The 144,179-nt window shown below is 38.7% G+C and overlaps 2 protein-coding genes and 1 pseudogene across 6 annotated transcripts in view; 1 reads left to right on the forward strand and 2 right to left on the reverse strand.

Annotated features, from left to right (window-relative positions):
- Nucleotides 1-1,618: 1,618 nt before the first annotated feature.
- LOC105867622 (phosphatidylinositol-binding clathrin assembly protein) lies at nucleotides 1,619-98,585 on the reverse strand. 4 transcript variants are annotated; one of them, XM_075999774.1, is made up of 16 exons: nucleotides 89,344-95,423; nucleotides 86,124-86,266; nucleotides 79,554-79,629; nucleotides 77,925-78,027; nucleotides 77,672-77,765; nucleotides 77,458-77,569; nucleotides 76,435-76,541; nucleotides 75,568-75,609; nucleotides 62,770-62,849; nucleotides 61,824-61,930; nucleotides 55,444-55,527; nucleotides 55,304-55,334; nucleotides 33,104-33,286; nucleotides 15,344-15,467; nucleotides 2,638-2,745; nucleotides 1,619-1,740 (listed from the first exon to the last, which is right to left on the reverse strand). In XM_075999774.1, the coding sequence occupies exons 1-16, from the start codon at nucleotides 89,420-89,422 to the stop codon at nucleotides 1,726-1,728; spliced, it is 1,488 nt and encodes a 495-aa protein (XP_075855889.1). In that variant the 5' UTR covers nucleotides 89,423-95,423; the 3' UTR covers nucleotides 1,619-1,725. The 4 variants fall into 4 exon arrangements, with proteins under 4 accessions (XP_075855889.1, XP_075855890.1, XP_075855892.1 ...); XM_075999775.1 differs by having other exon boundaries at nucleotides 61,824-61,900; nucleotides 89,344-95,416; XM_075999777.1 differs by lacking the exon at nucleotides 86,124-86,266 and having other exon boundaries at nucleotides 89,344-98,585.
- A 7,126-nt stretch (nucleotides 98,586-105,711) lies between these two features.
- Nucleotides 105,712-144,179, reverse strand: part of BRCC3 (BRCA1/BRCA2-containing complex subunit 3) — a 118,237-nt gene continuing 79,769 nt past the window's right edge. For both annotated transcript variants that reach the window (XM_075999773.1, XM_075999772.1), the window contains 3 exons: nucleotides 110,517-110,648; nucleotides 109,977-110,020; nucleotides 105,712-106,178 (listed from right to left, as the gene is read on the reverse strand). In XM_075999773.1, the coding sequence (XP_075855888.1) occupies nucleotides 106,027-106,178; nucleotides 109,977-110,020; nucleotides 110,517-110,648 (328 nt within the window). In that variant the 3' untranslated portion in view covers nucleotides 105,712-106,026. The remainder of the gene's footprint in view (nucleotides 106,179-109,976; nucleotides 110,021-110,516; nucleotides 110,649-144,179) is intronic.
- LOC105867621 (E3 ubiquitin-protein ligase XIAP pseudogene) lies at nucleotides 111,908-114,408 on the forward strand (annotated as a pseudogene).

The raw sequence follows: 144,179 nt of genomic DNA on the forward strand, positions 1-144,179 counted from the left end.
TAATGTGGACTCAGGGGTAGAAGAGAATTCCCACTGAGCTCTAGGTGAGGCCTAAGCCAGCTGCCTCCTCTATCACATTAGTTTGCTAGGGCTGCTATAACAAATTACCACAAACTGAGTGACTAAAACAACAGAAATATATTGTCTCACAGTTCTGGAGGACAGAAGTCTAAAATCAAGGTGTCAACAAGGCCACTCTCCCTCCAAAAACTCTAGGAGAATATCTATTCTAGGAGACTCTCCTAGCTTCTGGTAGTTCATTGGCTTGTGGCAGTATAACTCCAGTCTTCACATGGTCTTCTCCCAGTGTACATATCTGTTTCCAAATTTTCCATTTTTTATAAGAACATCAGTCATTTTGGATTATAGGCCCTCCATTCCCACATAACCTCATCTTGATTATATCTGCAATCACTCTATTTCCAAATATAGTCACATTCTGAGGTACTGGGGCTTAGGACTTAGCATATGAATTTTGAGGGAACACAATTTGACCCACATCTACCTACATACAATCCCCAGAAAAGGGAAAGACAGTCCAAGACCCAAGCATTCAACTATAGAAGGATGAAGCCCCTAGATGTGGGCACCAGGCTGAGATGTGGCAACAGCACCAGTCTTCAATCTAGACAAGGTCATAGCCAATCTGCTTTGGATGGGGACATGATAGGAGGTAGGGATGTGTCACTATAGCATGGTATATTAGAAAAAGTTCTGGATTTGGAGCCAAGGAACCTTGGTAATCATCTAACCTCTTAGGGCCTCCATTTCCTCTTCCTAAAAAGGGTTCTGAATTGCTAATTTCTACAAAATTCATCACTGTTCACATATAGTGGTCTGTGTTTATTTGTGACACAGATGATATCTCAAAGATAATAGCATATGAACACACTATACTTTCAAGAAAAACCAAGCCAGCAGAGACCAGGTGTATGATGAAATCTCTAGGCCAAAGTGAGCTTATGTTACTCAGGAACCACACTCTACGCCCAACACAGAGTCATGAGCAACCATTGCCCTCTGCTTCCTGTTTCTTAGAGAGTAGTTATAGCAATTACATGCTGAGAGTCTGGAAGGTCCAACCAGGAAATACCAAGTCAGCAAAATGATGCTACTAGCTTCTCAATGAGGATAGGAAGGAAGTAAATTATCACTCACTGGCAGCCTCCAGGGGATGAAGCCCTGAGCTTTTTACCTAGGGGTCTGGCTCCAGATTAGATGAGAGTCATAACCAGATCTGAAGCAGCTCCTACAGGGGCCAAACAACTGGAGAACACATGGTGTGAGGCAGGGCCTGCTATGTTGCTACTGAGGGTGCTCCTTGAATTCCCCACCCACTGTACTTCCTCAGTCCTCCAGCCCCTCCTCCTCCCTGAGCAGGTTCCTAAGGGTGATCAGAGGGCCCAGAACTGACACATATGGTGGTTAGATGTCAGAAAACAGCCCAAAGAATAATTAGTTGGGTCTGAATGACACATGTGCCTTTAAAAACCTGTTAGGGAAGGGGCAGGATTGGAAGACTGGGGGAAGGTTAGGTGAATTATTAACTATTAAAATAAGAAAAATAGAGTACATAAGCTCTAAAACATTGAATTGAAGAATCTCAAGAGTATTGAATGTCCAAGTGAATGTTTATTTTACGTGGAAGATGCGGATAATTCAGTTCAGCCTGTAGAAAGATCAGTTTTTTCACTTCTGAATCAGAATCTTTTTGCTTTAGTACCTTTACATTGACTGCGTCTGAGTGAAAGAAAGATAAATATGTAAATCTTTAATCATTTCTACATATTTTTCTTTGTTGCTATAAAATAATTAAAAATATTTTCATACAAAACTCTGGTCATTTTTCTCATTATCTAGTACCTGAAGTTTTGTCAGGAATCCTAAAACAGATATTCAGGGATCAGGAGGCCCAACACATCAGAAGACTGGAGGTAGAAACTTTATAAAGCCTTCTAGAAAACAATACTCTGATGCAATGGACACTAGGATCATGACACTCTCCCATATGCTTCAGCTACACTCATCCATATTACCATTATCTGCTTCTGCTTCTTTGCTCAACTTATTCTCTCTGCCTGTAATGCCAAATCCTGTAGTTGAAATCCTCCTTATCGTTCAATACTAAGTGTCTTGAAACCTTCTTCCATTGTTGAATTAACTGTTCTCTCCTTTGAGTTCCCATGGTACTTTGTGCTTCCCTCTCTAATTGTGTATTTGTTTGTCTAATTGTGTATTTGTTTCCCTATTCCATTGACTGGCTGTTTATTTTTTAATCTTACCATTCAATGTAGGTATCAGTTTTTTGGGAACTCATCCTTAAAACCTCCAGGCTGAGTTAGTTGCCTCTCCAGTACTAATTACACTTCAGTTTGTTGATTGAATAAATAAATAAATGACTAAAAGGATTGATGAATACATATAAGAACCCAGTTGAGGTTTAAAAACACAGATTTGTAGAGGTCTGTACCAGGTCTGCATAATGTGGTCTCTCTTTGTGATGCTGAAATTGTTAGAATTAGTTTTTTTTCTATGAGAGACCAACAGTGCACAGAAGATAGATATGTAGTAAAACTCCATTCTAACAGTGACTGCTCATCCCTACCAAGGTTCTAAGCAACAACAGCTCAAACATACCTGATGTCCTGGGGATGGAGTGGGAGGATTATTGGTGTTTAAGCCTTGTTGGTTATAAATCATGGGTTGAGGTGCCAATAGAGAAGGACCTCCCAGTGGAGTTGGAACCTATAAATTTGAATAGAAAAGAAAACAAAAATGAAAAACTTAATTAGTATTTAATTGCTCTCCTAATACAGTAGTACCAGGAGAACATGTAGCCCTCTAGAATAAAGATTATGAATGAATGTCAACTGAAAGGAATGCTAAATGCCAAATACAAAGAAAAACAGAAAAATAGATCTGTGAGGAGCTGCTAGTTATAAAGTGTAACAAAGTGTGTGGGGGTGGGAGGGGGTAGGGAAGACCTAAAGAATAGTTCTTGAAGAGCAGGGATGAGACCTACAAAAGACTCTTTACAAGAAACAGAACTCCAACATCTCAAGGCCAATAATATTCATGGGAAAGACAAGAGAAGTTTGTAGGTGGACATGGAACATGTTAAATATATACTAGCATATATGTATTTTTGATGAAATAACTTTAGTACAAGAATGTGATTTGATGTGATCATTTAAAGGTTAAATGTGAAAGACACATAGGAATTTTCTAGGTGAAAGTAGTGAGGAAAGGGTAGGTACATCTAGTCAAGGCGATAAATGGAGCTAGAAAGGCATTTGACATCTCTCTAGTTTATATCATTTTTCCAATGACCTGATGAGCTCAGATTTTAAAATATGCTCAGAAGATGAAAGAAGGGAGTTTAATGAAGAAAAATATAAGGAAGTTGCACAGACCCATTAATATAAGACTCTGACCATCACCATCCCCTGTTTAAAGCCATTATGTGGATCTTCACTGGCTATAAATAGTATGTAAACTCCTTGGCATGGTTTACCAAGCCTACTGCTTCTCTATCTTGATCTTTTCCCTCACAAGTTAAGGAAATATGGGCTTACTTTAGGACAACTGGGTAAATTATTAACTGATCAAATGACTCATAACCCAAGCCTAATGACTAATGTGTTGACCTGCTAGGAGGTTTCTGATGATATGCTGCAGGGCTACATTCTTGGTATTCTTGTTCATCCTTCTCTATCAGTAAGAATGTTGTAGAGGGCCGCCTACACCATAGCCCTTCAATCAATGTGGGTCCTTCAGTCCACCTGGATCCACAGTTTATTCATGCCTGAGGAATGGGGTTCCCACTCTGTAGTCAAGCCAGTGCTGGGGTCTACTTTGTACCTGATTCCTGTCAGCTTCACTCCCTGATAAATAAGCTCTATTCTGTTCACCCTTATTTAGAAAGAATCTGTGAAATAACCAGCCTCTTTATATGGCCCTTCATAGTTTTCACTACTTTTTACCTCAAGCCCTGTTATGCTGATAGATGCCCTTTGGTTACTGATGCCTAACCTGGAATCTGCCATATCCCTTTTGGGACTTGGACCTTGACCACCCATCCTTTCCCATCAAGTATCTCTACTCCTTCTACCTTATTTTCTCTGGGCTTTGGTTTACTCTTACTTCTAGCATACATGCAAATCCAATATCATATCATACTCTAATCCTCTTCTGAGGATTAACTGGTAAACACAGTATATTATTATAGAGGTTATATAGAGAAGTCAACAAAGGTGACGGAAAAGAAGTATGAGGCAGAAGAAAAACTAAGTGAATATAGTGTTTCCAAATCTAAAAAGGAAGAGTGTTTCAAGAAGCATTCGTCTTCCATTGTTGGCCATTACTTTTCTACCTCCTTTGCAGGTTCTCTCTCATCTCCCTGCCCCGTTAATGATAGATCACCCTTGTGCTCAGTCCTTTGACTTGTGCTCCTGTCTCTACTTATGCCTAGGTAATGTTATCCAGTATCACAGCACACTCTTACTTCAAGACTTTTGCACTGACCATTCCCTCTCCCTGGAATGCTCTTCCACTTGGCTTGCTACTTCCCCTTTCTCAGATTTCTACTGAAGACTGAGTCACCTTTTCAATAAAGAGTTCTCCTTGACCAGCCTATTTAAAATGGAAACCTACTCTTTTCTTCTCTGCTATAATTTTCTTTATAGCACTTGTCACCTTTTTTGTTTATTGTGTTCCCCCATTAGAATGTACATCCCACAAGCACATGGGGTTTTCTTTCTTTTAATTATTGTTATATTGATAGCACCTAAACAGCACCTGGAACATAGTAGATGCTTAATGAACACATGCTGGTTGAGGGGTAGGGTTGAATAAGACAAGGACAGAGAAGTAGCTGTTAGACTTGGTCACATGAAGTCATTAAAGACCTTCATGCCGGGGGTTGGAATCAAGATGGAGGACGAGAAACACCGCCAGACTGAGTGTCTCTGCAGAAAAGACAGATTCTAGCAGAAATTAGAAGAAAGAAGCAAGAAGATGAGCATACAGAGGACAAGGGTCGGAAGGAGGGGTATCTGAGAACACAGGAGACTCCAGGGGAGGAGGTTGCGGAGGAGAACTGGAAGCTGAGACCAACGGAGCAGCCCAGAGCCCAGCGGGAAGGGTAGGTTGTTCGATCAACTTTCCCCTCTCCTGCATCTGAGACTGCTGGTGGGCTCCCCAGAGGGTGGAGAGATCTGTGGACACCAGCCCAGAGACGACCGCCGCCAGTGAGCAGTAAGCCAGTAGCGGACGCGGCACCAGGCTCCCAAATCCCTCGGGGAACCTCCATGTGCACAGACCCGAGCCGTGCTGCAGGCACCATATTGCTTCATTCTCCCCTCCCCCGACCCTACCCACAGCTGCCCAGAGAGATAATATAGCCACCAGCCGGAGGCACCTCCAGGCAATGGGACCTACCATTTTGGGGCCCTACAGCTGGCTAAGGGGAACTCAGACTGTGAGCTCCCTACCCGCCAGCCCTCCCAGGTGCTGCTGGCACAGTGATCCCCGGAGAACCGGGCAGACCCTGAGGCTGAGAGACATAGACCCAGCTTAGGCTCCCAAGGGTGAATTGGGACTGACACTCCTCTCCCTAGTGGGGATACAGTTTGAACTCTGGGGCCCAGAAATCAGACCTGCAGACAGATCCTGTGCACCGAGGTCTCGCATTGCCTGGGGCACAGAAGGGACATATGTGAACAGCCTACTGAGGTGTGTGTGCCTTCGGGGGCAGATCACCGTCCTAGAGGGCAACCCTCCACCCAATGGAAGGCCGTACACCCAGCCCAGGTGGCGATCCTGCGCAAGACACCTCCCTGCCAGCATCACAGTCAGCGGATGCCTGGGAGCGTGTGGTCTGGCCTGCTGGCAGAGGCCCAGGAGTAGCTGCGGAGTTGGGGAGGGTGGAAAGAAGCAAGGCTTGCTCCAGACTGCGGGTCTCAGACAGCCCCACCCCACACATAGACTTTCTGACTGAGTGGATCCATTAAAGCCCCTCCCTGACAGCTTTTCCTGGAAGCAAAGAACAGAACTTTGACCCCTGCTAATGCAATTGGTGGTGACTGAGGGCAGGCTTACCCAACCCAGCTCCGCTCAGACTCTCTCCTAGGCCAGCCCTCACCAAGGGGGAGAAAAGGACACACCTGGAAGTCCCAGGGCCCCACCGAACACCTGAGTCACTAGAGTGCCTCTCTACAGGAACAAGGACACAAAAACAACAGTGCAGCCTGTTCCTCCAAGCAAGCGCCACCTACTAACAGGGAGGACATCCTGAACATCCTTTTAACCGCACCTACAGACTCATTATACAGGGAGTGGTCAAATCTCACCCACAGACAGCACCTACTGGCTCAGAAACTAAACAAGGCTTGTGATTACCATAACGAAAACCTAAAGGAAAGAAACAACAACTGATTGACATAGAAAGAAACCAGAGAACAACCTCCTACTAAATGATCACTTCATAAATGAAGAAATCAACATGAAAATAAAAAAATTCTATGAACAAAATGACAATGGAGAGATATGTTATCAAATCCTCTGGGACACAGCTAAAGCAGTTCTGAGATGAAAGTTTATCTCCATAAATGCCTATAGCCAAAAGTTAAAAAGATCACAAATAGACAATCTAATGAAACGACTCAAACAGCTGGAAAAAGAAGAATAGACCAACCCCAAACCCAGCACAAGAAGTGAAATCAACAAGATCAAATCAGAACTAAATGAAATTGAAAACAGGGAAGCTATTCAGGAGATTAATAAAACAAAAAATTGGTTCTTTGAGAAAATAAACAAAATGGACACTCATTGGCTAAGTTAACGGAAAGCAGAAAAGAGAAATCTCTAATATGCTCCATCAGGAACAAAAAGGGAGACATCACAACTGATCTCAAAGAGATACCAGATATAATTTATGAATACGACAAAAATCTTTATGCACACAAACTGGAAAATGTAGAGGAAATGGACAAATTTCTAGAAACACACAGCTTTCCTAGACTCAACCAGGAAGAAATAGATTCCCTGAACAGACCAATCTCAACAGCTGAAATAGAAACAGCAGTTAAAAATCTCCCTAAAAAGAACAGTCCCGGTCCAGATGGTTTCACACCCAAATTTTACCACACTTACAAAGAATAACTAGTACCTATATTGCAGAAACTATTCCACAATATCATGAAGAACAGAAACCTCCCCGACACCTTTTATGAAGCGAACATTACTCTGATACCAAAACCAGGAAAGGATGCAACAAAAAAAGAAAACTACAGACCAATATCCCTAATGAATATAGATGCAAAATTTTTCAACAAAATCTTAGCTAACCAAATCCAGACGCTTATCAAAAAAATAATCCATCACGACCAAGTGGGCTTCATCCCAGGAATGCAGGGATGGTTCAACATATGTAAATCTATAAATGCAATTCACCACATAAACAGGAGCAAAAACAAAGACCAGGGGCGGAGCAAGATGGCGGACGAATAACACCGCTAGACAGAGGTCTCTGCAGAAAAGACAGACTCTAGCAGAAATTAGAGGAAAGAAGCAAGAAGACCAGCATACAGCGGACGAGGGCCGGAGGGAGGGGACCTGAGACCCTGGGAGAATCCACGGAAGGAGGCTGTGGAGGAGAACTGGAGGCTGAGACCAACGGAGTAGCCCGGAGACCAGCGGCAAGGGTAGGTGGATTTGCTGTTTGCCCTCCCCTGCATTCCGGACTGCTGGTGGGCACCCCAGTGGGTGGAGAGACCTGTGGACACCAGCCCAGAGACCGCCGCCGCCTGCCAACGCTGAGCCTGTAGCAGACGTGGCACCAGGTTCCCAACATCCTCCGGGCACCTCCGTGTGCACAGACCCCAGCCGTGCGGCAGGCGCCATATTGCCTCGTCCTCCCCTCTGCCGACCCTACCCGCGGCTTCCCAGAGAGACAATACAGCCACCAGCCGGAGGCACCTCCAGGGAATGGGACCTTCCTGTTTGGGACCCTACACCTGACTCAGGGGAACTCAGACTGTGAGCTCCCTACCCACCCGCCTTGCCAGATGCTGCTGGCACCGTGTTCCCAGGAGAACAGTGCCGACTCAGAGGCTGAGAGACATAGACCCAACTTGGGCTCCCTGTGGGTGAATTGGGACCGGAAATCCTCTCCCTGGTGGGGATACAGTTTGAACTCTGGGACCCAGAGGTCGGACCTGCAGACCAGATCCCCTGCACCGAGGGCTAGCATTGCCCGGGGCACAGAAGGGTTATACGTGAACAGCCTACTGAGGTGTATGTGCCTCCAGGGGTGGATCGGCATCCTAGAGGGCAACCCTCCTCCCAGGAGGAGGCCGTGCTCCCAACCCTGGTGGCGTTCCTGTGCAGGGAACCTCCCTGCCGGCATCACAGTCCGGGGAGGCCTGGTGGCTTGTGGTCTGGCCTGCTGGCAGAGGCCCAGGAGTAGCTGCAGAGTTGGGGAGGGTGGAAAGAAGCAAGGCCCGCTTGAGTCTGCGGGTCTCAGACAGCCCCACCCCGACACACAGACTTTCTGGCTGAGCGAGACCATTCCAGCCCAGCCCTGACAGCTTTCCCTGGAAGCAGAGAATAGAACTTTGATCCCTGCTAACGGCCTGAGGGCAGGCTTACCCAACCCAGCTCTGCCCAGAACAAGAGCTGTTAACAGGACACAAAATCAACAGTATAGCCTGTTACTCCAAACAAACGCCACCTACTGACAAGGATGGCATCTTGCACAGCCTTTCCACGGCACCCACAGACTCAATATAGAGGGAGTGGTCCAATTTCACCCACAGACTCCACCTAACGCCTCAGAAACTAAACAAGGTGTGTGAATACCCAAACAATAACCTAAGGAAAGATACAACAACTGATCGACATGGGAAGAAATCAGCGAAAGAACTCAGGAAATATGAAGAACTAAACGGAAAACACACCCCCAAAGAGGAACACCAGCCCCCTAGAAACGGACACCAACCAAAATCAGGCAAACAATATGACAGACGAGGAATTTCGTATGTGGATCATAAGAACACTCACCCAGCTGCAACAACAACTCAATAACCAACACAAAGAAACCACAAAAAGTCTCCAGGAAATGGGAAAAGAAATAGACACAATGAAGAAAAGTGTAACCGAAATCCTGGAAATGAAGAATCAATTCAAGGAACTACAAAATACAGTGGAAAGTCCCAAGAACAGGGTAGATCAAACAGAAGAAAGAATCTCAGAGCTTGAAGATAACACCCTCCAATAAATAAATCAGTCACAGAAATAGAGCAGAGAAACAAGATAAAACAGCAAAGCCTACAAGAGCTGTGGGATTATGTGAAGAAACCTAATGTGAAGGTCATAGGGTTACAAGAAGGGGAAGAAGACAATACTCAAGGGTTGGACAAGCTGTTTGAAGATATAATCGAGGAAAATATCCCAGGCCTTGCTCAAAATCTTGATATACAAGTTCAAGAAGCTCAGAGGACCCCTGGGAGATTCAATGCAAACAGGAAGACGTCACGACATGCACTCATCAGACTGACCAAAGTATCAACTAAAGAGGCCCTTCTAAGAGCTGTAAGACAAAAGAAGCAAGTAACATATAAGGGAAAGCCAATTCGAATAACATCAGACTTCTCTAATGAGACTTTACAAGCAAGGAGAGACTGGGGCCCCATTCTCACTCTTTTGAAACAAAACAATGCCCAGCCTAGAATATTATTCCCTGCAAAACTAAGCTTCGTATATGAAGGAGAAATAAAAACATTCTCAGACAAGCAAAGGCTCAGAGAATTCACCAAGACAAGACCAGACCTACAAGAAGTACTTAAAACAGCGTTACGCACAGAACATCATAATAATAACCCACAAATATAAAAACAACCAAGACCCAAAGATATTAAAGGCCAGATATTACAATGGCTCAAGACAGAAATCATAGCAACAACATCCAACCCAGCAGAATGATCAGTAATCTACCTTACCTATCAGTTCTCTCAATAAATGTGAATGGCTTACCCTCGCCACTCAAGAGACATAGGCTGGTTGAATGGATAGAAAATACAGGCCAAGTATATGCTGTCTTCAGGAAACACATCTAACCTGCAAGGATGCATATAGACTCAAAATAAAAGGGTGGACATCAATATTCCAAGCAAATAGAAGCCAAAAGAAGGCTGGTGTGGCAGTTCTAATTTCAGATGATTTAGTTTTTAAACCAACAAAAGTAGTGAAAGACAAAGAGGGTCATTATATAATGGTGAAGGGCACAGTCCAACAAGAAGAGATAACAATTTTAAATATATATGCACCCAACTTAGGTGCACCCAGATTCATAAAGCAAACCTTACTGGAGCTAAGCAAATGGATTAATAGCAACTCCATAATCGCCGGAGATTTCAACACCCCACTGACGGCACGAGACAGATCCTCCAAACAGAAAATTAATAAAGAAATAATGGACTTAAACAAAACTCTAGAACAACTTGGTCTGACAGATATCTACAGAACATTCTACCCAAAATCCACTGAATATACATTCTTCTCATCAGCTCACGGGACATTCTCTAAGATTGACCATATGCTAGGACACAAAGAAAATCTCAAGAAATTTAAAAAATTGAAATCATACCATGTACCTTCTCAGATCATAGTGGAATAAAACTAGAAATCAACCCTAACAGAAACTCACATTTCTACACAAAAACGTGGAAATTAGACAACCTCCTACTAAATGATTACTTCATAAATGAAGAAATCATGACGGAAATAAAAAAGTTCTATGAAGAAAACGACAATGGAGAGAAAAGTTATCAACTCCTCTGGGACACAGCTAAAGCAATTCTGAGAGGAAAGTTTATCTCCATAAATGCCTATAATGAAAAGACAAGAAGATCACAAATAGACAATCTAATGAAACGACTCAAATTGCTGGAAAAAGAAGAACAGACCAACGCCAAACCCAGCAGAAGAAGTGAAATCAAAAAGATCAAATCAGAACTAAATGAAATTGAAAACAGGAAAGCTATTCAGGGGATTAATAAAACAAAAAGTTGGTTCTTTGAAAAAATAAACAAAATTGACACACCATTGGCTAAGCTAACGAAAAGCAGAAAAGAGAAATCTCTAATAAGCTCCATCATAAAAAAGGAGATAAAAAATAAAAAAGGAGATATCACAACTGATCCCAAAGAGATACAAGATACAATTTATGAATACTACAAAAATCTTTATGCACACAAACTAGAAAATGTGGAGGAAATGGACAAATTCCTAGTAACACACAGCCTCCCTAGGCTCAACCAGGAAGAACAGACCAATCTCAACAGCTGAAATAGAAACAGCAATTAAAAATCTCCCTAAAAAAAAAAGTCCCGGTCCAGATGGCTTCACACCTGAGTTTTACCATACTTACAAAGAAGAACTAGTACCTATCTTGCAGAAACTATTCCACAACATCGAGAAGAATGGAAACCTCCCCGACACCTTTTATGAAGCGAATATTACTCTGATACCAAAACCAGGAAGGATGCAACAAAAAAAGAAACCTACAGACAAATATCCATAATGAATATAGATGCAAAAATTTTAAACAAAATCTTAACTAACCGAATCCAGACACTTATCAAAAAAATAATCCACCACGACCAAGTGTGCTTCATCCCAGGGATGCAGGGATGGTTCAACATACATAAATGTATAAATGCAATTCACCACATAAACAGAAGCAAAAACAAAGACCACATGATTCTTTCAATAGATGCATAAAAAGCTTTTGACAAAATTCAACACCCTTTCATGATACGAACACTTAAGAAAATAGGCATAGAAGGGACATACCTAAAAATGATACAAGCCATATATGACAGACCCATAGCCAACATCATAATTAATGGGGAAAAACTGAAATCATTCCCACTTAGAACTGGAACCAGAGAAGGCTGCCCACTATCTCCACTTCTGTTCAACATAGTACTGGAAGTCTTGGCTACAGCAATCAGACAGGAAAATGGAATCAAAGGTATCCAAATAGGGGCAGAAGAGATCAAACTTTCACTGTTTGCTGATGATATGATATTGTATCTAGAAAACCCCAAGGATTCAACCAAGAAACTCCTGGAACTGATCAATGAGTTTAGTAAAGTCTCAGGATACAAAATCAATACACAGAAATCAAGAGGCATTCATATATGCCAACAACAATCTAATTGAGAACCAAATCAAAGACTCAATTCCCTTCACAATAGCAACAAAGAAATTAAAGTACCTAGGAATATACTTAACCAAGGACGTAAAAGACCTCTACAGGGAGAACTATGAAACACTGAGGAAGGAAATAGCAGAGGATGTAAACAGATGGATATCCATACCATGCTCGTGGATCAGCAGACTCTATATCATTAAAATGTCTTTACTACCCAAACTGATCTACAGATTCAATGCAATACCTATTAAAATCCCATCAGCATTCTTCACAGATATAGAAAAAATAATTTTACGCTTCGTATGGAACCACAGAAGACCCCGAATATCAAGAGCAATTCTAGGCAACAAAAACAAAATGGGAGGACTTAATATGCCAGATATCAAACTATACTACAAAGCTGTAGTAATTAAAACAATATGGTATTGGCACAAAAACAGGAATATTGACCAGTGGAACAGATGTGAGAATCCTGATATAAAACCATCCTCATATAGCCATCTCATCTTTGACAAAGCAGACAAAAACATACGCTGGGGAAAAGAATCTCTCTTCAATAAATGGTGCTGGGAAAACTGGATAGCCACCTGTAGAAGGCTAAAACAGGACCCACACTTTTCACCTCTCACAAAAACCAACTCACGCTGGATAACAGACTTAAACCTAAGGTATGAAACTATTAGAACTCTAGAGGAAAAACTTGGAAACACTCTCCTAGACATCGGCCTGGGCAAAGAGTTTATGAAGAAGTCCCCAAAGGCAATCACAGCAGCAACAAAAATAAATAAATGGGACATGATCAAACTACAAAGCTTCTGCACAGCCAAAGAAATAGTCATCAAAGCAAACAGACAACCTACAGAATGGGAGAACATTTTTGCATCCTATGCATCCGATAAGGGACTGATAACTAGAATATACTTAGAACTCACGAAAATCAGCAAGAAAAAATCAAATAACCCCATTAAAAAGTGGGCAAAGGACTTGAACAGAAATTTTTCTAAAGAAGACAGAAGAATGGCCAACAAACATATGAAGAAATGTTCAACATCTCTAATCATTAGGGAAATGCAAATTAAAACCACAATGAGATATCACTTAACCCCAGTGAGAATGGCCTTTATCAAAAAATCTCCAAATAATAAATGCTGGCGTGGTTGCGGAGAGAGAGGAACATTCCTACACTGCTGGTGGGATTGCAAACTATTTCAATCTCTGTGGAAAGCAATATGGATATACCTTAAAGCAATACAACTGAATCTACCATTTGATCCAGCAATCCCATTGCTAGGTATCTACCCAAATGATCCAATGACACTCTACAAAAAAGACACCTGCACTCGAATGTTTATAGCCGCACAATTCATAATTGCAAGGCTGTGGAAACAGCCCAAATGCCCATCAATCCAAGAATTGATTAATAAAATGTGTTATATGTATACCATGGAGTACTATTCAGCTCTAAGAAACAATGGTGATATAGCACATCTTATATTTTCCTGGATAGAGCTGGAACCCATACTACTAAGTGAAGTATCCCAAGAATGGAAAAACAAGCACCAGATATATTCTCCAGCAAACTGGTATTAACTGAGTAGCACCTAAGTGGTCACATAGATTCTACAGTAATAGGGTATTAAGCAGGTGGGAGGGGGAAGGGGGGCGGGTATATAAATACATAATGAGTGAGATGTGTACCATCTGGAGGATGGTCATGCTGGAGACTCAGACTTGTGGGGGGAGGGGAAGAAATGGGCATTTATTGAAACCTTAAAACCTGTATCTCCATAATATGCCGTAATAAAAAAAAAATATTTCTATAGCATTTTGCTAACAAGATCATGTATAAATATTTGCACTTAGTAAAATAAATAATGACTATAGCCTTATTATATTTCAGGTAATATTTTACAGCCACAAGGGTTTGTCACAAATATAAAATAAATTTGTTTTCCAGAGATTTTTTGATTTTAAAATTGCATGTAATTTATTGGGGACCTATATTTCAACTTTCAATCCATAAGCAAGTCCTATCAATTCTATATGTGTATCTCTCAACTCTCTTTTGATTTCTACTGTCACTATTCTAGACCAGGCCACTCTAGATCTCTTGCTGTATGACTTGAAAAGACCACCTAACTAACTAACTTCTTCATTCTGTGTTGTCTTACTTGCCTACTATCCATCTTCCACACTCTTCCCACACTAATCTTTAAAAAAAAGTAAAATAAATATGATCATGTTATAGCTTTGGCTCCCCACTGCATATAAGGTAAACTCTTATACAAGTTTTGGCCTGGGTTAACCTCTTTAGATTTACCTCCTGTTGTATCTATCATACATTATGCTACAGCCATGTTAAGCTACTTATGTTTTTCTAAATAGCCCATGAAGTTTCCTGCTCCTTCACCTTGTCATGCCATTGCCCCATTGGTGAACAATGACTGTCAATTCATCTCATCTCCTTTAAAAAAAAATTTGATACCTAACAGATGCATATATTCATTGTACATGTGATATTTAATACATTCATATAATTTGTAATGATAAAATGAGGGTAACTAGTCTATACATCACCTTAAATATTTCTTTTCTTTATCTTAGAAACATTTGAATTATTGTCTTCTAGCTATTTTGAAATATACAATAGATTCACCTCATCTCCTTTTACCTCATGTTCAGATCCTTTATAAAAATAACCAATACATCCTCCAAAGTATTCTACCTTAGCATTTACAATATTCAATGTCTTCATTTGATGACATTTATATATTTACTATAATATCTCCTTGAGAGGAGAGTCTAGTTCTATTTGATTCTGTGTCTTTACCATTTAAGCACTGTGTCTGGTAGCTAACAGGTGCTTAATAGGAGTGGAACAAAATAGTGGAAGTATAGATTCTGTGATGGAGAGTGAACTGTAGGCCTTATAGAGATCTCAAATTTAAATTTTCACATTTTAATTTATGGAATAATTAGCTTAATATGCATATAATAAATATTAGTGTAATATATTAAAATAGATTAAAAAGAAAACATTTCTGTTCTACCTACTTCCTTAATATAAATATCTATGTTATATGTATATATCAAAAAACTAAACTAATAATATAGCCCAAATGTTACCATGTAGGAAACAGGAGTAGCAATGGAATTCCAGATGGTTGACATGCAGGTGCAGGTATTCAACTGCCAGTTCATTCCACCACTAATTTCTGTCTCTGAAGGTTGACACCACTTCATGTCAGATCTAAGGGAAAAAGAACACTCTATTCAATAAAGTGTGCTGGGAAAACTGAATATTCACAAGCAGAAAAACAAAATTGAATCTTTATCTCACACCATTTTATTTTTTTATAAAAATCAACTAAATGATCAAAATTAATTAAAATATAAACATAAGGCCTAAATTATAAAACCACTGGAAGAAAACATAGAGCAAAAACTACACGACATTGGTTGAGGCAATGATTTTTTTGGATTTGACCCCAAAAGCTCAGGCAACAAAAGCAAAAATAGATAAATGGGACTATAGTAAACTAAAAAGCTTCTGCACAGAAAGTGAAACAATTAACAGTAAAGAGATAATCTATGGATTGGTAGAAAATATTTGCAAGCCATATATATGAAAAGGGATTAATATCCAAAATATATAAGGAACTCAAACAACTCAATAGGAATAAAACAAATAATATGAATCAAAAATGGCCAAATGACTTGAATAGACATTTCTCAAAAGACATACAAATGGCCAACAGATATATGAAAAAAATGCTCAATATCACTTATCATTAGGGAAATGCAAATTAAAATCACGCTGAGATATCACCTATCTCACACCTATTAGAATGACTATGATCAAAACGATAGGAGGCTTTGTTAAAAATGGCAGACTAGGGATGACCTCCTTGCTCTCTGTTCTTGGAGTGGGAGGTGAAGAACACGGCCTAAATCACTCGAGTGGGTAGTTCTCCCACAGGATCAGCTTCACGGAATTGCAGGGAAGTTTCTAGGGGCAGCAGTGCCGGGAAAAGGAAGAAAGTGACTCAGTGGATTTACTGTGAAGTTCCGAGAATCCGAGTGGTAATGCGCAGATTGGAGTGTAAGCTGGCCGCGCTCAGCAGCCAGCCAAATGGCTGTGTGATCCTTCCCACAGGGGGACGACTTCTCCTTCACCAACCTCCACGCCCACGAAAGCAGGAAAGTGCCTGAAGACAGTGTGAAGCGGTAACACGGACAGGCAGGCAGGTTGGAGAGGAGGCAGGAGTGGAAAGTAATCTGAAATCTCCAGGGCACGGTGTAAGGTCGCCTTTGCTGGGAGATCTATAAACACCAGCAGCGTATGCCTCGCTTGTGAAGGGACAGAAAAGTGAGACAGATTGCTCATTTGACTCAGTTGCCTGGTGGACTCGGGCAGCGGCCAAGCCCTGTAAGGGAGGAAGTGGAAGAAGGGAGTGAGAGCCATCCTCTGGGACCCTCCCGGGTCTCCAGTGGCCAAAGCTCCGAAGCCACCGAGGATGCAGATAGTTTTCGCCCCTCGGTGGAATTTGTCCGCGGTTCCCAGCCCCTTGAGTTTTGCCGGTGAAGGGACAGAAGCAGAGTAAGAGCCATTCTCCGTGGACCCCCAGAGTATCCAGTGGCCCAAGCCGCACCGCTGCCGGGGACGCCCCGATAGTTTTCACCCCTCGGCGGAACTCGTCCACGGTTGCCAGCCACTTGAACTCTCCCAGTGAAGGGACAGAAGGTGGGGTGACAGCCAAACTCTGCGGACCCTTCCAGGGATCTCCAGCGTCCCACACCCAGCCACCGCGGGGAGGCGCAGTGTTCACCCCTCGGCAGAACTTGTCCGCGGTTCCCAGCCCCTTGAACTCTCCCAGTTAAGGGACAGAAGGCGGGGTGAGAGCCAAACTCTGCGTACCCTCCCCAGGGGCCTCCAGCGTCTCACGCCTCGCCACCGCGGAGACGTGCGGATAGTGTTCACCCCTCAGTGGAACTTGTCTGCAGTTCCCAGGCCCTTGAACTCTCCTGGTTAAGGGATAGAAGGTGGGGTGAGAGCCAAACTCTGCGGACCCTCCACAGGGGTCTCCAGCATCTCACGCCTTACGGCCGTGGAGATACGCAGATAGTGTTCACCCCTTGGCGGAACTTGTCCGTGGTTCCCAGCCTCTTAAACTCTCCTGGTGAAGGGACAGAAGGTGGGATGAGAGCCAAACTCTGCAGACCCTCCACACAGGTCTCCAGCGTCTCACGCCTCACTGCCACAGGGACACACAGATAGTTTTCGCCCCTCCGCAGAACTTGTCCGCGGTTCCCAGCTGCTTGAGCTCTGCCGGTGAAAGGACAGAAGGCGGGGTGAGAGCCATCCTCTGCAGACCCACCACAGGGGTCTCCAGCATCCCACGGCCTGCCGCCGCGAGGACACACAAATAGTTTTCACCCCTCTGCGGAACTTGTTCGTGGTTCCCAGCTGCTTGAACTCTCCTGGTGAAGGGACAGAAGGTTGGGTGAGAGCCATCTCTGCGGACCCTGCCCAGAGGTCTCCAGTGTCCCACACCCACAGATGCGGGGACGCGCGGATAGTGTTCACCCCTCGGCAGATCTTGTCTGCGGTTCTCAGCAGCTTGAACTCTCCCAGTAAAGGGACAGAAAGCAGAGTGAGAGCCATCCTCCGCGGACCCTCCCCAAGGGTTTCCAGTGGCCCAAGACCCACCAACAAGGCGAGGAAAGTTTTCACCCCTCAGAGGAACTTGTCTGTGGCCCCCAGCTGCTTGAGCTCTGCCCAGGAAAGGGCGTAAGAGGGGGCTAGCGCCATCCTCCATGGATCCTTGCCAGGGGTCTGTTGCGGCTAAAGCTCCACTGATGACAAACAGAAAAGGGACAAGCTTCACCCCTTAGTGGAGATTCTCAGTGGTCCCTGGCAACTCAAGCACAGCTGATTTCAGCCCATAATCTATTTCCTGCATCTCCGATCCTCAATAAAGCGTCCAGATGAGAACGAACCAGCAAAAGTTTACAGGAAACATGAAGGAACAGAGAGAAAAGTCACTTGCAGAGCAAAATACTCATTCTCCATCATCTGACTCCAACATACATGATATGAGTAAACTGACAGAGGAAGATTACCGAATATAGATTGCTACAAAACTGAATGGAATTGAAGAGAAAATAGAATCACAACATAGAGAAACTACAAGAACAATACAAGAAATGAATGAAAGATTCTCTGAAGAAATTGAGACTATCAAGAAAAACCAAACAGAAATTCTGGCAATGAAGGAAACAATCATGGATCTCCATAATTTAGTGGAAAGCCTAAAGAACAGGATGGACCATGCAGAAGAAAGAATCTCAGAACTTGAAGATTATGCCTATGCTCTAAACAAATCAGAGGAAGAAAGGGAACACAGAAACAAGAAACAAGACCAAAGTTTACAGGAAGTGTAAGATTATGTTAAAAAACCAAATATCAGATTGATTGGGATTCCTGAAGGGGAAGAGGAACATTCTTAAGGGCTGGAAAATTCATTTCACGGAATACTGGAGGAAAATACGCCAGGCCTGGCTAGAAATGTTGATATCCAAATACAAGAAGCACACAGAAATCCTGGGACACTCAATGAGAAAAGGCAATCACCTCGCCACGTGATTTTTATGCTGACCAAAGTAAATGTGAAAGAAACCATTCTCCGTGCAGGAAGACCAAAGCAGCAAATGACCTATAAAGGTAAGCCGATCAGACTAACAGCTGATTTCCCATCTGAAACCTTACAAGCCAGGAGGGAGTGGGTGCCTATCCTTAATCTTCTAAAACAGAACAAAGCCCAACCTAGAATTCTTTATCCGGCAAAATTAAGTTTCATCTATGAGGGAGAAATAAAGTCCTTCTCAGACAAACAATCACTGAAGGAATTTGCAAAGACCAGACCATTCCTACAGGAAATTCTTAGACCCGCATTTCTAACCGAACAGGGCAGTAGACACTCCTCAAAGTGAAATCATCAAAGAAATAAAGTTTAGATCTCGAACTAAATGATGGCTCAAGGAGTAAGACAAAGCAACAAGATTACACCCAACAATATGAATGGTAATCTTCCTCCAATGTCAATCCTCTCAATAAATGTAAATAGCTTAAACTGTCCTCTGAAGAGACATACACTTGCAGAGTGGATAATAATGCACAAGCCTAGCATCTGCGGTCTACAGGAAACATATCTAACTCACAAAGATGCCCGCCTGCTGAAGGTCAAGGGTTGGAAAATTATCATCCAGTCAAACGGAAGTCAAAAGAAAGCTGGAGTAGCTATACTATTTGCAGATAATATAAGCTTTAAAATAGCAAAAGTTAAAAAGGATAAAGATGGCCATTATATAATGGTGAAAGGAAAGATCCAACATGAAGATTTAACAATTCTTAATCTCTACGCACCCAATACAGGAGCACCCAATTACTTAAAGCAAACCTTATTTAATCTAAACACCTTATTACATAATACTACCATAGTAGCAGGGGACTTCAACATCCCATTAAATGATCTGGATAGAATCTCCAAACAGAAAATAAGCAAAGAAATAACGGACCTGAATAAAGCACTTGCTCAAAAAGGTCTGACAGTCTCTATAGAGCATTCCATCCAAACAAACTTGAATTTACATTCTTTTCAGCAGCCCATGGATCCTACTCCAAAATTGATCACATCCTAGGCCGCAAATCAGATCTCAAAAAATTAAAGAAAATAGAAATTATACCTTGTACCTTCTCTGCCCATAACAGTATAAAATTACAGTTCAATTCCTATAGAAACACTCAACCCCTCACAAAATCATGGAAACTAAACAATCTATTATTGAAAAATTATTGGGTAAAGGAAGAAATTCAGAGGGAAATCGAGAATTTCTTCGAACAAAATGATAACGGTGATACCTCTTACCAAAACCTGAGGGATACAGCAAAAGCTTACCTCAGAGGAAAACTAATAGCAATTAACACTCACATCCAAAAAACAGAAAGCTTAGATACTGACAACCTAATGAATAAGCTCAAGGAACTGGAAAAAGAAGAGCAAACAAATTCTAATCCTAATAGAAGAAAAGAAATAACAAAGATCAAAGCAGAACTGAATGAAATGGAGAACAAGAGAACTATACTAAAAATCAGCAAAACCAGAAGCTGGTTTTTTGAAAAGATAAACAAAATTGATGGCCCTCTTGCTAAACTGACAAGGACCCAAAGGGAAAGGACTGTAATAAACTCAATAAGGAATGAAAAAGGAGAGATCACAACATATACCAAAGAAATACAAAACATTATATATTTGACTATTATAAAAAACTATATGCCCAAAAACTACAGCACGAAGATGAACTGGACAAATTCTTGGATTCATACAACCTCCCTAAGATCACGCAGGAGGCAACAGAATTGCTAACCAGACCAATCTGAAGCTCAGAAATGGAAGCAGTAATTAAAAACCTGCCCAAAGGGAAAAGTCCTCGGCCAGATGGCTACACTTCAGAGTTCTACCAAACATACAAAGATGAACTCATACCTATACTACAGAAACTATTCCACACCATTGAGAAGGATAAAATCCTTCCTAACTCATTCTACGAAGCCAATATCACCTTCATACCAAAGCCAGGAAAGGACACAACAAAAAAAGAAAATTACAGACCAATATCCCTCATGAATACAGATGCAAAAATACTAAATAAAATTTTAGCAAATAGAATTCAGCAGCACATCAAAAAAATAATTCACCATGACCAGGTGGGCTTTATTCCAGAGATGCAAGGATGGTTCAACATACACAAGTCTATAAATGCAATTCACTTCATAAATAAAATCTAGAACAAAGACCATATGATTCTGTCAATAGATGCAGAAAAAGCATTTGACAAAGTCCAACACACCTTTATGATAAAAACTCTTAACAAAATAGGCATAGATGGCTCATACCTTAAACTTATTAAATCCATCTATGACAAACCCACTGCTAATATCGTTCTAAATGGAGAAAAATTGAAATCTTTCCCCCTTTGATCCGGAACTAGACAAGGGTGCCCGCTATCTCCTCTCCTATTCAACATAGTACTTGAAGCCCTAGTGATAGCAATCAGGCAGGAGAGGGGTATTAAGGGAATACAAGTGGGGGCAGATGAAATCAAACTCTCGCTCTTCACCGATGATATGATATTATACCTAGAAAACCCCATGGACTCTTCCAAGAGACTCCTAGACTTGATAACCGAATTTGGTAAAGTTTCAGGTTATAAAATCAATGTACACAAGTCACAAGCATTCATATATGCCAAGAACCATCAAGCAGAAACTCAAATGAAAAACGCAATACACTTTACTATAGCCCCAAAGAAAATTAAATATCTAGGAGTATACCTAACGAAAGATACAAAAGATTTATACAAGGAGAACTATGAAACACTAAAAAAAGAAATTGCAGAAGATTTAAACAGATGGAAAAATCTACCTTGTTCATGGATTGGTAGAATCAATATAGTTAAAATGTCAATATTACCTAAAGTGATCTACAGAATCAATGCAATCCCCATCAAAATACCATCAACATTCTTTACGGATCTAGAAAAAATAATTATTCACTTCGTATGGAACCAGAAAAAACCTCGTATAGCCAAAGCAATCTCAAATAAAAAGAACAAACTGGGAGGCATCAGTCTTCCTGACTTCAAGCTGTACTATAAACCAATAATAGTTAAATCAGCATAGTACTGGCACAAGAACAGAAGGATAGATATCTGGAATAGATCTGAGATACCAGAGATGAAACCATCAGTATACAGTAATCTAATCTTTGATAAAGCTGACAAGAATATACATTGGGGAAAAGAATCTCTCTTCAATAAATGCTGCTAGGAAAACTGGCTAGCTACATGCAGAAGAGTGAATCAGGATCCCTACCTCTCACCTCTCACAAAAATTCAATCGAGATGGATAACAGACTTAAACTTAAGGCATGAAACCTTAAAAATCCTAGAGGAAGATTTTGGGAAAACCCTATCAGACATTGGCCTAGGCAAAGAATTTTTGAGGAAGACCCCCAAGGCAATGACTGCAGCATCAAAGATAAACAAATGGGATCTGATCAAATTAAAAAGTTTCTGCACAGCCAAGGAAACCATCAGTAGAGCAAACAGACAACCCACAGAGTGGGAGAAAATATTTGCTCTCTACACCTCTGATAAAGGTCTAATAACAAGAATCTATCTAGAACTTAAAAGAATTAACAAGAAAAAATCAAACAATCCCAACAAGAAATGGGCGACAGGAATAAAAAGAAACTTCTCCAAAGAAGACAGAATAATGGCATGCAAACATATAAAGAAATGCTCAACTTCTCTAATTATTAGAGAAATGCAAATCAAAACCACAATGAGATACCACCTAACCCCAGTAAGAAAGGCCTACATCAAGAAATCCCAAAACAACAAATGCTGGCGAGGATGTGGAGAGACAGGAACACTCCTACACTGCTGGTGGGACTGCAAATTAGTGCAACCTTTGTGGAAAAGAATTTGGAGATACCTCAAACAGCTAACAATAGAAATACCATTCGACCCTGCAATAGCATTGTTGGGCATCTACCCAAAAGAGCATAAGACATTGTATTATAAAGACATCTGCACCCGAATGTTTATAGCAGCACAATTCACTACTGCACGGCCATGGAAACAACCCAAGAGCCCATCAATTCATGAGTGGATAATTAAAACGTGGTATATCCTCACAATGGAATATTACTCAATCCTAAGAAATGACGGTGAGCTAGCACCGTTTATGCTATCCTGGATTAAGCTTAAGCCCGTTATCCAAAGTGAGGCAAAACAAGGCATGGAAAATGGGCTCTACATCTATTCGCCATCAAATTGGTACTCACTGATTAAAACTATGGTTTTCAAATGGTGGCAATGCTCACCAGAGATTTGAGAGGAGGGGGACCCAATCTTAGGGAGGTGGCGAGTATTTTAGAGGGGAAGGGCATAACTCTAACCCTTCTTAGGGAGAGGCAAAGATATACAATGTAACCAAAATGTCAAAAAAAAAATCAAAACAAAACTTTTTATCGGGTGGTTGGCAGGCAGTAGGGGGGAGGAGGAAAGGTGTGTATGCTTCCATAACGTGTGTGATACACACCACTGGGGGATTGGACACATCGGGGGGAGGGAGGGAGCAGGAGCAATATTTGTAACCCTAACAATATTTGTACCTCCATAATATGATAAATAAAAAAAAATGATAAGAGATGACAAATGTTGGCAAGGATATGGAGAAAAGGAAACTCTTGTATACTGTTGGTGGGAATGTAAATTATTAGAGCCATTATGGAAAAATTGTATGGTGGAGCCTCAAAAAACTAAAATAGAACTACCATATGATCCAGCAATCTTACTGCTGGATATATATTCAAAGGAAATAAAACCAGAACATAGAAAAGATATCTGCACTCCCATGTTCATTACAGCACTATTCACAATACCCAAGACATGGAATAAACCTAACCATGAACGGCTGAATGGATAAAGAAAATGAGGTACATTACACAATGGAATATTATTCAGCCTTTGAAAACAATGAAATCCTGCCATTTGCAACAACATGGATGAACCTGGAGGTCATTATGCTAAATGAAATAAGCCAGGCACAGAAAGATAAATATCACATGATCTTACTTATGTGTGGAATAAAAAAAATGTTGAACTCATAGAAGGAGAGAGTAGTATAATGGCTACTAGGGGAGACACGGGGTAGTGAGAAGAGGATTGGAAAAATGTTGGTCAAAATACACAACATTTCAGCTAGACATGAGAAATAAGTCTAGGAGATCTATTGTAAAACATATTGGCTTTAGTTAATGATATTATATATTATATATTGAAAATTGCTAAGACAGTAGATTTAAAATGTTCTTACCACAAAAAATGATAAATACATGAGGTAATGGATTTGTTAATTAGCTTGATTTAATCATTATACAATGTATACATATATTAAAACATCCTGTTGTACACCATAAATATATATATATAATTTTATAAAATAAAGATAAATAACTAGTTTTCAAGACAGATTTTTAAAAGATTGTTGGTAAAATAAAAACAAAAATGTCTTCAGAGTTGTCAGCATTGAATATAATGCAGACATACAATTTTTTCTACCTAGGTTTACTAGTCAATTGAGCTCATGTTATTGCTACTAGATATTTAAGATTATAAAATTATAAATCCATCCTAAGAACAAAATGTACAATAAAAATAAATTCCTTGATGTATGTTAAACATAAAAGTAAGGAAAAAGAGGGAAAGATCATATGTTTAACTTTTTAGTTTCTTATCTTCTGTGATGTTTTTGATATTTGTCTGATCTGTAAACCAAAAAATAACTTAAGATTATAGCTAGCTTTGTTTAATAACCCATGAAATTTTTATGACCCATTCAAGTATAAATGTTAAGGAAAAAGTTAATTAAATACATATAAGTGAAATAAAAGTTTATAAATAAACTTTTCGATAATAATTGTATTTTTAATATGTCTGCCTAAAAACAGTTTCCAAAATCTTTTTGGTAACTTGAAACCTCAAAGCTAGGTCAACAATGGGTATTCAATAGATATCTAGATCATTTTCAAATAAGATAACATACTAAAACATTAATTGCTGAACAAAAGTTTAAATTTATCCACTTTTGGGGTCTTATTGTGGAGGAACTAAAGATATTTGGGTCTGTTAGTAAACACATTCTGTGCTACACTGAAAAATTCTACTATAAGGAGCATATGTTTCTGGAAGTTATGAAATGGTGTTAATCTACAAAATGTTGGTACGTGACAGTTCACAATTGCTTACTTCCTAGTCTTCATAAGAAATTAAAGTTACTAAGTTAAAAATTTTAATTAACATATGTAATTAAAACTACTAGAAATTATAAGGGGAACAACTCTATACTGCAAAGTATACAAAGAAACTAAGGATATATACTTTAATAAGAAAATGTATAAGGTATAAAGATGTGTTTTTGATGAGGAAAAAAAAGAGTAAATTTTTTCCTACACTGGAGTTTATTTAAAGATTGTTTCAAAATGAAAAAGAAGAATTAAAATTGGGTAAAGAAAGGATAGAGATAGAATCTTGTGTGGTTAGGCTAGGCGCGGTGGCTCACACCTGTAATCCTAGTACTCTGGGAGGCCAAGGCAGGAGGATCGCTCAAGGTCAGGAGTTTGAAACCAATATGAGCAAGAGCAAGACCCCGTCTCTACTAAATATGGGAAGAAATTAATTGGCCAACTAAAAATATATACAAAAAATAAGCCAGGCATGGTGGCACGCGCCTGTAGTCCCAGCTACTTGTGAGGCTGAGGCAGGAGGATCGCTTGAGCCCAGGAGTTTGAGGTTGCTGTGAGCTAGGCTGAAGCCACGATACTCTAGCCCAGGCAACACAGTAAGACTCTGTCTCAAAAAAAAAAAAAAAAAAAAAAAAGAATCTTGTGTGGTTAGTTGTCTAAAATTGAATGCATTTATTATAACAATTTTTAATGAGATTTAATATCAAAAGCAAACTGACACAAAACTAGAATTTGGTTTTTTCTTTCTGTTAAAATTATGTTTTCTTGGATTATTGATCTGTTCTTATTAAGAAATTATATATAGTAGTAACATTCATCAGGTGTCCAGCAGGTGGGAGGGGGGAGGAGGGGATGTATATATTCACACCTAATGGGTGCAGTGCGCACCGTCTAGGGGATGGAGACACTTGAAGCTCTGACTTGGGTGTGGCAAGGGCAATATATGTAACCTAAACATTTGTACCTCTGTAATATGCTGAAATAAAAAAATAGCTATAAAAATAAATTATACAAAGGTTTTTCTTTACCTTTCAAGTAATCTGCCCAGCAATGATTCTGTCTTAGCAAAAGAATTTCTTATGCTGCATGTTGTCTTTATCAGGTTTTTGATTACTTACAAAAACTGAGTCTTGTCAATATTAAAGGAGCTAAGTTTTATTCACAACTATGTAACCTTCTGTATTTGCCTTTAAAATCTTTCATTATACTTTGGTTACGTAATTATTAGTGTTTCATAATGATCTGTGATCCTATTTGACCAAAATGTTCAAACATTTTCATATTTTTTACAAACTTCCTAAAATCAAGTTCTAAATGGGGTGTTTTGATCTCAAACTATGAGATTTCCCAGAGGGCCCGAGAAAAATCTCAAAGGTTTGTCTCTACCTTATAAAAAAATATTAAACTAATTAAGTTTACGTATGTTAAATTACATGAGGAGCATCGTCAAATAAAAGTGATATTTAACCTTCTTTAGCTTACATGGGTATATGTTATTAACATAAATGCTTCATAAATTGTATGAAGTTCATAAAAATTTGTTAATACCCACACTGTTCATGATATGTCCACACATTTTCAGTCATAATTTAGGTTATGTTAATATGCTGTTTGCCACAGAAATAACTAAATTTCCTTATCAAATGAACTCCCATTAGATCTTTACCTATGGCCTTCTTACTGTTTTTTTATTTTGTTTATTATTTTGGCATATTATGGGGGTACAGATTTTAAGATTTCAATAAATGCCCATTTCCCCCCTCCCCCAAAAAGTCTGAGTCTCCAGCATGATCATCCCCCAGATGGTGCACATCTCACTCATTATGTATGTATATATCTGCCCCACTCCCCCCTCCCACCTGCCCAATACCTGATAACTATAGTACCTATGTGTCCACTTAGGTGCTACTAAGTTAATACCAGTTTGCTGGAGAATATATCTGGTGCTTGTTTTTCCATTCTTGAGATACCTCACTTAGTAATATGGGTTCCAGCTCTAACCAGGAAAATATAAGATGTGCTATATCACCATTGTTTCTTAGACCTGAATCGTACTCCATGGTATACATATACCACATTTTATTAATCCATTCTTGGATTGATGGGCACTTGGGCTGTTTCCACAGCCTTGCAATTATGAATTGTGCTGCTATAAACATTCGAGTGCAGGTGTCTTTTTTGTAGAGTGTATTTGGATCATTTGGGTAGATGCCCAGCAATGGGATTCCTGGATCAAAAGGTAGATTCAGTTGTATCACTTTGAGGTATCTCCATATTGCTTTCCACAGAGGTTGAACTAGTTTGCAGTCCCACCAGCAGTGTAGGAGTGTTCCTCTCTCTCCGCAACCATGCCAGCATTTATTGTTTGGAGATTTTTTGATAAAGGCCATTCTCACTGGGGTTAAGTAATATCTCACTGTGGTTTTGATTTACATTTCCCTGATGATTAGAGATGTTGAGCATTTTTTCAAATGTTAGTTGGCCATACTTCTGTCTTCTTTAGAAAAGTTTCTGTTCAAGTCCTTTGCCCACTTTTTAATGGAGTTATTTGATTTTTTCTTGCTGATTTTCGTGAGTTCTAAGTATATTCTAGTTATCAGTCCCTTATCGGATGCATAGGATGCAAAAATTTTCTCCCATTCTGTAGGTTGTCTGTTTACTTTCATGACTATTTCTTTGGCTGTGCAGAAGCTTTGTAGTTTGATCATGCCCCATTTATTTATTTTTGTTGCTGCTGTGATTGTCTTTGGGGATTTCTTCATAAACTCTTTGCCCAGGCTGATGTCTAGAAGAGTGTTTCCAACCTTTTTCTCTAGAGTTCTAATAGTTTCATACCTTAGGTTTAAGTCTGTTATCCAGCGTGAGTTGGTTTTTGTGGGAGTGAAAGGTGTGGGTCCTGTTTTAGCCTTCTACAGGTGGCTATCCAGATTTCCCCACCATTTATTGAAAAGGGATTCTTTTCCCCAGCGTATGTTTTTGTCAGCTTTGTCAAAGTTTAGATGGCTATATGAGGATGGTTTTTGATCAGGATTCTCACATCTGTTCCACTGGTCAATATTCCTATTTTTGTGCCAATACCATATTGTTTTAATTACTACAGCTTTGTAGTATAGTTTGATATCTGGCATATTAATGCCTCCCATTTTGTTTTTGTTGCCTACAATTGCTCTTGATATTCGGGGTCTTCTTTGGTTCCATACGAAGCATAAAATTATTTTTTCTATATCTGTGAAGAATGCTGATGGGATTTCAATAGGTATTGCATTGAATCTGTAGATCAGTTTGGGTAGTATAGACATTTTGATGATATTGAGTCTGCCGATCCACGAGCATGGTATGGATTTCCATCTGTTTACATCCTCTGCTATTTCCTTCCTCAGTGTTTCATAGTTCTCCCTGTAGAGGTCTTTTACGTCCTTGGTTAAGTAAATTCCTAGGTACTTTAATTTCTTTGTTGCTATTGTGAAGGGAATTGAGTCTTTGATTTGGTTCTCCATTAGATTGTTGTTGGCGTATATGAATGCCTCTGATTTCTGTGTATTAATTTTGTATCCTGAGACTTTACTAAATTCATTGATCAGTTCCAGGAGTTTCTTGGTTGAATCCTTGGGGTTTTCTAGATACAATATCATATCATCAGTAAACAGTGAAAGTTTGATTTCTTCTGCCCCTATTTGGATAACTTTGATTCCATTTTCCTGTCTGATTGCTGTAGCCAAGACTTCCAGCACTATGTTGAACAGAAGTGGACATAGTGGGCAGCCTTGTCTGCTTCCAGTTCTAAGAGGGAATGATTTCAATTTTTCCCCATTCAGTATGATGTTGGCTATGGGTCTGTCATATATGGCTTGTATCATTTTTAGGTATGTCCCTTCTATGCCTATTTTCTTAAGTGTTCGTATCATGAAATGGTGTTGAATTTTGTCAAAAGCTTTTCCTGCATCTATTGAAAGAATCATGTGGTCTTTGTTTTTGCTTCTGTTTATGTGGTGAATTGCATTTATAGATTTACGTATGTTGAACCATCCCTGCATCCCTGGGATGAAGCCCACTTGGTCGTAGTGGATTATTTTTTTGATAAGTGTCTGGATTCGGTTAGCTAAGATTTTGTTTAAAATTTTTGCATCTATATTCATTAGGGGTATTGGTCTGTAGTTTTCTTTTTTTGTTGCATCCTTTCCTGGTTTTGGTATCAGAGTAATATTCACTTCATAAAAGGTGTCGGGGAGGATTTCCTTCTTCTCGATGTTGTGGAATAGTTTCTGCAAGATAGGTACTAGTTCTTCTGTGTAAGTGTGGTAAAATTCGGGGGTGAAGCCATCTAGACCGGGACTTTTGTTTTTAGGGAGATTTTTAATTGCTGTTTCTATTTCAGCTGTTGAGATTGGTCTGTTCAGGGAATCTATTTCTTCCTGGTTGAGCCTAGGGAGGCTGTGTGTTTCTAGAAATGTGTCCATTTCCTCCACATTTTCCAGTTTGTGTGCATAAAGATTTTTGTAGTATTCATAAATTGTATCTTGTATCTCTTTGGGATCAGTTGTGATATCTCCTTTTTTATTCCTGATGGAGCTTATTAGAGGTTTCTCTTTTCTGCTTTTTGTTAGCTTAGCCAATGGTGTGTCAATTTTGTTTATTTTTTCAAAGAACCAACTTTTTGTTTTATTAATCTCCTAAATAGCTTCCCTGTTTTCAATTTCATTTAGTTCTGATTTGATCTTGTTGATATCACTCCTTCTGCTTGGTGTGGGGTTGTTCTGTTCTTCCTTTTCCAGCGATTTGAGTCGTTTCATTAGATTGTCTATTTGTGATCTTCTTGTCTTTTGGTTATAGGCATTTATGGAGATAAACTTTCCTCTCAGAATTGCTTTAGCTGTGTCCCAGAGGAGTTGATAACTTGTCTCTCCATTGTCGTTTTTTTCATAGAACTTTTTTATTTCCGTCATGATTTCTTCATTTATGAAGTAATCATTTACTAGGAGGTTATTTAATTTCCACGTTTTTGTGTAGAAATGTCAATTTCTGTTAGGGTTAATTTCTACTTTTATTCCACTATTATCTGAGAAGGTACATGGTATGATTTCTATTTTTTTAAATTTCTTGAGATTTTCTTTGTGTCCTAGCATATGGTCAGTCTTAGAGAATGTCCCATGAGCTCATGAGAAGAATATATGTTCAGTGGATTTTGGGTAGAATGTACTGTAAATGTCAGTCAGACCCAATTGTTCTAGAGTTTTGTTTAAGTCCATTATTTCTTTATCAATTTTCTGTTTGGAGGATGTGTCTTGTGCCGTCAGTGGGGTGTTGAAATCTCCGGCGATTATGGAGTTGCTAATAATCCATTTGCTTAGCTCCAGTAAGGTTTGCGTTATGAATCTGGGTGCACCTAAGTTGGGTGCATATATATTTAAAATTGTTATGTTTTCTTGTTGGACTGTGCCCTTCACCATTATGTAATGACGCTCCTTGTCTTTCACTACTTTTCTTGGTTTAAAAACTAAATCGTCTGAAATTAGAACTGCCACACCAGCCTTCTTTTGGCTTCTATTTGCTTGGAATATTGATCTCCACCCTTTTATTTTTAATCTATATGCATCCTTGCAGGTTAGATGTGTTTCCTGAAGACAGCATATACTTGGCCTATATTTTCTTATCCGTTCAGCCAGCCTATGTCTCTTGAGTGGAGAGTTTAAGCCATTCACATTTATTGAGAGAACTGATAGGTAAGGTAGATTACTGATCATTCTGTTGGGTTGGATGTTGTTGCTATGATTTCTGTCTTGAGCCATTGTAATATCTGGCCTTTAATATCTTTGGGTTTTGGTTATTCTTATATTCGTGGGTTATTATTATGGTGTTCCGTGCGTAACGCTGTTTTAAGTACTTCTTGTAGGGCTGGTCTTGTCTTGGTGAATTCTCTGAGCCTTTGCTTGTCTGAGAATGTTTTTATTTCTCTTTCATATATGAAGCTTAATTTTGCAGGGAATAATATTCTAGGCTGGGCATTGTTTTGTTTCAAAAGAGTGAGAATGGGGCCCCAGTCTCTCCTTGCTTGTAAAGTCTCATTAGAGAAGTCTGATGTTATTCGAATTGGCTTTCCCTTGTATGTTACTTGCTTCTTTTGTCTTACAGCTCTTAGAAGGGCCTCTTTAGTTGATACTTTGGTCAGTCTGATGACTGCATGTCGTGATGTCTTCCTGTTTGCATTGAATCTTCCAGGGGTCCTCTGAGCTTCTTGAACTTGTATATCAAGATTTTGAGCAAGGCCTGGGAAATTTTCCTCTATTATATCTTCAAACAGCCTGTCCAACCCTTGAGTGTTGTCTTCTTCCCCTTCGGGTAAGCGTATGACCCTCACGTTAGGTTTCTTCACATAATCCCACATCTATTGTAGGCTTTTCTCTTTTCTCTTATTTCTCTGCTCTATTTCTGTGACTGATTTATTTAATTGGAGGGTGTTATCTTCAAGCTCTGAGATTCTTTCTTCTGTTTGATCTACCTTGTTCTTGAGACTTTCCACTGTATTTTGTAGTTCCTTGAATTGATTCTTCATTTCCAACAGTTCGGTTAAACTTTTCTTCATTTTGTCTAATTCTTTTTCCATATCCTGGAGGCTTTTTGTGGTTTCTTTGTGTTGGTTATTGAGTTGTTGTTGCAGCTGGGTGAGTGTTCTTATGATCCACATACAAAATTCCTCTTCTGTCATATTGGTTGCCTGATTTTGGTGGTGTCCGTTTCTAGGGGGCTGGTGCTCCTCTTTGGGGGTGTGTTTTCCGTTTGGTTCTTCATATTTCCTGAGTTCTTTTGCTGATTTCTTCCCATGTCGATCAGTTGTTGTTTCTTTCCTTTAGGTTATTGTTTGGGTATTCACACTGCTTGTTTAGTTTCTGAGGCGTTAAGTGGTGTCTGTGGGTGAGATTGGGCCACTCCCTGTATACTGAGTCAGTGGGTGGGGTGGAAAGGCTGTGCAAGATGCTGTCCCTGTCAGTAGGTGGCGTTTGCTTGTCGGAACAAGCTATGCTGTTGATTTTGTGTCCTGTTGTCAGCTCTTGTTCTGGGTGGAGCTGGGTTGGGTAAGCCTGCCCTCAGGCAGTTAGCAGGGGTCAAAGTTCTGTCCTCTGCTTCCAGGGAAAGCTGTCAGGGCGGGGCTGGAATGGTCCTGCTCAACCAGAAATCTGGGTGTGCGGGTGGGGCTGTCTGAGACCCGCAGTCTGGAGCGGGCCTTGCTTCTTTCCACCGTCCCCAACTCCGCAGCCATTCTTGGGTCTCTGCCAGCAGGCCAGACCACAAGCCACCGGGCCTCCCCGGACTGTGATGCCAGGTGGGAGGTTCCCTGCACAGGAAGGACACCTGGGCTGAGTGCACGGCATCCTCCTGGGAGGAGGGTTGCCCTCTAGGATGCCGATCCACACCTGGAGGCACATACACCTCAGTAGGCTGTTCACGTATAACCCTTTTGTGCCCCAGGCAATGCTAGCCCTCGGTGCAGGGGATCTGGTCTGTAGGTCCGACCTCTGGGTCCCAGTGTCCAAACTGTATACCCACCAGGGAGACAAGTTCCTGTCCCAATTTACCCACAGGGAGCCCAAGCTGGGTCTATGTCTCTCAGCCTCTGAGTCGGCACCGTTCTCCTGGGAACACCGTTCCAGTAGCACCTGGGAAACTGGCGGGTAGGGAGCTCACAATCTGAGTTCTCCTGAGTCAGCTGTAGGGTCCCAAAAGGGAAGGTCCCGTTCCCTGGAGGTGCCTCTGGCTGGTGGCAGTATTGTCTCTCTTGGCAGCCGGGGGTAGGGTCGGTGGAGGGGAGGAGGAGGCAATATGGCGCTTGCCGCGCGGCTCGGGTCTGTGCACACGGAGGTGCCCGGAGGAAGTTGGGAACCTGGTGCAACGTTTGCTACAGGCTCACCGCTGGCAGGCGGCGGCCGTCTCTGGGCTGGTGTCCGCAGGTCTCTCCCCCCTCTGGGGAGCTCACCAGCAGTCCCAAATTCAGGGGAGGGGAAACAGCAAATCCACCTACCCTTGCCGCTGGTCTCCGGGCTGCTCCGGTGGTCTCAGCCTCCAGTTCTCCTCCGCAGCCTCCTCCCGTGGAGTCTCCCGGGTTTTCAGGTACCCCTCATTCCGGCCCTCGTCCGCTGTATGCTCGTCTTCTTGCTTCTTTTTTATAATTTCTGCTAGAATCTGTCTTTTCTGCAGAGACACTCTGTCTGGCGGTGTTATTCATCCGCCATCTTGCTCCACCCCCCTTCTTAATGCTTTTGTCATCCACAAACAATTATTGTTTTATTTTGATTCATCTCTAAAAGCATTTTGCAATCAATAATAGGCCAAGTAATTCATCTTCCAAGAGATTCATGGAAATCGCTGAAATACAAACCTCTGATAACTTTAAGATCATATCATTATACAGGATAAGAATTTTGAGGACTAATAAAGAATCTGAGGGGTTCATGAAACTGCTAACCCAAGATTATGCAGAACAAGAATTAATTACATGGGACTGAATGACCTATGAGGATGATTACAATTTTTATCTCATTTTGTTTGAAACATTGCTGGTTCTTTAACATTTTATTTTCTAGATTTAGGGAACCGTTTTTGTCTTTTCTCTTAAGCTATCTACAGCTTACAGCAATTTGTCAAAGTATACCTTTGTAAACAAAGAGGAAACAGTTACTTTTTCTCCCTACTGGATCACTCTAGAATTTGGAAACTATTAATATTCTTATTTCCATGACAATGCAGTTGTTTACATGAGTTCACTAAGAATCTGTTCTTCTTGTAACAGCAAACAATTAGAAACACTGGTTATAACACCAATGCTTTTACTGAAATGTCATATGTGAGAATGATATTCATAGAATCAGATGTGACCAGACACCTTTAAGGAACTAAGATTTTCTTTATGGAGCCAATAAAACCCCTTGTTAAAAAAAAAAACAAACTGGCCTAGTAACTGGCTTAAAAGAGTTCCCAGCCTTACAGGTAAGTAAAGGATGTCACATTCTGACAAGCTCAGGAACTTCAGAACATTTGGGGAATCTTGAGAAAATAATTCACCCAAATCTATAGGTAATACAAGCAAAGTCTGATGGCAAGTCCTTTGCTTGGCATCCTAGCCTTGAGACACTTTTTTAAAAGTGCAATCTGAGATTGCTTACAAAACAAAGTAACCAAAATGTCAAATACAAACAAACAAACAAAAAAGAAAAAAACTTTTTATCGGGTGGTGGGCAGGCGGGAGGGGGGAGGAGGAGAAGGGTGTGCGGTGCGCACCACCCAGGCATTGGACACGCTTGAATGTCTGGCACATCAGGGGGAAAGAAGGGGGAGCAGGGGCCATATTTGTAACCCTAACAATATTTGTACCCCCATAATATGATGAAATTAAAGGAAGAAAAAAAAAGTTCTAGTAAGACAAACTCAAAAGGAACCTTTATGGTTAGTCACTATTCTCACTTCATTTATATAAACAGTCATACCAAATTTAGTGAGACTAGACTTATTTTGCAAACAAATTAGTCTTACTTTGATTATATTTGATGGAAATGGGGGTGACTGTAGAAAGAAAAATTATGTTTCAATGAGAAACTATAGCACACTGTCATGAGTATTAAATTCTAGTCCTTTTCATTGTTTTTAAAGTTTTGTTATATACTTCTAAACTATACTAGATTCTGAATTTTTCTAGTTTCCTCCAATATTTGGCTATAACCCTTTAACATTTCCAATTTTTCTCCCACCTTTCTGACTTGGAATCACTAAAAATTAAAACTGCCCTTTTCCTGAAGCCTTGTAAGCGGAAGCTGGATGACTTGATTTAAACTTCAGAGAAATCCCCACAACAGCTCATGTATTGACAACCTTTATGCATGTTGCTGGGTGGGCCGCTCAGAAAGTTCACTAAACCATCTAATGACATCACCAAAGACATTCAAACTACAAACCAGGAAAATCTGTCAGAATGACACTGCCTGCCCTCATTCCATCTAAAGATGTTTTGAGCTCAACATCTAGAAATCTTCTCAACTGACTGCCCTCTGGACTTAAAAATTGAGTTTATGGTTTGTTCTAACAATTAACCTTTGTTTTTCTTTTGTTTCCACAGAAATAGTTCTTATTAAAAACCTGATCACTTGTACCATATAAAGGCCTAACTTTGGTGGGAAACTACCTGCAACATCACCTTCTGAAATGAGACAGAGTGTTTAAAGGGACTTACCTATTTTTAGGACTAAGAGACTGGCTCAATAGAATGTGGGAGAAGCCACCAACTCAGTTTCTGGACTGTGAAACTTCTTGGGGAAGTTTTAGATGAGGAAATGATGGGATTCAGGACATGCTACTCCCAAAATATGGCACATACACATAATGAATGTTTTAGGCTGAAGGAATTTGAGAAAATAACAGATGCAGAAAGGTCTCCCTGACGTTTCCCTATCCTTCTCAGAAGTAGGTCATAAAACATAGGAAGGATTTTCTGACCTTTCCCCCCTGAAAGAAGTCAAATGACCCCCTGGTGAGAGGTGCCTTCCCTATACCCAAAGGAAAGAAACATTCTTATGCCTGAAAACAAAGGGTTACATCTGAACAAAAAGGCCTTGCTAAGTTTCCCCTAAGTTTATCATCATAGGTAATAAACATGTAGAAAAGGGCAGATCATGCCCTTTTTGTCCTATCACATTTCCCTATGACTATCTACTCTTCATCAAACCTGACATAAAAATACATAGGTTTAACTGTTACTTCAGGTCTTCATTTCTCTATGAAGGCTCCTGTGTTATGTAAAACTTAAATATACTTGTATGCTTTTCTTTTGCTAAAAAATAGGTCTTATGGCTTTAACTACCATGTATATATATTGATGACTCAGAAAACCTTTATCTTCAGCCCTAATATCCAGACTCATATGTCCACCTACCTCTTGGATGTCTAATATATCTCAAACATAGCACATCAAAACAAAACTCTTGATTCAATTTACCTACTCAAACTATTTCTCCTCCAATCATTCTCCTCATGATATGTTTTATTTTTTATTTTTTTTTTTATTTCAGCATATTATGGGGGTACAGATTTTAAAGTTTAAATAAATGCCCTTCCCCCCTCCCCCCACAAGTCTGAGTCTCCAGCATGACCATCCCTCAGATGGTGCGCCTATCACTCGTTATGTATGTATATACCTGCCCCCCCTCCCCCCCTTCCCCAATACTCTATTACTGTAGTACCTATGTGACCACTTAGGTGCTACTCAGTTAATACCAGTTTGCTGGAGAGTATATCTGGTGCTTGTTTTTCCATTCTTGGGATACTTCACTTAGTAATATGGGTTCCAGCTCTAACCAGGAAAATATAAGATGTGTTATATCACCATTGTTTCTTAGAGCTGAATAGTACTCCATGGTATACATATACCACATTTCATTAATCCATTCTTGAATTGATGGGCACTTGGGCTGTTTCCACAGCCTTGCGATTATGAATTGTGCTGCTATGAACATTCGAGTGCAGGTGCCTTTTTTGTAGAGTGTCATTGGATCATTTGGGTAGATGTCCAGCAATGGGATTGCTGGATCAAATGGTAGATTCACTTGTATCGCTTTAAGGTATCTCCATATTGCTTTCCACAGAGGTTGAACTAGTTTGCAGTCCCACCAGCAGTGTAGGAGTGTTCCTCTCTCTCCGCAGCCACGCCAGCATTTATTGTTTGGAGATTTTTTGATAAAGGCCATTCTCACTGGGGTTAAGTGATATCTCATTGTGGTTTTGATTTGCATTTCCCTGATGATTAGCGATGTTGAGCATTTCTTCATGTTTGTTGGCCATTCTTCTGTCTTCTTTAGAAAAATTTCTGTTCAAGTCCTTTGCCCACTTTTTAATGGGGTTATTTGATTTTTTCTTCCTACCAATTAAATAAATCAGTCACAGAGATAGAGCAGAGAAACAAGAGAAAAGAACAAAGCCTACAAGAGCTGTGGGATTATGTGGAAAAACCTAACGTGAGGGTCATAGGGTTGGCCGAAGGGGAAGAAGACAACACTCAGGGGCTGGACAAGCTTTTTGAAGATATAATAGAGGAAAATTTCCCAGGCCTTGCTCAAAATCTCGATATACAAGTTCAAGAAGCCCAGAGGACCCCTGGGAGATTCAATGCAAACAGGAAGACGTCTCGTCATGCAGTCATCAGACTGACCAAAGTATCAACTAAAGAGGCCCTTCTAAAAGCTCTCCTCGTGATATGTGACGCCACCATCCATGTAGCAGCTCAAGCCAAAAATTCAAGCACCATCCCTTGATTCTCTCTTTTTTTCCTTACTAATAACAGTATGTGCTATCAACTCAACCTCCAAAATGTATCCCAAATTCATCTACTTTTCATTACACCACCTCCAACACTATCATCCCAGACAGGGTGTTTCATATAGCATACACCAATAAAAAAGAAGCAATCTATATAGGTAGATTTTAAAATTTTATTCCTGGATTTTATTTGTGAATCTTTTATTTAGAATTCTGACAGATATAATGAATAAGTGAGATTAGTCAGAAATTTCCCTTCTTTGGTCTGTCTTCATCAGCTTTGGTATTATAGTTATATCATTTTCTATACTGAACTGAAGATCTTCCCTTATTGTATGGCCTAAAATTGCCTATTCTTTAAGGGTTAGATACCTCAATTGTGAACCCATGATATGTTGGTAAATATTGAATTATTCTCTCCAAGACTTGTGTGGTAATTGATCTATGCATCTTCCTGCTTCTTCTTAGATAGCTGTTAGTAATTTATATTTTGCTTAGAAATCATCAATTTCCTCTAGATTTTCAAATATGATGTTCCCAAACAGTTGCACGGAGTATTTCACTTATAATTATTTTAATCGCTCCTACATATGTAGCTATGTGAGCTTGTTTGTTTCTAATGTTCTATACTTTTACATTCTCTTTTCTATTTAATCAGAGGAGCTTATATTACTGGACTTTACAAAGAACTTTAGTATTTGTTTTTGTTTGGAATTTTATTAATTTAAGCTTTTATCTTTATAAACTTTATCTTCCTAATTTTTTATTATTTTTTCCTATTTTCTTAAGATAAAAACTAAATTCTTTTTTTTTATTTCAGCATATTATGTGGGTACAGATTTTAAGGTTTCAATAAATGCCCATTTCCCCACATCCCCTCACAAGTCTGAGTCACCAGCATTACCATTCCCCAGATGGTGCACATCTAACTCATTATATATGTATATACCTGCCCCCTCCCCCCTCCTACCTACCCAATACCCTACTACTATAGTACCTATGTGACCACTTAGGTGCTACTCAGTTAATACCAATTTGCTGGTGAGTATATGTGGTGCTTCTTTTTCCAGTCTTGGGAAACTTCACTTAATAGTATGGGTTCCAGCTCTAACCAGGAAAATATAAGATGTGCTATATCACCATTGTTTCTTAGAGCTGAATAGTACTCCATGGTATACATATACCACATTTCATTAATCCATTCTTGGATTGATGGGCACTTGGGCTGTTTCCACAGCCTTGCAATTATGAATTGTGTGAAAATAAACATTCGAGGGCAGGCATCTTTTTTATAGAGTGTCATTAGATCTTTTGGATAGATGCCCAGCAATGGGATTCCTGGATCAAATGGTAGATTCACTTGTATCACTTTAAGGTATCTCCATATTGCTTTTCACAGAAGTTGAACTAGTTTGCATTCCCACCAGCAGTATAGGAGTGTTCCTCTCTCTCCAGATCCACGCCAGCATTTATTGTTTGGAGACTTTTCGATAAAGGCCATTCTCACTGGAGTTAAGTGATATCTCATTGTGGTTTTGATTTGCATTTCCCTGATGATTAGAGATGTTGAGCATTTCTTCATATGTTTGTTGGCCATTCTTCTGTCTTCTTTAGAAGAGTTTCTGTTCAAGTCCTTTGCCCACTTTTTAATAGGGTTATTTGATTTTTTCTTGCTGATTTTTGTGAGTTCTAAGCATATTATAGTTATCAGTCCCTTATCGGATGCATAGGATGCAAAAATTTTCTCCCATTCTGTAGGTTGTCTGCTTACTTTCATGACTATTTCTTTGGCTGTGCAGAAGCTTTGTAGTTTGATCATATACCATTTGTTTATTTTTGTTGCTGCTGTGATTGTCTTTGCGGACTTCTTCATAAACTCTTTGCCTAGGCCGATGTCTAGGAGAGTGTTTCCAACTTTTTCCTCTAGAATTCTAATAGTTTCATACCTTAGGTTTAAGTCTGTTATCCATTGTGAGTTGATTTTTGTAAGAGGTGAAAGGTGTGGGTCCTGTTTTAGCCTTCAACAGGTGGCTATCCAGTTTTCCCGGCACCATTTATTTAAAAAGGATTCTTTTCCCCAGCATATGTTTCTGTCTGCTTTGTCAAAGATTAGATGGCTATATGAGGATGGTTTTATATCAGGATTCTCACATCTGTTCCACTGGTCAATATTCCTATTTTTGTGCCGATACCATATTGATTTAATTACTACAGTTTTGTAGTATAGTTTGATATTTGGCACATTAATGCCTCCTATTTTGTTTTTGTTGCCTAGAATTGCTTTTGATATTCGGGGTCTTCTTTGGTTCCATACGAAGCGTAAAATTATTTTTTCTATATCTGTGAAGAATGCTGATGGGATTTTAATAGGTATTGCATTGAATCTGTAGATCAGTTTGGGTAGTATAGACATTTTGATGATATTGAGTCTGCCGATCCACGAGCATGGTATAGATTTCCATCTGTTTACATCCTCTGCTATTTCCTTCCTCAGTGTTTCATCATTCTCCCTGTAGAGGTCTTTTAGCTCCTTGGTCAAGTATATTCCTAGGTACTTTAATTTCTTTGTTGATATTGTGAAGGGGATTGAGTCTTTGATTTGGTTCTCCATTAGATTGTTGTTGGCCTATACGAATGCCTCTGATTTCTGTATATTGATTTTGTATCCTGAGACGATCAGTTCCAGGAGTTTCATGGTTGAATCTTTGGGGTTTTCTAGATATAATATCATATCATCAGCAAACAGTGAAAGTTTGATCGCTTCTGTCCCTATTTGGATACCTTTAATTCCATTTTCCTGTCTGATTGCTGTAGCCAAGACTTCTAGCACTATGTTGAACAGAAGTGGAGATAGTGGGCAGCCTTGTTTGGTTCCAGTTCTAAGAGGCAATGATTTCAATTTTTCCCCATTGATTATGATGTTGGCTATGGGTCTGTCATATATAGCTTGTATCATTTTTAGGTATGTCCCTTCTATGCCTGTTTTCTTAAGTGTTCGTATCATGAAAGGGTGTTGAATTTTGTCAAAATCTTTTTATGCATCTATTGAAAGAATCATGTGGTCTTTGTTTTTGCTTCTGTTTATGTGGTGAATTGCATTTATAGATTTATGTATGTTGAACCATCCCTGCATCCCTGGGATGAAGCCTACTTGGTCGTGATGGATAATTTTTTTGATAAGCGTCTGGATTCGGTTACTAAGATGTTGTTGAAAATTTTTGCATCTATATTCATTAGGGATATTGGTCTGTAGTTTTCTTTTTTTGTTGCATCCTTTCCTGGTTTTGGCATCAGAGTAATATTCGCTTCATAAAAGGTGTCAGGGAGGTTTCTGTTCTTCTCGATGTTGCGGAATAGTTTCTGCAAGATAGGTACTAGTTATTCTGTGTAAGTGTGGTAAAATTCGGGTTTGAAGCCATCTGGACTGGGACTTTTCTTTTTAGTTAGATTTTTAATTGCTGTTTCTATTACAGCTGTTGAGATTGGTTTGTTCAGGGACTCTACTTCTTCCTGATTGAGCCTTGGGAGGCTGTGTGTTTCTAGAAATTTGTCCATTTCCTCCACATTTTCCAATTTATGTGCATAAAGATTTTTGTAGTACTCATAAATTATACCTTGTATCTCTTTGGGATCAGTTGTGATATCTCTTTTTTTGTTCCTGATGGAGCTTATTAAAGATTTCTCTTTTCTGCTTTTCGTTAGCTTAGCCAGTGGCGTGTCAATTGTGTTTATTTTTTCAAAGAACCAACTTTTTGTTGTAGTAATCTCCTGAATAACTTCCCTGTTTTCAATTTCATTTAGTTCTGATTTGATCTTGTTGATATCACTTCTTCTGCTGGGTTTGGGGTTGGTCTGTTCTTCTTTTTCCAGCTCCTTGATTAGTTTCATTAGTTTGTCTACTTGGGATCTCTTTGCCTTTTGGGTATAGGCATTTATGGAGATAAACTTTCCTCTCAGAACTGCTTTAGCTGTGTCCCAGAGGATTTGATAACTTGTCTCTCCAATGTCATTTTCTTCATAGAATTTTTTTATTTCTATCTTGATTTCTTCATTTATGGAGTAATCATTTAGTAGGAGGTTGTTTAATATCCACGTTTTTGTGTAGAAATGTGAGTTTCTGTTAGGGTTGATTTCTAGTTTTGTTCCACTGTGATCTGAGAAGGTACATGGTATGATTTCTATTTTTTTTAGACAGAGTCTCGCTTTGTCGTCCAGGCTAGAGTGAGTGCCGTGGCGTCAGCCTAGCTCACAGCAACCTCAAACTCCTGGGCTCGAGCGATCCTTCTGCCTCAGCCTCCCGAGTAGCTGGGACTACAGGCATGCGCCACCATGCCCGGCTAATTTTTTATATACATATCAGTTGGTCAATTAATTTCTTTCTATTTATGGTAGAGACGGGGTCTTGCTCTTGCTCAGGCTGGTTTTGAACTCCTGACCTGGAGCAATCCACCCGCCTCAGCCTCCCAGATAGCTAGGATTACAGGCGTGAGCCACCGCACCCGGCCGATTTCTATTTTTTTAAATTTCTTGAGATTTACTTTGTGTCCTGGGATATGGTCAATCTTAGAGAATGTCCCGTGAGCTGATGAGAAGAACGTATATTCAGTGGATTTTGGATAGAATGTTCCGTAGATGTCAGTCAGACCCAATTGTTCCAGAGTTTTTTTAAGTCCACTATTTCTTTATTAATTTTCTGTTTGTAGGATCGGTCTTGTGCCATCAGTGGGGTGTTGGAATCTCCGGTGATTATAGAGTAGCTATTAATCCATTTGCTTAGCTCCAGTAAGGTTTGCTTTATGAAACTGGGTCCCTAAGTTGGGTGCATATATATTTAAAATTGTTATCTCTTCTTGTTGAACTGTGCCCTTCACCATTATATAATGACCCTCTTTGTCTTTCACTACTTTTGTTGGTTTAAAATCTAAATCATCTAAAATTAGAACTGCCACGCCAGCCTTCTTTTGGCTTCCACTTGCCTGGAATACTGATCTCCACCCTTTTACTTTTAGTCTATATGCATCCTTGCAGGTTAGATATGTTTCCTGAAGACAGCATATACTCGGTCTGTGTTTTCTTATCCATTCAGCCAGCCTATGTCTCTTGAGTGGAGAGTTTAAGCTATTCACATTTATTCAGAGAACTGATAGGTAAGGTAGTTTACTGTTCATTCTATTGGGTTGAATGTTATTGCTTTGATTTTTGTCTTGAGCCATTGTATTATCTGGCCTTTAATCTTTGGGTTTTGGTTGTTTTTATATTCGTGTGTTTTTATTATGGTGTTCCGTGTGTAACACTGTTTGAGTACTTCTTGTAGGGCTGGTTTTGTCTTGGTGAATTCTCGGAGCCTTTGTTTGTCTGAGAATGTCTTTATTTCTCCTTCATATATGAAGCTTAGTTTTGCAGGGAATAAGATTCTAGGCTGGGCCTGTTCTGTTTCAGAAGAGTGAGAATGGAGCCCGAGTCTCTCCTTGCTTGTAAAGTCTCATTAGAGAAGTCTGGTGTTATTCGAATTGGATTTCCTTGTATGTCACTTGATTCTTTCTTGTTACAGCTCTTAGAAGGGCCTCTTTAGTTGATATTTTGGTCAGTCTGATGACTGCATGTCATGATTTCTTCCTGTTTCCATTGAATCTCCCAGAGGTCCTCTGAGCTTCTTGAACTTGTATATCGAGATTTTGAGCAAGGCCTGGGAAATTTTCCTTTATTATATCTTAAAATAGCTTATCCAACCCTTAAGTTTTGTCTTTTTCCCCTTCTGGTAATCCTATGACCCTCATATTACATTTCTTCACATAATCCCACATCTCTTGTAGGCTTTGGTCTTTTCTCTTGTTTCTCTCCTCTGTGTGACAGTTTTATTTAGGTGGAGGGTTTTATCTTCAAGCTCTGAGATTCTTTCTTCTGTTTGATCTACATTGTTCTTGAGACTTTCCACTGTATTTTGTAGTTCTCTGAATTGATTCTTCATTTCTAGGAGTTCGGTTAAACTTTTCTTCATTGTGTCTATTTCTTTAGTGAACTTTTCTTCCAGGTCCTGGAGGCTGTTTGTGGTTTCTTTGTGTTGTTTATTGAATTGTTGTTGCAGGTCGGTGAGTGTTCTTATGATCCACATATGAAATTCCTCTTCTGTCATTTTGGTTGCCTGATTTGGTTGGTGTCCATTTCTAGTGGGCTGGTCCTCCTCTTTGGGGGTGTGTTTTCCGCTTGGTTCTCCATATTTCCTGAGTTCCTTCGCTGATTTCTTCCCATGTCGATCAGTTGTTTCTTTTCTTTAGGTTTTTGTTTGGGTATTCACACGCCTTGTTTAGTTTCTGAGCCGTTAGGTGGTGTCTGTGGGTGAGATTCGACCACTCCCTGTATACTGAGTCAGTGGGTGCCGTGAAAAGGCTGTGCAGCATGCAGTCCCTGTCAGTAGGTGGCACTTGCTTGGGCAACAGGCTATGCTATTGTTTTTGTGTCCTGTTATCAGCTCTTGTTCTGGGCAGAGCTGGGTTGGGTAAGCCTGCCCTCAGGCACCATCAATTCCGTTAGCATGGGTCAAAGTTCTGTTCTCTCATTCCAGGAAAAGCTGTCAGGGCGTGGCTGGAATGGCCCCGCTCAGCCAGAAAGTCTACTTGTGGGTGTGGGGCTGTCTGAGACCTGCAGTCTGGAGTGGGCCTAGCTTCTTTCCAATCTCTCCAACTCTGCAGCTACTCCTGGGCCTTTGCCAGCAGGCCAGACCACACGCCACCAGGCCTCCCCGAATTGTGATGCCAGCGTGCAGGTTCCCTGTGCAGAAACGCCACCTGGGCTGGTTGTATGGCCTCCTTTTGGGAGGAGGGTTGCCCTCTAGGACGCTGATCTTCCCCTGAAGGCACACACACCTCAGTAGGCTGTTCACATATATCCCTTCTGTGCCCCGGGCAATGCTAGACCTCGGTGCACGGGATCTGGTCTGCAGGTCTGACCTCTGGGTCCCAGAGTTCAAACTATATGCCCACCAGGGAGAGGAATTCCGGTCCCAATTCACCCACAGGGAGCCCAAGCTGGGTCTATGTCTCTCAGCCTCTGAGTCAGCACCGTTCTCCTGGAACCACTGTGCCAGCAGCACCTGGGAGGCCTGGCGGGTAGGCAGCTCACATTCTGAGTTCCCCTTAGTCAGCTGTAGGTTCCCAAAAGGGAAGGTCCTGTTCCCTGGAGATGCCTCCGGCTAGTGGCTGTATTGTCTCTCTGGGCAGCCGTGGGTAGGGTCGGCGGAGGGGAGAAGGAGGCAATATGGTGCCTGCCGCATGGCTCGGGTCTGTGCACACGTAGGTGCCCGGAGGGAGTTGGGAGCCTGGTGACGTGTCTGCTACAGGCTCACTGCTAGCTGGCGGCGGCCATCCTTGGGCTGGTGTCCGCAGGTCTCTCCACCCGCCGGGGAGCCCACCAGCAGTCCCAAATGCAGGGGAGGGGAAAGGTGACTTATCCACCTACCATTACCGCTATTCTATGGGCGGTCTCAGCTTCCAGTTCTCCTCCACAGCCTCCTCCCATGGAGTCTCCCGGGGTCTCTGGTACCCCTCCTTCCGGCCCTCATCCGCTGTATGCTCGTCTTCTTGCTTCTTTTTTCTAATTTCTGCTAGAATCTGTCGTTTCTGCAGAGACACTCTGTCTGGCGATGTTTCTCGTCTGCCATCTTGCCAAATTCCAAAAACTAAATTCTTTCTTAAAATGTGTCTTCTTTTAGCAATGTCATTTAAAGCTACAAATTTTTATCTGAGTTTAGCTTTCACAGACCCCATTAGCTTTGGTATGAAGTTTTCTTTTTCATTACCTTTAGACCCTTTATAACTTTCCTTTTAATTTTTTCTTGGGCAAAAAGATTACATTTTTAAATTTCCAAATGGTTATGATTTTCATGGTCAACATTTTATTAAATAGTTCTAATTTTATTGAATTATGAGAAAATATAGCCTGTAAAATTCGTTACTTCAAAATTTTTTTAAGGGTTTCTTTCTGGCCAAACATATCATTGCTTTAAAGAACATTGTGTGTGTTTTTGTATATACTCAGGTTTATTATTTACTTAATATTTGTTATTCAAATTCCCCTCTTTATTTATGTTTTATGTATAAGATATGTCTAAATATGAAAGAGGTAGTTTGAAAATATCCATTAAAATTATATTTTTCTTAAGTTCCCCATATATTTCTGATAATCTTTGCTTTATATTTTTAGCTTAGTCCATACAGTATTAATACCTTTATGTCTTTATAAATAGTGCCTTTTATCATATGATATACCCCCTTATCCTGTTTAACATCTTTATCTGGCTTTTGACCTTACATTCTTTATTATTTGTTAATATTACCACTTCTGCCTTCCTTTGGTTTCTATTTGCCGGATATTACTTTGGCTGAAATTTTAAGGATTAACTTACTGAAGTAAAATTAGTTATCTTATTTATGTTATTCAGAAGCTTCAAGTAGTAGTTGTGTTTGCTTAATAAAGCAAAAAAAATACTCATTTAATACAATCTATATCATAATTTAAGAAAAGTACCGAGAATACAAAGATCTATGAAGAATGCCAATATTAAGAATGCCCAGAGGAAGGAAATAGCAGAGGTTGTAAACAGATGGAAAACAATACCATGCTCATGGGTCAGCAAAATCAACATTGTTTAATGTCTATACTATCCAATGTGATCTAAAGAGTCAATGCAATCCCTAGCAAAATACCATCATCATTTTTCACAGATATAGAAAAATAATTTTACACTTAGATGGAACCAGAGAAGACCATGTATAGCAAAATCAATCCTAGGCAATAAAAACAAAATGGGAGGTATCGATTTACCAGAATTAAAACTATACTACAAGGCTATGGCAATTAAAACAGCTTAGTACTGGCACAAGAACAGTAGAATAGAATAGACAACCCAGATATAAAACCATCTTCATATAGCCATCTAATCTTTGACAAAGCAGACAAAAACATACACTGGGGAAAAGAATTGCAATTCAATAAATTGCCAGAAAACCTGGATAGCCACATGTAAAAGACTGAAACAGGATACACACCTTTCACCTCTTACCTTTCACCTCTCACAAAAATCAACTCACACTGGGTAACAGACTTAAACCTAAGGCATGAAACTATTAGAATTCTAGAGGAAAACGTTGGAAATACTCTTCTAGACATTGGCCTAGGCAAAGAATTTATGCGGAAGACCCCAAAGGCAATTAGAGCAACAACAAAAATAAATAAATGGGACCTGATCAAATTAAAAAGCTTCTGCACAGCCAAAGAAACTGTCATGAGAGCAAACAGACAACCTACAGAATGGGAGAAAATTTTCACAAGCTACACATCTGATAAAGGGCTGATAACTGGAATCTATTTAGAACTCAGGAAAATCAGCAAGAAAAAAATCAAACAATCCTATCAAAAAGTGGACAAAGGATATGAACAGAAACTTTTCAAAAGAAGACAGAATAAAGGCCAACAAACATATGAAAAAATGCTCAATATCTCTAATTATCAGGCAAATGCAAATCAAAACCACAATGAGATATCACTTATCTCCAGTGAGAATGGCCTTTATCTAAAAGTCCCAAAACAATAAATGTTGGCATGGATGCAGAGAGATACACTGCTGGTGTATCTACACTGTGTAGATAGTACACAGTGGGATACTGTGTATCCTACACTGCTGGTAGGACTACAAACTAGTTCAACCTCTGTGGAAAGCAATATGGAGATACCTTAAAGCGATACAAGTAGATCTACCATTTGATCCAACAATCCCATTACTGGGCATCTACCCAAAAGAACAAAAGACACTCTACAAAAAAGATACCTGCACTCGAATATTTATAGCAGCACAATTCATAATTGCAAACATGTGGAAACAACTCAAGTGGCCATCAATACATGAGTGGATTAATAAAATGTGGTATATATATACCATGGAGTACTATTCAGCTATAAGAAACAATGGTGATATAACACCTCTTGTATTTTCCTGGAACCCATTCTACTAAGTGAATTATCCTAAGAATGGAAAAATAAACACCACAGGGTTGTACTCACCAGCAAATTAGTATTAACGGATCAACACCTAAGTGGACATATAACATTTATTGGGCATCGGGCAGGTGGGAGGCGGGACGAGGGGATGGGTATATACATAGATAATGAATGCTATGTGCACCATCTAGGGGTGAAGGAAGGGGAAGGCAACACACGTAACCTAAACATTTGTACCCCTATAATATGCTGAAATAAAAAAAGAATGCCCAGAAAAAGAATATCCTTTAGATGAACCAAGAAGGGATTATTAGAGGGGTAGGAGAACCATATAATACTTTTTTTATTTATTTCAAGGAAATATGAGAGTACAAACATTTTGGTTTCATTTTATATCTTTGCCTCTCCCTAGCAATGGTTAGAGGTATGCCCTTGCCCTCCACAATGCTCACCACATCTCTCAGCTGTGGGTCTACACCCCCAAACCCTGAATCCCTAGTAAACACCACCACCAACTGAGCACCATAGTGTAGATCAGTCAGTACCAATTTGATGGTGAGTACAGGTGGAGCCCATTCTTCCGATCTTGTGTCACCTCACTTTGGATAATGGGCTTAGGCTCAATCCAGGATAGTATGAGCGGTGCTAACTCACTGTCGTTTCTTAGAATTGAGTAATATTCCATTGTAAACATATACCAAATTTTAATAATCCACTCATGAATTGACGGGCACTTAAGTTGTTTCCATGTTTTGCAATAGTGACTTGTGCTGCCATAAGCATTCGGGTACAGATATCTAGAAAATATAATTCTTCACTTTGTATGGAACCAGAAAAGATCTCGTATAGCCAAAGGAATCTTAAGTAAAAAGAACAAACTAGGAGTTAGCAGGCGGCGGAGCAAGATGGCGGACGAATAACACCGCCAGAGTGTCTCTGCAGAAAAGACAGATTCTAGCAGAAATTAGAGGAAAGAAGCAAGAAGACGAGCATACAGCGGACAAGGGCCAGAAGGAGGGGTACCTGAGACTCCGGGAGACTCCAAGGGAGGAGGCTGCGGAGGAGAACTGGAGGCTGAGACCACCGGAGCAGCCCGGAGACCAGCGGCAAGGGAAGGTGGATTTGCTGTTTCCCCTCCCCTGCATTCGGGACTGCTGGTGGGCTCCCCAGTGGGTGGAGAGACCTGCGGACACCAGCCCAGAGACCGCTGCCGCCTGCCAACGGTGAGCCTGTAGCAGACGTGGCACCAGGTTCCCAACTTCCTCCGGGCACCTCCGTGTGCACAGACCCGAGCCGCGCGGCAAGCGTCATATTGCCTCATCCTCCCCTCCGCCGACCATACCCGCGGCTGCCCAGAGAGACAATAAGCCACCAGCCGGAGGCACCTCCAGGGAACGGAACCTTCCCGTTTGGGACCACGCCCGCCCTCCCAGGTGCTGCTGGCACCATGTTCCCAGGAAAATGGTGCCGACTCAGAGGCTAAGAGACACAGACCCAGCTTGGGCTCCCTGTGGGTGAATTAGGACCGGAAATCCTCACCCTGGTGGGAATACAGTTTGAACTCTGGGACCCAGAGGTCGGACCTGCAGACCAGATCCCCTGCACCGAGGGCTAGCATTGCCCGGGGCACAGAAGGGTTATACGTGAACAGCCTACTGAGGTGTGTGTGCCTCCAGGGGCGGATTGGCGTCCTAGAGGGCAACCCTCCTACCAGGAGGAGGCCGTGCGACCAACCCAGGTGGCGTTCCTGTGCAGGGAACCTCCCCGCCGGCATCACAGTCCGGGGAGGCCTGGTGGCTTGTGGTCTGGCCTGCTGGCAGAGGCCCAGGAGTAGCTGCGGAGTAGGGGAGGGTGGAAAGAAGCGAGGCCTGCTGCAGACTGTGGGTCTCAGACAGCCCCACCCCCACACACAGACTTTCTGGATGAGCGGGACCATTCCAGCCCCGCCCTGACAGCTTTCCCTGGAAGCAGAGAAAAGAACTTTGACCCCCGCTAACGGCCTGAGGGCAGGCTTACCCAACTCAGCTCCGCCAAGAACGAGAGCTGATAACAGGACTCAAAATCAACACCATAGCCTGTTCCTCCAAGCAAACGCCACCTACTGACAGGGACGGCATCTTACACAGCCATTCCACGGCACCCACTGACTCAATATACAGAGAGTGGTCCAATTTCACCCACAGGCACCACCTAACTCCTCAGAAACTAAACAAGGCGTGTGAATACCCAAACAATAACCTGAGGAAAGAAACAACATGATCGACATGGGAAGAAATCAGCGAAAGAACTCAGGAAATATGAAGAACCAAACGGAAAACACACCCCCAAAGAGGAGCACCAGCCCCCTAGAAACGGACACCGACCAAAATCAGGCAACCAATATGACAGAAGAGGAATTTCGTATGTGGATCATAAGAACACTCACCCAGCTGCAACAACAACTCAATAACCAACACAAAGAAACCACAAAAAGTCTCCAGGATATGGGAAAAGAAATAGACACATTGAAGAAAAGTGTAACAGAACTCCTGGAAATGAAGAATCAATTCAAGGAACTACAAAATACAGTGGAAAGTCCCAAGAACAGGGTAGATGAAACAGAAGAAAGAATCTCAGAGCTTGAAGATAACACCCTCCAATTAAATAAATCAGCAACAGAAATAGAGCAGAGAAACAAGAGAAAAGAGGAAAGCCTACAAGAGCTGTGGGATTATGTGAAGAAACCTAATGTGAGGGTCATAGGGTTACAAGAAGGGGAAGAAGACAACACTCAAGGGTTGGACAAGCTGTTTGAAGATATAATAGAGGAAAATTTCCCAGGCCTTGCTCAAAATCTTGATATACAAGTTCAAGAAGCTCAGAGGACCCCTGGGAGATTCAACGCAAACAGGAAGACGTCACTACATGCAGTCATCAGACTGACCAAAGTATCAACTAAAGAGGCCCTTCTAAGAGCTGTAAGACAAAAGAAGCAAGTAACATACAAGGGAAAGCCAATTCGAATAACATCAGACTTCTCTAATGAGACTTTACAAGCAAGGAGAGACTGGGGCCCCATTCTCACTCTTTTGAAACAAAACAATGCCCAGCCTAGAATATTATTCCCTGCAAAACTAAGCTTCGTATATGAAGGAGAAATAAAAACATTCTCAGACAAGTAAAGGCTCAGAGAATTCACCAAGACAAGACCAGCCCTACAAGAAGTACTTAAAATAGCGTTATGCACGGAACATCATAATAATAACCCACGAATATAAAAACAACCAAAACCCAAAGATATTAAAGGCCAGATATGACAATGACTCAAGACAGAAATCATAGCAACAACATCCAACCCAACAGAATGATCAGTAATCTACCTTACCTATCAGTTCTCTCAATAAATGTGAATGGCTTAAACTCTCCACTCAAGAGACATAGGCTGGCTGAATGGATAAGAAAATACAGGCCAAGTATATGCTGTCTTCAGGAAACACATCTAACTTGCAAGGATGCATATAGACTCAAAATAAAAGGGTGGAGATCAATATTCCAAGCAAATAGAAGCCAAAAGAAGGCTGGTGTGGCAGTTCTAATTTCAGACGATTTAGTTTTTAAACCAACAAAAGTAGTAAAAGACAAAGAGGGTCATTATATAATGGTGAAGGGCACAGTCCAACAAGAAGAGATAACAATTTTAAATATATAAGCACCCAACTTAGGTGCACCCAGATTCATAAAGCAAACCTTACTGGAGCTAAGCAAATGGATTAATAGCAACTCCATAATCACCGGAGATTTCAACACCCCACTGACAGCACGAGACAGATCCTCCAAACAGAAAATTAATAAAGAAATAATGGACTTAAACAAAACTCTAGAACAATTGGGTCTGACAGACATCTACGGAACATTCTACCCAAAATCCACTGAATATACGTTCTTCTCATCAGCTCACGGGACATTCTCTAAGATTGACCATATCCTAGGACACAAAGAAAATCTCAAGAAATTTAAAAAAATAGAAATCATACCATGTACCTTCTCAGATCACAGTGGAATAAAACTAGAAATCAACCCTAACAGAAACACACATTTCTACACAAAAACGTGGAAATTAAACAACCTCCTACTAAATGATTACTTTGTAAATGAAGAAATCAAGACGGAAATAAAAGAGTTCTATGAAGAAAACGACAATGGAGAGACAAGTTATCAACTCCTCTGGGACACAGCTAAAGCAGTTCTGAGAGGAAAGTTTATCTCCATAAATGCCTATAACCAAAAGACAAGAAGATCACAAATAGACAATCTAATGAAACGACTCAAAGAGCTGGAAAAAGAAGAAAAGACCAACCCCAAACCCAGCAGAAGAAGTGAAATCAACAAGATCAAATCAGAACTAAACGAAATTGAAAACAGGAAAGCTATTCAGGAGATTAATAAAACAAAAAGTTGGTTCTTTGAAAAAATAAACAAAATTGACACACCATTGGCTAAGCTAACGAAAAGCAGAAAAGAGAAATCTCTAATAAGCTCCATCAGGAATAAAAAAGGAGATATCACAACTGATCCCAAAGAGATACAAGATACAATTTATGAATACTACAAAAATCTTTATGCACACAAACTGGAAAATGTGGAGGAAATGGACAAATTTCTAGAAACACACAGCCTCCCTAGGCTCAACCAGGAAGAAATAGATTCCCTGAACAGACCAATCTCAGCAGCTGAAATAGAAACAGCAATTAAAAATCTCCCTAAAAAGAAAAGTCCCGGTCCAGATGGCTTCACACCTGAATTTTACCATACTTACAAAGAAGAACTAGTACCTATCTTGCAGAAACTATTCCACAACATCGAGAAGAACGGAAACCTCCCCGACACCTTTTATGAAGCGAATATTACTCTGATACCAAAACCAGGAAAGGATGCAACAAAAAAAGAAAACTACAGACAAATATCCATAATGAATATAGATGCAAAAATTTTCAACAAAATCTTAGCTAACCGAATCCAGACACTTATCAAAAAAATAATCCACCACGACCAAGTGGGCTTCATCCCAGGGATGCAGGGATGGTTCAACATACGTAAATCTATAAATGCAATTCACCACATAAACAGAAGCAAAAACAAAGACCACATGATTCTTTCAATAGATGCATAAAAAGATTTTGACAAAATTCAACACCCTTTCATGATACGAACACTTAAGAAAATAGGCATAGAAGGGACATATATAAAAATGATACAAGCCATATATGACAGACCCATAGCCAACATCATACTGAATGGGGAAAAATTGAAATCATTCCCACTTAGAACTGGAACCAGACAAGGCTGCCCACTATCTCCACTTCTGTTCAACATAGCGCTGGAAGTCTTGGCTACAGCAATCAGACAGGAAAATGGAATCAAAGGTATCCAAATAGGGGCAGAAGAGATCAAACTTTCACTGTTTGCTGATGATATGATATTGTATCTAGAAAACCCCAAGGATTCAACCAAGAAACTCCTGGAACTGATCAATGAATTTAGTAAAGTCTCAGGATACAAAATCAATAAACAGAAATCAGAGGCATTCATATACGCCAACAACAATCTAATTGCGAACCAAATCAAAGACTCAATTCCCTTCACAATAGCAACAAAGAAATTAAAGTACCTAGGAATTTACTTAACCAAGGACGTAAAAGATTTCTACAGGGAGAACTATGAAACACTGAGGAAGGAAATAGCAGAGGATGTAAACAGATGGAAATCCATACCATCCTCGTGGATCGGCAGACTCAATATCATCAAAATGTCTATACTACCCAAACTGATCTACAGATTCAATGCAATACCTATTAAAATCCCATCAGCATTCTTCACAGATATAGAAAAAATAATTTTACGCTTCGTATGGAACCAAAGACCCCGAATATCAAGAGCAATTCTAGGCAACAAAAACAAAATGGGAGGCATTAATATGCCAGATATCAAACTATACTACAAAGCTGTAGTAATTAAAACAATATGGTATTGGCACAAAAACAGGAATATTGACCAGTGGAACAGATGTGAGAATCCTGATATAAAACCATCCTCATATAGCCATCCAATCTTTGTCAAAGCAGACAAAAACATACGCTGGGGAAAAGAATCCCTCTTCAATAAATGGTGCTGGGAAACCTGGATAGCCACCTGTAGAAGGCTAAAACAGGACCCAAACCTTTCATCTCTCACAAAAACCAACTCACGCTGGATAACAGACTTAAACCTAAGATATGAAACTATTAGAACTCTAGAGGAAAAAGTTGGAAACACTCTCCTATACATTGGCCTGGGCAAAGAGTTTATGAAGAAGTCCCCAAAGGCAATCACAGCAGCAACAAAAATAAATAAATGGGACATGATCAAACTACAAAGCTTCTGCACAACCAAATAGTCATGAAAGTAAACAGACAACCTACAGAATGGGAGAAAATTTTTGCATTCTATGCATCTGATAAGGGACTGATAACTAGAATATACTTAGAACTCACGAAAATAAGGAAGAAAAATCAAATAACCCCATTAAAAAGTGGGCAAAGGACTTGAACAGAAATTTTTCTAAAGAAGACAGAAGAATGGCCAACAAACATATGAAGAAATGCTCAACATCTCTAATCATCAGGGAAATGCAAATCAAAACCACAATGAGATATCACTTAACCCCAGTGAGAATGGCCTTTATCAAAAAATCTCCAAACAATAAATGCTGGCGTGGTTGCGGAGAGCGAGGAACACTCCTACACTGCTGGTGGGACTGCAAACTAGTTCAACTTCTGTGGAAAGCAATATGGAGATACCTTAAAGCGATACAAGTGAATCTACCATTTGATCCAGCAATCCCATTGCTGGGCATCTACCCAAATGATCCAGTGACACTCTACAAAAAAGACACCTGCACTCGAATGTTTATAGCAGCACAATTCATAATTGCAAGGCTGTGGAAACAGCCCAAGTGCCCATCAATCCAAGAATGGATTAATAAAATGTGGTATATGTATACCATGGAGTACTATTCAGCTCTAAGAAACAATGGTGATATAGCACATCTTATATTTTCCTGGTTAGAGCTGGAACCCATACTACTAAGTGAAGTATCCCAAGAATGGAAAAACAAGCACCAGATATATTCTCCAGCAAACTGGTATTAACTGAGTAGCACCTAAGTGGACACATAGGTGCTACAGTAATAGGGTATTGGGGAGGTGGGAGGGGGGAGGGGGGCAGGTATATACAAACATAACGAGTGAGATGTGCACCATCTGGGGGATGGTCATGATTGAGACTCAGACTTTTGGGGGTAGGGGGAAATGGGCATTTATTGAAACCTTAAAATCTGTACCCCCATAATATGCCAAAATAAAAAAAATAAAAAAAAGTTCCTTTAGAAAAAAAAAAAAAAAAAGAAAAAAAAAAGAACAAACTAGGAGGTATCAGTCTTCCTGACTTCAAGCTGTACTATAAAGCAATAATAATTAAATCAGCCTGGTAACGGCACAAGAATAGAGGCATTGATCTTTGGAACAGGACTGAGATTCCAGAGATGAAACCATATGCATATGGTAACCTAATCTTTGATAAAGCAGACAAAAATATACATTGGGGGAGAGAATTTCTTTTCAATAAATGGTGCTGGGAAAACAGGATAGCTACATGCAAAAGAATGAATCTGTATCCCTACCTCTCACCATGTAATACATTAAGCGAGAATTTTACCTACAAAAGTTGGAATAGTACGTAAGAAATAAATTTTCTACGTTAATTATTTAAGTAAAAAATCCACATATTGTAGAATTTTATCACAAGTGATTATAATATCTAATTTACGAATTATTTCCTAGTGATTACTCTTATAAGTCTGTTCTTCTAACATGTATTTATTGGCTAGTTTTTTTAAATAATAAAAACTTACTTGTTGACTGGGATTTCTTCAATGTTAAGATCTGTTTCATAAAACAAACACAAATTTTATATTATTTTTGTGTAAATACTTTTTCTTAAAAGTGCATTTAAAAATATATTTAAAATATTAATTTAAACATAGATGCTTACCTCCTACAAGGGTAGCAAGTGAGCCATCCAGGTTGCTTGTTATAATTGTTCTGTTCTGCTGTCTGGCTTCAACAGGTTTGTGGGCTTATGAAGATAATGTTGGTTGTAATATAATCATGTAGGAAAAATAATCTGAAAACGAGAGACTGAATGAGATGAAAATATAAACTAAATTTATATCAATATAATAATAACATATGTGTACCTTCCCATTATGAACTAACAGGACCTCAAATTATTAGGTGAATAAGTATAAAGTGATCCTCAGTTATTTATTATATAAATTTTAATTGAGCACTTGTTATGTGCCAGACACTATACGAGGCGTTAAAGATATATCAATGAGCAAAACGAATAAAAAACCCCTGCCTTCATGTAATTTACATTCTATCAGAGACAGAAAATAACCAAAACAAAGTATATAATACTCTAGATAGTGGTACATGCTAAGGGAAAGAACATGTTCAGGGAAAGGTATATGATATGTTGGTGAGGAAGATCTGTCCAATAATGAAAGAAGTGGTTTGAAATTGCCCAATATATAGTATTTTCCTCAAGTTCTCTATATTTCTATTAATTTTTGCTTTATGTATTTAGCTTAGTACATGCAGTAATTTGAATTTTAAATCACCGAGAAGGGGACTTTTAAGTAAAGACCTGAATGATGTGAGAGAGTGAACCATGTTGATACTGCAGAAGGAAAGGCATGAACAAAGTCCCTGAGGAAAGAATGTGCTTGGTTTGTGTGAGGAACAGTGAGAAGGCCAATGTGTCTGGAGTTAGAACGACCAAAAAGGTCAGAAAGGCAATTGAAAGGTGGGAGGGGTCAGATCATTAAAGGCCTTGTAAGAGGTTATAATGACTTTGGCTTTTATTCTGAGGCACTGTCTCAGGCCAATTTCCTTGAGACAGAAAAGCCATTGGAGGTATTCGAATAGAAGAGAGATGTGATCTAACTGGTATTTTAATGAGAGCACTCTGCTATGTAAAGAATGGAATGTAGGGAGCAAGGGTAGAAGCAGAGAGGTGGTCATGAAGTTCTTACAGTAGTCTCTATTGATTTTCTGTCTCCCTGGCTTTCACTGCTGTGTCCCCAGTGCCCACAAAGTGCCAGGCATACAGTAGGCAGTAAATAAGTCAGTAAGTCAATAAATATTTGGCAAATGAGGAAATAATATGCAGTATTGCACAGAAATGTATGAAATATATATTCAAAAACCATTTTAGCAATATAACTGCACACAATGACCTAAATTTAAATGTTAATAGTTCACATTTATAATGTAACTATTCAATTGCAATAAATTTTTCACTGCTCTTAGATAATTTTCATTGTCAATTTTTAATAAATGTCAGAATATTTATACCCAAAAATCTATTTCTCAATGATTATGTTAGAATATAATTTTTCAAAAAAGTCATTCTTATATGTAAGATTTTGCTAAAAATCACCCTTCTGAATGATTTAAATTTATTATAACTTCATGTACGGAATCAAGAATAATTCTTCTGTGTTACTTAATGTGAGACTTAAAGGATAAAACTAAGGATGTGGCAGTTTGGATGGACATAAGTGGAGAGAAATGAGAGATCATTAAATAGTAGAATGAATAGGATTTGGTGATGGATTGGATATGAGAGTGAGCGGAAAGGAAGTGTCAAAACAATAACTCCCAGGTAGCAACTGAGCACCTGGATGGATGGCAGTGCCATTTACTACAGCTAAGACAAGCCAAACGCAATGGAGCAAGGTTTGCACAGAGATGGTAAGTGGGAAATTTCATTTTAGATAAAGTGAGATGACTGCAGAACATCCATGTGGAGAAGTCCAGTAGACAGCTGGATATATATAAGTCTGGATCTCTAGACATAAATATAAACAGAAATATAAACTATCTCTGTCTATATATCTAGAATATAGATAGTAATTAAAACCATAAGAGAAGTATCTTCAACCATGGCCAGAAATAGAGAAGAAACATTCAACGAAATCACCAAGGATGTAGAGCAAGTAGCTTTGAGAAGAACGAGCAAAGTAGAAAGTGGAAGGAAGCTGAGACACAGAGAGGTTAAGTGACGTGCCCCAAAACACACAGTCCATGAGTCTTAGAGTGAAATTTGAACCCAAGCACTCTGGCTCCATGACCAGCATTTTTCAATCACAGTAATTTAATTTAAGAGAAAAAGTAGTTTCAGCTGGTCATAGGATTGTCAAGAGAATTGGCTGAAGCAATAAAGGTGGCATGTGTGGAGATCACCAGTAGTTGTCAGTCTTGGACTGTTGGTAATCAGGCCTATAGCCCTTCAAAATATGGTAGTTCCCTCTATACTACAGAAACTACTTCACACCATTGAGAAGGATGGTATCCTTCCTAACTCATTCTACGAAGCCAATATCACCTTGAAACCAAAGCCAGGAAAGGATGCAACAACAAAAAAAATTACAGAGCAATATCCCTCATGAATATAGATGCAAAAATCCTCAACAAAATTTTAGCAAATAGAATTCAGCAGCACATCAAAAAAATAAATCACCATGACCAGGTGGGCTTTATTCCAGGGATGCAAGGCTGGTTCAACCAACATACGCAAGTCTATAAATGCAATTCACCTCATAAATAAAAACAAGAACAAAGACCATATAATTCTCTCGATAGACGCATAAAAAGCATTTGACAAAGTCCAACACACCTTTATGATAAAAACTCTTAACAAAATAAGAATAGGTGGCTCATACCTTAAATTTATCAAATCCATTTATGACAAACCCACTGCCAATATCATTCTGAATGGGGAAAAATTGAAACCATTCCCTCTTCGAACCAGAACTAGACAAGGACACCCACTATACAACATAGTGCTATACAACATAGTGCTCGAAGTCCTAGCCATAGCAATCAGGCAAGAGGGGGATATTAAGGGCATCCAAGTAGGGGCAGATGAGATCAAACTATCGCTCTTTGCTGATATGATATTATACCAAGAAAACCCCATGGATTCATCCAAGAGACTCCTGGATTTGATCAATGAATTCGGTAAAGTTTCAGGTTACAAAATCAATATACACAAATCAGAAGCATTCATATACGCCAAGAACCATCAAGCAGAAACTCAAATCAAAAACGCAATACCTTTTACTATATCCCCAAAGAAAATTAAATATCTAGGAGTGTATTTAACAAAAGATACGAAAGACTTATACAAGGAGAACTACGAAACACTAAAGAGGGAAACTGTAGAAGATGTAAACAGATGGAAAACTCTACCTTGTTTATGGATTGGTACAATCAATATTGTTAAAATGTCAATATTACCTAAAGTCATCTATAGAATTAATGCAATCTCCATCAAAGTACCACCCGTCATTCTTTACAGACCTAGAAAAAATAATTATTCACTTTGTATGGAACCAGAAAAAACCTTGTATAGCCAAAGCAATCTTAAGTAAAAAGAACACACTGGGAGGCATCAATCTTCCTGACTTCAAGCTGTACTATAAACCAATAATACTTAAATCAGCCTGGGACTGGCACAAGAACAGAAGCATCAATATTTGGAATAGAACTGAGATTCCAGAGATGAAACCATCTGCATACGGTAACCTAATCTTTGATAAAGCTGACAAAAATATACAATGGGGAAAAGAATCTCTCTTCAATAAATGGTGCTGGGAAAACTGGATTGTTACATGCAGAAGATTGAATCAGGGTCCCTACCTCTCACCTCTCACAAATATCCACTCAAGATGGATAACAGATTTAAACCTAAGGCATGAAACTTAAAGGATCCTAGAAGATGTTGGGAAAACCCTATCAGACACTGGCCTAGGCAAAGAATTCTTGAGGAAGACCCCCAAGGCAATCACCGCAGCATCAAAGATAAACAAATGGGATCTGATCCAATTAAAAAGCGTCTGCACAGCCAAGGAAACTATCATTAGAGCAAATAGACAACCCACAGAATGGGAGAAAATATTTGCTCTCTACACTGCTGATAAAGGTCTAATAACAAGAATCTATCTAGAACTTAAAATAATTAACAAGACAAAATCAAACAATCCCATCAGGAAATGGGCAATGGAAATGAACAGAAACTTCTCCAAAGAAGACAGAATAATGGCCTGCAACCATAGTAAAAAAAATTCTCAACATCTCTAATCATTAGAGAAATGCAAATCAAAGCCACAATGAGATACCACTTAACCCCAGTGAGAATGGCCTGTATCAAGAAATGCCAAAACAACAAATGCTGGTGATGATGTGGAGAGACAGGAACACTCTTACATTGCTGGTGGGACAGAAAATTAGTGCAACCTTTGTGATAAAGAATTCGGAGATACCTCAAACAGCTAAAAATAGAAATACCATTCAACCCAGCAAATAGCATTGTTAGGCATCTACCCAAAAAAGCATAAGTCATTCTATTATAAAGACATCTGCATCCGAATGTTTATGGCAGCACAATTCACTATTGCAAGGACATGGAAACAATCCATGTGCCCATCAATTCATGAGTGGATAATTAAAATTTGGTATATGTTCACAATGGAATATTACTCAATTCTAAGAAATGACAGCAAGCTAGCACCACTCATACTATCCTGGATTGAGTGAGGCGACACAAGATCAGGAAAATGGGCTCCACATGTACTCGCCATCAAATTGGTGCTGACTGATTAAAACTATGGTGCTCAAATGGTGGTAGTGTAACCAGGGATTGGGGTGGGGGGCAGACCCACATGTTAGGGATGTGGTGAGCATTTTGAAGGGGAAGGGAACACCTCTAACCCTTCCTAGGGAGAGGCAAAGATATAAAATGTAACCAAAATGTCAAAGAAAAAAAAGAAACATTTATCAGGCGTCGGGCGGGTGGGAGGGGGAAGGAGGGGATGGGTGTATAGTTATATAATGAGTGCGATGGGCACCACCTGGAGGATGGATGCGCTACTAGAAGCTCTGATGGGGTGGGGGGGATAGCAAGGGCAATATATGTAACCTTAACAATATTTGTACCCCCATAATATGATGAAATGAAAAAGAGAGAGAAATAAAATAAAATAAAATAAAATAAAATAAAATAAAATAGGGTAGTTCCCCTATTTCTCCTACTCTCTACTTGGGATTTACATTCACTTTGGACTGAATCCATAGCTTGTTCTCTTAACCACTATGTTAAATTGTCGTATAATATCTTTCATAAGCACTAATGATTCCTAAACCACACTCAGCAAAGTGAGTGTAGTCAATCTTTTGGAAATGAAGTAAATGTATAGTACGTGGTTTCACTCAAAGGACTTATATTCATCATAGTTGTGGTCAAACTCACCCATTAAAAATGCAGAAGGTGTGTCCATTGACAATATATGTACAAAAGAAAAATAAAAACAACATTTAAAATAGATACAATTTAAATCTTTAAGTTAAATTAAGAACAAAATTTAATTCAAATACATATAGACCCTATGATACTACAGCTCATTATTACATAGATTTGTGTAGAGAATCAAGTAACATCATTGAAACAAAATAACCTATTAAAAAGCAAAATATGTCTGCCTTTGAGTAGTTCTATGTCAGTAAATAACAACCAGCTCTTGAGAAAAGAGAAGACTGATTTGTAGTGTTTGCCCATTTCTGTAGTGTAAGTACTCCCATGTCCAATTTCAAGCCACCAATGTGACATCAATAAGCTATCCAAATTCCTGAAAATTTAATAATTGGCTCTTGTAAGCTGGTATGTGTTGGCTTCAGCACACCATTTAAGTATGAGACAAACTAACCTCACCTTAAGCATTATAAGGTATAACACTGTATGTATATATGTGTTTCTTTGCAAAATTATATATTAATAGGTAATTATTTGCATGATACAAATTCAGAAGTTACAAAAGGGCACAAAGTGAAGACTCTTTCAGCCATTTCTTTCCATTAACCACCACGTTGTTTTTGGAGGCAACCCATTTTAACTCATTTCTTATATATCCTTCCAGAAGTATCCTTTAAGAAATTATAAATACACATGTATTCTTTCTTATTTCTGTTTTAAAAATCAAAAATGATAGAATACTATACTTTGTCCAAACTTTGCTCATTTGTCATTTAACAGTACATCTTGGAGATTGTTTCATTTCACTACATAAAAACAAGCCTCTTATTAATGTAATTTTGCTATTACTATGTTGTAATGAATATTCTTGTTCATACATCATTTCACAGTTGTAAATATATGTTGGATAAATTCCTAGGAATAAAATTGCTGGGTCAAAGACTGCTTCAGGGAGAGGCAGAAGATATAGTTGGTGGTTGAGCAATGGAAAAATTAAAGATTCTAATCCTGTCTTCAGTTGTTACCAACATAATCATGTAATAATATCATATTACCTGCAAAGCAATCTCTACTTGCTGAAGCTTTCACAACTGGACTATTTAGGATGGATGGAATCAATGCATGCTGGAGACTTAAAAGATCACAAGAAAGATGAGGCACTCTAGAGAATAAACAGAATCATATATATCCTACCTAGCTAAGCCTATATTTCTTTGATTCATTGACTTATCCATCCATCTATCTAACTATATACTAACTATATATCTATCTGTGATAGAGATAATTAAGAAATAGCACGGGATTTGTGGTCTAAGAGAGGGTAATAATGTGAATTATATTATAAATTATAATTATAGTCAACATAATCTAAAAAAGTATAATGAATACATAATACATAACCTTTGTAGAAATTTTAGACAATACAAAAAAGTACAAAAAGAAAACTGAAATCAACCATAATTGTTCCACTTAGAAATAGCTAATATGAACATTTTGAGGTAATACACATCAAATTTTATATTATTTAATTTGTTCGTATATGCATATATAGAGGAGTACATGTATAAATGTGTGTATACATACACACATATGTGTCTTGAACATTACTATGTACACTGTATCATGAATGAACAGTTTGCCATGCCATTAAATAATCTTCTAAAATAACAGTTATTCTCACTAGAGGAGCCCCTAGGGGACAGAATCAAGTTCTTGAAAAGAGGGGGACATTCCCATCCCAACCTCTGACTTCGGGAATCATTCGGTTTAATAAAATATGTTCCTTTGGGAAGCATATCACCCTTGTGAAGAGTATGGAATCCTAGAAAAGACTGAAAAGTTCTGTTCCATATCATCATTTAAAATAGCTGAACAGTATTCTATCATACTCATAGCCCATAATTTATTTAGTCAATCTCATATCATTAAACATTTAGGATGAGAGAAATTATTTAGAGGAAAAAAAAAAATTAACCTATGTTAAGACATGTATTAACTTACCTGTAAGGAGGGAAAATGTCATTTTCCTCCTCCAAAGATGCTAAATGCTGTTTTAGTGCTTCAAGTAAACTGTGGGGTGCCTAAAAAAAGATATGGAAGACTTATCATCTGATAGTTTTAGCAAATTCATACCCTTCTATATTACAGTCAGCCTTCCATGTCCATGGGTTCCATATCTATGGATTCAATCAACCACAGATTGAAACTATTCTGAAAACAAACGGATGGTTACATCTGTACTGAACATGTACATACAAACATTTTTCTTGTCATTATCCCCTAAACAAGACAGTATAACAACTATTTATACAGTATTTACATTGTATTAGGTATAATAAGTAATCTAGAGATTATTTAAAGTACATGAGAGGATATGTGTAGGTTATTTGCAAATACTGCATCATTCTCTCAGTGACTTGAGCATTCATGGATTTTGGTTTCCATGAGGGTTCCAGGAATAATACCCCACAGACATGGAAAGACAACTGTATAAAAAATATTTTGTATAAAAATTAAAGCACCTCTATAGAAAATTCATTAAAGAACATGCAGGGGGGCACCAAGAAAATAACGGATGAGAAACACCGCCAGACAGAGTGTCTCTGCAGAAAAGACAGATTCTAGCAGAAATTAGAAGAAAGAAGCAAGAAGGAGAGCCTACATTGGATAAGGGTACGAAGGAGGAGTACCTGAGACCACAGGAGACTCCACAGGAGGAGGTCACGGAGGAGAACTGGAAGCTGAGACCCCCAGAGCAGCCCAGGGACCAGCGGGAAGGGTAGGTAAATCAGGCGTTTCCCCTCCCCTACATCCCGGACTGCTGGTGGGCTCTCCAGCAGTTCTAATTTCAGACGATTTAGTTTTTAAACCAACAAAAGTAGTGAAAGACAAAAGGGTCATTATATAATGATGAAGGGCACAGTTCAACAAGAAGAGATAACAATTTTAAATATATATGCACCCAACTTAGGTGCACCCAGTTTCATAAAGCAAACCTTACTGGAGCTAAGCAAATGCATTGATAGCAACTCCATAATCGCCGGAGATTTCAACACCCCACTGACGGCACAAGACACATCCTCCAAACAGAAAATTAATAAAGAAATAATGGACATAAACAAAACTCTAGAACAATTGGGTCTGACTGGCATTTACAGAACATTCTATCCAAAATCCACTGAATGTACGTTCTTCTCATCAGCACACGGGACATTCTCTAAGATTGACCATATCCTAGGACACAAAGTAAATCTCAAGAAATTTAAAAACATAGGAATCATACCATGTATCTTCTCAGATCACAGTGGAATAAAAGTAAAAATCAACCCTAACAGAAACTCACATTTCTACACAAAAACGTGGAAATTAAACAACCTCCTACTAAATGATTACTTCATATGAAGAAATCAAGATGGAAATTAAAAAATTCTATGAAGAAAATGACAATGGAGAGACAAGTTATCAAATTCTCTGGGACACAGCTAAAGCAGTTCTGAGAGGAAAGTTTATCTCGATAAATGCCTATAACAAAACTCAAAAAGATCACAAATAGACAATCTAATGAAACGACTCAAAGAGCTGGAAAAAGAAGAACAGACCAACCTCAAACCCAGCAGAAGAAGTGAAATCAACAAGATCAAATAAGAACTAAACGAAATTGAAAACAGGGAAGCTATCCAGGAGATTAACAAAACAAAAAGTTAGTTCTTTGAAAACATAAACAAAATTGACACGCCACTGGCTAAGCTCACCAAAAGCAGAAAAGAGAAATCTCTAATAAGCTCCATCAGGAACAAAAAAGGAGATATCACAACTGATCCCAAAGAGATACAAGATATAATTTATGAATACTACAAAAATCTTTATTCACACAAATTGAAAAATGTGGAGAAAATGGACAAATTTCTAGAAACACACAGCCTCCCTAGGCTCAATCAGGAAGAAATAGATTCCCTGAACAGACCAATCTCAAGAGCTGAAATAGAAACGGCAATTAAAAATCTCTCTAAAAAGAAAAGTCCCGGTCCAGATGGCTTCACACCTGAATTTTACCACACTTACAAAGAAGAACTAGTACCTATCTTGCAGAAACTATTCCACAACATCGAGAAGAACAGAAACCTCCCGGACACCTTTTATGAAGCGAATATTACTCTGATGCCAAAACCAGGAAAGGATGCAACAAAAAAAAGAAAACTACAGACCAATATCCTTAATGAATATAGATGCAAAATTTTTCCACAAAATCTTAGCTAACCAAATCCAGACGCTTATCAAAAAAATAATCCATCACGACCAAGTGGGCTTCATCCCAGGGATGCAGGGATGGTGCAACATACGTAAATCTATAAATGCAATTCACCACATAAACAGGAGCAAAAACAAAGACCACATGATTCTTTCAATAGATGCAGAAAGAGCTTTTCACAAAATTCAACACCCTTTCATGATACGAACACTTAAGAAAATAGGTATAGAAGGGACATATATAAAAATGATACAAGCCATATATAACAGACGCCTAGCCAACATCATACTGAATGGGGAAAAACTGAAAGCATTCCCACTTAGAACTGGAACCAGACAAGGCTGCCCACTATCTCCACTTCTATTCAACATAGTGTTGGAAGTCCAGGCTACAGCAATCAGAGAGGAAAGTGGAATTAAAGGTATCCAAATAGGGGCAGAAGAGATCAAACTTTCACTCTTTGCTAATGATATGATATTATATTTGTAAAACCCCAAAGATTCAACCAAGAAACTCCTGGAACTGATCAATGAATTTAGTAAAGTCTCAGGATACAAAATCAATACACAGAAATCAGAGGCATTCATATACGCCAACAACAATCTAATTGAGAACAAAATCAAAGACTCAATACCCTTCACAATAGCAACAAAGAAATTAAAGTACCTAGGAGTATACTTAACCAAGGAGGTAAAAGACCTCTGCAGGGAGAACTATGAAACTCTGAGGAAGGAAATAGCAGAGGATGTAAACAAAGGGAAATCCATTCCATGCTTGTGGGTCAGCAGACTCAACATCATCAAAATGTCTATACTACCCAAACTGATCTACAGATTCAATGCAATACCTATTAAAATCCCATCAGCATTCTTCACAGATATAGAAAAAATAATTTTACACTTTGTATGCTACCAAAGAAGACCCCGAATATCAAGAGCAATTCCAAGCAACAAAAACAAAATGGGAAGTATTAATATACCAGATATCAAACTATACTACAAAGCTGTAGTAATTAAATCAATCTGGTATTGGCACAAAAATAGGAATATTGACCAGTGGAACAGATCTGAGAATCCTGATATAAAACCATCCTCATATAGCCATCTCATCTTTGACAAAGCAGACAAAAACATATGCTGGGGGAAAGAATCCCTTTTCAATAAATGGTGCTGGGAAACCTGGATAGCCACCTGTAGAAGGCTAAAACAGGACCCACACCTTTCACCTCTCACAACAATCAACTCACGCTGGATAACAGACTTAAACCTAAGGTATGAAACTATTAGAATTTTAGAGGAAAAAGTTGGAAACACTCTCCTAGACATTGGCCTGGGCAAAGAGTTTATGAAGAAGTCCCCAAAGGCAACCACAGCAGCAACAAAAATAAATAAATGGGACATGATCAAACTACAAAGCTTCTGCACAGCCAAAGAAACAGTCATGAAAGTAAATAGATAACCTATAGAATGGGAGAAAATTTTTGCATCCTACGTATCCGATCAGGGACTGATAACTAGAATATACTTAGAACTCACAAAAATCAAGAAGAAAAAATCAAATAACCCTATCAAAAAGTGGGCATAGGACTTGAACAGAAACTTTTCTAAAGAAGACAGAAGAATGGCCAACAAACATTTGAAGAAATGCTCATCATCTCTAATCATCAGGGAAATTCAAATCAAAACTACAATGAGATATCACTTAACTCCAGTGAGAATGGCCTTTATCAAAAAGTCTCCAAATAACAAATGCTGGCGTGGATGTGGAGAGAGAGGAACACTCCTACACTGCTGGTGGGACTGCAAACTAGTTTAACCTCTGTGGAAAGCAATATGGAGATACCTTAAAATGATACAAGTGAATCTACCATTTGATCCAGCAATCCTATTACTGGGCATCTACCCAAAAGATCTAATGACACTCTACAAAAAAGACACCTGCACTCGAATGTTTATAGCAGCACAATTCATAATTGCAAGGCTGTGGAAACAGCCCAAGTGCCCATCAATCCAAGAATGGATTAATAAAATGTGGTATATGTATACCATGGAGTACTATTCAGCTCTAAGAAACAATGGTGATATAGCACATCTTATATTTTCCTCGTTAGAGCTGGAACCCATACTATTAAGTGAAGTATCCCAAGAATGGATAAATAAGCACCAGATATATTCTCCAGCAAACTGGTATTAACTGAGTAGCACCTAAGTGGACACATAGGTACTGCAGTAATAGGGTATTGGTCAGGTGGGATGGGGAAGGGGGGCGGGTATATACATAATGAGTGAGATGTGCACCATCTGGGGGATGGTCATGCTGAAAACTCTGACTTGTGGGGGGAGGGAGGAAAGGGCATTTATTGACACCTTAAAATCTGTACCCCCATAATATGCCGAAATAATAAAAAATTTTAAAAAATAAGAAAATGCATTAAAGTTAAAATTAGTACATGTAAATTCATTAACAAAATGAATATACAGCATCTTAATATAAAATCATATTTTTCAAACTATTCTTTGAAATACACTTTTAAAAACAACAAAGTTTCTTAAAATGATCAAAGGACTACTAAAATATCTATCCCCTGAGGAGAAGACATTAGACTTAAAATTATTCATTATCTATCGCTCCTTCATGCATGTACAGATCACTACATAAATTTAAGCAAAGTATTAAGCCTAGTGGAAAAGAGGGAGTAGGGGGAGAGAAGGAAATACAGTAAAAAAGGGAAAGAGAATATCATCGTATTAGCAAATTTAATCAATACCAAGCATATAAATAGAAACCCATGTGTGCACATGGTCCCTTGTCTCTGCTGAAATGTTACCTCCTCACGGGGGATTTCCTTGACTATCATCTATTTTCTTCACTAATGAATCTTAAGTACATGGCAAATCATAAGTGATTAATTAATATTTTCTGAATGAATGTGGATATATCTTTTCATTCTCTGTTTCCATTAAAAATACAAAAAGTCGACTTCCTTTTACATAAGGCCAATTTCCCACCAGAGTTCTATATTCTACCATCTCCCTCCTGATCCATTCACTCATTCTTTATTCAAGAAAAATATATTGATAATAATTTACTCTACAGTAGGTACTATGAATATAGACATGAGTAAAAACAACCTGGTTCCAGGCTTCATAAGCTTACAGTCTACAGGTCTAGGGCAGAAGAGATATCAAATAATCACACAAATAAATGTAATGTCAAAGTTGTGAAAAGTAGCATGAAAGAGAAGTACATGATACTCAGTGTTGAAGCAAGAGAATCTGACTGTCAGGGAAGGTCAGGGAAGCAAGTCCTTCTGAAGAAAGTAATGCTTAAGCTGAGATCTGAAGAATAGTGGGGAAATAAGTAACTCACAAGTAGAGGAAGGAGCACTGTAGGCAGAAGAACAACATGTTCTTTGGCACAGGCCAAAAATAAAGATCAACCATGTTTGGTAGAGCAGAGACTGCAAGGGGGAGCATGAGGAGGATGAAGCTGGAGAGTAGGTAGGGATTTGACAATGTAGGACCTTAAATTATAGGCAATGTTGAACAGTTTGAACTTTATCCTAAGAATACTGGGAGACAATTGGAGAGCTTTTAAATGAGGGGTGAAATGATCGGATCTGTATTTTGGATGCATTGTGTAAAACAAACAGCAGGGGGCAGAGTATATGAAGGCAGATTGGTTGGTAGGTGGAGAGATGGGGGATGTTGAAACTAAGCTAAAATGGAGAGAAGGGGATACAATGAAAATAAATCTAAAAGTTGATAGTACTCAGTGTTGGATTGTTAAGGGGAGTTGAGGGAGAGAGTATCAGGGATGAGATTGGGACACAGGAAAACAAGCAGATTTGGAGGTGAAGATGGGTGATATAAACTGTTGAGCAAAAAGTGGAAAGAGGGTTTAATAAAGGAACTGTTTACAGTGATGTGTGTTAGGTTTGTTCCAGGTGGAACCCAAAAAGTATGTATAGGACAGAATGTGGTTAATGCAAAACTTAGGCTTGTGAAACAATAGCCACAGGAGTCTGGAAAGTCCCCACACTTTGTAAATATAACAGAAAACTGCAACTAGCATTCCTTTCCCCTCCACCCCTGATACAGATGAAGTCTATCCCTCCCTAGCTCTCCTGATAAGAATGATGCCATCATCCCAGGGATGCAGGGATGGTTCAACATACGTAAATCTATAAATGCAATTCACCACATAAACAGAAGCAAAAACAAAGACCACATGATTCTTTCAATAGATGCAGAAAAAGCTTTTGACAAAATTCAACACCCTTTCATGATACGAACACTTAAGAAAATAGGCATAGAAGGGACATACCTAAAAATGATACAAGCCATATATGACAGACCCATAGCCAACATCATACTGAATGGGGAAAGATTGAAATCATTCCCACTTAGAACTGGACCAGACAAGGCTGACCACTATCTCCACTTCTGTTCAACATAGTGCTGGAAGTCTTGGCTACAGCAATCAGACAGGAAAATGGAATCAAAGGTATCCAAATAGGGGCAGAAGAGATCAAACTTTCACTGTTTGCTGATGATATGATATTGTATCTAGAAAACCCCAAGGATTCAACCAAGAAACTCCTGGAACTGATCAATGAATTTAGTAAAGTCTCAGGATACAAAATTAATACACAGAAATCAGAGGCATTCATATACGCCAACAACAATCTAATGGAGAACCAAATCAAAGACTCAATTCCCTTCACAATAGCAACAAAGAAATTAAAGTACCTAGGAATATATTTAACCAAAGAGGTAAAAGACCTCTACAGGGAGAACTATGAAACACTGAGGAAGGAAATAGCAGAGGATGTAAACAGATGGAAATCCATACCATGCTCGTGGATCGGCAGACTCAATATCATCAAAATGTCTATACTACCCAAACTGATCTACAGATTCAATGCAATACCTATTAAAATCCCATCAGCATTCTTCACAGATATAGAAAAAATAATTTTACGCTTCGTATGGAACCAAAGAAGACCCCGAATATCAAGAGCAATTCTAGGCAACAAAAACAAAATGGGAGGCATTAATATGCCAGATATCAAACTATACTACAAAGCTGTAGTAATTAAAACAATGTGGTATTGGCACAAAAACAGGAATATTGACCAGTGGAACAGATGTGAGAATCCTGATATAAAACCATCCTCATATAGCCATCTCATCTTTGACAAAGCAGACAAAAACATACGCTGGGGAAAAGAATCTCTCTTCAATAAATGGTGCTGGGAAAACTGGATAGCCACCTGTAGAAGGCTAAAACAGGACCCACACCTTTCACCTCTCACAAAAACCAACTCACGCTGGATAACAGACTTAAACCTAAGATATGAAACTATTAGAACTCTAGAGGAAAAAGTTGGAAACACTCTCCTAGACATCGGCCTGGGCAAAGAGTTTATGAAGAAGTCCCCAAAGGCAATCACAGCAGCAACAAAAATAAATAAATGGGACATGATCAAACTACAAAGCTTCTGCACAGCCAAAGAAATAGTCATGAAAGTAAACAGACAACCTACAGAATGGGAGAAAATTTTTGCATCCTATGCATCCGATAAGGGACTGATAACTAGAATATACTTAGAACTCACGAAAATTAGGAAGAAAAAATCAAATAACCCCATTAAAAAGTGGGCAAAGGACTTGAACAGAAATTTTTCTAAAGAAGACAGAAGAATGGCCAACAAACATATGAAGAAATGCTCAACATCTCTAATCATCAGGGAAATGCAAATCAAAACCACAATGAGATATCACTTAACCCCAGTGAGAATGGCCTTTATCAAAAAATCTCCAAACAATAAATGCTGGCGTGGTTGCGGAGAGAGAGGAACACTCCTACACTGCTGGTGGGACTGCAAACTAGTTCAACCTCTGTGGAAAGCAATATGGAGATACCTTAAAGCGATACAAGTGAATCTACCATTTGATCCAGCAATCCCATTGCTGGGCATCTACCCAAATGATCCAGTGACACTCTACAAAAAAGACACCTGCACTCGAATGTTTATAGCAGCACAATTCATAATTGCAAGGCTGTGGAAACAGCCCAAGTGCCCATCAATCCAAGAATGGATTAATAAAATGTGGTATATGTACACCATGGAGTACTATTCAGCTCTAAGAAACAATGGTGATATAGCACACCTTATATTTTCCTGGTTAGAGCTGGAACCCATACTACTAAGTGAAGTATCCCAAGAATGGAAAAACAAGCACCAGATATATTCTCCAGCAAACTGGTATCAACTGAGTAGCACCTAAGTGGACACATAGGTGCTACAGTAACAGGGTATTGGGCAGGTGGGAGGGGGGAGGGGGGCGGGTATATACATACATAGTGAGTGAGATGTGCACCATCTGGGGGATGGTCATGATGGAGACTCAGACTTTTGGGGGGAGGGGGGGAAATGGGCATTTATTGAAACCTTAAAATCTGTACCCCCATAATATGCCAAAATAAAAAAAATATTTTAAAAAAAAAAAAAAAAAGAATGATGCCAGAGCTGAAGGGAGGCTGTGACTGGGGCAGGGGTCCTAGGAGCTGGTTGTTTGATAAAGAATTACTTTCAAATGGCTGTTCTGGCCCACTTACTTTCTCCTCCCGGAAAAACACTCTATAAAACCCAAGGCTCACCCGTTTTCTCTTGTGGATGCTCTTTGGCCTCCACCCATCTGCACCTAGATACTCAAAATAAACAGCATTTTGCTACATTGAGGTTTCATGTGTGTCTCTCTCTTGTCTTCAGACCTAACAGTGTGGACAGAGCTAAGGCAAAATTCTGAGAGAAAAAATAGCAAAAGTTATTAGTATTTGAATAAAATTGGTCAAAACCATTTTTTTTGTCTGCTTTGCTTTCATACAATTCACTGCCAGCTACAAATTTGTGGAAACACTGCTACGTGATCTCAGCATTCAAGATTGGCAGAAAAATGCTTAAAAAGACAACTTAAAATGCACCAAGGTGCTTTGCATGAAAAGCATAGATGCAAGGCTGTAAGACCTCCTTCACGAGGCACACAGTCCCTCTCCCACCGCCAAAACTACAGAAACACTGTGGTAACTGAGGGAAAACCCATCTAGGCACAGGTCAGGGTGGAACTGTTCGGCAGGTCCCCGCAGTTGTGCCCCTGGAGTTCCGACAAGGAGTGTGGCCCAGAAACATTATGTTTAAACTAAACTATGCATTTTAGTGAAAAAATAAAAATGCATCAGATTGGAGACACAACACACTGCACTACTTGCGTTTATGGGAGCCATACACAACAGGAACTGCAGGGAATGGTGGAAAGGGGAGGGGCAGAGACAGACACACAAGAGGGCTGCTCACAGGAGGCTCTGTGACTCCCAGGTGATGTTAAAATCAAGGCAGAGGGGATTAACTGAGGAAATGAGGGAGATTTCCTCTTAAGAAAGGGACAATCCAGAAGAGAGCGCTAAAATGGTGAGCAGTATAAACCTAGCGGTTTAGCATCAATTCACATAAAGTAAAAACTGCTGGGAGCACGATCACAAGGAGAAAGTGGTAATCCACAGTCACAGAGGAAGGCCTTGATGCCCCTTTGTGGGATCTAGCAGCAGATTGGCTGAAAAGGCTCCTTGAAACTGTGTATTGTGTTGAGCAGACCTCTCTCAAGGAGACTGACTGAGTGGGGCAAAGGTGGGGCTGACTTGATTCCTATCTCCCTCCTCTCCCACATAGCCCTGCAACTTACTCCATTCCAGGATTTCGAGGACACCCAAGAAAGCACATTGCTGTGGGAGCAGTTCTGCCAAGTGAAGGCCATGACAAATGACTTTCTGTACTGGCTGAGGGCCAGGGGCCGGCATACTGATAAGGATGCTATTCCAGTAAAAAGAGTTGATTTACAGAGAAATGAATGGGGATCTGCATAAAAATTTACCAGCAAGATCCTTGCCTGCCTTTCTCAGACTCTCCTGCAGCCAAGTACTTCAATTTTGATCCAGGGATCCTGGGGACCAGAGCTGAGGTAAGGACGAGGGTGGCCCAGTGGGAAATGTAGCTGTCTACCTGGGTACTCCTCCTGGCAGATGTCCCTTAGAGCTCAGGCCACAAGTGCTGGACAGTTAATGCTCATCTGTGCCTCAACAATAGCTGAGGCTATGGTTTCCAGCAAAGGTCCCCTTTCTGCCCACACCACCTCCCTCCGGGAAGAAAGATCAATGTAGAGAAAAATCAGAGGACTACATTCTGGTAGATATCTTGGGAGGCTTCTATAGTTTTTGTTCCACCTTCTTCAGGAACTCAGGGGCTAGGATCGTGTCTCATTCATTATAACTGACTAGGGGTCAAGCATGTGTTTATGAATGAATGTTGACTGAAATCCACCAGTTATGGTGCCATGAAACCCCATCACGAGGCAATTAAAGGTTTCATGAGGTTTCATAAGGCAATGAAACCCCATCTTCTACCCTACCAACCTAGACATTCTCATTATCTGTCTATCTTCCCACCACTGGTCATCTGAATTCTCATTCGGGAAGTTGTACATTATTTCACTCAACAGTGGTTTCCATTGTGGACCACTCTGAGGGGTTGGATGTCTATATACAAGCCCCCTTTGTACTTACCTGTACATGAAGGAATGTTGGTGCTGTGTATACTTGAGAGAACATATTCCTTTCCTTCAAGGATTGACAGGTCATCACACAGAAACTCCCTCCTTCTCTGCCACCAAACCTAACATTTTATTTGTCTCTGCAACCATCTTCTCCTCCTTGCCTCCTCTATCCTCTTATTTGAGGCCATTGCTTCCACTGTGTTCTGTATCCAATATCTTCTCATTCCCTAAGGGACCTTACTCAATATACTACCCTCTCTCCCCCTACATCTTCGCCTTCTCTCTTCACAGGCTTCTTCCCATACATCAATGTAGAAAAAAATCAGAGGACTACATTCTGGTAGATATCTAGGAATGCTTCTATAGTTTTTGTTCCACCTTCTTCAGGAACTCAAGGGCTAGGTTTGTGGCTCATTTATTATATGCTTCCCTGCCACCTGAACCAGGCACCATCTGAGCACTCTACATGTGTTATCTCAGATAAGCCTTCATTCTTCCAGTCACAACCAAGGCAGGTGTGCCATGCCAAGCACTGATATATCAGATGGAGATAGCTGAAGGATGGCTGTGAAAGTCCTGAGTCTCCATATTTTCCAGAAACCTCTGAGCTTCCTTTGTCGAAGATGATACAGAAGCCTCTACCCAACAAGTTACATGCTCCATCAGGGTCTGCCCCCATATCCCCTCCCTGGCCCCTAGCCCTATAACTATAGTTAAGTCGCAGTAAAGTTCAGCTGGGGACATGCTTCTGAAATAGCCCCTTCCCCTCTCCTAAGCAAAATAGTAAATAAAAAATAAGATCCCCTCACAGGAGGATGGCAGAAATTAGTGCCGATCTTGAAGATACAAAAGATGCAGTGTGGGGGGAGGGGGAGAATGGGCATTTATTGAAACCTTAAAATCTGTACCCCCATAATATGCCGAAATTTAAAAAAAAGGATTAGGAAAAAAAAAAAGATGCAAGGGTGATGGTCCCCATCCCCATCAAAATTAGTCAGGCTCTGGAGAATGACAAACTACAGTAAAACCAATCAAGTAGGAGCCAATTGCGGCCACTGCACCAGCCACTATAGTTTCTTTGGTAGAGGTGAGTTAACACAGCCTCAGGTACATGGTGTGTGGCTATTGGTTGGGGGAATGTGCTCCTTTCTATAACTGTCAGAAGTGTGATTCAGAGAGTTCACAGGCACATGGAATGGATAATAGTATAATTTACAGCTCTGACCCAGGGCTGTGTTAACCCTCTCATCTTCTGTCATAATTGGGCTGGAAGAAGTTTAGACCATCTGGTCACCCCTCAGAACATCAAATTAATCCACTGTATCTATGATGTCATACAAACAGGATAAGATGAACAGGAAGTAAACAGTATAATGGAGACCTTGGAAAGATATGTGGAGTCCACATTCCTTCCACACTGACTATATTTTTAGCATTCCATTGCCTAGAGCAGGAAAGCACTCTGTAGCAGTTCCAGGCTGGGCCAGCAGCCCTATTTCTGAAGTCCCATGGTACAAATAGGATGGAACACAGGCATTTCCAGATGAAAAAGCCTGAGCTCATTTGATTCTTACAACACTGCTATGAGATAGGCAATAGCATTACACCCATTTTGTAGTTGCAGAAATGAGGAACAGAGAATAGAAATGAGTTACTTGAGATCACATTCCTGAAGGTGGTCAAGGCAGCTGTCAAATTTAAGTTCATTATTCCAAATACCCTTCTGTTTCCACTGCTCATTTTAACAGCATGGTCTAGTTGTTATAACATGAGTCACCATATGTGTGTGGGAGTGATAATAATACTTATGGGAAAATTAAAATGCACATATATGTAAGTATAGGGCAAAGGACAAAGTCTCAGATGATGAGTAATATAATAAAATTATAAGCATAAAGACAAAAAAGTCACTTCAATACATAGGAGAGATACACTGACCTGAGTAAGATAAGGAATGTTGCTCTGGTCAATTCCAACTTGCTGAATTCACAAAAAAGGGGAAAAAATACACATTACAGCAGGGAGTGGCAACAACAAAAAAAGTAACTGAGAGATCACCATATAAATGAAAGAGAAAATACCCCAAGAACATGAAGTCTTCCTCGGCTGGTATCATATCAGGCTAAAGTATGCCCTGTATACTTAAGTATATATTTATATTTATCCCAAGGATAGACTCTAAAAGAAAAGACTTGCCAGGTATTGAATCTTTGCTGTCTGGGGAAGAGCTAAGCTGCATTTTGGATATCATACAAATGTGTTCTAATTTTTCAAGTAGTCACCATTATTCATATTGTTGTTCTCCTGTGGGTAAATATCTTTGTTCTCTTTGGTTCTCAGAAGTTTGACTATCATGTGCCTAGGTGTGTTTCTCTTTGTATTTATCCTGCTCGGGTCCTAAGAGTCAGGCAAGACATGAGGCTTATCTCATGTGTTTCTTTCTCTCACTGACTACAGAACTGTTCTACCTATCATCCACTCTCTAAAAAAGATTTATGTCATATATATTTTGGTCCAGCTTTAGAGTTGTTTTTGGTACTGGTTATCCTCATGGCTACAAAAAGAAGTCCTTATAAGATTCCTTTTGAGCACAAGTGCATTGGATAGTACATTTGAAGCACTTAACCTCAGTTTTTAGTTTTAACATTTACGGAGTAGTTAAAACTACTAACAATTTCTGAATGTTTGTGTGGTGATGGTAGGGGAGAAAAAGTATAGTTATACCTGATAGTAAACTAATGCAAAAAAAAAAAAAAAAAAAAAAAAAAAAGCAGAAAAGCCAGTGGTAGAAATGGATTTCTATACCTCTGCAACTTTCAAAAACTGTGCCAATTTGGTTGTTCTTCCAAGGAACTTGATGTAAATATCCAAACTTTCCTTACATTGGTTCTTCCTCATGTTGAAATATTTGTCTAAAAATAGAAAAAATTACCATGAAGAAGCCAGTATCTTAGCAATTTTAAAGTTTCACTCCTTTCTGATTATTCTATCTTAAGCTGATTCTGGATATGATTTTAACCTATTCAAAACTATTAAAGTTTTAATCAAGTTATTTTCTTTTTGATAACAAGAAATAGCACTTCTCAATCCCTATAAGCAACAGATTTTTATAAAGTCACTACTGTATACCAAATACCAGTGCTGGGAATATATACAGAACTTAATAGCAGATAGTTTAGATTTTAATTTCTATAACTTCTAGCCTATAGTCTTTTAAATTAACATTGAGCTTTGCAGTTCTTTGAAGGAAGGGGCTTTGTTTCCTACCCTCTTATAACCCTACAAATGTACTACGTATTTCTTCAGTATAAGAAAAGATCTCAAATTTTCATCAACAAAGTTCAGAGAAACTTTGTAATGAAATGAATCATTCATTAGGGCTAAATGATGACAGTAATTTCCTAAAAAGCCTAAAAAAATGCATATATATAATCAACAACAATTACATTATAGGCTTTACCTTCTTGGGCAAGTCAGAACTGTGTTATTCGATCTTGGCAAAAATGGGCCTTAATGTATAATGTTTAAATATAGCAACCCCATATTGATTCTCCAGTAAATCTCCCAGAAATATCAGTTAGCACTTACATAAAAATTGAAAAGTTTTGTGCCTAATTAGCCAAATAATTTTAACCAATGAAGCAACATAATATCTCATGATTTAAAAATATACTTGACTCTGCAAGGATCTTCTATTTTGAATCCAAATCAAATATGAGTCTAAATGTAGCAAGTTAGCAATCTTTTGTAAAAGATTTCTACAAATAAATTATTTTTACCATTTTATCTTTTAAAAAGTAATGAAGTAATGCTTATTCTTTATCCTACCTAGCAGATTAAGGATCCCTTCATTATAGGCTGCAAAGAGACGAAGAGCATCTTTAAAGAGGAGCATAAAAGCAGCATGTATTATACCATTTGTTAGTTCGTCAGGATTTGCCTAGAAATTAAATAAAATAGTAATCAATTACCACCAGTTAAAAAATTCCTTCTCCCACCTACAGTTAAATGATGCCTTTTAAAGGATTTATAAAGCTCTTACATTAAAATTAAGAAGAGCATCAAACTGGGTTTGAATAACTGGAAGTGTATTTAGCAGCTCTTTAGTTTTCATAGTTCTCATCATACCATGTATCCTATAAAAGATAAAAGAAATTCATAAATATCAATAATTAAGAGTTTGAGAAGTGCTGTAACATCAACATTTTGAAATAGAACTGTTTTTGACAAACTACAAAGTAGGCCACATATGAATTTCAGTGTTTTTTGCTTAGAAACTAATGATATTTACTGACCCTCTCTTGGTTTTTGTGATGTCAGATGCGATGAGTCTATATGCGAGTGACTTTTCATTCAAGTACCTACTGTATCGTCTGATGAAGGTTGACATAGTGTACCCTAAAAAGGAGACATTTTGATTATATCCAATTCAACCAATATTAACTTTTTACAATATGTCAATAAATGCAAAGACTAATTCCACAATCACCGGTATACCTCAACAATATCTTTGAAGCATAAAAATTAGAATGGCCTTTAATAATCTAGTCTGACATTCCCCAAGCTTTCTGTTAAAGATTATTGTTTATTTCCTCAAAGCCTTGATATCACTCCTTAATGTGGTGTTGATGGCAACATCTCTGAACAGATGAAATAATTGAATTTTATCAGTTCCTTTTACATTTCCACTAACTCCATTGTAAATTCTCAGCATTTTCCTTACTCTCCCCATCCCATTTCCACTGTCCTCCTTTACCCTCCCACCACTCAGCAAATGAACTGCCCTCTACTTCATAGAGAAAATAGAGAAAGGCAGCTTCTTACTACTCAACCTCCAAACATATGCTGATTCATTGATTCAATTTATTCATTGATTCAATAATTGTTGAGTGCCTACTATGAGCTAGGCCATGTCCTAGGTGCTAAAAGTTCAGCAGTGAACAAAACAAACTAAAATTCCTGCCCTCCTAGGGTGTACATTCCGGCGGGGAATGACAGACAATAATGCAAAAGAAAAGGAAAGCACAGAGATAGTTGGTGAGAAGTGGAAAGAGTTAAAAACTCAGGCAGAGAAGTGGTTTAAGAGTATGTGCTTGGCTGAGGAGCCAATGGGGCGAAGCTACCATCTGTGAGATTATGACAGAATGCCTCTAAATCAGAATCTCGCTCAGGCAGAATGATATGGCAGCGCTGGGGAGCCTCTGTTGGCCTCAGATAGCCGGCCTCCCGCCTGCCCTGCAGGCGGACAGGGGCACATGGGCCCCCATTGGCGCATTGTGGATAGGCCCCTGCCCTGGCGCTGGGACCGGGTCCATTGCTGAGCTCTCCTTGTCCTGGGAAACGGAGCGTGGCCAGAAGGGCGGCCGCCCCCACGCCCATCACGAAAGGCACCTTCGTGGGGAATCTGGCGCTAAACATTCGTAGACGACCTGCTGCTAGGTCGGTGTTCTGTACCTAGGGGAGCAGCTCCCTCACAGAGAAGATCCCTTGCTGAGATTTATTGAAAGTCAGCCCTCAACACAAGGATTTGTAAACAGAGAGAGAGAGAGAGAGAGAGAGAGAGAGAGAGAGAGAGAGAGAGAGAGAGAGAGAGAGAGAGAGAGAGAGAGAGAGAGAGAGAGAGAGAGAGAGAGAGAAGGAAAAACAATAGAGAAAATAAGTAAAAAAAAAAAAAAGAGGCCTCGCTGAGTCTTTACTGGAGGTCTCATTAACTTCTTTGTCTCTAGCACATACATATTCTGCTATTCTTAGTAAGCATTCAAATGTGTGTTCTATCAATGAATTTTGGGATTATTTACTTTCATAAAATATGTAACACACCACATCCTTCATATTTTAGAACCATTTTTTTTTAACTAGGCATGGTTTTCAGGGCTTTTCCCTCTTTGCCACACAGAAATATTTCCACCAAAGAATCATCTTACCTTCTATGACACTTTTATCCAGGAAGTTGTGTAAGGTGAACAAAGAGTTTCGAGATGCAAGATGTTGGATAAAACGCTGTCAAACAAATGACAAATTCTAAAATTAGTTCCTGTATATAAAGAGAGTTTATTAACGATTTTGTCATAATAAATGTATATTTTAACATAGCTCTATCACATAGTTTCTATTTCAGGAGCATTGATTAAGTTGAGTACGATCATATCGAACACAAGGATCTGCAGTGCTGCCAATTTTCCTCTGTTTATCTACTCCCCCAAATAAACAAGGAATTAAACATTAAAGCTCATATGAATAAGTACCATTTTTCCTCCAAGACTTTGTATCTAGACATTCCACTCTTCTGAGTAATTTTTAAACTGCAGAAAAATACAAAGAGTAATATGATACATCTGTGTACCCCACTACCTAGAAATAATACCTGCTAACTTTTTTGACATATCTGTCTCAAGTCTATTTTTAAAATAAGAGGAATAAAATATTACAGATAAAGTTAAAGTACCCTTTGCCCCATCCCCAAGGTCCATTTCCTTCTTTTCCTACCTAGAAGTAACCGGTATCATAATTTTAATGTGCTATCTTTAAAGTCTATTTTCCTTATAGTTTCACATGTAGTTGTTCCATGGACAAAAATTGTATTTTAAATTCTATGTAAATTGTATTGTACTAAATGTCATTATACAACTTGATTTCTCTATTAGCATTGTTTTTGAGATCTAGCCTTGTTGGTATACAACAGGTTAATGTTATACAGCATTTAGTTGTATAATCAATTATACGTCATTTTTTAAGGATTCTGACAACTTTTTTATTAAGCATCATTTTGTTTTTCTTAAAAGGACACATTGTTGAACCTCTCTCTTTCCTGCATAGTTGAGTAAATATATCTTTAAGCATTGATTAAAACATCAATAAAATGAGATTTAGCTGAGTTTTGAATATTTTCCATTGTGATAGAGAGGTTAGGTGTAGATAGAGAGAAGTTACTGGGCTAGTCTCAGTTCTAAAAATTTCCTTAAGTTTTCACAAAGTTTCATCAGAATAAGTGAGCACTTTATTAATCACTCTTGCTGGAAGACACAAAACTCACTGAAGACTTTATCACCCATGTGCATCCCCAAGGAAGTCATTTCTCCTAACATAACCTTTATCCAGTTTTGTGATAATTAACTGTTTTGCGTTTGTCTTCTCTGTTAAACTGTAAGTTCTGAAAGAACAAGAATTACTTTCTTTTTAGAGCTGTATCATGTAATGTGGCAATACTGGGTACTCAATAAATGTTTACTGAATGAATGAATGAATCAAAAACGGAATCAATTAATTGAGTTGGCCAATAATATTTTGGTAACAGTGAGGAATATTTAGGATTGAGCATGCCTGAATATAGGTGAATAGTATAATTTATGCTTTTTATTGTTACATAAACATTTAAAGACTATTTACTATAATAAAAGAGTCTTTTTTTTTTAATAAGCGAGTCTTTATAAGGTATTTCCAGGAATCTGCTTCACTAGAGTTCTCAAAGCCTGGTACTAAGAAATGTTATTTGAGTTCCTTAATTTCTGACTAAATCAGAGCTTGAACATACGTACCTCAGACTCTGCATTTTTCAGAAACCCTGTACTAAGTTTCTCAAGCTCTAGGTGGTAATGTTTAAAAAAGTGAATGAGATAGGAGAAAGAGCTTTAACCTTACATTCTATGTTCAACTTTTACCTCAGAATATGCTAGAACCTGAGGCATCAGAGCACTTTAACTAGAGTATTATAGTATTTTCAAAGGCCAGATTTTTACATATTTTTAATTTTTAAGTATATTTTGTTTGTTATTGCTATTAGAAAAAAACTCTCCTACAGAGCAAGCAGCTTTTCTCACATTACTTAAAACTACAATTAACACTGATATTAAATTTTTTCCTCATTTGGTAATACTGTCTTTTTACATTTTCCATTCTTAACAACAGGAAAAGAACTTTTCTTTAAAATATGTTCTCATTTTTTCCCAAGATTTAAAAAGAGGGGCAGAAAAAAATTGCAAAAAGAAATGTTAAACTCCAGCCCAGGGAATATTTTTACAGTGGTTGCATAAAATACATAAAATTCTAGAGATAGATGTTTATGATGGAAAACCTGATGTATTTTCACTCCACAGAATCACAGAAAGTAGTACTGTACATCAATTCATTTTCCTCAAAACTAATTATTAGAATTAAGCCCAAAAGAATGTTACTCAGGAAAAAGGAGAGGAAAGGATCCACTCATTTCTCCATCATCATCGATTAATAGCATATAATAATGAATATAAAAGGATCATGTGTGCACCTCAAAGAAAAAACCTTCTCAAGTCAAAGAGGTCCTAAGGCAAAACTGAAAGCACTTAATAAAACAAGAACTGCTTCCTTGAAGCACTGTGCTTTTAGAATGAAGGCCATTGTTGCTTTGTACATCTTTGTTATTTTGCAAAGTTGTGTGCTTGGGATGGATGATAATGGTTCTTACTAAATAAACGTAAGATAGAACAAACAGTGAATATTTCATTTTGTTCAAAGCAGATCCCCTGCAAAGAAAATGAAGGTGGTTAAAAATGCCTCCTGCAATTAGATGCCTTATCTTCCACTTCTTTTGTACTAAATAGTATTGAACAATTAACTCTCATCAAACCATATCTGAACTATCTCTGGATAATAAATGGCACTTACAGGAATCAGTATTATTTCTGAAGATACATTTTTTTATTCCTACTAAAATGTTTCCAAAGCAGAAGTTTCTGGTGAAATAGTTAATGTATGTCTAACTAAATAGAACAAATAGATATTTCAGAGAATTTTTTTTCTTCATGTATAAGATAACTTCTGATGACTTCTTAAAACTACTGGTAGTGAATATACCTAATCTTTGAAAATGTGTTAGAAAATACAGAAGCTTTATACTACTTATCCATCTCTAAGTCAGGACTTCCAAATGTGAGGTGTTTTTCTTTGTTGTTGTTGTTTTTTTTTTTGTTTTTTGTTTTTTTTTTTTTTTTAACAGTCTCATTCTGTTGCTGGGGCTATAGTGCCTGGCGTCAGCCTAACTCACAGCAACCTCAGACTCCTGGGCTCAAGTGATCCTGCCTCAACCTCCCGAGTAGCTGGGACTACAGGCATGCGCCACCATGCCTGGCTAATTTTTTCTATATATTTTTAGTTGTCCGGCTAATTTCTTTGTATTTTTAGTAGAGATTGGGTCCCGCTCTTGCTCAGGCTGGTCTCAAACTCCTGAGCTCAAGCAATCCTCCCGCTTCGGCCTCCCAGATCAAATGTGTTTGAATTTAGGATTGAGCAAAATTCTAAATATAAAATATAAAACTTTGAAAATCATGTTTCATATAAAATTTCTGAAAGTATTACTTTTTTTAAAAGTCTTTGTATTTTATTAAGGAGAGTAAAATATAAGGGAGGTAAATTTAAGGAACTTAAAACATTTTTTTCCAAAGGATGATGAGCTTTCAATATATGAAATAAAAAGACAAAATGGGAATGCATTGCTTTCTCTAGTAAGAGAGCTGTGCCATTCAGACACAGTGACTTCTCACAGAGCAGCTGCTGATCTTATATAGGATTTAGGGAACACTGGACTCAAGAACTGGCACATTTCCAGAGGTATAAGTGGGTTGACGTCATCTGTAGCAGCCTGGTTATTTGAATGAGACTGTGGTTGATTGGCCCTCTGATAGACTAATGGCCAAAAACATATGAAAAAATTCTCAATATCTCTAATCATCAGGCAAACGCAAATGAAAACCACAATGAGATATCACTTATCTCCAGTGAGAATGGCCTTTATCAAAAAGTCCCAAAACAATAAATGTTGATGTGGATGCAGAGAGAGAGGAACATTCCTACACTGCTGGTGGGACTGCAAACTAGTACAACCTCTGTGGAAAGCAATATGGAGATATCTTAAAGCAACACAAGTGATTTACCATTTGATCCAGCAATCCCATTACTGGGCATCTACCCAAAAGAACAAAAGACACTCTATAAAAAAGACATCTGCACTTGAATGTTTACAGCAGCACAATCCACAATTGCAAAGATGTGGAAACAACCCAAGTGCCCATGAATACATGAGTGGATTAATAAAATGTGGTATATGTATACCATGAAGTACTACTCAGCCATAAAAAATGGTGAACTAATACCTCTTGTATTAATCTGGATGGAGCTGGAGTTCATTCTTCTAAGTGAAGCATCTCAAGAAGAGATAAACAAATACCACAGGTACTCACCACTTATGTGCACATATAGTAGTAACATTCATCAGGTGTTGGGAAGATGGGAGGGGGGAGGAAGGAATCGGCAAATTCACACCTAATGGACATCGTGTGTGCTCTCTGGGGGTTGGGCACACTTGTAACTCTGACTTGGGTAGTGCAAAGGCAATTTATGTACCAAAGAATTTTTACTCTCATAACATTCTGAAATGTAAATAAATAAAGAAAGAAAATTATCTAGATAATTATTCTAACCATCTGAAAAATGGGTGATCAACCTGAGAGCAATTATTAAACAATTCCTCTTGACCCACACTTTAAAAATAAATCTACAGGCCAGGCGTGGTGGCTCACGCCTGTAATCCCAGCACTCTGGGAGGCTGAGGCAGGCGAATCGTTTGAGCTCAGGAGTTCGAGACCAGCCTGAGCAAGAGTGAGACTCCATCTCTACTAAAAAAAAATAGAAGGAAATTATCTGGACAACTAAAATATATATATAGAAAAAATTATCCAGGCATGGTAGCACATGCGTATAGTCCCAGCTACTAGGGAGGCTGAGCCAGGAGGATTGTTTCAGCACAGGAGTTTGAGGTTGTTGTGAGCTAGGCAGATGCCATGGCACTCTAGCCAGGGCAACAGAGTGAGACTCTGTCTCAAAAAAAAAAAAATAGTTTTCCTTTTGAACATAGTTGAAGGAAGGCAAATTTAAACAGAAAACACCTGGTGAAAGTTGCCTCAGATGTAGAAAAGGACTGACCTATAGCCATGGCAACAAACAAGTAGCCACCCAAAACCAGTTTAAACCCAGTCAATCCATCAGTTACCACTGGCCTTACTCACCAACCAGTCAATGTCAGCCACTTGCTTCTGAGAAACAGCCAAACAGACACAAACTCTTTCCAATAAACACACTTCATTTTATCTGTTCCCTACTGGTGGAAATTTAGGCGATTTCTAGTTTTTCATTATTATTAATATGATGTGAAAAGTGGATTTTCTGGGTTACTATGCTGGGCATTTTCAACTTTGTTAAATGTGTCTCAATGTTCTCCTCTTCACAGTGATAAAATGCAGCAGCTAATAATTTACATGTCATGTACAGGGTATGTGAGGTCTCATTTCTCAAGGTCTTCCCAACTCTTCATACTGTCAGATATTTTAAATTTTCTTAATATAAGCATGTTCTCAGATGGTTATCAGGCATTCGGGTTTCCTTTTTTGTGAATTCTCTGTTCATTTCTTTTGCTCATTAGTTCATTGTATAGTTTTTTTCTTAGTAATCATGTATTCGGAATATTTAACCTTTGGGCTGTAATATTATATATATACTGGAAATACCTTCTTTCAACTATGGTGTCTTCCCTACCTGAATGTCATAAGCATATTCTTCTACATTTTCTTCAATTTTAAAATTTAATTTTCACATTTAGATATTTCATGCGTGTGGTATTTTTGTATATGGAATAGGATAAAGATCTCATTCTATTTTTTCCATAGGGATGCCATTTGTGCTAACAGCCTTTATTTTAAATTATTTCTGCCATACCTTCCTTTATGTTTTTTAAGAGCCACCAAACTCCTATGTAAGTATAGTTCTATTTCTGAGCTCTCTATTATGTGCCACTTACATATGTTATATTTTTACCAATACTGTACTGTATAATTACTGTTGCTTTATAATAACTTTCAAAATTCAGCCAATTTCTAAACCCCGATTTTTTATTGCAGTTTACTGAGATAAAATGTTTGTAAATTTTAAACAGAAAATAATAAGTAATGTAATGTTACAGAGCATTTCAGTTGTTCTGTAAAATATGAAGAGTGTATATATATGAGGAGAGATCGATAGGGGATGAATACACTTAGATTTCCAGTCTTCTTTGGCAAAGTAAAGCAGTTATGAAGTAATACATCTTCAAGAGGCTTTTCTTGGTCTAAATCATCTAAATATTGAAAGAAATATTAATCTAAACTCTATTATCTACTTTATTATCTGGTGGCTACTTTACCAGTGGCTAAAATGGTATACCTCAAATAATACTGATTGCAAAGATATTTTCATTACTAAAAACAGAAAAAACATTTAAAGTAATATATACTGCTATTCATTTCCCCCACTTATCACTAATGAAAATAAGAAGTAGTAAGCCCTTGACAAACCAAGAACATTTTGCAACTTTGTGCTTACAGTCCTCTGTACTAGAAGGAAGGGCCTATGGCAACCACCCTGAACATGCTCGATTTTGTCTGTACTAGAAGGAAGGAAACAACTACCATTAGAATATATACCACACTCACCTCATTTCCATATACCATGAGGTGATGCACAGTAACCAGGGCTTTGAACACTACCACCCAGCTGCTGCTCCCAGTTTTTTCAAAAAGAACATCAGCCAGATGCTTAACGCTCATATTAGTTTCATTTATGTACTGTATTAGATCTAAATAAGAGACAGTGACAAGCATTAAAATGCAGACTGAGAAATAATTTTCAAAACCAAAATTGGTAATTTTAACTTAAGAACAGATATAAAAACATTTTCTTCATTACATATAATATGTACTGACATATGTTACATGATATTTCATGCCTGTTTACTCTATTATCCTGCATACTTGAGGAAAGCAGGGATTGAGTCCATTTTGGTCACCACAATCCAGCACAGTAGATGGTACATAACTGGTTTCGGTAAATACTTGTTAAATGAATGAATAGTACTCCAGAAGATAAGTAACATACCTGAGGTCATAAAAGTAGTCAAGTGGCAGGGCTAGGATTTCAAATTAGATTCGTTTCACCCTGAAGACCAAGCTATTAACCACTGGCATACTTGCTTCTCTCAAGAAAAGTGTCATTCCATGTAAGTTCAGTAGGAACTTCCCTTGTAGGAACATCCTATCTCTCAGCATTTTATTTGCATCCTTTATCCATTTATTGCTTCTTGAGTCCACTTCCTCATAACCTTGTACTAGTTTATTGCAACAACTTCCTAATTCCCTGTCTCAGAGCTATAACCATTCATCAATTCACTTAATACCGCCCCTCAAAAGTTAATTTTCATCATTTCATTTTCCCATTTTAGAACATGCAATGATTCCCTACTTTTTATCAGTTCAAAATCCTCTTTGCTTTCAAAATTGTCTATAAACCATCATTACAAAACAACTTCATCCATGGCACTTATTCATTAATCAGCATTTTCACATGCATAGCAGTAGGATAGGTACTGAGGGGGATGCTTAACAAATATGCTAGTGGACTGGAGCAATAGGCTGACTCTAACTGTAGACCCAGATTCACTTATTCACCAAGTGTATGTACTCTATGTCAAGGACTAATATATGCCAGCTGTTAGGTTAGGAAGAATGAGATTCTTTTACATTTTTAAAAATCTCTAAGTCTGCTTCATTCCCCTTTCTGTAAACAGTCTCCTCTACAAGTTATTTGTTTCTGTTTCCCCATGATTTCAGCCTGTGTCAACCTTTAGACTATCATGGTACCAACTTAAGTGGCCTATTTCCCTTCTATGATGCCTTCACATAGCTAACTGGTGTTCATCCTTAATGTCTTCAGATAACATTTATCTGGCATCGGGCAGGTGGGAGGGGGGAGGAGGGGATGGGCATATACATACGTAATGAGTGCGAGTGCGATGCACTGTCTGGGGGATGGACTCACTTGAAGTTCTGGGGGGGGGGCAAAGGCAACATACGTAACCTAAACATTTGTACCCCCATAATATGCTGAAATAAAAAAGCATTGTGCCCAATCCAAGAAGATATTTTTATATATAAATTAAGCTTAATTATGATAATAAATTATGTATTGAATAATTTCTTTAAAAATAAAACTACTTTTCTTATTTAAAAAAAAGAAGCCAATTCTGGCACATATTACATAACCATCCAGGGCTGTAAAATATATACAGGAAATCTAGTACATGGCCTGCCCAGAATAATGCTCAGCAAACTCTCTATTTAACTTGGTAAATTGTTAGTTGCTGTAATACATGCACATTATCATGATAACAGGAAGATAAAACTTCAGAAAGCAATTAATAGTTTTTTTTTTTTGGAGACAGTCTCTCACTGTGTTTCCTGGGCTAGAGTGCTGTGGCGTCAGCCCAGCTCACAGCAACCTCAGACTCCTGGGCTCAAGTGATCCTTTCAACTCAGGCTCCCCAACAGCTGGGACTACAGGCATGTGTCACCATGACCAGCTGAGTTTTCTTCTATATATTTTTAGTCGTGCAGCTAATTTCTTTGTATTTTTAGTAGAGGGTGGGGGTGGTGTCTCGCTCTTGCTTAGGCTGGTCTCGAACTCCTGACCTTGAGCGATCCTCCCGGCTCGGCGTTCCAGAGTGCTAGAATTACAGGCTTGAGCCACTGGGCCGTTTAAAAACTATTAATTTCGGCCGGGCACGGTGGCTCACGCCTGTAATCCTAGCACTCTGGGACGCTGAGGCAGGAAGATCCCTCAAGGAGCCACTACCCCCGGTGGCAATTAATAGTTTTTAAGCGGCAGGGTGCCGCCTGGGGCGGTGGCTCCCGCCTGTAATCCCAGCATTCTGAGAGGCCCAGGCGGGTGAATAGTATGGGCTTAGGAGTTCCAGACCATCCTAAGCAAGAGCGAGACCCGTGTCTACTAAAAATACAAAGAAATTAGCTGCACAACTAAAAATATATAAAAAAAATTAGCCGGGCATGGCAACGCATGCCTGTAGTCCCAGCTACTCGGGAGGCTCAGGCGGAAGGATCCCTTGAGCCCAGGAGTTTGAGTTGCTGTGAGCTAGGCTGACGCCCCGGCACTCTAGCCCCGGTAACAGAGTGAGAGACTGTCTCTTAAAAAAAAAAAAATAGTTTTTAAGCAAAATATCCAAACAAAGCGGTGACCAGAAAAGTCAGCTATAAAGTTTTCAATAACAGTAGGATTTATGTATATTGCTAATAGCACATATTGTTTAGAAGTTACTGCTCTGCTCACTATGAGCTCCAACAATAGGGAATGGAGCTAGACTGGGAGCTTAGCCTTTGAGAATCAAAATTCTTCCCCCTAGAAACATACACAAGGGCACAAAAATGTTGCCATGTACACTCTAAAGCCCATTCATGGTCCTTAGGTTAGGAATACCTATGGGAGAATCTACTGATTCCTTCCTGTAATTGAGAAGTCTTACTGAATGTCATGATTTATAGGGGGGCTGGGAGGGACTTGGGAGATGTGCCTTCTAAGAAGGCTGGGTTATAAATCCACCATCTCCTTGTCTTCTATCTAAATTATTTGAATACATTTTAAATATTTTGAAATTTGGAGTTAAAAATGCCAGTGGTTCCCTTCTATGCTTAATCAAAGATTACTAGAAGTGGCAATTCAAATTCCACCTCCTCCGGGTACGGGTAGAAGGGAGGAACTGGGGGGAGGGTGATTGGGAGGGAGCAGAGTAGGGTGCTGCCATTAGAGGTTCTTACCCATTCAGACCAAGCTAGCCCTGTGGCTGCCCACACCCGGCCCTCTCACCCGCCAGGTGTTTCGGCTCAGGCTCTGTCGGCTCATCGGTGGTTGCTCCGAGGGCAGCCTTGGATGCGGACGACCCCATGCGTGTGTGGCAGACCGCCAGCCGATAGGGTGATGGCTGCGGAGTCCGGTCCCTCCTCTTCCAGACCAGCGGGGACCGGTACCCCTAGGCAGGGGACTGGTAGCCTGGTGACAGACGAGGAGCCTGAGGTGACACAAAAAAGGCCTGGCCCGGCAGGTGGCCCTCACCAGGCGACCTTTTCTTCGTGCAGGCTGACGCAGACCTCCAGCATTGTGAGGTGGGATCTGAGGTCACGAGGCGCCAGAATTCTGCAAGAATGCCGGAAAAGATGGCCGCGGGGTCCAAGAAGGCGGGTACCAGTCAATTGCTGGGTTTCTGAGGACAGGATCTGGGCTCAGGTCCACTGCATCTCCAGGGGAGTGAAGGCAGACCGCTTACACAGTCCACTCTCAACGACAAATAAGCAACAATAATCTAATTGAATATTATGAGAAAGAGGAAGATGTTGGGGCTTCCAGATGAAAGGTGGAAATCTTCAGGTCTTAGGTAGTTAAGTGATCCCCCGACGGTTATGCCATTTACAAATATAGTTTTATATCTCCTTTCCAATTTGGATACCTTTTTCTTTTTTCCTAATTGCCCTAGCTAGAATCTCCAGTACAATATTGAAGTGGCAGAAATGGACATTTTTATCTGGATCCTGATCCTGATCTTATGCAGAAAGCATTCAGTCTTTCATCATTAAATATGATGTTAGCTGTGGGTTATTCATTTGGCCTTTATCAGGTTGAGGAAGTTCTTTTCTCATCCAAGTTTGAGTGTTTTTCTCCTGTAAGTATGTTGGCTTTTGTCAAATGCTCATCCTGCATTGAGTTGGTCATGTGGTTTTTGGCCTTTATTCTTTTAATATGGTGTATTACATTGATTGATTCTTGTCTGTTGAACCTATCTTGCATTCTTAGGATAATTCCCACATGGTAATGGGATATAATTCTTTTTATATGCTGCTGGATTACGTTTGCCAATATTCAGCTGAGGAATTTTGCATTTATGTTCATAAAGAATATTAGGGCCTAGTTTTCTTTTCTTGTAATGTCTTTGTCTGGTTTTGGTATCAGGGTAGTACTGGAATCATAGATTGCGTTGGGAAGTGTTTCCTCTTCTGTTTTTGAAGAGTTTGTAAATGATTGGTGTTAATTCTGAATTGGTATTAATTCAAAGAGTTAGTGGAATTCACCAGAGAAGCAATCTGGTCCTGGGCTTTTCTTGGTGGGAAATTTTAAAATTACTAAGTCAATTTCTTTACTTCTTATAGGTTTATTCATGTTTTTTATTTCTTGTTTGGTCAGTTTTGGTGGTTGGTGTGTTTCTAAAACTTTGTCTATTTCATCTATGTTATCTAACTTATTGGAATATGGTGGTTCACAGTTTTCCCCAATAATCTTTTTTCTTTTTGTAAGGTTGGTAGTGTCTCCTATTTCATTCCTAATTATAGAAATTTGAATCTTCTTTTTTTTTCATAGTCTAGCTAAAGGATTGTCAATTTTGTTGATCTTTTCAGAGATCCAACTTTTGGGTTTATTGATTTTTCTCTGTTGTTTTTCTGTTCTCTATGTCATTTATCACCACTCTAATCATTATTATATCCTTTCCTCTGCTAGTTGTGGGTTTAATTTGCTCTTCTTTTTCCAGTCGTTTGTGTGGTTTTTGGCCTTTATTCTTTTAATATGGTGTATTAAAGAAGGTAAAAAGTTGAGTTATTAATTTGAAATCTTTTCTCTCTTCTCTCCAGGCATTTTATAGCTATAAATTTCCCTCTCAACACTGCTTTCACTGAATCTCATAAATTTGGTATGTGCTCATTTTCATTCATCTCAAAAGTATTTTCCATTTTCCCTTGTGATTTCTTCTTTGACCCAATGGATATTTAGGAATGTGTTCCATTTTCACAAATTTGTTAATTTCTCAAATTTCCTTCTAATATTTATTTCTAATGTTATTCCATTGTAGCTAGAGAACATACATTGTATGATTCCAATCCTTTAAATTGATTGAGGCTTTTTTGTTATGGCCTAACATATGGTTTAACCTGGATAATATTTCTTGTGTAGTTGAGGAGAATGTGTATTCTGCTGATGTTGGATTATCTTAGAAGTTGTCTAGTAGGTCTAGTTGATAGTGTTATTCACTTCTTCTATTTCCTTGTTGATCTTCTAACCTAGTTGTTCTCTCCACTGTTGAAAGTGTGGTATTAACATCTCCAATACTCATTGTTGAACTATTTTTTCTTTCATTCTGTCAGGTTTTTCTTCATATATTTTGAGCTCTGTTACGTGCATATGTTTATAATGGTTAAATCTTCCTGCTAAATGAACCATTTTAACCATTTTAAATTTATAAAATGTGCTCTTTTTTTTAAATGTCTATTTTGTCTGATATTTATTTAGCCATTTCAGCTTTGATGGCTGTTTGCATGGTATATCTTTTCCTGTCTTTTTATTCTGTTTATTTGTATCTTTGAATCTAAAGTGTGTCCTATGAAAGCATACAGTTGGATCTTTTTTATGCATTCTAACAATTTCTTCCCTTTGATTTGATTAATTCAGTTATATTTAATGTGATTACTGATAAGCTAGGATTGATGTCTAGCATTTTGCTCTTTGTTTTCTATGTCTTGTGTGTTTTTTGATCTTATATTCCTCCATTACTGCCTTCTTTTGTGTTATATATTTTACAGTGTACCACCTTAATTCTCTTATTTATTTTTGAATTATTTCTTTAGTGGTTTCTCTGGTGATTATAATTAACATCTTATCTTAAAATCATCTAGCTTTAATACCAATATAATTTCAACTATATATAAAAAATTTACAATAAACTTCTATTCCCTTACCCCCCTTTTAGGTATTATTGTTATACATATTACATATTTTTACATTATGTGCCCATCAATACATACTATATTTATTGCTTTATGGATCTGTCCTCTATTAATAAATTAGGTAGAAGAAAAATGTCACAAAAATACATCACATTAATATTTCTAGGTTAGAGATTTAATATATTAATATTTGTTTTATATTTGTCTATGTAGTTACCCTTACCAGTGATCTTTATTTGTGGTTCTATATACATTTCAGGATTATTTTTTCTGTTTCTGTGAAGAATGTCATTGGTATTTTGGTGGGGATTACATTGAACCTGTAGATTGCTTTGGGTAGTATGGACATTTTAACAATATTAATTCTTCCAGTCCATGAGTATGGAATATCTTTCCATTTTTTGGTGTCATCTTCAATTACTTTCATCAATGTTTTATAGTTTTCATTATAGATCTGTCACTTCTTTGGTTAAGTTTATTCCTAGATATTTTATTTTATTTGTAGTTATCATCAATGGGATTACTTTCTCAGTTTCTTTTTTAGATTGTTTACTGTTGGCATATATAAATTCTACTAATTTTTGTATGTCGATGCTATATCCTGCAACTTTACTGAATTTGTTTATCAGTTCTAATAATATTTTTTGTGTGTAGAGGTTTTAGGTGTCTCTAGATATAAGATCAAATCATCCGCAAACAAGGGTAATTTGAGTTCCTTTCCAATTAGGATGCCCTTTATTTCTTCTTCTTGTCTGAATGTTCTAGCTAGAACTTCCAGTACTATGTTGAATAACAGGGGTGAAAGTGGACATCCTTGTTTTGTTCCAGATGTTAGAGGAAAGGCTTTCCATTTTTCCCCATTCAGTATGATAGTCGTTGTGGGTCTGTCATATATTGCTTTTATTATGTTAAGTTCCTTCTATACCCAGTTTTTTAAAGAGTTTTTATCATGAAGTGATGTTGAATTTTGTTGACAAAGTCATATGGTTTTTGTCCTTCCTTTTGTTGATATGATGTATCACATTGATTGATTTGCATATGTTGAACTATCCTGGCATCCCTGGCATGAATCTCATTCGATGATGATGAGTAATGTTTTTAATGTGTTGTTGAATTTGTTTTGCTGGCATTTTGTTGAGAATTTTTGCATGTATGTTCATCAGAGATGTTGGCCTGTAGTTTTCTTTTTTTGTTGTTGGGGTTTTTTTTTTGTCTGATTTTGGTATCAGGGTAATACAGGCCTCATAGGATGAGTTTGCGAGTATTCCCTCCTCCTGGAATTTTTGGAATAGTTTAAGTAAGATTGGTATTAGTTCTTCTTTGAAGGCTTGGTAGAATTCAGCAGTAAAGCCATTGCGGCCAGGCCTTTTCTCTGATGGGAGACTTTCCATTACTCCTTCTGTCTTGTTACTTATTATTGGTTTATTCTGGCTTCGGATTTCTTCCTGGTTCAATCTTGGTAGATTTTATGTGTCTAGCAATTTATCCATTTCGTCTAGGTTTTCCAACTTAGTGACTTACGGTTGCTCATAGTAGTCTCTAATGATCCTTTGAATTTCTGCAGTAACAGTTGTAATGTCTCCTTTTTCAACTCTGAACTCATTAATTTGAGTCATCTCTATTTTTTTAGTGTGGCAATTTTGGTTATCTTTTCAAAAAATCCATTTTATTTTTGTTTATCTTTTGTATTTTTTGGTTTCAGTTTCATTTATTTCTGTTCTGATCTTTATTATTTCTTTTCTTTTCTGTTTTTTGTTTTTTTTTATTTTATTTATTTATTTTTTTTTTTTTTGAGACAGAGTCTTACTTTGTTGCCCAGGCTAGAGTGAGTGCCATGGCATCATCCTAGCTCACAGCAACCTCAAACTTCTGGGCTCAAGCGATCCTACACTCTCAGCCTCCTGAGTAGCTGGGACTACAGGCATGTGCCACCATGCCTGGCTAACTTTTTCTATATATATATTTTTAGTTGGTCAATTCATTTATTTCTATTTTTAGTAGAGATGGGGTCTCCCTCAGGCTGGTTTTGAACTCCTGACCTTGAGCAATCCACCCGCCTTGGCCTCCCAGAGTGCTAGGATTATAGGCATGAGCTACCATGCCTGGCCTATTATTTCTTTTCTTCTACTAATTTTGGTTTGGTGTTTTTCTGGTTCTTTGAGATGCATCACTAGATTGTTTATTTGAAGCTTTTCTACTTGTTTAATGTAGACAGTTGTTGATATCAACTTTCCTCTTAGTTCTGCTTTTACTGTATCCCACAGGTTTGGATATGTTGTGCTTTCATTTTCATTTGTTTCGAGAAACTTTTAATTTCCTTCCTAATCTCTTCATTAACCCACTGTTCATTCAGGAGCATATTGTTTAATTTCCATATGTTTGTATATTTTCCAGTGTTCCTCTTGTTAACTGATCTCTAGTTTTGTTCTATTGTGGTTAGAGAAAATACTTGGTATGATGTCAGTGTTTTTTAATTCTTTAAGACTTGTTTTGTGGCCTAACATATGGTCTATCCTTGAGAATGATCCATGAGGTGAGGAGAACATGCATTCTGCAGCTGTTGGATAAAATGTCCTGTAAATATCTGTTAGGTCCATTTGGTCTATAGTGCAGATTAAATCCAGTGTGTTTTTTTTATTGATTTTCTTTCTGGATGCTCTGTCCCATGCTAAAAGTGGAGTGTTGAGGTCTCCAATGATTATCGTATTGGTGTCTGTCTCTCTTTTTAGCTCTGATAATATTTGCTTTATATATCTGGGTGCTCCAGTGTTGGGTGTATATATATTTAGAATTGTTATATCCTCTTGCTGAATTGACCGCTTTATCATTATATAATTACCTTCTTTGTCTCTTTTTACAGTTTTTGTCTTGAAAGCTATTTTATCTCATAGAAGTGTAGCTACTCCTTCCTGTTCTTTTTTGGTTTCCATTTGCATGGAGTATCTTTTCTCATCCCTTTGTTTTCAGTCTGTGTGTGTCTTTACAGGTGAAGTGTATTTCTTGCAGACAACACATGATTGGCTCTTGTTTTATTAATCCAGTCAGCCATTCTATGTCTTTTCACTGGAGAGTTTAGTCCATTCACATTCCATGTTATGATTGATAGGTAAGGACTTACTACTGCCATGTTGTTATTTGATTTGTGATTGTTTTGTAGTCTTCCTTTCCTCCTTCCCTCCCTCCCTGCCTTCCCTCCTTTCTTCCTTTGTTAAAGGTGATTTTTTTGTTCTGGTAGTGTGTTTTAATTTCTTGCTTTTTATTTTTTGTGTATCTGTTGTAGGTTTTTTTATTTGAGGTTACCATGAAGCTTGCAAAAACACTTTATAACCAATTATTTTAAACATATGACAACTCTGCTTACAAACAAACAAGCAAAGAGAAATCTAATGGAAATTTTACCCTTTATCTCCATCCACTCCCTACTTTTTAACTTTTTATTGTTTCCATCCATATCTTTTTATACAATCTATCTTTCAAAAAGTTGTTGTATCAAAAAAGTTATTTTTGAGTGGTTTGTTTATTCACTGCCGTTACAGCAATAGAGTATTGTATATTTGTGTAGTTACTGTTACCAGTGAGTGGTGTACCTTCAGATGATTTTTTATTGTGCATTAATATTATTTTCTTCAAATTGGAGAACTCCTTTTAGCATTTCTTATAGCACAGGTCTGGTGTTGATGACATCCCTCAGGTTTTGTATGTCTTGGAAAGTCTTTACTTCTCCTTCATGTTTGAAGGTTATTTTTGCAGGATATAATATTCTAGGGTTAAGTTTGTTTTTTTTCCCCCCTTAGCACTTTGAATATGTCATGCCACTGTCCTCTGGCCCGTAAAGTTTCCATTGAGAACTCTGTTGCCAAACCTATCGGAGCTCCTTTGTATGTTATTTTTTTTCTTTTTTCTTGCTTCCCTTAGGACCTTTTCTTTACCCATGACCTTTATAAGCTTGAATATTAAATCCCTGAGGTAGTCTTGTTTGGGTTAAGTCTTCTTGGTGTACCTGAACATTGATATCTTTCTTTAGGTTTAGAAAGTTCTCTGTTATTATTTCTTTGAATAAATTTTCTACCCCAATCTTTTTCTCTACCTCCTCTTTAAAACCAAAAACTCTTAGATTTGCCCCTTTGAGGCTATTTTTCTAGATCTTATATGCATGCTTCATTCTTATTATTTTTTTTTCTTTTTTCTCTTCTGACTGTGTATTTTCAAATAGCCTGTCTTTAAGCTAATTCTTTCTTCTGCTTGGTCAATTCTGCTGATGTGAGACTTTAATGCATTTCTCAGTTTTTCAGTTGAATTCTTAAGCTCCAGAATTTCTGATTGATTTATTCTTTACTATTTCAATCTCTTTGTTAAATTTTTCTGATAAGCTTCTGAATTCCTTCTCTGTGTTCTCTTGAAGTTCACTGAGCTTCTTCAGATCAGCTATTTTGAATTATTTGTCTGAAAGCTCATGTATCTCCATCACTGCAGGATTGGTCACTGGTAGCTTTTTTAGTTTGTTTGGTGAGCTCATGTTTTCCTGGATGTTCTTGATACTTGTGGATATTCATCAATGTCTGGGCATTGAAGACTTAGGTATTTATTTTAATCTTTATAGAACCCATCCTTCTTGAGAAGGCTTGCCAGGTATTCAAACTGAATTGAGTGTTGTGATCTAAGTCTTTGGTCACTGCAGATCGGCACTGGAAATGCCCCAAGCCCAGTAATGCTCTGACTCTTGCAGACTCCTGGTGGTACTGCCTTGGGGGATTTGGGTAAGATACCAGAGAATTCACTGGATTACCAGGCAAAGTCTCTCACTCTTTCCCCTCACTCTCTGTGCTGGGCTGCTACAGTCAGAGAAATGGTGATGTGGGCACTCCCTCATGGCCAGCAGTGCCAAGCCAGATGTGAAGCCAGCCCAGTCTCACCCAAAGCCTGTGGGGACTGTTGCCTGGCTATCTCTGATGTTTATTCCAAGCCCAAGGGCTCTTTAGTCAGCAGGTGTTGAATCCTGCCAGGACTGGATGAATTCCCTTCAGGACAGCATGTTTCCTTCTAGCCCAGGGTGGGTCCAGAAAATGCCATCCAGGAACCACGCTTGGATTCAGGGACTTCAGGAGTCTTCTTGGTACTTGATTTTACTGTGGCTCAGCTGGTACCCAAGTTGCAAAACAGAATCCTCTGAACTCTTCCCGTTCCTTTCCCCAAGTGGAAGAAGACTCTCCCTGAGCTGTACTGCCTGGAGTTTGGGGAGGGGTGACATAGGCACTGGCTTGGCCACCACTGATGTCTTACTGGGTCACATGCACCCCAAGTCCACTGTCTTGGAGCCAGCACAGCTACAGGAATTGCCCTAGGACTGCAGCCTTTGTGGCCTAACTGCCTTAGGAATTTAGTCCAGGCTCCGGGCTGCTTTTTGTCAGCCTGTGGTGGAAGTAGCCAGAAATTCGGTTTGTGGGCAGAAGATTTCCCTGTGGCTGGGCTGGTCTAAATGCTTCCTCTGTGGGCACCAGCAGAATTATTCCCTGTGCTGTGTTCCCTTGTGCCAGGGTGGTCCTGAGTTTCAATGCAAAGCCCCATGATCACTCCACCCTCCCTTTCCTGAGCACACAGATTCTCTCTCCATTTGGTGTGCTAACACTGCATGGCTAGGGGTTGGGCAAGGGGTGGTGTAGGCAATGCAAGATTTTCTTTTCTGTCCTCTTCAGTGCCTCCTTCCTTGATACAATGTTAAAACAAGGTAGCATGATCACTCACCTGATTTTCTGTTCTTCTGAAGGCGTTTGCCTGTGTGAATAGGTGTTCATTTTGGTGTTTGTGCAGAGCGTTGATCACTGGAGGGTTCTATTTGGCCATCTTGCTCTGCCCCTCCCTACTTTTTTGGATTTAAAAATTAGACATTTTGTTTTAGTTTTGTATTATGAAGGTAATATATGTTCATTTTAGAAATTCAAAAAATAGTTTATAGATTAATTCAAAGTAAAAAATAAGAGTCCTTCTCCCTGGCCTTAATCTCAGTCACCAAAGGTTATTATCCACTTATCATTTTCTCATGTAGCCTTCCAGAAAGTGTGCATTATTTGTAGAATTTAAAAGTTTGTTATAATTTTAAAATTACAAAAATGTTGGAGGAATAGTAGAAAGAACTTCCATGTACCCTTCAGATTATTCAATTGATAATATATTACCACATTTCTGCTTTATGTGTGTATCACCATTGTCATTAGGCTTTTTATGAACCATTTGGGGCCAAGCCACAGATATGATGCCCCTAATACTGCACCCATTGTGAGATACCCCATTGCCAGGGAGCCTCTTCTAGACTGCAGCTAACAGTTTTATATTCTGTAGCTATACACTGAGTGAGGCAGGGCAGAGAGCCTCAGACCTCATCAGAATCCAGGAGGCTGGGCGCGGTGGCTCACGCCTGTAATCCTAGCTCTCTGGGAGGCCGAGGCGGGCGGATTGCTCGAGTTCAGGAGTTCGAAACCAGCCTGAGCAAGAGCGAGACCCTGCCTCTACTATAAATAGAAAGAAATTAATTGGCCAACTAAAAATATATACACAAAATTAGCTGGGTATGGTGGCGCATGCCTGTAGTCCCAGCTACTCGGGAGGCTGAGGCAGGAGGATCGCTTGGGCCCAGGAGTTTGAGGTTGCTGTGAGCCAGGCTGACGCCACAGCACTTACTCTAGCCTGAGCAACAAAGCAAGACTCTGTCTCAAAAAAAAGTTAAGATACTGTACAAGAATGAAATGAAATGTTCAGAAATTAAAAAAAAAAAAAAAAAAGAATCCAGAAGGAGATGAGAAACTGTCTCATGACAGGCTCCCAGGGGAGATAAGGAGGTCAGAGTGAGATGGCCTTGAGGAAGCACCTCACAAGCCTCCCATTCTCTTGCGTTCTAAGAGGATCACAAGACATCCTGCCCAGACTCAGATAATATGCAATTCAAGCTTTGCTTGCATGGATATATGCATGCAAAGTCACAAGGGCGCCATGGCAGACCCATTCTCTACAAATCCAACTCTGACTTTTCAAATATTGAGCTAAGAATTCTCAAGAGCATAGACCACCCCATCAGATGCACTTTAATTAATTGCGCTTATAGGGGCCTTTACCAAATACATTCTGTTTTAGGGAACATAGGATGAGAATGACTGTTACTATGATTCTGTAGTATTGTGATCAGGTCCACTTGAAGGGTACATTTCAGCCAGGCTCCCCAACTGGAGCCAAGCCAGTTAAATATTTCATCAATCCAGGTGCAGTAAGGGATGTGACAGTTGCCCATAACCTGCTTTGACTGACCAGCAGGAAATCCAGGGCAATGTGTTATATTGTCCATTACCACTTACATTGGAGATTATACACCAGTTTGTGTGTGGCAGGTTAGTATAGGCCTGACATTCATATAAGTTGTGTGACTTCAACAGTGCCATTGTGCTGAGCTTGGATCAGCTTGGATCAGGGTCCAATTCTATTAAGTTTTTGTACAAAAGAGTTTTGTTTCCACAAATTTAATCTTGTTCTATCATCTTGACTAGAGACTGTTAACTCTTTGAGTTAGCAGCTACTAGGATGTTTTGTCGAGTCCTTAGATTAAGATTTGTTGGCCAGCCATCAAGTTGAGAGTGGTGGTAGCAGTCTGGGCTAGATTGTCCAAATGCTCTTCAGACAACAGCAGAGAGAGATGTTGGTGGTCCTTCCCCCCCACCCCACCCCACCCCCGTCTCTGACCTCCCAGGATTTAAGGTGTGCTCATGCCACCAGCCACAACTGTTCCCCTCCTTCCACAACCACATGATTGGTTTGACCAGTCCCTGTAGCAGTCACTTTACCCTTTTCCAGTCCTCTCCTTGGCTTACCCTGCTCTCAAACTTGTCCCTGGTTGCCTAGTAGGTTCTTCTTTGTAATCCTTACACCTATAACATCTCTTGCCTCTGATGCATAGATCACCTTAAGAGTCATAATTTCATATTCATGATAATATCAATGTCCATAAGTATCCAAATCCTGCAAGCATACCCAGCTGGCAAAAGGTGTACCAAGTTAGAATCTCCCACCGCTGGCTCCTTTTTGTTACTCCTAAATTCCAGTGTCCCTGGGTCCCAGGGGTAGGGAAGGGAGGAGCAAAGGTGGAGTGAGAAGGATTAATTATGTAGTTTGTATCTCTTACAGGCAATCTAAGCTTTTTCTTCCTTCCCTACATCATAATTAAAGGTTCTATTTTGATAGGAAGTATCCTTCTGAAGAATTGCCACATTTATAGCTCAGACTGACTGTCAGAAATGTATGCTACACTGGAAGCTGACCCTTGGTCATTCAGTTGCCTTTTTCAGTTTTTCCTTTGAGTCTATACCATCTTTCAATAATGTCTGCTGCCCATGAGGCAGTGAAAATGTAACAGAATGCATCTGGTGGTGGGGCAAGGGGGAGGGTCCAAGGTTAAGCACCACATAAATTCTGCCTATTGTGCAGAGTTCCCTTTTCCATGCAGTTTTAATAAGTTTTCTTTGGGGCTGCACTGCTCAGTACTGAAAAAAAGATGACTGGACTACTGAGTTTTGGTGCAGCATACACTTAAAGAAGGCAGTTGGGGGCCGGGCGTGGTGGGTCACACCTGTAATCCTAGCACTCTGGGAGGCCAAGGTGGGAGGATCACCCAAGGATCACCCATCAGGAGTTCGAGACGAGCCTGAGCAAGAGTGAGACCCCATCTCTACTAAAAATACAAAGAAATTAGCTGGACAGCTAAAAATATAAAGAAAAAATTAGCCGGGCATGGTGGTGCATGCCTGTAGTCCCAGCTACTCAGGAGGCAGAGGCAGTAGGATTGCTTGAGACCAGGAATTTGAGGTTGCTGTGAGCTAGGCTGATGCCACGGCACTCAAGCATGGGCAACAGAGAGAGACTCGGTCTCAAAAAAAAAAAAAAAAAAAAAAAAGAAGAAGAAGGCAGTTGGGGCTGTAAATGAGCCAATTCTCTGGAAAAATGTCTCCCATTTAAATAATTATGAGGTTGGGAGACAGTAGGAGGCCCAGTCTTGTCTTTAAGTGAGTTGATCTATCTATGACTCAAGCCCAGGCATTTTCACAAACCTCAAGCCAAAGTCCCCAGGGAAAGAGAATGAGGGAGAGGTGCTACAGGAAGTAAAAGTCAGTATAATAATGTAAGAGCTAGTACAAACAGGAGTGCATTAAGAAAACTATTCAGCACAATATCTGAGCAGTTTTAACCACTTCGGTCCCAGCGTTGACTATAGTCGATAGCCTCAGATGAACACGCACAGCGACTTTAGCTGACAGCCATGATATGAAGGCACACAGCCGAGCATCGACTTTAGCTGACAGCCGTGATAATGACTTTTCTAATTTTTCATTTATCTAAATAAAATTGTGAACATTTAAAAATAACATAATGAAAACATATATGTATATGTTACCTATTCTGATTTACATTATAAGAAAAGCTGCCTGTAAAGTAAAACAAGCTTTCAGTGCTTTAAATCTTTCCTCACCACACAAGAGCAAAACGGATTCATCGTCAATGCACAGCACAAACTATCATGTGGACTATAAGTGCTGGCTGTGGGCAAGGTTTCATGGCCGGTGAGCACCTACCAAAGTGGTTAACTATGTGGAGGTCATTGGTGACTTTGGCAGGAGTGGTTTCAATGGAGTGATGTGAGCAGATGTCAGAATGCAATGAGTTAACTGTATAGGACAGGAGTCCTCAAACTTTTTAAACAGGGGGCCAGTTCACTGTCCCTCAGACCATTGGAGGGCCAGACTATGGTTTAAAAAAAACTATTAACAAATTCCTATGCACACTACACATATCTTATTTTGAAGTAAAAAAACAAATGGGTAAAAACACCCACATGTGGCCCACGGGCGGTAGTTTGAGGACACCTGGTATAGGAGATAAGAAAACAGAGAACAAGTATATATTGTTCCCATCAGAGTCTTGGCTATGACTGAAAATAAAGAATCTGGTGTCCAGGAAGGGGTATAGAGTTATGTGTGGAATGCAATATTTTGTGTAAAGGTAAGCCAAATTGGTACAGCTGGGAAAATAAAGATATGTCTTGTTCACATCACTGTTCCTTGTGATGCTCAATACTTTTACATTTTTTTTTGTTATTTATTTATTTATGTTTACAAACCCTTGTGTCAAGGGCTGACTTTCAACAGATCTCAGTGAGGGAGCTGCTCTGCTAGGTACGGAACAGCACCCACCCAGAAGCACGTTGTCTAGGAATGGTTTAGCGCCAGGTTCCCCACGAAGGTGCAGTTGCGTGATGGGTGAGGGGGTGGCCGCCCTTCCGGCCACACCCCGTTTCCCAGGACGAGTGGTACTCAGCAATGGACCCCAGTCCTGGGGCGTAGCGGGGGTCCACCAGCAGGGACAGGCGGGCGACCAACCAAGGCATCCTGGCGCTGCCGTATGGTTCTGCCAGGGTGGGATTCTAACTTAGAGCTGTTCCGTCATAATCCCACAGATGGTAGCTTCACCCCATTGGCTCCTCAGCCAAGCTCAATACTTTCAAAGACTGAACACTGAGCTAAAAGGAACCTAGGTGATCATCTACTTTCATCTTCATTTTGTATCCAAAGAGAATGAAAGGGAAAGGGACTTGTGCTCAAGGTTGGCCTATAAAAAAATACTAAAAGCATTTTATTCCCCTCAGATTTTTTTATCATCCTTTTCTTTTTTCTTTCTTTTTTTTTTTTTGAGACAGTCTCACTTTGTTGCCCAGGCTAGAATGAGTGCTGTGGCGTCAGCCTAGCTCACAGCAACCTCAAACTCCTGGGCACAAGCAATCCTCCTGCCTCAGCCTCCCGAGTAGCTGGGACTACAGGCATGCGCCACCATACCCAGCTAATTTTTTGTATATATTTTTAGTTGGCCAATTAATTTCTTTCTATTTATAGTAGAGGCAGGGTCTCGTTCTTGCTCAGGCTGGTTTCGAACTCCTGACCTTGAGCAATCTGCCTGCCTTGGCCTCCCAGAGTGCTAGGATTACAGGGGTGAGCCACTGCGCCCAGCCTATCATCCTTTTCTGATTTCATAAAATAGGTACCATACTTTCTAGTTCCATTATCTTTTTATTTTGCAATAATTATAGACTTACAGGAAGTTGCAAAAATAGTACAGAGAGTTCCATGTACCCTTCATCCAGTTTTCCCCAGTGGTAAGGTCTTACATAACTGTAGTACAACTTCATAACCAAGATATTGACAATAGTATAGACTAGACTTTATTCAGGTTCACCAGATTTTACATGCATTCATTTGTGTATATGTAGGCCTATACAATTTTAGCACAGGTATAGATTTATGTACTTAACACCACAATCAAGATACAGAACTGTTCCGTGAACAGAAAGGAACTCCTTGTGTCTTCCCTTTATAGTCATACATATCCCACATCTTCTCTAATCCCAGGCAACCATTAATCTGTTCCTTATTTCTATAATTCTGTTATTTCAAGAATGTTACTAATGCAATCATAAAGTATACAACCTTTTGAAATTGGCTTTTTTCATTCACCATAATACCCTGAGGTACACCCAAGTGGTTATATCAATAGTTCCTTATCATTGCAGAGTAGGATTCCAAGGTATGGATGACTTGTTTAACCATTTGCCCATTGCAGGAAATGTGGGTTGATTCCAGTTTTTGGCTATTAAAAATAAAGCTGCTATGAACATTTGTGTACAGGTTTTTGTGCGAGCATAGGTTTTCATTTCTCTGGAATAAATGTCTGGAAGTGCAATTGCTGGGTCATATAGTAAGTATATGTTTAACTTCATAAGAAATTTCTAAACTCTTTTCCAGAGTGGCTGTATCATTTTACATTTTTTTACCATTCTGATAAATCATTATCTTATTGTGGTCATAATTCACATTCCCTGATGACTTATGAAGTTCAACATCTTTTCATGTACTTACTTGCCATCCATATATCCTCTTTAGTCAAATGTCCATGTCTTTTTCCTATTTTCTAGTTGGATTGTTTGTTTATTATTGAGTTTGAGCATATTTTGTATATTCTAGATTGATCAGACATGTGGTTTGCAAATAATTTCTCTCAATTTGTAGCTTGTCTTTTCCTCTACTTAAATTTTTTACAGTATAAAAGGTTTTAATTTTGATGAAGTCCAATATATCAATTTTTTCCTTTTATGGATTGTGTTTTTGTGGTGAAGTCTAAGAACTTGTTGCCTAGCCAGAGATCCTAAAGATTTTTCGCTTATGACTTTTTTCTAAGTTTTGTAGTTACATATTACATTTAAGTCCATGATACATTTTGAGTTAAATTTTATATAAGATGAGAGGTATAGGTCAAGGTTCATTTCTTTTTTGCCTATAGGTGTCCAATTACTCCAGCATAATTTGTTGAAAAGTCTATCCCTTCTCCACTGAATTGCTTTTGCACTTTGTTTAAATCAGCTGGGCATATTTATGTGGGTCTATTTCTGGGTTCTCTCTTCTGTGCCATTGATCTATATGTCATTCTTTTGCCAATACTATCTTGATTACTACCGCTTTATAGTAAGTCTTGAAGCGGGGTAATGTGAGTCCTCCAACATTTTCTTCTTCAAAATTGATTTAGCTTAATTAATTTTACACTGGATATTTTCATCTTTCCTATAGGGAAAGGAAAAGAATAGAGAAGAACTGGTTCTGTGGGGAATTATGGAAAATATAATGTTGACATTCCACATGCCCTACGGTAGTACTTTTCAAATGTTAGTATGCCTCAGAATCAGCTGGGCAGTTCATGCAGATTTCCAGGTTCTACCCCCAAAGACAGAGCTTGACCTCCAAGTGATTTTGATGGAGGTGGATCTGGACTACACTTTGAAATTTGGAAAACAATATCTAGGGAGAAACAGAAAGAAAAAAATTGAAAATAATCTTTATTACTTTAATTTCTTGTATGCAATAATTCTGATTCTTCTGAAAACAGACTTACCATTTCAGGTTACACATGGTAAGAATAAGGCAACTGAACTTTTTAAAGCATGATTTTTATTACATTCTAAATCCTAAATGTTTCTGGAAAAACACATTTGTATTATAATGGAAATTCCTAGGCAGATAGGATCTGCTCAATAAGAATTCACTTCAGAGTCAAATATGCTAGAACTCCTCTGTTTGTTTAAAGAGGACACCCACATAGATTTCAAGAGATAGGTATCTCAGAATACCTATTTTAGAGATCAAGAAGGAAGACATGAGACAAGCCTCTGAATGGGCAAATAATAGAAGTGGAGTGCTATTGAGCCACCTACACTTCGCATTAACCCTAGTGTACTTATTATTTAATTGTTCAGCATAAACATCATAACTACAAATATGAAATCAAAATATGAAATACTCTTCTTCCTTTAACTTACTCTAGGCAGTGGATGTATTTGAAAATGAAAATAAAGACTTTAAGTTAAAAAAAAAGGCAAAGCAAACATTTAAAATACACTCCCAGACATTTTATTCCAAGATATTCCTTGCCAATGTACTTCCCATAGCCTTTTTAAAAAATAATTTTCATATTCTGCTTACATCATCTTGCATATGCTTTTTGTAGGGCAGTTATGGGTAGAAGGGTTCAGTAAGTTCTAATGAAACTTTTAGGAAGATATCTTATGTTTATTACATGTGAAAAACTTATCCATTAGGATATAAAAAGAACAACTCCATTGTCTACCTGCACATGAGTTATGTGCATTTTCAGGTCACATTTAGTACACAAATTGAAAAAAGTTTTTTACCCCACTTTGTCTCCTGCTTTATTCTAGAGAAGAAAGTTCTTGCATAAGTTCTTCCTTTTCTTGTTGTAACTCCTGCAAATGTTGTTGATTTTGCTCCAATCTGTCCTCCAACCACTGTAGAAGAGGCCCACTGACTGCTGACATCTGACTGCACAGATTCTTGGTAAACACTTCAATAGGAAAAACGTACATGAGATAACTGTGGAAAAGCGCTCCACTAGCATGTTCCCACTCCACCACTAACAACCCAACCATGAGCACAGAAAGAAGGGGTTGGAGGAGGAAGTACAAAAGGTGTAATAAGTAGGACTGGTAAACAACTTTCTATGCCCAGCCAGGGTAAAGACAAAAGAGCTAAGCAAAGAAGATACTTATTGTGAGGCCATTGTGAACACTCCCGAAACCATAAGCCAGAGGGAGGTTTGGCTCTTTATTAGGCAAAAGGGCTAAGAGCCATGGAAAGGTTCCTTTCCCTCGCCCCTCAGACATTCCCTCCTAAACCATAGGAGGGAACCACCATAATCTCCTAAACAGCTAGAACTCTGCCTTCAGCAACTTGGTTTTCCACAGAGCCCTATAGGAAAATTGCTTATTAAATGTTATATATATTGAAGAAATAAACATATTAACTTAAGAGCTCTTCCTTTAAAATGAGAAAAAAGCAGAGGAATGAAGAGTAAGGGAGTTATTGACTTTAATGCCTTACTGTGAATGTTTAGCTTCATGGCACTCTTTTAAAATAAATTCCACCTCATGGAAATATATTTTCTGTCGCATAATATGTGACTCTTATTGAAATGACCACTGTAATACTGTGAGGCATATCTTATCAGACATATGTATACATATATGTATATGCTTTTGAATAAAAACCATATTATTTTGGGTGTTACTTTTCCTCCTACATAGCAATAAATGATAGACAATAAAGATCAATAAAGATCTAGCTTTCCTTCTTAAGGGCTGCAGAATATTCATCTGAATGAATGGACCAATTTAATAATTCCCTTATTGATGGACATCTCAGTGGCATCCAATTTTTCGCTATTATAAAGACTGTGAATAAGTGGAATTGCTAGACCTAAGTCCACTTACATTTTAAAACCAATTATCCAGTATTTTCCAGATGGTACCAAATCATACCTCCAGGAACAGGGGGCTGTTCACTTCCCTTACATCCTTACTTATCTCTCAGTTTAATCTTTGCCAAAAGAAAAGATGAAAAACTGGTAATTTTATCTTAATCCATACTTCTTTTCAAGATTATAATTAACATTTTAAATTTTTTCGTAGTCGCCTATAAAAGTCTTTAATTTTTATTTAGTAAGACTTTTCTTTTGTGAGTTCAGGTTTTCAGATTATACTTAGGCCATGACATTCCTAGAGTTTGAAAAATATTCTTTTATATTTTCTTCCTGTATTTTTTTAGCTTTTAAAATGAGCTTTATTGGAAAGTAATTTACAGATGATAAAATGAACTAAGTTAAAGTGTACAGTTCTATGAGTTTTGACAAATGTATATTCTGTGCTATGGTTTGGGTATTTGACCCTCCAAACTTCATGTTGAAATTTGATCCCCAATGTTGGAGGTGGGGCCTAATGGAGCAGATCCTTTAGGAATGGCTTTGTGCCCTCCTCATGGTGATGAGGGAGTTCCCATTCTAATAGTTCTTACGGGAGCTGGTTGTTAAAAACAGCCTGGCACCTTCCCCTTCTCTCTCATGCCATGTAATCCCTGCACATGCCAACTCCCTTTCCCCTTCTGCCAAGAGTAGAAGCAGCCTGAGGCTCTCACCATAAGCCAAGCAGATGCTGCCACCATGCTTCTTGAATAGCTTGCAGAACTGTGAGCCAAAAAGACCTTTTCTTAATAAATTAACTAGCCTCAGGTATTACTTTATAGTAACCTAATGGCTAGGAAAGCCTGTATAACCACTTCAAGTCAAGATATAGATCATTTCCATCACCCCAAAGAATCCCCTCTGCAGTTCCCTTTGTAGTTAAATACCCCTTCACCTCTGGCCTCAGGCAGCTTAGTTATTCTTGAATTTGGAACTCTAGAATATGTAGCCTTTTGAATGATGCTTCTTTCACCTGGCATAATGTTCATGAGACTCATCCAAGTTATTCATGTATCAGTAGTTTGTTCTTTTTGTTGCTGACTAGTACTTCATTGTATGGCTATATCACACTTTGTTTATCCATTCACCCACTGATGCACATTTGAGTTCTTTCCACCTTTTGGCTATTGTGAATAATGCTGCTATGAACATTTGTGTACAAGTTTTTATTTGAATAGCTGTTTCAATTCTTTTGGGTATATCCCTAGGAATGGAAACAGTGGGACATTTGGCAATTTTAATTGCCAACCACTTTTCCAAAGTGGTTGTACCATTTTTAATAGTAAAAGTTTAAATACATCTGGAATTTATTTCTGTGTAGGGTATTAGGTAAGAATCTATTCACCCCCAAATGGAAATAAAATGTAAGTCCATGTAGGTTAAGATGGTCCCTTTTGCTTTGCTCAGCACTATAGAGCAAAACAGTGCCAGCAAAGAGGCACTCAAATGTTTCCTGAATGAATGAACTAACAACCAAATGAACTGTCCCAATACTACCCAATCCATCCTTTTTTACATTGATTTGAAGTAATACCTTTATTAAATATAAATTCTTATACATACATGGAGGTATATCTGGGCTCTGTTTAGTTCTATTGATCTATTTGTCCATTTTGAGCTATTACTTATACTTTTTAAATTACTGTAGCTTTAGAGTATGGTCATATATATTACTAAATTTTAATTCTTTGTCCTATTTCACCCCAGACAGAAATGATGAGACAGGCTGGGCATGGTGGCTCACACCTATAATCCCAGCACTCTGAGGGCTGAGGCAGGAGGATCACTTGAGGTCAAGGAGTTTGTGACCAGCCCGTGCAAGAGTGAGATCCCATCTCTACTAAAAATAGGAATAAATTAGCCAGGTGTGGCGCACACCTGAAGTCCCAGCTAGTCGAGAGGCTGAGGCAGGAGGATTCCTTGAGCCCAGGAGTGTGAGGTTGCTGTGAGCTCGGATGACACCATGCCACACTAGCCAGGGCAACAGAGCGAGACTGTCTCAAGAAACAAAAAAACCAAACAAACAAAAAAATAAAAAAAAAGTCTATTTAAAAAAAAAAATGATGAGACAGACAGACCAAGCTATTTCTCCCTTTTTTTCTTCAAAAAGTAATTGCCTATAACACTTGAAAGTTTCTCCCTTTGTCCTCACTAGTGACCTTGCCAGTAATAGGGAAAGATTGCACAGAATGACAAGAATGACCAGGGAGTCAGGGTTAGTCAAAGTGTGTCTGGGGATATGTGTATGTTGGCAGAAAAGTGAGTTAGTGTATATATATAGTATTGAGATTTTTGTTCCATTGCCTTGTATAGGAATTCCCTCTGTATTTACTGACATGATAGGATTTTCTCCCTCATGCCTTCCCTTCTATCTATCTGTCATTTCTTTCAATTCTCACCACAATAGGCTGGTACTGGTGTGCTAGAACCAGCTCATCACTGGATCACAAGGGGCAATTATTTCAATTTTAAGAAACTGATGTCCTGTTAGTTACTTGAAATCAGTCATGCTAGGGATACTATGCCCTGGAAACTGTCAAACAGAACAAACCAGGGCCCTCCCTGTTCCTTGAGAACTGGTTGTTAAGCATGTGCCAACACAACACTGCGTAGGTCTACCATAAAGCTCTTTCCTGTCTTTCCTCCTTTCTTACTCTAGGTTGCATTTATAGCATTCACGGGTCCCCAGGGTTCAGAAGAAATTGCAGGAGCAGGATCATAAAGCTTTTGGAAAAGGAAACCCAAGGATAACTTGTACCCATCACTTCAATTACTTAAACTAAATTTGCCTCTGTCAGTTGAGTATTTCAAGGATCACTGCCTATATTCAAGGAAAAAAAATCTTACCTGAGCCATTATGGATTTTGGTTACTGAGTCCAGATGTGTAAGGCTAAAGGGATAAAATAGTTTAGGTTAATAGCAAAATAGCACTGAAGGGAAAATAAAATGGTCATGGACGATAACAAAACAATTAACTGCATCAGACCTTTGCCAACTGAATTAGACAAATATGTATGATTTAAATTCCCATTATTATTAACTTTTTAATGATTTGGGATATATGATTTTATTCAAAAATTCAAGAGATAATTTTGAAAGTACTGTCTCTCACCAAAGCCTTCACATAGTATGCATTTATTGGGCAAGATCTAGTGTTGAGCAGGCAACAGACTACTAAGATGTTGTGGTTTATCTTATTTTTACAACCAAAGAATAAAGTGTCTTTGTCCTTGAAGGATCCAAAGTATAGCAGGAGAAAAACAATGTTAAAGAGATTGTTATCATACAGTATGACTGGATACTGCTATAAAGCTTTCTCCCAGAGAGGTGAAAGGAAAGGTGGCTCAAAAGTTGCTAAAGATAAAAGGACAAAAGAGGGTCTCTACCTGTGGATCCTCCTATACGCATCCTGCTCCTCCTGGCACAGGATCTTGGGCAGCTCTACTGCTGATTCAAGGCACACTTTCCCAATGGTGACATGAGGTACAATATGGATTGGGATTTCAATTCTCTCATACCTGCAAGGAAATCAGTTCAGGTCAGTTTTTAAACCGTGAGTTGTCATAATCAGAAGTTCTCTGTAGTTTTAATTGAATCTTTGGGATACAACATACTTCAAAGATTAAGTGTTCTTATAATTCATTTAATGGATCAACTTAAAAGTGGACAGAGTTCAAACTGGGTTCATCTGGAGAGAAAATTGGAAGCCTCTTTGCAGAGCTAATACTCCCATAGAGAATCTGAGGCCACTTATGCTAACAGAAGCTTTGGGAGTTCAAGGTCCTTATGTCTGCTCCCAAGACAAGAGGAATAGCTAATTAATATTATTTTCAGTTAGGAAGCTGCCAGTGAGGTTGAACAAATTAATCACAAACTCTGAAGAAGAGGCATCACAAAAGTCTAGAGAAAAGGCATTGCAGATTCTTCAATGACTCTATCAGATTCATTATGTAGATGGGATTACTCAAATAAATGCTCATTTGTTCTAACTATGTGTTCACCAGTGATCCCCACTTCCCATTCTCTCTCCTGGGGGGAAATAGGTAAGAAATTCACAAATACTTGTTTTTTTCATGCTATAATGGGAGAAACAGACATGCTTGTTACTAAGGCCAACCAATCTACCTTTACCCACTTCTTACCTTAATACACCTAAATTCTACCTAATACTGAGTTCAGGGAGAATCCAGGTTGAGGGCCCCTGGCACCATGAGGCCCCACTGGCCATGGTGGTAAAATAGTATAAGATCTAGTTCCCCATTCTTTCTTCCCCACCAGAGTATGTCTTGGCCCCATACCACAACCCAGATGGAACACAACTGATAGGGAATTATAAGAGCCCCTTCCCCCTCTCCATACCCAAGTAGTCAGGGAAGAATTCATGAAAGAATATACCATAGTTGTTGCTGATTTGCAAAAGGCCCTTTGGAGTAACAAAAAAGACAAGCCCATACATGGACTGGAAGCCCAACTTTGATTCATCTCAATTCCTAACTGGATTAAAGTGATCCAGTAGTTCTGCTACCAGTTAGGACATAGAAGATCATCAAAGACCATTGCTCCCACCATAATAATAAGAAAACAATAGATAAAACAAAAATTATAGATTAAAGAAAAGAGACCGGAGAGCTGTGGATACAAAGATAAGTCTAAATGAACTATATTCCAGAGAGAGACAATGAGTAAATGAGTAGAGACCACTGGCCACTCTTCTCCCAGAAGCATCTGTCCTGTCTGGAAGTGTAGAAAGGTAAAGGATGGAGCTTGTCATACAAAGATGAACTTTGCTGGGGTAAAGAGAAACCAATGAGGCTCATAACAATCAAGTGGGCTGATGTGACAGACTGAAATCTATAGAAGCCCACAGGAGTTAGTTCTCTTCTCCTGCTGACTTTACCCTATAGGACTTGCTAAGAATATAGAGGCATAAGAAGGTGGGACCTGAGCTGAAAACAGAGAGATCTTCATTATTTCATGTTTCTTAAATCTAAAATTCCTACTAGGAAGTGGGAAATGGAATACTTATAGGGCAGATCTCCCCCGTGCTCAAAGCCTGGCAAACCAAAGTAAAAGAGAATAACTAACGTAGCAACAGAGCTGACGCAGGTAGCTTCTGACTGGATGGAAGTACTAAGATTTTTACCCTAGCTGCTTGATACAGGGATGGGCATGCTTTCTCCCTAGGAAATAATATTTAGTCCAATATATATGGTTCTTTTTAATAAGTGACACATAATATTTTTAAAGGCGAGACATGTGAAGAAATAAGAAAATATGACAGATGATCAAAACAGAAGGTCAATAGAGAAAGGCCTACAGATGACACAGATATTGGAATTAATAGACAAGGAACTTTAGAGTAACTATTAAAATACATTAAAAAAATTAGAGAGGCTTTTCCTGCTGCCCCCTTCCGGCTCGGGGAAGTGGCGGGACCTTGGCAGCGCCCGGAGCGGGGCGGCTCTAATCGAGGCGACGCCTGGGCCCAAGTGACTCGGGGTTTCTCCAGGGCCGGCTGGTGGAAGCGCGTGAGGGAGACGCAGGGACTTCCGTTTCCTTCACCTAGGCAGAGACCCTGCCGAAGAGCAGAGTTGGCTTTTCCAGACTGGGGCTCAGCCCGCCCCTCCTTCAGGACCCTCCCCTCGGGACCGAGCCGATCGCCGCGGGCGGTTGGGGCCAGCTCTCTTGGCACGAAAAGGTGGACAAGTCCTATTTTCAAGAGAAGATAACCTTTAACACTTTTGAAGGATCTAAAACTTGTATACCTGCAGACATCAATAAGGATGAAGAATTTGTAGAAGAGTTTAATAGATTAAAAACTTTTGCTAATTTTCCAAGTAGTAGTCCTGTTTCAGCATCAACACTGGCACGAGCAGGTTTTCTTTATACTGGTGAAGGAGATACCGTGCGGTGCTTTAGTTGTCATGCAGCAGTAGATAGATGGCAATATGGAGACTCAGCAGTTGGAAGACACAGGAAAGTATCCCCAAATTGCAGATTTATCAACAGCTTTTATTTTGAAAATAGTGCCATGCAACCTACAAATCCTGGTGTCCAGAATGGTCAGTACAAAGTTGAAAACTATCTGGGAAACAGAAATTATTTTGCTTTAGACAGGCCATCTGAAACTCATGCAGACTATCTTCTGAGAACTGGACAGGTTGTAGATATATCAGACACCATTTACCCAAGGAACCCTGCTATGTGTAGTGAAGAAGCTAGATTAAAGTCATTTCAGAATTGGCCAGACTATGCCCACTTAACCCCAAGAGAGTTAGCTAGTGCTGGACTCTACTACACAGGTATTGATGATCAAGTGCAGTGCTTTTGTTGTGGTGGAAAACTGAAAAATTGGGAACCTTGTGATTGTGCCTGGTCAGAGCATAGGCGACACTTTCCTAATTGCTTCTTTGTTTTGGGCCGGAGCATTAATATTCAAAGTGAATCTGATGTTGTGAGTTCTGATAGGAATTTCCCAAATTCAACAAATCTTCCAAGAAATCCATCCATGGCAGATTATGAAGCACGGATCATTACTTTTGGGACGTGGATATACTCAGTTAACAAGGAGCAGCTTGCAAGAGCTGGATTTTATGCTTTAGGTGAAGGTGATAAAGTAAAGTGCTTTCACTGTGGAAGAGGGCTAACTGATTGGAAGCCCAGTGAAGACCCTTGGGAACAACATGCTAAGTGGTATCCAGGGTGTAAATATCTGTTAGAAGAGAAAGGACAAGAATATATAAACAATATTCATTTAACCCATTCACTTGAGGAGTCTCTGGTAACAACTGCTGAAAAAACACCGTCACTAACTAAAAGAATTGATGATACTATCTTTCAAATCCTATGGTACAAGAAGCTATACGAATGGGATTCAGTTTCAAGGACATTAAGAAAATAATGGAAGAAAAAATTCAGACATCTGGGAGCAACTATAAATCATTTGAAGTTCTGATTGCAGATCTAGTGAGTGCTCAGAAAGACAGTACACAAGATGAATCAAGTCAGACTTCATTGCATAAAGAGATTAGTACTGAAGAGCAGCTAAGGCGCCTGCAAGAGGAGAAGTTTTGCAAAATCTGTATGGATAGAAATATTGCTGTAGTTTTTATTCCTTGTGGACATCTGGTCACTTGTAAACAATGTGCTGAAGCAGTTGACAAATGCCCCATGTGCTACACAATCATTACTTTCAAGCAAAAAATTTTTATGTCTTGATCTGACTCCACAGTAGGCATGTTATGTTCTTCTTATTATCCTGATTGACTGTGTGATGTGAACCGACTTTAAGTAATCAGCATTGAATTCCATTAGCATTTGCTGCCAAGTATAAAAAAAATGTAAATGGCAATGTCTTAGTTGGCAATCTAAACTTTGAATTTCTGGATTTTCAGGGTATTATCTGTATTATTTATCCAATTTCTTTTACTGTTAATTAATTGAAGTCCTAGACTAAGAAACAGGATATTATAACTGGTCACAATGTGTATTTGTAGTATACTGACTTAGTTTCTAAGTGTAACTGAATTAATCATCTGAATTTTTTGTTCTTTTCAGATAGGCTTAACAAATGGAGCATTCTGTAGAAACGTGGAGATTAGAGTTAATCTCCCCAATCACATAATTTGTTATGCGTGAAAAAGGAATGAACTGTTCCACATTGGTGGAAAGATAGAGATTATTTTTAGATGTTTATCTTTGTGTTTTAGGATTCTGTCCATTTTCTTTTAAAATTATAAACATGTATGAATGATTTTTAAAAAGTAATTTTGCCATCTTTGAAAGGGTATTTAATGATAGAATACCATCTAGCCAACGTGTACTACATGGAAAGATGTCAAAGATATATTAAGTATAAAATGCAAGTGGCAAAACACTATGTATAGTATGAGCCAAATCAAGGTGTGTGTGTTTTGTATATGTATAGAACAAAAGATTTGGAAAGATATGCACCAAATTGTTAAATGTGGTTTCTCTTGGTGGGGGGTGAGGGGTAGGTCCCAGAGGGGGTTTGCCAGGGGCCTTTCACTTTTTTTTTTTATTTTGTTCTGTTTCAGTTTTTTATAAGTATGTATTACTTTGGTAATCAGAAATTTTAGAAAGTATTTTACTGATTTAAAGGCTTAGGCATGTTCAAACGCCTGCAAAACTACTTATTGCTCAATTTAAGTTTTTCTAATCCTAGAAGGCAGGGCAGTTAACCTTTTTGGTGCCAATGTGAAATTTAAATGTTTTTATGTTTTTCCTGCCTTGTGGATGAGAAATATTTCTGAGTGGTAGTTTTCTGACAGGTAGACCATGTCTTCTTATCTTGTTTCAAAATAAATATTTCTGATTTTGTAAAATGAAATATAAAATATGTCTCAGATCTTCCAATTAATTAGTAAGGATTCATCCTTAATCCTTGCTAGTTTAAGCCTGCCTAAGTCACTTTACTAAAAGATCTTTGTTAACCCAGTATTTTAAACATCTGTCAGCTTACGTAGGTAAAAGTAGAAGCATGTTTGTACACTGCTTGTAGTTATAGTGACAGCTTTCCATGTTGAGATTCTCATATTATCTTGTATTTTAAAGTTTCATGTGAGTTTTTACTGTTAGGATGATTAAGATGTATATAGGACAAAATGTTAAGTTTTTCCTTTACCTAAATTGTTTTCTTGACTAGTAATAGTAGTAGATATTTCTGAAATGTTCTCTCAAGATCCTTAAAACCTCTTGAAAATTATAAAATATTGGCAAGACAAGAATAGTTGTTTAAATATTTTTTAAAAACATTTGAATAAGAGTCAATATGGGTAAAAAAATGTAAGTTTGAAAATGCTTCAAGGAACATCCAGGGTTTACAAGACTCTCACAGCAGACCTATTGTAGAGGTGAGTGAGGCATGTTACTGCAGAGAAAAGTTTGATAGTGAAACCATATTTTTGTTGTATTTTCTAAGAGAAGGAGTATTGTTATGTTCTCCTAACCTCTGTTGATTACTACTTTAAGTGATATTCATTTAAAGCATTGCAAATTTAAATGAGAATTTTTAAAATTAAATAATGACTGCCCTGTTTCTGTTTTATTATGTAAATCCTCAGTTCTTCACCTTTGCAGTGTCTTCCACTTAGGTTTAATTATGTAGTCATTAAGTTGAATTTGACTTGTATAACCTAAGATTTAAATTTAAAGCTTCCTACAAGGTAAGAAAAGTGTTAAAATTTTTCAGTTATGTTTTCCAGGACACTACAGCTCCAGGTCAGATAGGTAGTTCAATCTAGTTGTTAGCCAAGAAATCAAAGACTGAATTGTTTTAACCTAAGACTTTTCCTGTTTTGGGAGCCTCAGTTCATTAAAATTCTTCTTTTTAAGACCTACATGTTTAGAGTTAAGCAAGACTTTTTTTCTCTCTCCATGAGTTGTGAAATTTAATGCATGAAGCTGATGTGGCTAACAAGTTTATTTTAAGAATTGTTTAGAAATGCTGTTGCTTTGGGTTCTTAAAATCATTCAGCACTCCAACTTCTAATCAAATTTTTGGAGACTTACCAGTGTTTGTCTATGCTCCCACTATAAAAAGCACCAAATCCTTTCCATATAATCAAGTAAAAATTGATCATTTGCAAGGTTAAAAAATATAATCAGATCCAACTGTGTGCCCCCCCTCCCCAACAACTCTCAGTATCTACATGTGGACATTCCTTTTCTGTATAAAGTTGACTAAGATTTCAAGCAACCACCTATTTGACTACATTTTGGTCATGTGAAGATTCAAGTTGCTTTGTAATAGTTATCTTTATTTGTAATGATTTAGTGTGCTGAAAAGCCTTGTCTTACTTTTTGAGAAATGGGTTTAGCATTTATAGAGTAAATTCCAGTTTATTAATTAATGGCTTTGTATTGCTTTTCCTGATAGAATTGGTTTTTCCCTCTTCCCCTTGGTTGGGGGGTGGGTGACATGGGTTAGGGTAGGTGTAGTGAGTGTATATAATCTGATTTGGCCCTGTATATTATGATATTTTGTGCTTGTTATGTTATTTAAATTTGGTAGTTTTTTTCTGTTTTCATTTTAGTGGATACAAATTGTATTTTGAACTCTCTGAATGAAGATTACCACCCCAGCATTAGTTGAATATGTTGTGCCCCTTAGATCCAAATTATTGTTTTATTTCCTGATTACCCAGGTGTTGAATGAGGAAAGGGTGAAAGGGGTATAGGAGAAATGGGATAGGTTGCATATCATTGCTATTAGAGAACTAAGAAAATAGGAAGGAATATAAAAAACTCAAACTTCTCTTCCATTAACTGGAGCTAAAAAAAGAAAGTAAAATAAAGCTTAAAAAGAAAACTCAAACTTCTTCATCTGTAAAATGAGACTAATACCTATCTTACAAGGTTATGAGAGTTCAGGAGATCATATATGTAAAGCTTCTGCTATAAATGTTAATTCCCATGCTAATACCCTCTTACCCCTTTGTGGGTTTTACCTTGACCTGGAAATTTGAGCTAAAATTTAGAAGAAATTCTTAGTAACTCTTTCAGTGACTCCCATTCATCTTTGGTATTTCTCATAGTTAAGACATAAATTGCAATAAATAAGTAAGTCAGACCCTTAAAAATATTTATTTTTTAAAAAATCTGAAAAAAATTATTCTCAAATTTAGTTGAGCTCTCAATAGAAACAATTGGCTTATTCCCCTGTCCATAATCAGTTTCAATTATACTGTAATAGTCAGTTTCAATACACTTAACATAGTGTTTCTTTTTCAGCATAATAGAATCATAGAATGTCAGAGCTGGAAGTGACCTTAGAGAGTATCTAATTCATCCCCCTCATTTTACAGGTGAGGCAACTGAGGCTCAAAGGTGAGGTAATTTGTTCAAAGATATAATAGCTAATTAGTGGCAGAGCCTTGACTAGGACATAGTTTGAATGTGAAAAATTTCACCAAGCTACCTCTCCTGGAAGGTCTCACATGTTTATTTTTTCCACTATTCTTTCCACTATGCCATAATTTTCACTACATGTTAAGTGACACTTTATAACTAATATAATAGGACAATCTTAAATACATATACAGCCAGCCCTTCAGGTTTTTGCATCTGAGAATCCAACCAACTAAGGATTGAAAATATTTGGGAAAAAATGATAAAAAACGATACAACAATAAAAAATATAAGTTAAAAAACAATACAGTGTAACAACTATCTACATAGCATTTACATTGTATTAGGCATTATAAATAATCTAAAGATAATTTAAAGTTTAAGGGAGGATGTGCATAGGTTACATGCAAAGTGATTAAGCATCCCAGGATTTTGGTATCTCCGGGGAGTCCTTGGAACCAACCCCATGCAGGTACCAAGGGACGACTATATCTTCAAATTGGACAATATGACATTAATGTTTGGGTGGTAAGATTCTATTTTGAAGTCTAGAGTTTTCAGATATGCATATAGATTTTTGGAATTTACTATTATATATCATTAATGTAACATTTAAAATTACTATATATTTTACCATTTTGTATATACTTAGTACCAAATTTGCATTTTTGATTTGATATAACAGAGGCCGTAATTTCTGTTAGATTTTGCATTTTTTTCATTACTGTTATACTTTAACCTGACAGAATGACTGATTATTATGTCATGGTATTAGTACTGTGAATAATCCTGTGAAATGGTTTGAGATAGAGTACTATATTTGTGAATATAATTTTATGGCTTTTTTAATTTAGTAGGAACCTTTCTATCAATATGGAAAACTAAGAAAATTGCTTTCTGCTGTATAATCTGCCATTCATTGTAGATTAAAGCTTATTTTTCTGTGAATAAAACTTATTCAATAAAGTACTATTCTTTAAAAAAAAATTAGAGGGGAAGATGGGCAAAATGGATGAAGGAATGGAGAAAATATATCTTTGAGATCCTGCTTTCAATACTTTTGGATATATACCCAGAAGTAGATCATATGGTAGATCTATTTTTAATTTTTAAAAGGGACTTCATACTGTTTTTCATAAAGGCTGCACTATTTTACAATCTCAGCAATAATGCATTAGGGTTCCAACTCCTCTACATCCCTACCAACATTTGTCATTTCTGATTTTTTAACACAGTAGCCATCATAATGGGTGTGAGGTGATATCTCATTGTAGTTTTTTTTTTTTTATTTCGGCATATTATGGGGGTACAGATTTTAAGGTTTCAATAAATACTCATTTCCCCCCCTCCCCCCAAAAGTCTGAGTCTCCATCATGACCATCCCCCAGATGGTGCACATCTCACTCATTATGTATGTATATACCCGCCCCTCTCCCCCCTCCCTCCTGCCCAATACCCTATTACTGTAGTACCTATGTGTCCACTTAGGTGCTACTCAGTTAATACCAGTTTGCTGGAGAATATATCTGGTGCTTGTTTTTCCATTCTTGGGATACTTCACTTAGTAGTATGGGTTCCAGCTCTAACCAGGAAAATATAAGATGTGCTATATCACCATTGTTTCTTAGAGCTGAATAGTACTCCATGGTATACATATACCACATTTTATTAATCCATTCTTGGATTGATGGGCACTTGGGCTGTTTCCACAGCCTTGCAATTATGAATTGTGCTGCTATAAACATTCGAGTGCAGGTCTCTTTTTTGTAGAGTGTCATTGGATCATTTGGGTAGATGCCCAGCAATGGGATTGCTGGATCAAATGGTAGATTCACTTGTATCGCTTTAAGGTATCTCCATATTGCTTTCCACAGAGGTTGAACTAGTTTGCAGTCCCACCAGCAGTGTAGGAGTGTTCCTCTTTCTCCGCAACCACGCCAGCATTTATTGTTTGGAGATTTTTTGATAAAGGCCATTCTCACTGGGGTTAAGTGATATCTCATTGTGGTTTTGATTTGCATTTCCCTGATGATTAGAGATGTTGAGCATTTCTTCATATGTTTGTTGGCCATTCTTCTGTCTTCTTTAGAAAAATTTCTGTTCAAGTCCTATGCCCACTTTTTAATGGGGTTATTTGATTTTTTCTTCCTGATTTTCATGAGTTCTAAGTATATTCTAGTTATCAATCCCTTATCGGATGCATAGGATGCAAAAATTTTTTCCCATTCTGTAGGTTGTCTGTTTACTTTCATGACTATTTCTTTGGCTGTGCAGAAGCTTTGTAGTTTGATCATGTCCCATTTATTTATTTTTGTTGCTGCTGTGATTGCCTTTGGGGACTTCTTCATAAACTCTTTGCCTAGGCCGATGTCTAGGAGAGTGTTTCCAACTTTTTCCTCTAGAGTTCTAATAGTTTCATACCTTAGGTTTAAGTCTGTTATCCAGCGTGAGTTGGTTTTTGTGAGAGGTGAAAGGTGTGGGTCCTGTTTTAGCCTTCTACAGGTGGCTATCCAGTTTTCCCAGCACCATTTATTGAAAAGGGATTCTTTTCCCCAGCGTATGTTTTTGTCTGCTTTGTCAAAGATTAGATGGCTATATGAGGATGGTTTTATATCCAATCCATATCCAGGATTCTCAGATCTGTTCCACTGGTCAATATTCCTATTTTTGTGCCAATACCATATTGATTTAATTACTACAGCTTTGTAGTGTAGTTTGATATCTGGCATATTAATGCCTCCCATTTTGTTTTTGTTGCCTAGAATTGTTCTTGATATTCGGGGTCTTCTTTGGTTCCATACGAAGCGTAAAATTAGTTTTTCTATATCTGTGAAGAATGTGGTTTTGATTTGCATTTCTCTGATGACCACTGATGTCAAACATTTTTTCATATACCTGTTGGCCATTTGCACATCATCTTTGGAGAAATGTGTATTCAAGTCTTGCCTACTTTTAAATCAAGTTATTTTTTCTTTATTGAGATGTAGCAGTTCTTTATATGTTCCAGATATCAACCACTTATCAGATATATGATTTATAAATATTTTTCCCATTCCATAGGCTGTATTTTCACTCAGTTTCTTCCTTTGATACATAAAAGTTTTTAAGTTTTATGTAGTCCAATTTGACTATTTTTGCTTTTGTTAGCTGTGCTTTTGGTGTCATATGCAAGAAGTCATTGCCAAATCTAATATCATGAAGATTTCTCCCTATGTTTCCTTCTAGGAGTTTAGCAGTTTTAGGTCTTATGTTTAGGTCTTTAATCCATCTTGAGTTAATTTGTGTATGTGGTGTAAGACAAGGGTCCAACTCTTTTTTTTGCATGTGGATATCCAGTTTTTCCAACATCATTTATTGAAGAGACTGTCTTTTCCCCATCTAGTGGTATTGATACCCCTGTTGAAGTTTATTTAACCATACATGTGAGAATTTAATTCTGGGCTCACTATTCTGTTCCATTGGTTTATATGTCTGTCTTTGTGCCAGTACCACACTTTAGCTTTGGAGTTACTTTTGAAATCAGGCAATGTAAATTGTCTAGCTTTGTTCGTTTTCAAAATTGTTTTGCCTATTTGGGATCCCTTAAGATTCTATATGAACTTTAGTAGGATGGATTTTTCTATTTTTGCAAAAAAAAAATATTGCTGCTGGGATTTTGATAGTGATTGCATTAAATCTGGATAGCTTTAGGTAGTATAGTATCTTAACAATATTAAGTTATCCAATCCATGAACTTGGGATGTCTTTCCATTTATGTGTATCTTTAATTTATTTCAGCAACATTTCATAGTTTTGAATGTACAACTTTTTCACCTCCTTGGTTAAGTTTATGCATAAGTATTTTGTTATTTTTGATATTATAAATGAGATTTTACTTTCCCTTCCTGATTATTCATTGTTAGTGCATAGAAATAAAACTGATTTTTGTTATCTTGCCACTTTGCTGAATTCATTTATTAGTTCTAACAGTTTTTATTGTGGGTTTTCTACATGTAAGATCATATCATTTGTGAACAGAGATAATTCTATAGCTTCCTTTCCAATTTGGATGCTTTTTATTTCTTTTTCTTGCCTAATTGTTCTGGGTAGGAATTCCTGTCCTGTGTTGAATGCTTATTTTTAAATTGAGGTGTGTGTCTTTTTATTATTGAGTTGTAAAAGTTCTACACATATTCTGGATGTCATACTATTTATCATATACATAATCCTCCCTTATCCTCAGTTTTACTTTCCATGGTTTCAGTTCCCTGCAGTCAACCATGGTGCAAAAATATTAAATGGAAAATTCCAGAAATAAACAATTCATAAATTTAAAATTTAGAACCATTCTGAATAGTGTGATAAAATCTTACACTGTCCCACTCCAACCTTCCTGGGACACAAATCACCCCTTTGTCTATCACAGTCATGCTGCATATGATACCTGCCCGTTAGTCACTTAGCAGCTGTTTGGTTATCATATCAACTGTTAGAGTATTGTAGTGCTTATGTTCAAGTAACCCTCATTTTACTTAATAATGGCATCCGGACACAAAATAGTGATGCTAGCAGTTCAAATATGCTAAAGAGAAGCCATAAAGTGCTTCCTTGAAGTGAAAAGGTGAAATTTTTTGACTTAATTGGGAAAGAGAAAATATATGCTGAGGTTGCTAAGATCTATCTATAGTAAGAATGAATCTTCTATTCTTGAAATTGTGAAAAGTATATTGTTATATTTGATTTCAATTTTATTATTAGTTGTTGTTAATCCCTTACTATGCCTAATTTATGAGTTAAACTTTATCATAGGTATGTATGGATTAGACAAAACATGGTGTAATAGGGTTCAGTACTATCCATGGTTTCAGTAATCCACTGGGGATCTTGGAATATATCCCCTAAAGATAAGGGAGGACTGCTTTATATAATTTGTAATTATTTTCCCTTTTCTGTAGGCTTTTCCTTCACCTGAGATCATGTACTTTGATGTACAAACATTTTTATCAAGTCCAATTTATCTGTTTTTTCTTTTGTGTCTTATGTATTTGGTGACATATTGAAGAAACCGCCAAATTCAAGGTTGTGAAGATTTACTCCTATGTCTTCTTCTAAGGGTTTTACTGTTTTAGCTCTTCTATTTATGTCACTGATCCATTTTAAGTTAATTTTTATATATTGGATGGGTTAGGGGTCCAAATTCATTGTTTTACATGTGGATATCCGGTTGTCCCACCACCATTTGCTGAATTGCCTTTTCTTTACCTGTTGAATTATCTTGGTATACTTGTTGAAAATCAATTGAACATAAATCAATTGTGCATTTTCACAATGGCTGCTTTTAAAGTCCTGTTAGATATTTCCAACATTTGTGTCATCTTGCCTTTTGTGTCTGTTTATTATCTTCTCCCATACAAGATGAGATTTCTGTGGTTCTTCATATATTGAGTAATACTGGTTTGTATCCCATCTATTTTGGATATTATGTTATGAGACTTTGGCTCTTGTTTATACCCCCACTTCTATGATATTTTGAATTTTGAGGTCCTTCCCCAATCTGCCTGTTATTTGCTTTCCAGAGTTTGCAAATAGCTAGGCTTAGCCTTCTGTTCAGGTTTTATAGTTGAGTTCAGCGAAATATGGGGGTAGCATGTGTTGAGTTCATCTTATGTGTGAAATTATCCAATGATTTGAAATTTAGTTATATACTTTTAATAACTACTGCATCAAAAAATAAATCACAAAGGTAATTAGGAAATATTTTGAACTGAAGCATATTTTTTTAAAAAATAAAAATTCTGGATGTACCTAAGGCAGTGCTTAAAGTAACATTTATGGCTCTTTTGAAAAGATTCATAAATTTAATAAATCCCCAGCAAAACTGATCAAGGAATAAAACAGAGAATAAAACAGCCCCATAGAAATGGACACCAACCAAAATCAGGCAACCAAAATGACAGAAGAGGAATTCCGAATGTGGCTCATAAGAAAATTCAATGACCTGTAAGAACAACTCAATAACCAACACAAAGAAACCACAAAAAGCCTCCAGGACCTTGAACAAAAGTTCGCTAAAGAAATCAATACAATGAAAAAAATTTTAACCAAACTCCTGGAAATGAAGAATCAATTCAGGAAACGACAAAATTCAGCAGAAAGCCTCACGAACAGGGTATATCAAACAGAAGAAAGAATCTAAGAGATTGAAGATACTACCTTCCAAATAAAAAATCAGTCACAGAGATAGAGCAGAGAAACAAGAGAAAAGAGCAAAGCCTACAAGAGATGTGGGATTATGTGAAGAAATCTAATGTGAGGGTCATGGGGTTGCCAGAAAAGGAAGAAGACAACACTGAAGGGTTGGACAAGCTATTTGAAGATATAATAGAGGGAAATTTCCAGGCCTTGCTCAAAATCTTGATATACAAGTTCAAGAAGCTCAGAGGACCCCTGGGAGATTCAATACAAACAGGAAGACATTATGACATGCAGTCATCAGACTGACCAAAATATCAACTAAAGAGGCCCTTCTAAGAACTGTAAGACGAAAGAGCAAGTAACATACAAGGGAAAGCCAATTAGAATAACACCAGACTTCTCTACTGAGTCTTTATAAGCAAGGAGAGACTGGGGCCCCGTTCTCACTCTTCTGAAACAGAATAATGCCCAGCCTAGAATCTTATTCCCCACAAAATTAAGTTTTGTATACGAAGGAGAAATCAAGACATTCTCAGAGAAGCAAAGACTGAGGGAATTCACCAAGACAAGACCAGCCCTTCAAGAAGTACTAAAAACAGTGTTACCCACGGATCAGCACAATAAATACTCACGAATGTAAATCTAATCAAAGCTAAAGATCAAAGCCCAGACACTACAATGGCTCAAGAGAGAAAACAAAGCAACAAAGTTCAACCAAACATAATGAACAGAAATCTACCCCATCTATGAGTTATCTCAATAAATGTGAATGGTGTGAACTCCCCACTCAAGAAACATAGGCTGGCTGAATGGATAAAGAAATACAAGCCAAGCATCTGATGGCTTCATGAAACACATCTAACCTGCAAGGATGCAATTAGACTAAAGGTAAAGGGGTGGAGAATGATATTTCAAGCAAATGGAAGCCAAAAGAAAGCTGGCATGGCAGTGCTGATTACAGATAACTTAGTCTTTAAATCAAAAAAAGTAATAAAAGACAAAGAAGGTCACTATATAATGGTGAAGGGTACAGTTCAACAAGAAGACATAACAATTCTAAATATATATGCACCCAACCTTGGTAGACTCAGATTCATAAATCAAACTCTACTTGATCTAAACAAATGGATAAACAACAACAACATAACAGTTGGAGATTTTAACACCACACTGACAGCACAGGACAGATCCTTCAAACAGAAAATCAACAAAGAAATAATGGACTTAAACAGAACCTTAGAACAAATGGGCCTGACTGACATTTATAGGACATTCTACCCAAAACCACTGAATATACATTCTTCTCATCAGCTCATGGGTCATTCTCCAAGATTGACCATATCCTAGGACACAAAACACGTCTCAAAACAACTTAAAAAAAATAGAAATTATACCATGTATCTTTTCAGACCACAATGGAATAAATGTGGAAATCAATCCTAACAGGAGTCCTCATTTCTACACAAAGTCATGGAAACTAAACAACCTTCTGCTGAATGACCACTTCATAAACGAGGAAATCAAGATAGAAATCAAAAGATTCTTTGAACTAAATGACAAAGGTGACACAAGTTACCAAAACCTGTGGGACATAGCTAAAGCAGTCCTGAGAGGAAACTTTATTTCCATAAATGCCTATATCCCAAAGTCGAAAAGATCACAAATAGACAACCTAATGAAGCGTTTCAAAAAGCTAGAAAAAGAAGAACAGACCAACCCCAAACCCAGCAGAAGAAGTGAAATCATTAAGATCAAATCAGAACTAAACGAAAGTGACAATAGGGAAACTATACGGAAGACTAATAAAACAAAATGTTGGTTCTTTGAAAAAATACACAAAATTGACACACCATTGGCTAGACTAATGAAAAGCAGAAAAGAAAAATCTCTAATAAGCTCCATCAGGAACAATAAAGGAGAAATTACAACTGATGCCACAGAGATACAAGATATAATATATGAATACTACAAAAACCTCTATGCACACAAACTGGAAAATGTGGAGGAAATGGACAATCTCTTAGAAATACACAGACTCCCTAGGCTCAACCAGGAAGAAATAGAATTTCTGAAGAGACCAATCTCCAGTGCTGAAATTGAAACAGCATAAAAAACAATCCTAAAAAGAAAATTCCTGGACAACATGGTTTCACACCCAAATTTTACCACACCTACAAAGAAGATCTGGTGCCTATCCCACAGAAATTATTCCACAACATGAGAAGGAATGGAAACCTCCCCAACACATTTTATGAAGCGAACATAACCCTGATACCAAAACCAGGAAAGGATGCAACAACAAAAAAAACCTGCACACCAATAACCCTTATAAATATAGATGTAAAAATTCTCAACAAAATCCTAGCCAATCGAATCCAGATGCTTGTCAAGAAAATAATTCATCACAACCAAGTGGGCTTCATCCCAGGGATGCAGGGATGGTTCAAAATACGCAAATCTATAAATGTAATTCACCATATAAACAGAAGGAAAAACAAAGACCATATGATCCTCTCAATAGACGCAGAAAAAGCATTTGACAAAATTCAACATCCTTTTATGATAAGAATGCTCAACAATATAGGCATATACGGGGCTTACCTAAAAATGATACAAGCCATATATGACAAACCCACAGCCAAAATCATACTGAATGGGGGAAAATTGACACTATTCCCACTTAGAACTGGACCAAGACAAGGTTGCCCACTGTCTCCACTTCTATTCAACACAGTGCTGGAAGTCCTCATACAGTAATCAGACAAGAGAGTGGAATTAAGGGAAGCCAAATGGCAGCAGAAGAGATCAAACTCTCACTCTTCGCTGATGACATGATATTATACCTAGAAAACCCCAAGGATTCAACCAAGAGACTCCTTGATCTGATAAATGAATTTGGTAAAGTCTCAGGATACAAAATAAATACACAGAATACGCCAATAACAGTCAAACTGAGAACCAAATCAAAGACTCAATTCCCTTCAAAATAGCAACACAGAAAATAAAGTACCCTGGAATATATTTAACTAAGGAGGGTAAAAGACCTCTACATGGATAACTATGAAACACTGAGGAAGGAAATAGCAAAGGACGTAAACAGATGAAAGAATATACCATGCTCATGGGGCGGCAGAATCAACATTGTTAAAATGTCTATACTACACAAAGTGACCTACAGAGTCAAAGCAATCCCTATTAAAATACCATCATCATTTTTCACAGATATAGAAAAAATAATTTTACGCTTCGTATGGAATCAGAGAAGACCCCGTATAGCAAAATCAATCCTAGGCAATAAAAACAAAATAGGAGGTATCAATTTACCAGACTTCAAACTATATTACAAGGCTATAGTCATTAAAACAGCTTTTTATTGGCACAAGAAGAGGAACATTGACCAGTGGAACAGAACAGGGAACCAGATATGAAACCATCCTCATATAGCAACTAATCTTCAACAAAGCAGACAAAAACATACACTGGGTAAAAGTATCCTTATTCAATAAATGGTGCTCAGAAAACTGGATAGCTACATGTAGAACACTGAAACAGGACCCAAACCTTTCACCTCTCACAAAAATCAACTCACGCTGGGTAACATACTTGAACTGTAGGTGTGAAACTATCAGAATTCTAGAGAAAAACGTTGGAAATACTCTTCTAGACATTGGCCTAGGCAAAGAATTTATGAAGAAGACCCCAAAGGCAATCACAACAGCAACAAAAATAAACAAATGGGACCTAATGAAATTAAAAAGCTTCTGCACAGCCAAAGAAACTGTCAAGAGAGCAAACAGACAACCCACAGAATGGGAGAAAATTTTTGCAAGCTACACATCTGATAAAGGGCTGATAACTAGAATCTATTTAGAACTCAGGAAAATCAGCAATAAATAATCAAACAACCCTATCAAAAAGTAGGCAAAGGACATAAACAGAAACTTCTCAAAAGAAGACAGAATAAGGGCCAACAAACATATGAAAAAATGTTCAACATCTCTAATTATCAGGGAAATGCAAATCAAAACCACAATGAGATATCACTTAACTCCAGTGAGAATGGCCTTTATCAAAATTCCCCAAACAACAAATGCTGGTGTGGATGCGGAGAGAGAGGAACACTCCTACACTGCTGGTGGGACTGCATCTCAACCTCTGTGGAAAGCAATACGGAGATACTTCAAAGCGATACGAGTAGATCTACCATTTGATCCAGCAATTCCACTTGGGCATCTATCCAAAAGATCAAAAGTCACTTTATGAAAAGACACCTGCACTTGAATGTTTATAGCAGCATAATTCACAATTGCAAAGATGTGGAAACAACCCAAGTGCCCATCAATTCATGAGTAGATTAATAAAATGTGGTATATGTATACCATGTAATACCACTAAGCTTTAAGAAACAATGGTGATATAGCACCTCTTGTATATTCCTAGATACAGCTCGAACCCATTCTACTAAGTGAAGTATCTCAAGAATGGAAAAACCAGCACTACATGTACTCACCAGAAAATTGGTATTAATGGATCAACACCTAAGTGGACATATAGGAGTAACATTTATCGGGTGTCGGGAGGGTGGGAGGGGGGAGGAGGGGATGGGTGTATACAACCACAATGAGTAAGATGTGCAACCTTTGGGGGATGGACATGCTTGAAGCTCTTACTCGAGCGGGGAGAGGGTCATGGGCAATATAAGTAAACAACACACACCCCCATAATACACTAAAATTAAAGAAAAAATTAAAAAGATAAAAAAATTAAAGAATAATGAATGAGACTTATACATGAGAGATTATCCAAAAGGCCAATAAACATTTTAAAAGGTACTTAACCTAATTAGTCACTGGAGAAATGCAAATTGAAACCACAATGAGATACCACTGCACACTCGTTAGAATTGCAAAAAATTTTCATTTTTTCAGGTCAGAAAATGCTAATTGTCAGTGAAGCTGTTAAGCCATGAAAACCCTCAAACACTGTTGGCAGGGATGTGAATTTGTACAATAACTTTCGGAAACTGTGCTACATATTTTACTAAAGTGATAATTCAGCAATTCCACTCCTATGTACATACCCAAAAGATATGCATGCACATGTGCAACAGGAGGCACATATAAGGATTATTTTCATAGCAGCATTATCTATGATAGCCCCAAACTGGAAACAATTTTACATTGTTAGTAGAAAGACAAAATATTAAAATATAATGTTATAAGTATTATGATAAAGGAAGTATAGGATTCTATTATGTTTCTAGGAGGAATGCTTAACTAGGGTGGTATTGGTGGTTAAGAGGTATCATAGAAAGACTCCTAAATTTGATCTTCATCTTCAAAATTGAGTAGCTATTGCCCAGGTAGTATAAGGAAAAAGGATACTATAGACAGAGTGAGCATATATACTACTGAGAGAGAACACAGCTGGAGAAATAAGAAAAATCATGAAAAGCTGCAAATTTGAGGCTTTATTCTGAGAGTATTAGGGAGCAGGACCATTTTATAAAGGCTACAGCATGGATACCATATTGAAGGGAAGGAAGACTGCAGCACAATGGGTGGGTGAAAGGGAAAGTAAAATTAAATAACATATTAAAAATAATGAAAATGAAAATACTACTTGTCAGCATCTATAGGATATATTTAAAACAAAGAACAGAGATTCATAGCCTTAAGCACATATATCAATATTAATGAAAGACCAAAAATATTAAATTCCAACCTCCAAAAATGAAGACAAAGGACAAAAAAGTAACCAGAATAAAACATAAGGAATTAATAAATATAAAATAAAAATTAATAAAGCAAGGAATAGAAAAAATAACTAAATAAAAATTATTGTTTCAGGGGAATTAACAAAACTGACACACCACTAGCTAACATAACCAAGGAAAATGCACAAATATACAAAATATGAAATGATAAAGGAGAGATAACTTTTGAAATAGAAAAGATTTAAAATACCATAACAGACTATCTGGCAGACAGATCTCTATGTAAATAAATTTGAAAACCAGGTAAAATAAATAATTTCTTAGGAAAATACACTTTATCAAAATTGACCCTATTATAGACAGAACGCATAAACAGATCAATTCCCACAGCAGAAACAGAGAAATATATCAAAGAATTATCCCACAAAAAATAAAAGGCCCAGTTGATAGCATAAGGGTATTATCAAAGAATAGATTGTCTTCAGTACTACATACATTATGCCAGAGCCTAGAAAATGAAAGAAAACACTAAACAATTCTAATGAAGCAAATATAGATGTACTATAGATACCTAAACTTCATAAAGATAGTACAAAAAAAGAATATTCAAGAAAGATAGGACACGAAAAAATGGTGGAGTAGGGGTGCCCTCCTGGCTCTCTGCTCCCAGAGCGAAAAATGAAGAAAGCGGATAGCCACACTCGAGCGATCTGCACTTCCACGGGACCAGCTTCACAAGCCTGCAGACATCCAACAGGAAACGGAGGGATAAGACCATTTACAGCCTAAAGCAAAGGTGAATTGATTATTCTTCCGCAAAAACTCGGGGATTCAGAGGCACACAACAGGGAGGGAGCGAGGCGCGGTTTAAGCCACTGCCAGCTGGCAGTGGCGCCAGCCCTATCTGGTGCTGAGAAACACCCCCTCCTACACCGAGCTCCACTTCCACGTAGGCCGGGAGGTGCCTGAAGTTGGTAAGAAGTGGCAGCGCGGGACTAAGCTGTGTGGAGAGAAGACTAGAGCAGGGAACACTCTGAGTTCCCCAGAGCACACAGCAGCAGCAGTATAAGGAGGGGGAGGGTCTGAGCCCAGCAACCACTCTCCGCACAGCAGGAACCAGAGCCCACTCGGGCATCTCCCTGCAGAACACTCCCAGGTCAAGGTTAAGGGGAGTTTACACAGAAGGAGGCTTCGACTTTGGATATAGAGGAGGTTTGGGATAGCACTGAGAGGTCAGAGTGAGCAGTTAGACTCCTCGATCCATTAGGACCCCCCTCCCTCTGCCCCTCCAGCATCGCTCCCGCCCCCGCATTCCAGTGCTGACTTGGCATTCCAGTGCTGACTTGGGCTCGGGGTTTGAAGAGGAGGCGCAGAGAGAGCGCTGGTACGCGCTCCTGCTCCATCAATTTGATATTGGACCTTCACTTGCTGCACAAGTGGCACTAACTCTGAACTCAGAGAGTGGACCCTGCCTGGACGGGGCAGTACTACAGGGGAGATTGCCCTTGGCGGATTTAAGGCAGAGAAACATTGCCTTCCACACTCTCCTGTGACCCGGAGCCCCACCCTGGGCTCCAAAGTCTCTGTCCCAGCCTAGGGGCGGAGCTGAGACAGGAACTATTCTAATACCTGCCGCTTATCTCGACCTGTGGAATTAAAGAGACAGAAGACGGGGCCCGGTGATCTGGCTTCAGGACAATCTCTCACTGCACAGGTCTCCTGCGCTCTGTGTCCAGAGTGCGGAGCCCGCCTGGGCAGGGCTTAGGCTCGAAGGAGGCTGCCCTTAGCGGTTATAAAGCAGAGAGACTTTACGTCTACCACCGTCCTGTGACTTGTGGCTGAGCCTTTGGCTCCAAAGTCTCTGTACCCGCCTTGGGGGCCGAGCTGAGATAGGAACTGTTCTCATTCCTGCCACTTATCTCCACCTGTGTAATTAAAGAGACAAAATACAGGGATGGGTGGGTCCCATTGACTGCCTGCCTGCTTCTGGTCAGTCTCTAACTGCACAGGTCTCCTGCGCTCTGTGTCCAGAGTGCGGAGCCCGCCTGGGCAGGGCTGAGCCTTATGGGAGACTGCCCTTAGTGGCTATAAGGCAGAGAGACTTTACATCCACCACACTCCAGTGTCTTGTGGCTGAGCCTTTGGCTCCAAAGTCTCTGTCCCCGCCTTGGGGGCAGAGCTGAGATAGGAACTTTTCTCATTCCTACCGCTTATCTCCACCTGTGCAATTAAAGAGACAGAAGACGGGATTCGGGGATCTGTGGGTTTGGCTACGGGCCTGATGGCCTCAGGCCAGTCTCTATCTGCACAGGTTTTCTGGGCTCGGTGTCCAGACCCTGGACTTTGCCTGGGCAGAGCCGAGCCTAGTGGGAGGCTGCCTTTGGTGAATACAAGTCAGACAGACATAACAAACCACACACTCTGGTGACTTGGGGCTGGGCCTTCGGTTCCAAAGTTTCTAGCCCTGCCTTGGGGGTGGAGCTGAGATAGGAACTGCTCCCGTTCCTGCCATCTATCTCCACCTGTTTATTTAAGGAGGCAGAAGACGGAAGGCCGCCAGAGGAGCCCGGACACCAGCGGGAGGGTAGGGTAATTGGCTGTTTCCCCTCCACTACATCTTGGACTGCTGGCTCCCCAGCGGGTAGAGAGACCTGCAGACACCAGCCCAGCGACAGCTGCCGCCAGTGAGCAACTCCACCTACTGGCTCAGAAACTAAACAAGACGTGTGAATACACAAACGAAAACCTAAGGAAAGAAACAACAACTGAGTGAAATGGGAAGAAATCAGTGAAGGAACTCTGGAAATATGAAGAAACAAACAGAAAACACACCCCCAAAGAGGAACACCAGCCCCTTAGAAACAGACAACAACCAAAACCTGGCAACCAAAATGACAGAAGAGGAATTTCGAATGTGGATCATAAGAACACTCACCTACCTGCAACAACAACTCAATAACCAACACAAAGAAACCACAAAAAGCCTCCAGGATATGGAACAAATGTTCACTAAAGACATCACCACAGTGAAGAAAACCTTAACCAAAGTCCTGGAGATGAAGAATCAACTCAGGAAATTACAAAATACTGTGGAAAGTCTCAAGAACAGATCACAGTGGAATAAAAGTAGAAATCAACCCTAACAGAAACTCACATTTCTACACAACAACGTGGACATTAAACAACCTCCTACTAAATGATTACTTCATAAATGAAGAAATCAAGACGGAAATACAAAAATTCTATGAAGAAAATGACAATGGAGAGAGAAGTTATCAAGTCCTCTGGGACATAGCTAAAGCAGTTTTGAGAGGAAAGTTTACCTCCATAAATGCCTATAGCAAAAGTCAAAAAGATCACAAATAGACAATCTAATGAAATGAATCAAAGAGCTGGAAAAAGAAGAACAGACCAGCCCAAACCCAGCAGAAGGAGTGAAGTCAATAAGATCAAATGAGAACTAAATGAAATTGAAAACAGGGAAGCTATTCAGGAGATTAACAAAACAAAAAGTTGGTTCTTTGAAAAAATAAACAAAATTGACACACCACTGGCTAAGCTCACGAAAAGCAGAAAAGAGAAATCTCTAATAAGCTCCACCAGGAACAAAAAAGGAGATATCACAACTGATCCCAAAGAGATACAAGATATAATTTATGAGTACTACAAAAATCTTTATGCACACAAACAGGAAAATGTGTTGGAAATGGACAGATTTCTAGAAACACACAGCCTCCATAGGCTCAATCAGGAACAAATAGATTCCCTGAACAGAACAATCTCAACAGATGAAATAGAAACAGCAATTAAAAATCTCCCTAAAAAGAAAAGTCCCGGTCCAGATGGCTTCACACCCGAATTTTACCACACTTACAAAGAAGAACTAGTACCTATCTTGCAGAAACTATTCCACAACATCGAGAAGAACGGAAACCTCCCCAACACCTTTTATGAAGTGAATATTACTCTAATACCAAAATCAGAAAGGATCCAACAAAAAACGAAAACTACAGACCAATATCCCTAATGAATACAGATGCAAAAATTTTCAACAAAATCTTAGCTAACCGAATCCAGACACTTATCAAAAAAATAATCCATCACGACCAAGTGGGCTTCATCCCAGGGATGCAGGGATGGTTCAACATACATAAATCTATAAATGCAATTCACCACATAAACAGAAGCAAAAACAAAGACCACATGATTCTTTCAATAGATGCAGAAAAAGCTTTTGACAAAATTCAACACCCTTTCATGATACGAACACTTAAGAAAATAGGCATAGAAGGGACATACCTAAAAATGATACAAGCCATATATGACAGACCCATAGCCAACATCATACTGAATGGGGAAAAACTGAAAGCATTCCCACTTAGAACTGGAACCAGACAAGGCTGCACACTATCTCCACTTCTATTCAACATAGTGTTGGAAGTCTTGGCTACAGCAATCAGAGAGGAAAGTGGAATTAAAGATATCAAAATAGGGACAGAAGAGATCAAACTTTCACTGTAAGCTGATGACATGATATTATATTTAGAAAACCCCAAAGATTCAACCAGGAAACTCCTGGAACTGATAAATGAATTTAGTAAAGTCTCAGGATACAAAATCAATACACAGAAATCAGAGGCATGTGTATATGACAACAACAATCAAATTGAGAACCAAATTAAAGACTGAATACCGTTCATAAAAGCAACAAAAAAATTAAAATACGTAGGAATAAACTTAACCAAGGAGGTAAAAGACCTCTACAGGGAGAACTATGAAACACTGAGGAAGGAAATAACAGAGGATGTAAACAGATGGAAATCCATTCCATGCTCGTGGATCGGCAGACTTAACATCATTAAAATGTCTATACTACCCAAACTGATCTACAGATTCAATGCAATACCTATTAAAATCCCATCAGCATTCTTCACACATATAGAAAAAATAATTTTGCGCTTTGTATGGAACCAAAAAATACCCCGAATATCAAGAGCAATTCTAGGCAACAAAAACAAAATGGGAGGTATTAATATGCCAGATTCAAACTATACTACAAAGCTGTAGTAATTAAAACAATCTGGTATTGGCACAAAAATAGGGATATTGACCAGTGGAACAGATCTGAGAATCCTGATATAAAACCATCCTCATATAGCCACCTAATCTTTGACAAAGCAGACAAAAACATACGCTGGGGAAAAGGATCCCTTTTCAATAAATGGTGCTGGGAAAACTGGATAGCCACTTGTAGAAGGCTAAAGCAGTACCCACACCTTTCACCTCTCACAAAAATCAACTCACGCTGGATAACAGACTTAAGCCTAAGGTATGAAACTATTAGAATTCTAGAGGAAAATGTTGGAAACACTCTCCTAGACATTAGCCTAGGCAAAGAGTTTATGAAGAAGTTCCCAAAGGCAATCAAAGCATCAACAAAAATAAATAAATGGGACATGAGGAAACTAAAAAGCTTCTGCACAGGCAAAGAAACAGCATGAAAGTAAACAGACAACCTATGAAATGGGAGAAAATTTTTGCATCCTACGTATCCGATAAAGGGCTGATAACTAGAATATAGTTAGAACTCACGAAAATCAGCAAGAAAAAATCAAATAACCCTATTAAAAAGTGGGCAAAGGACTTGAACAGAAACTTTTCTAAAGAAGACAGAAGAATGGCCAACAAACATATGAAAAAATGCTCATCATCTCTAATCATCAGGGAAATTCAAATCAAAACCACAATGAGATATCACTTAACTCCAGTGAGAATGGCCTTTATCAAAAAGTCTCCAAATAACAAATCTGGCGTGGATGTGGAGAGAGAGGAACACCCCTACACTGCTAGTGGGACTGCAAACTAGTTCAACCTCTGTGGAAAGCAATATGGAGATACCTTAAAGCGATACAAGTGAATCTACCATTTGATCCAGCAATCCCATTGCTGGGCATCTACCCAAATGATCCAATGACACTCTACAAAAAAGACACCTGCACTCGAATGTTTATAGCAGCACAATTCATAATTGCAAGGCTGTGGAAACAGCCCAAGTGCCCATCAATCCAAGAATGGATTAATAAAATGTGGTATATGTATACCATGGAGTACTATTCAGCTCTAAGAAACAATGGTGATATAGCACATCTTATATTTTCCTGGTTAGAGCTGGAACCCATACTACTAAGTGAAGTATCCCAAGAATGGAAAAACAAGCACCAGATATATTCTCCAGGAAACTGGTATTAACTGAGTAGCACCTAACGTGGACACATAGGTACTACAGTAATAGTGTATTGGGGAGGGGGGAGGGGAGAGGGGTGCGGGTATATACATACATAATGAGTGACATGTGCACCACCTGAGGGATGGTCATGCTGGAAAATCAGACTTATGGGGGGAGGGGGGAAAGGCCATTTATTGAACCCTTAAAATCTGTACCCCATAATATGCCAAAATAAAAAAAAAGAGGAAAAAAAAGAAAGATAGCACTTATGATTGATGAAAAAGTACTAAATATAATATTAGCAAACATAATCCAATATCACATCAAGATATATCATAACCTAAAATTTTTTTCTAGGAAGGCAAGGTTAGCTCAATAGTAATAAATCTATTATTAATAATATAATACACTATATTATTTTTTTTGAGACTGAGTCTCACTCTGTTACCCAGGCTAGAGTGCAATGGCATCAGCCTAGGTCATAGCAACCTCAACCTCCTGGGCTCAAGTGATTCTCCTGCCTCAGTCTCCCAAGTAGCTGGGATTACAGGCGCTTACCACCTTGCCCAGCTGATTTTTTTATTTTTAGTAGAGATGGAGTCTCGCTCTTGCTCAGGCTGGTCTTGAACTCCTGATCTCAAGTGATCCTCCTGCCTCAGCCTCCCAGAGTGCTAGGATTACAGGTGTGAGCCACCACACCCAATCTCTTACACCATATTAATAGATCTAAGGAAAATCATAATTACCTCCACAGATAGTGGAAAACTTAACAAAATTCAACACCTATTTCTGATTAAAACACAGAATAAAAGAAGAAAGTATGAATTTATGGATATTAATATGAAAAGTATGTACACCTTAGACCTGAATATAGTCTTCCTTAATGTAGAAATACTACAGAAATTTCCACAAGGATCAGAAACAAAGCAAGATTGCCTACTATTTCCACTACTATTTAATGTTGTAAGGGAAATATTAGGCAATGTAACTGAACATAAGAAATCAATTAGAGGAATACCAATTGGATAAGAAGTAAAAATATTTCTGTTTACAGATCGGATGTGATATTTATCTGGAAAGCTCTACAGAATAAAAGGTAAAATTAACTCACAGATTAAAAGAATTCTGGAAGGTAAAAATTTACATACAGAAGTAATAGCCTTCAAATATACAAACAAAAAACAGAGGATGTAATGGAAAAAACAAACACAGTCACAAAAGCAAAAGAGAAGATAAAATACTTAAGAATAAATTTCAACAAGAAATATGCAAAATCTATATGAGAACAACTTAACATTCTTGAAAGACACAAAAGTAGACAAGAGCAAATGGAAAGACACCCAGTATTCTTGGATGGGACAATGCAATATCATAAATATTAATTACATATTAATTTATAAATTTAACGTAGTCTAAATAGAAATACCAAAAAATATTTTTATAGAGCTAGATGAGTTAATAATAAAGTTCACATGGAAAACAAAATTTGTAAGAATAGTCAGGGAAACCCTGAAAAAGAAAAACTGAAATAGAGACTGGCCTTACAAATAGTAAAACACACTATAAAGCCACTATAATTAATTTCATATTGGTAAATAAATGGACAGTAAGACAGAATAGAAAGTCCAGAAATGGATCCAAGTGAATAGGCAGTTTTCATATATGAGAAAAAGTGGCATCTAAAATCACACATGTGAAGATAAACTTTTTAACCATTGGTTTTGGGTCAGTTGGATAACCATCTGGAAAGAGGCAAAATTAGATCCATCCCAGCATCTTAGAAATAAATTCTAAACTATATAGTTATGACTTTGGACTTTTGGAACCATGTTTCTAATTCATATACTCCAAAGGGAGAAAAGAAGTATGGGTTAGAAAAAAATCCTAAAATGGAAAACAGACAAGAAAAATTGTTTTTCAAATGAATAATATAACCACACTAAAGTGGTGTGGAGAAAAAAAGACCAAACCCAGATAACTGTGAACACATTATTTTGAGTATATACTCTTGGATATATGTCCAAACTCATCAAAACGTACACATTGAATGTGCAATTTTTGCATGTTAATTATACTTAGTAAAAAGAAATGTATTTTTATTTTTATTAGGTATATTACATTAATCATACCTAATAAAAACAAGTGTAAACCAATTTTAATCTCTAGTTAGCAGGTTTGTTTTTCACAATGATGTAGGTTAGCAATTCTGAAACTATTTTTTGTATATTTTAAGACTGAGCAATAAGTAAATATATTGTGGATAGCAGAAGCAAGGTTTCTCTCTGTTGGAGAAAAAAGCTGCAAATGTGGAAAGGGAGACTGCTAGAATGAACCCTAAGGTATGGGAATGGGAATGGAATTGGAGTTATCAGATAGAACTCATGGTAAACTAGAAAAAGTTTCCAGGCTGCAGCACAGGAAAAGGAACCACCATGTTGAGCTTGGCAGTCTCCCTGAGTTGGGAAGATGGAGCTGAGCCCCTGGGAAAGCCAAGGCAGCTTGAGTTTGCAGGGCAAAGTACTGTACAGGAGAGAGCTGCACAGGGAAGGAACTCCAGAGATATTTGGAGGATCCTCTTCAAGCATTCAGTTGATAACTGATCAGAGCATGTAAGTGAACAAACTACCCATAGTCATGGAAAGAACAACTTAAAGGGATAAAAGGGAACTGACCACAAAATATACACAGGGCCAGGAATAGCAATTATTTACAATAGCCTGAATAGAAAATCTCAGAATTCTAGAGGCATCATATAGTACTAAAAAAAGAGTTTTGCCTCAGTAGTGGGGAAAAATGAACTTTGTACTAAACACTGCTTTGTTTTTGCCTAATAAAGCTTAAAAGCAAGATCCAAATAGATAAAACTACTTCCTAGTAACTTAACAGTATCTCAAAACAAAGCCCAGGAATATTTTTAGGAATATAAATATATCTAGCACCCAATAAGGTAAAAATCACAATGTCTGCATCCAATCAAAAATTGCCAAACATTGAAAGCAGCAGAAAAGTCCAAACCATGATGAGGAAAAAACATCATTTGAAATTGACCCAGAAATGTTACTGATTTAGTAATAAGAATTAGTAGACAAAGACATTAAAATGGACATTATAACTAGTTTATATGTTCCGGAAGCTAGAGGAAAGATTGGACCTGTTACATACAGACAGGAAGAAATAAAAAAAGATCCAAATCAGACTTCTAGAGATGAAAATCACAATGCCTGAGATAAAAAAAAGTACAGTGGGTAGGATTTACAGTAAATTAAACATTGCAGAAGATTAGTGAACTATAAGACAGCAATAGAAACTATACAAAATAAATCACAGATAGAAAAAAAAGACTGAAAAACAATGAACAGTATCAGTAAACTGTGATACATTGTCAAGAGGCCAAATATGTGTGTATGTATGTATGTATGTGTGTGTGTATGTATATATATATATATATATATATATATATTTTTTTTTTTTTTTTTGAGACAGAGTCTCACTTTGTTGCCCAGGCTAGAGTGAGTGCCATGGCGTCAGCCTAGTTCACAGCAACCTCAAACTCCTGGGCTCAAGCAATCCTACTGCCTCAGCCTCCTGAGTAGCTGGGACTACAGGCATGCGCCACCATGCCCGGCTAATTTTTTCTGTATATATTAGTTGGCCAATTAATTTCTTTCTATTTATAGTAGAGATGGGGTCTCGCTCTTGCTCAGGCTGGTTTCAAACTCCTGACCTCGAGCAATCCGCCCGCCTCGGCCTCTCAGAGTGCTAGGATTACAGGCGTGAGCCACCACGCCCGGCCCAAATATATGTTTAATTGCAATACCTAAAGGAGAGGAGAAAATGGGACAGAAAAAGCTGGTGAAAATAATAGCTGAAGTTTTTTTTTTCTAAATTTGTTGGAAAATACAAATCCACAGGTCTACGAAGTCCAATGAAACCCAACCACAGGACATATGAAATCAATTATACCATGGTATGCTATGATCAAATAGTTTAAACCAGTGATAAAAAGAAAATCTGAAAAGAAGCCCCCAAAGGGACACATTAAATAGAGAGGAGCAAAGGTAAACATGACAGCCACTTTCTTGGACAGTGGAGAAATACCTTTATAATTCTGAAAGCAAAAAAAGGCAACCTTGAGTTTTTTACCCATTGCAAATATCTTTCAAAAAATGAAGGCAAAGTAACGACATTTTTTATAAATAAACACAGCAATACTATAAGAGATATTAAAGGATGTCCTTCAAGAAGAAAGAAAATGATACCAGATGGGAAGAAAGAAATGAAGAGTACTAAGAATGGTAACTATAAAGGCAAATAGAAAGATTTTTTTTAATTTAAATTTCTTGAAAAGATAATCAACTGTTTAAAATAAAACTAACTAACATATTATTAATCATTTATAACTTACATACAAGTAAAATATATGACCATACTAGCAAAAAAGGCCAAGAGGGGAGAAATGAAAGTAAAATGTTGCAAGATTCTTATAGTATATGCGAACTAGTATAATATATAATGGGTCTATGTATATATGGGTATATATATAAAATGGGTAATTTCAGTGACAAAAAAGTCAATTTGTAAAAAGGATATAATCTTAAACATGTATACACCTAACAACAGAGCTTCAGAAAATATTAATTAAAAATGGATAGAATTATGAGAAGAAATAGACAAACTCACAGTTATAGTCACAGATTTCAATACACCTCTCTCAATAAGTGATAGACAAATGGACAAAGATATATGTAAGGATAAAGACTTAAACAACACTATAAAACAACTTGACTTAATTGATATCTGTAGCATACTCCACCCAACAGCAGAATACATAGCCTTTTCAAGTGTAAGACACAAAACTATTCACCTGTATAGACCATATTCTGGGCCATAAAACACTCTCAATATTTTAAAAGTATTCAAGTCACATAAAGTTTTTTTTCTGACCACAGTGGAATTAAATTAGAAATAAACAACAGGAAAATATTAGGAAAATCTGAAAGTATTTAGAAACTGAATAGCACACTTAGAAATAACTTGTGGATTAATAAGAAAGTCAAAAGGAAAATTAAAAAGTATTTTGAGTTGAATAAAAACAAAAAACACATACCAAAACTTGTGGGATACACCTAAAGCAGTACTTAGAAGGAAATTGATAGCACTCGGCACTTACATAAGAAAAGAAGAGCCAGGCGCGGTGGCTCACCCCTGTAATCCTAGCACTCTGGGAGGCTGAGGTGGGCGGATTGCTCGAGGTCAAGAGTTTGAAACCAGCCTGAGCAAGAGCGAGACCCTGTCTCTACTATAAATAGAAAGAAAATAATTGGCTAAGTAATATATATAGAAAAAATTAGCTGGGCATGGTGGCGCATGCCTGTAGTCCCAGCTACTCGGGAGGCTGAGGCAGTAGGATCCCTTGAGCCCAGGAGTTTGAGGTTGCTGTGAGCTAGGCTGATGCCACGGCACTCACTCTAGCCTGGGCAACAAAGTGAGACTCTGTCTCAAAAAAAGAAAAAAAAAAAAGAAAAAGAAAAGAAGAAAGGTCTAAAATCAATGAATTCAACTTCCATCCATCTTAACACATTGCATACAACTCATGAGTTTTCTCGTGTTTCACGTGCCATCTGTTAAGGACCACTCACGAGTTTTCTCGTGTTTTGCACGTCACCTGTTATGGACTGCTCACGAGTTTTCTCATGTTTCGCGCACCATCTGTTAAGGATCTCTCACGAGTTTTCTCGTTTTTCGTACGCCATCTGTTATGGACCTTAGTTGTCAACACACTGTCTTGTCCACATCGAAGGAAGTGATCTCATTGGTGGAAACCGTGCAGGTCAATCTACGAAAAACTATATAATTGCACGAATCCATAAAGCATTGCAGTTATATTGTATTTAGGACATTTGAATAGTCTTCATCTTCAAGTTCCTAGTGCTTTTAGAAATGCCCTCTCTCAGAAAAAGGAAGGAAACCAATGAAACTGATACACTTCCGGAAGTATTTAACGATAATTTATCAAATTTTCCTAGTGAGATCAAAGATGTGGATGACCGTTTTGACAATTCCAGAGACGATTCTACTGATTCTACTGACAGTGAAATTATTAGACCTGTATGGAAGTGCAAGGTGGCAGTGCTTTCAAGTGATTCTGACACTGATGAAGCTACTGATAACTGTTGGTCTGAAATTGACACATCACCACGCTTACAAATGTTTGAAGGTCATGCTGGGGTCACTACATCTCTGTCTCAGTGTGACTCTGTACCCTCTCTGACCAATCTCTCTTTTGGTGATGAATTGTTTGAGATGTTGTGCAAAGAGCTGTCCAACTATCATGGTCAAACTGCAATGAAACGCAAAACACCATCTAGAACACTAAAGTGGTCTCCGGTTACACAGAAGGACATCAAGAAATTCCTTGGCCTAAATATTCTGATGGGTCAAACAAGAAAAAATAGCTGGAAAGACTACTGGTCAACAGATCCTCTGATCTGTACCCCTATATTTCCACAGACAATGAGTCACCATAGATTTGAGCAAATATGGACATTCTGGCATATCAATGATAACACCAAAATGGACAGTCGCTTGGTGAGATTTTTCAAGATCCAACCTGTGCTGGATTATTTCCTGCATAAATTATGAACAATATATAAACCAAAACAACAGTTGTCTTTGGATGAGGGAATGATTCCATAGAGAGGATGTTTAAAATTTTGCATGTACAACCCAGCAAAAATAACAAGGGGGGAGGATCAAGACGGCGGACGAGAAACACCCTCAGACAAAGTGCTTCTCCAGAAAAGACAGATTCTAGAAGAAATTAGAAAAAAGAAGCAAGAAGACGAGCATACAGCAGACGAGGGCTGGAAGGAGGGGTACCTGAGACCCCGGGAGACTTCACGGGAGGAGGTTGCGAATGAGAACTGGAAGCTGAGACCGAAGTAGCAGCCTGTAGACCAGCGGGAAGGGTAGGTGGATAGGCCGTTTCCCCTCCCCTACATCTGGGAATGCTGGTGGGCTCCCAAGCGGGTGGAGAAACCGGCGGACAACAGCCCAGAGACGGCCACAGCCAACTAGAGGTGAGCCTGTAGCGGATGTGGCACCAGGCTCCCAAATCCCTCGAGGCACCTCAGTGTGCGCAGACCTGAGCCACACGGCCGGCGCCATATTGCCTCCTTCTCCCCTCCACTGTCCCTACACGCAGCTGCCCTGAAAGACAATACAGCCACCAGCCAGAAGCACCTCAAGGGAACGGGACCTTCCCTTTTGGGACCCTACAGCTGACTAAGGGGAACTCATACTGTGAGCTCCCTACGAACAAGCCTTCCCAGGTGCTGCTGTCATGGTGATTCCAAGAGAATGGTGCAGACCCTGAGGCTGAGAGACATAGATCCAGTTTGGGCTCCCTGTGGGTGAACTGGGACCGGCACTCCTCTCCCTGGTGGGGATACAGTTTGAACTCTGGGACCCAGAGGTCAGACCTGCAGACCAGATCCAGTGCACAGAGGTCTCGCATTTCCCGGGGCACAGAAGGGACATACATGAACAGCCTACTGAGGTGTATGTGCCTTCAGGGGCAGATCAGCGTCCTAGAGGGCAACCCTCCTCCCAAAAGGAGGCCGTGCGCCCAGCTCAGGTGATGTTCCTGCACAGGGAACCTCCCCGCCTGCATCAAATCCGGGGAGGCCTGGTGGCGTGTGGTCTGGCCTGCTGGCAGAGGCCCAGGAATAGCTGCAGCAATGGGGAGGGTGGAAAGAAGTGAGGCCTGCTCCACACTGAGGTTCTCAGACAGCCCCACCCCCACACGCAGACTTTCTGCCTGAGCAGGGCCATCCAGCCCCTCCCTGACAGCTTTTCCTGGAAGCAGAGAACAGAACTTTGACCCCTGATAACCGCATTGGTAGTGGCTGAGAGAAGGCTTACCCAACCCAGCTCCGCCCACACTCTCTCCTAGAATAGTCCTAACTGACGGGGAGAAAAGGACACACCTGGAAGTCCCAGGGCCCCACTGACAACATGAGGCACTAGAGTGCCTCCATACAAGAACAAGAGCTGATAACAGGA

Source organism: Microcebus murinus, unplaced genomic scaffold (genome assembly GCF_040939455.1).
Source record: "Microcebus murinus isolate Inina unplaced genomic scaffold, M.murinus_Inina_mat1.0 scaf005_hap2_Mmur4.0, whole genome shotgun sequence".
Taxonomy (NCBI): domain Eukaryota; kingdom Metazoa; phylum Chordata; class Mammalia; order Primates; family Cheirogaleidae; genus Microcebus; species Microcebus murinus.

Excerpts from the sequence above, each read along its gene's own strand:
- LOC105867622 (XM_075999774.1), bottom strand. The coding sequence starts at position 89,422 with ATGGGGTCGTCCGCATCCAAGGCTGCCCTCGGAGCAACCACCGATGAG. Across the intron at positions 86,267-89,343 it reads TGAGCCGAAACACCTGGCGG|ATCTAATACAGTACATAAAT; the intron begins GTGAGAGGGCCG and ends TCTCTTATTTAG. Across the intron at positions 55,335-55,443 it reads ACTTGCTACCCTTGTAGGAG|ATCTTAACATTGAAGAAATC; the intron begins GTAAGCATCTAT and ends TTTATGAAACAG.